General features: G+C 38.3%; 11 protein-coding genes across 20 annotated transcripts in view; 7 read left to right on the top strand and 4 right to left on the bottom strand.

Moving 5' to 3' along the window:
* Positions 1-30,309, top strand: part of LOC105226773 (J domain-containing protein) — a 38,588-nt gene extending 8,279 nt beyond the window's left edge. For 2 of the 3 annotated variants that reach the window (XM_011205815.4, XM_011205816.4), the window contains exons 3-5: positions 16,631-16,732; positions 24,655-24,810; positions 28,009-30,309. In XM_011205815.4, coding sequence (XP_011204117.1) covers positions 16,631-16,732; positions 24,655-24,810; positions 28,009-28,236 — 486 coding nt within the window. In that variant the 3' untranslated portion in view covers positions 28,237-30,309. The remainder of the gene's footprint in view (positions 1-16,630; positions 16,733-24,654; positions 24,811-28,008) is intronic. The other variant, XM_011205818.4, reaches the window with a different exon arrangement.
* Positions 30,310-30,389: 80 nt separating this feature from the next.
* Positions 30,390-34,351, bottom strand: LOC105226774 (prolyl 4-hydroxylase subunit alpha-2). Its single transcript, XM_049449332.1, has 8 exons — positions 33,585-34,351; positions 32,192-32,343; positions 31,950-32,106; positions 31,539-31,890; positions 30,998-31,474; positions 30,865-30,921; positions 30,629-30,794; positions 30,390-30,557 (listed from the first exon to the last, which is right to left on the bottom strand). Exons 1-8 carry the CDS (start codon positions 33,968-33,970, stop codon positions 30,484-30,486), a joined length of 1,821 nt encoding a protein of 606 aa, XP_049305289.1. The 5' UTR covers positions 33,971-34,351; the 3' UTR covers positions 30,390-30,483.
* Positions 34,352-34,433: 82 nt separating this feature from the next.
* LOC105226775 (prolyl 4-hydroxylase subunit alpha-2) lies at positions 34,434-38,934 on the bottom strand. Its single transcript, XM_029550400.2, has 10 exons — positions 38,789-38,934; positions 38,490-38,736; positions 36,390-36,541; positions 36,168-36,318; positions 35,757-35,944; positions 35,524-35,657; positions 35,008-35,463; positions 34,888-34,941; positions 34,655-34,820; positions 34,434-34,593 (listed from the first exon to the last, which is right to left on the bottom strand). Exons 2-10 carry the CDS (start codon positions 38,678-38,680, stop codon positions 34,532-34,534), a joined length of 1,554 nt encoding a protein of 517 aa, XP_029406260.2. The 5' UTR covers positions 38,681-38,736; positions 38,789-38,934; the 3' UTR covers positions 34,434-34,531.
* Positions 38,935-39,887: 953 nt separating this feature from the next.
* Positions 39,888-42,648, top strand: LOC105226776 (prolyl 4-hydroxylase subunit alpha-2). The gene is made up of 8 exons (XM_049447396.1): positions 39,888-40,226; positions 40,298-40,452; positions 40,514-40,882; positions 40,954-41,108; positions 41,168-41,614; positions 41,686-41,745; positions 41,822-41,987; positions 42,414-42,648. Exons 1-8 carry the CDS (start codon positions 40,048-40,050, stop codon positions 42,545-42,547), a joined length of 1,665 nt encoding a protein of 554 aa, XP_049303353.1. The 5' UTR covers positions 39,888-40,047; the 3' UTR covers positions 42,548-42,648.
* Positions 42,649-45,199: 2,551 nt separating this feature from the next.
* LOC105226806 (prolyl 4-hydroxylase subunit alpha-2) lies at positions 45,200-48,970 on the top strand. The gene is made up of 8 exons (XM_029550408.2): positions 45,200-46,166; positions 46,423-46,577; positions 46,799-46,955; positions 47,097-47,338; positions 47,560-47,717; positions 48,090-48,539; positions 48,611-48,776; positions 48,851-48,970. The coding sequence occupies exons 1-8, from the start codon at positions 45,889-45,891 to the stop codon at positions 48,874-48,876; spliced, it is 1,632 nt and encodes a 543-aa protein (XP_029406268.2). The 5' UTR covers positions 45,200-45,888; the 3' UTR covers positions 48,877-48,970.
* An 11,732-nt stretch (positions 48,971-60,702) lies between these two features.
* Positions 60,703-69,085, top strand: LOC105226778 (prolyl 4-hydroxylase subunit alpha-2). Its single transcript, XM_011205823.4, has 9 exons — positions 60,703-61,550; positions 66,961-67,115; positions 67,191-67,347; positions 67,487-67,668; positions 67,746-67,891; positions 67,970-68,419; positions 68,507-68,563; positions 68,627-68,792; positions 68,849-69,085. The coding sequence occupies exons 1-9, from the start codon at positions 61,357-61,359 to the stop codon at positions 68,947-68,949; spliced, it is 1,608 nt and encodes a 535-aa protein (XP_011204125.2). The 5' UTR covers positions 60,703-61,356; the 3' UTR covers positions 68,950-69,085.
* A 916-nt stretch (positions 69,086-70,001) lies between these two features.
* On the bottom strand, positions 70,002-71,394 carry LOC105226779 (nucleoporin Nup43). Its single transcript, XM_011205824.4, has 2 exons — positions 70,962-71,394; positions 70,002-70,904 (listed from the first exon to the last, which is right to left on the bottom strand). Exons 1-2 carry the CDS (start codon positions 71,230-71,232, stop codon positions 70,096-70,098), a joined length of 1,080 nt encoding a protein of 359 aa, XP_011204126.2. The 5' UTR covers positions 71,233-71,394; the 3' UTR covers positions 70,002-70,095.
* Positions 71,395-72,587: 1,193 nt separating this feature from the next.
* Positions 72,588-74,580, top strand: LOC105226781 (Werner Syndrome-like exonuclease). The gene is made up of 6 exons (XM_011205826.4): positions 72,588-73,074; positions 73,138-73,364; positions 73,449-73,676; positions 73,746-73,887; positions 73,965-74,066; positions 74,125-74,580. Exons 1-6 carry the CDS (start codon positions 73,039-73,041, stop codon positions 74,314-74,316), a joined length of 927 nt encoding a protein of 308 aa, XP_011204128.2. The 5' UTR covers positions 72,588-73,038; the 3' UTR covers positions 74,317-74,580.
* LOC105226780 (protein hemingway) lies at positions 74,471-76,637 on the bottom strand. Of its 3 annotated transcripts, none has more exons than XM_049447536.1 (5): positions 76,180-76,637; positions 75,813-75,955; positions 75,011-75,756; positions 74,811-74,949; positions 74,471-74,754 (listed from the first exon to the last, which is right to left on the bottom strand). In XM_049447536.1, the coding sequence occupies exons 2-5, from the start codon at positions 75,948-75,950 to the stop codon at positions 74,605-74,607; spliced, it is 1,173 nt and encodes a 390-aa protein (XP_049303493.1). In that variant the 5' UTR covers positions 75,951-75,955; positions 76,180-76,637; the 3' UTR covers positions 74,471-74,604. The 3 variants fall into 3 exon arrangements, with proteins under 3 accessions (XP_049303493.1, XP_049303492.1, XP_049303491.1); XM_049447535.1 differs by having other exon boundaries at positions 75,813-76,048; positions 76,180-76,636; XM_049447534.1 differs by having other exon boundaries at positions 75,813-76,045; positions 76,180-76,636.
* Positions 76,638-79,394: 2,757 nt separating this feature from the next.
* On the top strand, positions 79,395-120,570 carry LOC105226782 (patj homolog). Of its 5 annotated transcripts, none has more exons than XM_049447400.1 (3): positions 79,395-79,673; positions 84,646-88,576; positions 117,065-120,570. In XM_049447400.1, the coding sequence occupies exon 2, from the start codon at positions 85,948-85,950 to the stop codon at positions 88,555-88,557; it is 2,610 nt and encodes an 869-aa protein (XP_049303357.1). In that variant the 5' UTR covers positions 79,395-79,673; positions 84,646-85,947; the 3' UTR covers positions 88,558-88,576; positions 117,065-120,570. The 5 variants fall into 5 exon arrangements, with proteins under 5 accessions (XP_049303357.1, XP_049303355.1, XP_049303356.1 ...); XM_049447398.1 differs by having other exon boundaries at positions 79,395-79,706; positions 84,649-88,576; XM_049447399.1 differs by having other exon boundaries at positions 79,395-79,706.
* A 3,814-nt stretch (positions 120,571-124,384) lies between these two features.
* LOC105226783 (retinol dehydrogenase 13) lies at positions 124,385-142,365 on the top strand. Of its 2 annotated transcripts, none has more exons than XM_049447405.1 (5): positions 124,385-124,683; positions 129,225-129,862; positions 130,377-130,440; positions 141,353-141,499; positions 142,008-142,365. In XM_049447405.1, exons 2-5 carry the CDS (start codon positions 129,232-129,234, stop codon positions 142,246-142,248), a joined length of 1,083 nt encoding a protein of 360 aa, XP_049303362.1. In that variant the 5' UTR covers positions 124,385-124,683; positions 129,225-129,231; the 3' UTR covers positions 142,249-142,365. The 2 variants fall into 2 exon arrangements, with proteins under 2 accessions (XP_049303362.1, XP_049303361.1); XM_049447404.1 differs by lacking the exon at positions 124,385-124,683 and adding an exon at positions 124,728-125,801.
* Positions 142,366-143,301: the final 936 nt, after the last annotated feature.

Below are 143,301 nucleotides of genomic sequence, written 5' to 3'. Positions count from 1 at the left end.
ATGGTCGGCGATGTTAAGCTAGACTAACAAATTTCGCTTTTAATGCCACCTCAAGTCAACCACTTGTGTGCGCAGCTTAAATGTTGGCTATATCTAAAGCGAATACTAAGTATTCGGCGGAAAATATTGTAGGTGGGTCGAATAAATGTCGTCTCAATGTGAAAGATATATGGGACTTAATATCGATTTAGGTCTCCAAGGAGGTAAAATGTCAAATCTCTCGACTTTCGTTAATCAATATTAAACCTCGAGAGGCAATGAACTTGTAAAGGGTTATTTTTTAAGAGCTTGATAACTTTTTTTAAAAAAAAAACGCATAAAATTTGCAAAATCTCATCGGTTCTTTATTTGAAACGTTAGATTGGTTCATGACATTTACTTTTTGAAGATAATTTCATTTAAATGTTGACCGCGGCTGCGTCTTAGGTGGTCCATTCGGAAAGTCCAATTTTGGGCAACTTTTTCGAGCATTTCGGCCGGAAAAGCCCGAATTTCTTCGGAAATGTTGTCTTCCAAAGCTGGAATAGTTGCTGGCTTATTTCTGTAGACTTTAGACTTGACGTAGCCCCACAAAAAATAGTCTAAAGGCGTTAAATCGCATGATCTTGGTGGCCAACTTACGGGTCCATTTCTTGAGATGAATTGTTGTCCGAAGTTTTCCCTCAAAATGGCCATAGAATCGCGAGCTGTGTGGCATGTAGCGCCATCTTGTTGAAACCACATGTCAACCAAGTTCAGTTCTTCCATTTTTGGCAACAAAAAGTTTGTTAGCATCGAACGATAGCGATCGCCATTCACCGTAACGTTGCGTCCAACAGCATCTTTGAAAAAATACGGTCCAATGATTCCACCAGCGTACAAACCACACCAAACAGTGCATTTTTCGGGATGCATGGGCAGTTCTTGAACGGCTTCTGGTTGCTCTTCACCCCAAATGCGGCAATTTTGCTTATTTACGTAGCCATTCAACCAGAAATGAGCCTCATCGCTGAACAAAATTTGTCGATAAAAAAGCGGAAACACATTTCGAACCGAACACTGATTTTGGTAATAAAATTCAATGATTTGCAAGCGTTGCTCGTTAGTAAGTCTATTCATGATGAAATGTCAAAGCATACTGAGCATCTTTCTCTTTGACACCATGTCTGAAATCCCACGTGATCTGTCAAATACTAATGCATGAAAATCCTAACCTCAAAAAAATCACCCGTTATATCATTACTAAAGGATGATCATGGCGCGACAACGTTCGCCATTAACGGTTATGTTCTCACCGGCATCCTTTTTGAATAATGATGATTTCCACACCACCTTTCTGGATGAAATGGCAACTCTTGAACCTCCTCAAGTTGCTCTTCGTCTCAAATGTGGCAATTTAGATTGTTTACATATCCAGAAATAGGCCTCGTCGCTGAACAAAATTTGGTTCGAAAACGTTGGATCTTCTTAGAACTTCTCAAGAGTCCAACGCTGCGAACGGCGCCGAATCAAAATTAAATTTACTTCACTGAGTTCTGGACGTTGTATATTCGGTCGAATATTATCCGATACTTAATTCTGGACTCAACATTTTTACAAAATTAACATTTTATATACATATATTGTAGTTTAGCTATGCACACCCTTCAATGAGTGAGAAATATTCCAAAATCGGAAGTTTCTGTTAAAGTTAGACCTTACCAACGACCGACATTTAATATATACTAATCTCGACTGTAGTGCGGTAAGAAACATTGTAATTTGCAAGTCAAAACTAATATTTTGTACACCATAACCCGAAGATGATATCACATGCATTATACGTAGATTCAAATTTTATAATGAATTCGTGACAGATTCATAGGATCTGACATTTGATAAGATCTATCTCTCCTTAATCGGAATCAGATATGATTTCACCAATTAAGGGAGTGTGCTGTTAAAATTCATTAAATCTGATAGCAGTAAAAAATTAACGGTACACCTAATAGTTATATATATTCAAAATAACAAGTCATAAAGTAATACCAGATTTCTCTCAGATATTGGAAAATCACAACTTTCATACACTTACTAACTACACACATCATTGAGCTTGCGTTCGTCCGAAGATTCCAAATGCTATTTACACGCATTCGCCTTGTACTCCTTGTAAGCAATAACAATGAGCTTTAGATGTAATCAATATTAATGTGCACTCGGTGATTACTTGCGGACAACCAATTTGGAGACTCGGTGATAATTGTATTCGCCGCCTCGTTTGCTACACCCAAACACTTGGCCACTTAAGGGTGTGTTGTAAGCAACTAAGTGATTACTTCGCACGTACTAAATGAGAATCGAAACTATGGGACGATAAGCTCAAATTGCGACAGATATTCTCACAAACCACGCAGTACCCTGCTAATTCTGCTTCTACGAATACTTGAGGTTATGTATCGTCGCCGACAGATACGATTGAATCGAATTGTTTCCTGCGCTGCGCTGTCGCCGTCACTTCATAATTGACATAGACACTCTCCAATTATGGACTATTTTGCAAACTAAGTAGCTTTGAGTTAAGTAAGTTGATTACTGCAGAAATATTGTATTATATTCGCTTTTCAACTTATTGGCGTTGCCTTGAATGGAGCGGCCTTCGTGAGGACTGCCACCAGTGATGTAAATGAATTGAGAGCATTGCCGGCTTACTGACAAAATTGTCAAACATCGAACGTCGAACGCTAAGAAGGGCATGAGAACAAAGCGCAATGATTACGTTAAGCGAACAGTGGGGGAAAAGTGGATCAAATTAAGTGTAAGAAATGGAATTGGATTTTAAAAAGCTTTGAAGCTATTTTTATTGAAAAAGGATTCATATTTGTTCTAAATAGTAATTTTCGGTAATTCCTAAAGGACAATATTTTTTAAACCAAGAACCACAAATAATTTATTGGACTTGCGAAGTGAGACAAGTTCAATACAGAAACACGGAATAGGAAAATATAAGTGAAAGATAAATGTTTTCCTCGAAACATCAACATTAATTGGGTATAAGACGGTGAAGTAGTTTCAGAACCCACCCCACTGCTTCTGAAAACTATAAAATACCTATAAAGAACCATCCCACTGTGCAGTGTTTTATGCACCTTTCGTCCCCAAGCTCAATGCCTCTGTTATCGTCAATTAATTTGGTCATTGCGCAATATTACTGACTTCTACATTATTTATGAAATGTGAAACTGATGGCAGCACATTAATTTCTCCAAATTGCTCTGCCTTTTCCACCAACGCATTAGCTCAATCAGTAAGTATATACATACACATACACGCTTCGGAGTTGATGGAAATGGGTATGTGTGTAAGTATTGTCTTTCAAGTGTTTCTAATACTTTACGCAAATGTACTTTTGTATGCTGATTTTGTCGTTTGCCAGTTGAAGGCGAAAGGCCAGCAACTCTCAAGTGAGGAAAAATTCCATAGAACTCATTGTTTCAAATTCGAGAGCTCACGCATACAAATGCAGCGCCAAACAACGAAACACTTCAGTTTTAGTGCAGAGGACACCGCCTCCACCCAACTCCTCTCAGCTCATTGTATTTCATTTAGTTTCTTCACGAATTTACTGTTATTGTATCTACGAAAGTTTAAATGTGTCCACATTAAAGCGGATCTCCTTACACGCACACACTTACAAAAGTTGGTTTCGGATTCACTCCAATTGCCTTGTAGTTGTTATTGTTTTTGTTTACATTTTAGTTTCGAAATGTAAGTGCGATTTTAATAATATATAAGTTGGGGAACGTCAAGGATGGCAGTAAAAATGATAGTGAATGGTGGAGAGTGAAGTCAACAAGTTCCTTCTTGCTTTTCTACTTCGAAAATGTTAACAGAGAGCATTAAAAGAGACAAAGTAGGATAACAGTGTAGAGCAATGGTCATAGCATTGAAAGATAGGTTTGAATTGAAAACATTGACGATCTACTTTTGAAAAGTGTTTCATCTTACAGTTTATACTTTGTAAATAATGATATCAAAGCTCAAGGAGAAGGTTGAAGGAGGAGTCTTCTGTCGGAAGCTTTCAATCCACTATTGTATCAGACTTTCTGGTCACTATAGTGTCTTTCTAGCAGAAGTAGCAACAGATGTACTTTAACGAAATTCGACTTCTTTTAGGGAGGTACGCATCCGCTCCGATGGCGAGCATGTTATACAGTGAGCTCAAAGCTAGTCAAGGAGTGCATGACGAAACTAGTTACGGCATCAAGCTACTTCCATACGCCTGGAATATATATAGTCTGGATGCCTGACTACAGCGGAGTCGTCGGAAACTATAAAGCCGATGAGCTCGCTAGAAAGGACAATCTTACCAACAACCGAGCTAACGTCCCGCTGTCTTCTCGCATTCAGGCGCTGGATTTATAGGTCTGGCGCAAACTCGATAAGCGTTGATCCACTTATAGAGTCTTCTGACACAGAGTAGAATGAAAGAGATCCATGGAACTACTAGTCTTTAGCAATATTCACATGGTTGCAATGATAGTAGACCTAACAGGACACTAACCCTCACGGTGGTGAGGCTAAAGACTTGCTAACGTCGCAATGAGGAAGATGAAATGCAAACATGTAGACATTTTCTCCTTCACTGTCCAGCTTTGGCAGACCCGGGTTGGAGCATTTGGTTGCCTTACTTTCTACGAGCCCGGGAATTGGTTGGAGTTTAATCAATAAATTTGAGCCTACCTCTAGGCGCTTGACAGATATATGACGGTATTTTAGATCCGTACTTAGAAGTCCTAGGCATCACAATGGACAAGTGTCTCTAGCTGTCCAAATGGGATTATTCTTGATTTCACGAATATCCGCCTATCCCTCTTCGGCAGGGATGTTACGCCTTCTCACTTTAGCCCGCCTTCAAACGGATGTTTCTTGGCTACCCAGAGGATACGAGGACCATTAGAAAAACTCATTTTGGTGTTAGTCGCAGACTGATTTTGAAATACTTCGTATAAAAATATCAATATTTTGAACACAACATGGTTTAAATAAATGTATTCGAAAATGCCGCCCAATCGTGCAACTTTTAGCGCAAATTTAATCAAACAAATTTGCATTTTAAAACATTACCATTTAATTATGTCAACTTTGCTAAGCATTACAAAGCCGTGAAAAAGCGCTGATAAAAGTTTAAAATGTTTTCCATATTTCCATATACTTTTTCGCTTCACACAATATTTAATAATATTACAACATAGTTAACTCACTTTGGCATTAATGGAATTTAATGCTTTGATATTTACAACATGCGCGATAAACTGCGCCAACGAAGAGAGGGGGGGAGAGAGAGAGAGAAAAACGACGACGATAATGTAACAGTTATTTCCTTTAGAATTTTAAAAATTCACGCTTAGCGAAGCAGCGAAAAGCGAAAAGGCGAACCAGGTAAAAAGATTAATAGAATATGCAAACGAAGGGAGTTCTAGGATCCAGACAGCGAAATGCGGAGAAAGCTTGGCAAAAAGCGACGTGACTGTTCACGAATGGCATATACATACATTTAAACACATATGCATATATACACATAGATATAAATATGTATTAACATAGAGAGAGACTTGTACAATAGTCAACCAAGAGGTAAAATACAATTAGCACATGCTTACTTTGTTGTATTTAACTGTGAAATATGTGGAGCATTCACTTACTGGCGTGAGGTCACTGTGGCACATGATATCAGCATTATGTAATGCAATGAATAAACTATTTGGTGGTTGTGGTTTTCAAATATTGTCGTTTTATTTGTAATCAGATATCAACACTCCATTTGTGACATTTGTGCCACTTAGCAGATTTACATATAAGGGTCTTTTTTGGAGAACAATCTTGAGACCTAACCTAATTCTTCAACTTAAAACTGCATGATCTTATTATATACGTAACAATAAAGCAAACGATCTATCATCCACCAATGCACTAGCTTTCTAACTTTCAGAATCTGCCAAAAAATAGATGACTCTTCAAGCATTTAATTGATGAGTGAAATGAATAACTCTGCTAGTTTCTCATTTCCTTGCGGAATGCAACGTACTCGTATTTCTCAAGGTGTATCTTCATCAACAAATTTTCAATTTTTTTTTTTTTTATGCAGCGTTCAAGCACTCATACATATTTACAATTATTTTTATTAGATCAGATATTTGCTTAGACACGTAAATATCTTCTATTGGACTAGGTATTCCGTGCAATCAATCGCCAGAATGTCTGCTTAGAATAAATTAAAATGAATGAGCTTTTAATGCATTCAATATCCCAGCGCCAACAGCAACAACTTCAATTGCACTTTCAATGGGAATTGATTGCAAATGCTTGCATTGCAATGCAACAACGCACGAGCAACGGATAAATCAACATCACCGCCTTGCACCGCGCCAACGCGTTCACCGGCCGCTGAGCCTAATGCAATCTGCACTTCTCAGACGCTGACTCTTGCCGCTGCAGCCGCTCTAATTGAGCCAATTAAATTGTATTATGTAATTTTCAAGGCGATTGCATAACACACTTAAGTGTATGCATGTATGGGTGTAAGGTATTCAAGAGTTTGCTCGCATTTAGCGCAGCGTTTAGCCAAAGGATTGATGGCTGAATGCTCGCTTGGTTGCAGCAGTGAAGCCAGAGAGTGTACGTCCTCTGCAGTTAACTCATTTTGTGCAAATCTTTATAAATATATATATCAGAACCTGGTTTAATTTGATTAGGAAACACATGTACACAGAAGAAAGAGGACACGTGAGGAAGGTGGCAGGTCAATGTTAGCCTTTAAAGTGCTTCCAACGGTCTATTTAAAGATTATCTACTTAAGTATTTTATAAATAGATATTATAAGTGCTGAGAATGCAGTTTTTTTTTTTATTTTTATTTTTTTCTTATTTCATTTAAAGAAATTTTTACAAATATTTCACCAATATGGCTTCTATTGTATATTCTGCTTCATGAATTATTAAATTCTTCTCATCCATTCTGCATCTATTTCCATATTTATGCGTTTATTGTAAGTTTATACAAAAGGTCAACAAGCAGCTCACACAAGACAGTTTTCACGTTTGTTTCTCTCAGTCGGTTTCAAGAGCATAAATTAAACGAATTAAGTGTCGAGTTAAGATGATTCTGTTTGGGAGAAATAGAAGTTGGGTGAAGAAGAATTTAAAATTTCTTGCGCTGAAAATATTCATTAATTTGTTACAGAAATGCATTCAAAGAAATCTGGGAGCATACTTTAGCTCTCAGCACTTTGTTAAAATATTAATGAAATATGTTTTTGTTGCCACAGATGTTCAATTTTCTGGGTTTACAGTAAACAAAAGCAACTCAAATTCATTCGACACGCGCTTCAGCTTTCCTTACTTCTTTCAAATTTATTCTCTTTAGAAGGCAGTTATTAGCATATTGCTTTCAAGGGCTTGGTTCAAAAGGTTTCAACGCAATATTTATGAGTACTCCCCCATACTTTTACATGCTATTTGCACTAATAATTTGTGCATATGCAATTTATGTATATAAGTGTGTTTATAGTAGGCTAATGTAAATGCTTTAGGAAAGTTCTTATTTTTTTTTTTCGACATTAGCATGACATACAAAACGGCTTTTGATATACGGAACAAATAAGAGCTAAAGGTAACTAAAATAGAAGTGATATTATTTTTGATCTAGGATAAGATAATAGGAAATATGTATGTCGCCACTTAAAATGCAAAATAACGTAACATCGCTTTTCATATACATTCATTATATACATAGGCTGCTATATATATTTCTGGACTAGGTAACACTAAGTGTTGCCAGGTGCAATCTGACATTTCCATTGGAAAGCCCGAAACAAAACAGCAATCGACCGTGTGGGTTTTCCAAGACGAGCCAAATCCAACGAAAAAAAAAAACATTTTCGTTGATAAATATTCCTATTTTCATTATTAGGCCAAAAATATATACAGCAGCCCTCGTAATAGAAACCAGTCGAATGAAATACAATTTAGGTTTTGGTTATAAAATGGTTATTTAGTGGTTATATTTGAAAATGAAAGCTTGAAATTTTACGAACACTTTTACATGAAGTCGTATATCTCGGGGCCGGCCCAACCGATTTCAACCGAAGTTTTACTATTTTCTGCCCGCAGTGGTGTTTTAATGAAAGCTAGGGAACATTTTATTAGTATGCCTCATGTTAATAGTATGATATGGTATTGGCAAAAATAGATAAAATCGGGAGAACTTCGATCCTCTGATTGAAGTTTTCCATACTAACTCAATATATTAAATTTTGCCTCTTCGGTCGAGTAAATATCACTTATATTTGAAGATGATTTTAATATACATAACTTTAGCTGACATGAACTATAACAGTAAAAAATTAAGCTTAACTCTTTCAGAACTTAAGCATAAAGTTTCGCCATCGCCTGAAGGAGTTTCCCAAGCTTGGATTCTTGCGAGTTGCAAAGTATAAAATGTACGGTTACATCCCCACTTAGCCCTTCCCTACTTGTTTATTTTATCATTGATAAATCTTATGAAATAAGTTTGATAACACTTTCCAAATAAATTTTAAAAGGTGTCTCCACAAATATATTTCTATTCAACTCATAGAGACTTCATACTTACTTGTAATTCTACAACGTAGAAAATAGGGGCTTCCTAAAGCACTCAAACATGGGAAGTTCAAAGCATATAATGCATAAAATATTTCCGTTCATTCCGCAAATTGCTGTTCTGCTTAGCATTAGCGGGTACTTTCACGCCTCGAAACGCACATTTCCGACGCCAGCACACACAGACGCACAATATGTGTGGTGAACTCATTAAATCAAATTTTAGCAGTTATCTAAGCGTATGCGGGACGGCGACAACGGCGCGCCTTGAAAGCGTTCATGCCTGGCGAGCTACTTGGGGCGCATTCAGTTAGACAAAATGTTTGCAATCATCTTGAGTAGCGGTCGCCAAGGCAGGACATCCCCAAATACAAACAAACTCTGTGGGAGAGTGTGGGTGATTAGTAAGCGAACATAAGCATACACACGCACTTGCCTGTTTGTGTGCGTGCAGTATTCAGCATTTTGAATATGAGTGTGGTTTCTTTCAAGTTGCTTTCCTCGGCTCAGCACACTTGGACAGTCGTGCAGACACTCCGCAGCTCAGATTGGACGCGCTGCTACAATTACGCATTAATTAATCATACGCCTCGGTGGCTGCTCGCAGATTCAAATACGCGTGCAATTAGCCAAGGCTAATGCGTCTCGTCGCAACATTTTCGGCGGCTGGCGTTTGCTCCACTCGCTCTCCTCTACGTACAGAATTTCGTCTTTTCAATTTTTATTTGATTAAGAAAATATGGAGAACGCGTTGTTGCGACACCGACAAATTGGCGGATCAAAGCAGGCTCACATGAAAAGGTTGAAATAAAAGAGCAAAAAGGCAAAACAGTGTTTAAAATCATACTTTGCAAGCGGTGTTACTAAAAAGGTATTTGGAATGTGATTATCTTACCTGGGGCAGTGAATCTCTTACCTTCCAAAGCCGGTTGAAGCGCCCAGTATTTTCAATCTTGCTTAGCAGATTGTTACGGATTTCTTATCCTTTCTCCCCATCAAGCATTGAGCGTGTAAAGATTTGGGTTTGATGTTGTTGTACGGTCGTCGGCAAGCCTGCAAATGCTTTGGATCAAATTGCTCAGCTTTATGCTTTAGTAGCGCGCCTGGCCTTGAGGTAAAAAAGTACTTGCTTATTATACAGACATGTGCTTAACTGAACTTAGTTTATGTATTATTCAGAAATTTGAGTTAAAGACATGCTCTCCTCTTCCTCTTAGAGCGAGGGAAAGGGCTTCTGGTTATTGTAAAAAGTTGCAAGCATTTGAAAATTTGAGATTTGGGGCGAAAGAGTAAAAAAGTTGTAAATATTTTTGAGAAAAGTTGCCACATATATACATATGTTACTTCACTTATATTAATAAGATAATTAAAGAACAAAGTTTTCTTACAAGAACTTGTTTTTAATCGACAATTTTATAAGCATGTTCAAAAAGACCTTTTTAGTCTTTTAGTCTTTTAGAGTCGAGCAAGAATATATATAAGAACATACCCAAAATATTAATTATTGATCAATATATCCTTAGACCTCGAAACAGTTTTCATAAGCACTTTTTGGGACGACCTTCAGCTGCTTCAGTTAATTGTATTCAATCTGTTTGATCGACTGAAAACGGATTCCACGGAGCGGCAATTTCAGTTTACGCAACAAGAAAAATTCACACAGAGCCAAATCGGGTGAACATGGTGGTTGATCGATGGTATTCATTAAATTTGATTTCAAATTCGGACATAATCGTGGCTCGACGTGATGGTGCCCATGAATTGTTCTTCCACAATTTCTGTCGCCTTATTTCCTTATTTACCGTCTTTCCTTCGCAATAAATTCATCAATCAGCATCACTTTGATTTTTCAGCGGCTGTGTCATGTTTTCTTTTGTTTTTGATAAAACTGAATCGTAAGCCTTTTCCAACACTCGCTGTGATTCCGCAAACGAAATTTGGTTAGAAATACGAAATTTAAGAAAAATTCTTTGTTTTATATATTTATACGTTGTAAAAATGGCAACGCACCACTGAGGTGTACCGACTTAAGCAGCTGCTATGAACAAACTGGTTGACAGATCGCGCTCCATTTTTTAAGAGCATAACTTTTTTTAAAAACGCATAAAATTTAGAAGAATACATCTTTTTGAAATAGATTTTAATTTACTCTTTGAAGATAATTTCATTTAAATGTTCCGCGGCTGCGTCTTTTTTGGCAACAAAAAGTTTGTTAGCATCGATAGCGGTTTTGCTTATTTACGTAGCCATTCAACCAGAAATGAGCCTCATCGCTGAACAAAATTTGTCGATAAACACATTTCGAACCGAACACTGATTTTGGTAATAAAATTCAATGATTTGCAAGCGTTGCTCGTTAGTAAGTCTATTCATGATGAAATGTCAAAGCATACTGAGCTGAGCTGACACCATGTCTGAAATCCCACGTGATCTGTCAAATACTAATGCATGAAAATCCTAACCTCAAAAAAATCACCCGTTACAAAATTCGAATCAATCAATCGATATCTGACAAACTGTAGGACCAGTTCGCGTATATGCAGGCAGACGGATGGACAGAAAGACAGGACTAAATCGTCTCAGCTCGCTTCGTTTATCATTTATACATACTCTATGCGATCTCTGACGTTACATTTCGAGTATTATAAACATCGTGGCAAGCATAATATACCCTGCTTAGGGTATAAATATGAGATTTCTTTCCCTCCTCAGAGATGGGAACTTTCAGAAATGTGATTTAAATGACATAGAAGTTTTTGAAAATTATTCATGAGTATTTTTTGACCGCAACGCTCTTCTAAGCATGTGTGGATTTCCCACTTAGCATCCCTTATTAGAATATTTTTTCAAATATCGATTATATTCGAAATTTTATTTTTTATAAATTTACCACAAGCTCCATCAACCAATGGAACTACTAAAAGAATAGCTTAAAAGTTAAAGCGTTCCGATGTTTGCCTCGATAAATGGCAGGTCGTTAATTATACATAATACAATATATTTTAAATTCATATAAATTAATAATGTGGCGCATGACGAGCGACGCGAAAAACAAGAATCTGCAATTTAACTCGCATACATTTTTAAAGAAGGAATTGCGCACCGCCACACACACACCCACACGAATGCCTTTGCGTGTATGCAAATATCCATTGAAAATCACGAGCTCACTCACATTAATTTATACGCGAACATTTGTATACACACAGGCCACACACACAAACACACACAGACGCACATAAATCACGGAGCGGAGAAGTGGAAAGCGAAGTGATTGAATGAGATGAGCAAATGGATATCAACTTTGTTAGCGAGCGCCATTAAAGCGCAGTGAGCGATTGGAAGCGCATAAATGAGGGTAGACGGAATGAAAACAGAAATCAAGCAAAATGTTTTAAGCGAAATTCTTACGCAGAAAATCTGGCAAATGAAGAAGCGAAATTCTAGAAAAATGAACTCACGCAAACGAGAGGAATGAAAGCAGAAATAGGACAAGTGTGTGCGCCCTGTGGGCGTGTGTCGTGAAGCGTTCACATGACACACAACTTAAAGCCGTCATGGTCATGACTCAGCTGGGAAAAACTTCGATGTAATGCGCCCGAGCCATATATTTGCAATGCCGTTAGCTTTTTTAAGCCATGCATGGCACATATACGTGTAAGTGTATGCGTGTGTATAAGCACACACACGGACCGTTAAGGGCAATAAAAATATTTTATATTCAGGTGTTCCCTTTTACGACCACATTGTGCTACAACACCCTGTTATTGATATTTCAAAGCAGGCATAAAGAGTAGCACGGGCGGAAGGGAACATGATAAACAAGAAACCCACTTAACATTCCCGCACATCCTGTATAAGCACTCGCACAGCATGTGTCTTTGCGTTTTTCTTTAGCTTGCTGCAGGAGCTTCGGTTTCTTATTGTTTTTCTGGCAGACATGCGAAAGCCGAGCAGCCATATGTACATCAAGCCCAGTCCTGGCTCTGTGAATTGAAAAAAAGGTACTCGTATGTTCGTAGAAGTCTTTTGGGAAGCAATGAATTCCAAGTTGCTGTCGACTGTGAAGAGATCTGACAGCAGCTTTACAAGCACAATTGTTGGAAATTTTTATTTATTGGTCCGTTAACTACGAAAGAATAAAAAAGTTAACTTTTTGTTGTAATCAAAATGTCTGCTGCTGTTGGGTTACCAATGTCCTTAAAAAAAATTGTTTGGTGATAATGTTTTCAAGCACATTTCGAACAAAAATTAAGTAAAAGCAGTACATCAATTGGTCATATCTAGAAATCGTCTTCAATTGCAAGCTGTAATTTCCCACCACATAGCTTTAGGCTTTACTCGTACAAAGCAGACACATCACTATTCTGGCTATCACAAGCTTACGTCGAAGCTCTGATTGTCTGAAATCCTAGTTAGCAAATTATGAATAAAGAATATGACTAGACGAAAAGGAATGGCGTCTATTGCTGCCATGAGTTAAATGAGATCGTCTGCCAATTATGCCAATTTACTGCATTTATACCAGTTGCCTGTTCGATTGGTCACCATACTCTTACTTCTTGCTTTTTTTAATTTGCTTAGCTTTGCAGAAAAGAAAGAATTTATGCTCTGCACGATAACACCTTGCGGCACCACCGGAAAATCTATTTATTTTATACTGATATCTTTGGAGATATTTATTAAGACGAGATATCTTTTCGAAATTTATCATACATTATTTTCCGAAACACCATCTCCGACCATAATATTCTAGTCGATAACCACCGCTTGGTGCTTGATGACCGACCCACCTGCCTTAAACGTGAAATTATCTGCTCACCGAAGTGTTCTCTCAATAAATCCACTGATTGATGCGATGTTTAGAAAGGCGCCACTTATTGTCTTGTTGAAACCAAATGTCGATATCACGAGCTTCAATTTCAGGCATCAAAAGACGGTTATAATGATGCGATAACGGTCGCCATACATCATGTTTGAAAAAATATGGACCGATGACTCTACCGGCCCACAACCACACCAAACCGTTGTTTTTTTTTTTTTGGACGAAATAGCAGCTCGTGAATCTCTTCATGTTGCTCCTCAATCCAAACTCCTCATCGCCGAACAAAGTTTAGATCGAAAACGTCGAATCTTCTTGAAACTTTTCAACAGACCATAGAACGAAGCGATGTCGCTTGGGAAGGTCGAGCAGCTTCAGTTCTTGCACAAGCTGTATTTTGTACGATGTCAATTAACGATCTCTACGTAAAATGCTTTAAGTCACTCCATGCGTCAGTCCGAGTTGTTGCGAACGGCACCGAAGGGACTCTCCACGGCCTTCATGTACACTCCCAGCTACGGCTGCTTCACAGCGTGCTGGCCGTGGTCTATTCGGTCGAATATTATCCAATAATTAAGACTGGGTCTCAAGATGGATGATGGTGTTGCAAATAGTAGGCCCAGCAGGCCGATAATGCTGACTATAGTTGAGCGAAACGCAAGAAACACATATTTTACTGAACGTGAATTTTCGTAATAAAGTTGAACGATATTCAGAGTAAGTCTTTCCATGATGAACTGCCAAACAATGCTGTACAAAAATAGCATGATAGCTTGACACGACTTACGCGAGATCTGGCAAAAAAAAGGCTCTTGAAAAAAGTACCTTTACTTGGTTCTCCCTAATCGACCTATATAACGATTTTGAAACTACCACTTTTCACCAGTTACTAGATTTAGCACAGTTAAACTGTTACATAAAAAGTCAACTTGCCACAAGGGATCCCATTAATCTCCTTAATACAGCCGTCATTATTGAATTGTAATTGGTATGCTAATCTTACAAATTCTTATCAATTCAGCGCAAATATATCGACGATGAAGACTAGGAAGAGACGCAAAACTCAAATCAAATTGCGGCCAGATTCAATTTAACAGACTGTCAGAATCAAGCAAAATGTCTATCACTGAACTTTGTAGTCTGCAAAACGAGTTGCGCCGCACAAAACTTAATTAAGCGGCTAAGGCGTGATGGTGTAAGCCAGACCAGACAGGTGTACCCAGGCCACCGGAGCGAAGGAAAACTAAAAGCGAACAAACAAAGCCAATGTGTGCAAGCAGAGAGCCAGCGTCTGTCAACAGTTAGCACAATAAACGAGAAAGAAACTCACAATGCGCTCGCCATGTAAAGCCAGTGCTTCGCCACTTCCGATGGAAATTCTGCAGAAAGCTTCAACCCACAACAATGAAAGTATACATTATCCCCGAGCGTATGGAAAAAGAAGAGGCCAAACTGTTGTTAACTGAAAGCCCACGCAAAAACAAAGCACACTGAAACAACAACAATTATCAGCTGCTTTCGCTTCTGTGTGCGTTCGTCATGAGTTGGACTTCAGCTGGTGCTTCCTACGTCTTTGCTGGGCGCACTTGTTTGGCCAGCCCACGAAGTATGTAGGTTATCAAGGCACAGCAGGAGCCGAGCGAGTGCAAAGTGGATGTGTGGAAAACACGTTTCATTGGCGCAGCAGAAGTTTAACGAAAATTATGCACTTAGGACTTTAAAGTTGATCATAAACTGTCCCCTTGAGCTACCAACGTGAGGAGTTTAAGGATGCGTCTCACTCACGCACACATACATACATACTCTAAGAGTACATGCATATGGACACTGCCTGGCATGTAGCAATTCCTGAAAGCTACGTTGCATGTTGTGGCTGTTCACTTATGTTTTAATCAAAATATGGACATATGACTCGCTTTAGCCTGCCAACTAGCCGAATAGTTGGCATACAATCGCTTGGAGACTAAGCCAAGTGGAGCTCACTCCAATGCCTCGGCTATGACATACCAAATAGCATTACTTCCAGCATGTGTATATATGTATTGGTACTAGTATACAACTTGCCAAAACTTACAAAGTGGAATTTAACAGATTTCAACGATGTCAAGCATAATACTATTATAATAACCAGCAGCCAATACTCGTATTAATATCTGCCAGTGGATTGACAAACAAAGCTGATATGTCCTAGAACTCAATAAGGGCATAAATTCTGCAATGTGAACTTCTTCGAATAAACTGATCTGAATTAGGTCACAAGAGACTTAAGGTGGCTGTGCAATCCTCCGTTTATTTATCTTAATTGATCGCCTCTTAGAAAGTGTTGTTATTCTCTCTACTTAAGTGACCTAACTCTCCTCAGAAGACAGATAAGAAATTCTTTGATTTATATTTAGATTTTATTTTCTTTAAAGCCAATTTCTTTTCTGATATTACAGCTTAAGGATGTTAAGAAAACAATAAAATATCACTTTGATTAGACTGTGGTTTAAAACCTTTAAACATTTACATATATTTTAGAAAGGAAATTTTTCAATATTATGGTGTTATTTATGATGATGTAGATTGCACATACCAACTTTTTCATTCTATTTTTTAACAATTATCATTACAACTATTTATCTTGAAGAAGGCATATACTTCAAAACATCCCCTTTGTAGAACCCTCAGAGATGATCTAGTGACTAATGCCCAGAGCGTACTGAAGTTATGGAGGGAAGACTTCTCCAACCTGCTAAATGGCAGTGAAAGCAAAACACCAGAAGATGGTGAACTCGATTCCCCAATCGATGGCGAAGGAGCAGAGGTTTCTTACGTACCAGACTTTGTCTTTGGAATTTAATTAATATTTCTAATACAAGTGGTAGTGCTTTCTGAGTAACAACTGTGACTTGAAAGTCTGTAAAAAGAACATTCCCGTAGATAAAATTACTCACCTACGTGGGTTTTGAGGGTAAAAAAATTTTTACTTTAAACATTTTTTTTTCATATAATAAATGAATGAGTATATCAAAAAGCAACATCAGAATATTATTTGTGAATTTTTTGTAACAAAAATCTTTGGAAATTCAGCCAGTGGCAGCTGGTTTCCGAAGGTACCGCTCAAAAACCTTTCTTTGTTTAAATGATTTATTAATTTTTTTATTAATAATTAATTTTCCAAATTGAAAAATAAAAAAATAATTGTTCTATATAAACTTTTTGCTTGCAGGTTGAACAAATCCAGGCTGAGTACAAAGTGTTGGCTCTTCAGTACCATCCGGATAAGAACGACGGTGACAAGGATGCTGAAGCCAAGTTCCAACGGCTAAAGGTAAGCAATTTCTATGATATTTCATACCATCAACTTTTAACTGGAATAGAGAAAAGCTTGTCTACGTCATTCATATTATTCATTTGAAGTTGTCTTTATCAAACTTCTGTGTAATTTCTGAATAATTCAACGCATTTGATTTAGAAACTCAAAGTGACATATAGTTGCCACTTAAAACCAACAACGGTTCACGGTGGCCGAGTGTTTGTGCACAATGGCCATGCATGTCTGCCCACCATCGCTCAATGCACTAAAAATAAATTGCCAACGCATATAACCGCTGCGAAAGCAACAATGTGCGAGCGTCAATCACGCACGCGCTGCACGCGAGCGACGGACGGCCAACGCGATAGCATGGCAGAGCGCAGCAGATGTCGGCATGGCACTAACTCGTTTAAAACTTCGCACAAAGCAACCACTGAAGCCTGATTGACACACCAATACACAGGCAGCAGACGCACACACATACATGTGGCAAGCAACAATTTGCGTTGGTGTGTGCGCGCTTAAGCACTGGTAGACAGCTTTAAGCCACACAGTGTTATTTTATTTATTGCAACGCCTGTGTGTGCCAAGCAAAAGTTTCATAAAGCGCCAGGGATATGAAATGCAACAGACGCTAGTGGCAGCTTAAAAACGAAAGGCGCTTTGCCGACTGCCTTCAGGCGTGCGTCTGGGTGTGTGCGACGAAAGTTTCGAGTCATGCAAGACTCACACAGCAAATGTGGAGTTCACGCTTAAAACGTAAGCTGTTACTTGCTTTCTGCCGTTTGTTTCCGCCAGCATTTTTTTCGCCTCGTCAGTTGAGAGCGATTGGGGAGCAAGATTCATGCAAAATGCTTACTTACACACACACACCCACACGCACATAGGACAGAATTGCATGTATGTGTTGTTGTTGGTGTTAGTTTAAAAGCAAAATAACGAATGTAAGGAAAGTTTACCTCATCTGGAAAGTTGCCTTCATTGTGCGTGTGTGTGTGTGTTTGCCCATACGAATGTGACAGTGTAATTACTTGGTACCGTTAGCGCACTCAATGCCACCTGCGTGCTGTTATTACAACAATTTGACGCTGACGCAAGGCTCAACAATGCCTGACAAACTTATTATGTGCGTTGGTGTCCTTCGTCCCACCATTGCGTATACGCAACAATTGTGCGAGCGGGTGCATTTAACTGGCATTCTCGTCTAACAACGACCATATTCTCCATCTGTATTGCACATCAAGCGAACTTTTTTTCTCTTTCTACACTGTGGACAAACAGCTCAGTATTTTATTTCATTTCTTGCCAGCACTTATAACATAATTGTTATGATAATACCACGAAAGCTCACATATTTTAAAATAATACTTCAAAGAAAGTACTCTGAAGTGTACTATATATAATAACGTAGCAACTAATCATCAAAGCACACCACCTTTTATCGATACACACCCACTACACATACACATTCCAAATTCGTCCGCTCACACCTGAAGCATCACTGGCCGACTCTATTGCGAAAGCTCCAACTAACTATTTTCGGACAAAAAAGCAATATTTGCGGTTGAGCTCACAAATTTGCGTGCCCAGTGATGCGAAAGTTAGTGGTTTCCTGTGCACATAAAATAGGCAAAAGTTCCGTTACAAAAACCAACAACACACACAACCCCGAACAACTACGAACGGAAATCCTCTGAAGACCTGTTGCATCCAATTGCTGTCACTCACTAATTAATTGTTACTCTAAGGTCATGTGTGTCATGTATGTTTTGCTGCCCGTGCCACATGTTGCCCCTCCGGCACGCCACTATAAATATTTAGGCGAGCACTTGTGGTTGTGCAATTGCTGTAATTAACTTTTCTATTTTTATTAGACTTTTTGTTGTTTTGGCAGCATTTGTGTATCCTTGAACCTTAGCGGAGTGCGTAGTGTGGCCTTTAGTACAACTAATATATACACATATACATACATACTATATACTCGTACATATAATAACGAGCTCTACAGCATTTACGTTATGCAGAAACACATTTAGCACCAAAAACATGAGAACAAAACAATTTCATGAAAATTTATGAAATCAAATAATGGAATTATGTGAAAGTCTCTACTTTGTTGTCACAGACATGAATGCAATATTACAAAATAAGCTTAAATTTCAACAGAATTATACTCAAGTCAATTGCCACTTGCAATGTTTCTTTCTTCCACTTGAACTTAATTTGCATATTTGTAGAACGAAAAGGGCAATCAGAGCAACTTTATTAGAATACAAAATACAAAATAATAATACTCAATTTTTTTGTCATACTTCGTCGGCAGCTCGAGCTGTTATTCTTCATTGAAATTGGCAATTTTAATGTTTACTGAAATTCTCGAAAAAATTCGCACTAAAATAACAGCCGGAACCGAAAGGATTTGTACTGAAGTTTTATACTGAAAATTATTCACATTCTCTAGATTTCAATTGATTTGGGACGAATGCATTGAAAACAGGGACGTATGATATCAATTTTTTTATAGTAGAAGGAACCAACTCATATCTCGCCCATGGAACCACCGGATTTATTATTACTTCATGGGAGAGAGAAAGACTTTAAGTCTCATCTATCATACTTACTAACTGACGCCTTATATACTGTATAACGTTTACATTAGTTTTGTCATAATTAGAACTCAGGCTTCGCTGACAGCTTTCCATTTACCAGAGGACTGACACATGAGTGCTGTCAAACTTTCCATCGAAAAACTTGCGCCAAGGGAAGTTTTTAAGTTGACCCTTACATTTGAAAAACGAGGGCATTGAAAAAATACGTGCTTAGAGTCTTCTACGTATATGCACTCTCTGCACGTCGGACATTATGGACTAAGGTCGTGATGAAATCGGAACAGATAGCTTCTAAAGCATCCATGTCCACTCAGTATTTGCGTTAGGTGAAAGCTCACCATTTTTTCTATGTTTCCACAAATGGATGTACGGGATTAGTCTGTGGGTCCACCGTCCTTTGGTTGAACTTTGCCACCATTGCTGCCACATTATGAAGATTCTGGTTCTCTCCTCTTTTTTCCACCTACATACGGCTCCGATATCTGGTGCAATCACGCGAATTCGTCTTCCTATTTAGATGTCAGTGAGCGGCATACTAGCTAGAATATCAGCACTAGTTACTCATATCGCAGTGAGCCTATGCATAGCGTTTATTTGTTTTGAATACGATTTTATATCTAGCGTAAAAAATTACGGAACACCTATTGGCCATCATTCTTGATAGAGCATTGTATACTATATTTTGTTTGCTTTGCCCGAAGTACACGCCAGGTGTTAATTAAATTTTAATTTGGAGTCCAATATTACTCCCAAATACTTCAGTTAGGGCTGTGAATTAATGTCGCATTCCTCTACGGTGAGCGATGCCCTTTCTTCCACCTTCATTGAGCTCATGAGCGATACTTCTTTTTTCTGCACAGCCAACTCTAAACTCATGATGGCAAACCATTAACACAGACCATTTATGCCATCATTGCTGGACTTGGAGTCATTGCTTCTTTTAGTATTATATTTGTTATACCATCAATTCCAGGCGTCTTGGGGTTTTTGATCTTTTTCGCAATTGTCAGTATTTCATTTTCTGTCACTGATTGAAGCGACTTTGCAGTTTAGTTTCGCTTGGCATAGGAAATGGAGTCAAGTGTCGGAAATAATGCTGCGACGATTTTCTTCATAAACGATGGGTTCTTTGGCTGCAGCCGCTTATTTTTAAGCTTCGGCATACAAATCTTGTAAGTAGATCCCTGAGGGCTTATGTTTGTTCTCCACAAAGTTTTTCAAAGCAACAGCTATTTTTAGGAGCTTTCAAAAGTTCTACTGAGGCGGCTTTCTGCAAATCAGAAAGACACAGTACAAGTATATTTCAATATTAAACAATAATAATAATAAATTATATAAAAGATTTACATACATAATTCAACTTACTTCGTAATCAGCGATTCATTTCTGGATTTCCTTGATACCATAGCTGATCTCCAGAAGGAGCTCTGAAAATAAGTGTCTGACATTGAAGAAAATTATTCTTCTTAATATCCAAAAACCAAAAAAAAAGTTATTATTACAACAAATTACGATGCGGGCACTGCGTCAAATACTCTAAAAGCTGGAGTTTTTTCATCCATTCGGACAACAAGACCTAACCAGCGCTGCCGCTGTCTCTTAAGTCGCTGAACTATGTCAATTTCGTTGTATAACTCTCACAGCTCGTCGTTCCAACGACCGCTTAACTTTTCTCTCGAAAAGTCGGAAGCCAATTGCACTAAGCTAATCATATCTCCGAAACTGTTAGTCAAATCTATATCAAATATCTATGAGATATTAGGATGAACGTATAATACATAATCTGCTAAAATAAAGCCATTTTGTTAGACAGCGAAATCATTTATTTTCATATTAAAAAAAATATTTACGCAGCGATATTTCCTTATTTTACTTAAGAACGACATTATTTTATTCAATGTAAGAAATGTTTTTAGGTGTGTGAGTGAGTAAAACTAATAACATTCAACTAAAGAATCAACAAGCGAGCGTCAGGCAGATGAATGACGACTTTACATGCATACTTGTAGGCGCTGATACTCAAAAGTGTATGTGTGTGTATGTAGGTCACGTGCGGTAATGTATTCAACAGGCGTCAATTGAAGTGGGCTTAGAGACGCACTCACACTCACACACATCGAAATGCGCCCACGTTGTGAATAACTGATGTTGTGCCCACAAGCGCACAATCGTACAACATTTATTACTAACAACAACAACAATTCCGATGTAAAGTGGTTGAAACACATACAATAAAGAGGAACAATAGCCGTCAAAGAGTAGTCAAGTTGTCACTAGAAATACGATGTACATGTGCTCGTAGAGTAACACATCGTCAATGACAGTTGGAGAGAGCGCGGGAAATGGAGCGATGAAGAGGGTAGTGAATGTATGTACCCACATGTGTGTGTATGGAGAAGGTAAATACAAACCACATCACTGACCACTCAGCCACCAAAACACTTAGCACTCAGGCGTAGAAACCACCGAATCTGAAAGCTTTCCCAATTTGATTGCTGCCTCTTGCTGGTTGGGGGGGAGTGATGCAATGAGGTGAACATTCGATGGCCCTCAAATAAATGGAGCGTCACAGCGTCGGCTTATCGTTCAGAGATAATGCAAAGTGCAGACTTCAATTTGTTATTTATTTTAGGTATCTGTTTGAAAAGAGCTGAAGAGTACTGCCATTAGAATGATGTATCAGTGAAAATGAATTGGCTGCGTCGTAAACTAAAATTATTTGGCAAATGAAAAGATAGACGAGATCAAGTCAGAACTATTGCTTAAAGGGGCATATTTATTTTTCTGGACGATTTAGAGTAAATCAATTTCATAAGTTAAGGAAGTTGTTCTCATTTGCTATCCACCATTTTTCCGGCGCGGTTATTATAAATACGTCGTCACGGCTTGAAGCCAGCCATTTCAAAGAATATCAAAAAATTATTAAAAATTATAAATACACCACAACCGAAAGGACACATTTTATTTCACACCACAATGATTTGGGGAGGACTCAAACCCACACTCGCAAAGAACAATCAAGCGTAAATTGCTTTGTCTATTGTTTTCCTTTTTTCGTTCTAAAATAATATAATTTTAGAAGCAACCAAACCATGTGGACGAATTTCGGCCGCAACGCCCGCCCACACATTTGTCGCTGTCAGAATATGTCACTTACTCGCTACCTCTCCACAAGTATACACACACATATACATAAACGAGTGCAAACACAACGCGGCGCAAAAGCATTTGCCATTGTCGGTCTACTTTTACAATCCACCAGAATGTGCTACCATTTGCACCAGCATGCCGACACACATACACGCGCACTTGTGTGCTGGTGCTGGGAGCTGCCATTTGCTGTTGACAGCAGGCAATAATCGATTAGCGCTTTCCCACTGAATATTTAGGTCAGCGCTGGACAAAGAGCACCCACACTTCGGCTTATATGCCGGTGTGTGTGTACATACATACACATGGACTGCGCCCGGTGTTCGTTGCTCCATTTGCTCACGTGAAATGGAAGTTTCATTCACTTCGCTTTAGCTTCTACTCCAATTTAGATTTATATTGCTTTTTTTGCTCATCGCTTTCAGTAAATTTCCCTTCTAAATGGTTTTCAAGCGATTTCCTCCCCGCCCTCTTTCGAAAGCGAATGCACATGAGCGCAAAAGCAATAATTAACACAAATATTACTTTGGCGATTGCCTTTAAATAGCTGAATGTGAGCTGTGGCTGAGCTTCCTGTTGTTTTTGTTGTTGCTCTTGCAACTATTGCGGCAAAATTGATGATGTGGGGAATTTTGAATATGCAGAAATATACATTGAAGCAAACTAACAGAAGATTCCATATACAATTCTGCGAATTCCTTGCGCTTTTATTGACAGTGCTGGCAAAGCATGGAAGCCAAACCAGACTCTATAAACACATACATACAAAAGTAAATACAGACATGTTGATAAATGAGCGCATATCTAGCTAAACTAAATAATTCAGTAAATAAATATTATTTGAATTGATTAATTAATTAATAGCAAAATAGAATGAATTATAGAAAAGTCATAAAATATTACTGCGAAAGGATTGCTTAATTAATTACCTTTGCCATTATTGATGCGTGGAATGAATGGTTTCGTGGTTTGGTTTGGCAAAATTTAGTTAGAAGTAGAAGCAAATATTTGGTTTGCCATTGAGCTGGCAAAATATTAACTCATCAGCGCATAATTAATTGGTTTTGGGTTGTAATATAATATCTCTTTTCAATATCGGCAAATGAGTTTTTAAAATACAAATACAATTTAAATATATTACCAAATTTGTTGACAATATACATTTACAAATCCATTTTAAATTGGGAAATATTTTACGTTAGCGCTAGTGGACGTACAACAGCTTAGCTAGAACCCCTTCCTTATCAGATACTCGTGAACGACTCAGTAATATTGCACAGAAACCCATTTAAGTTCCAACGAATAAAAAATTTCGAAGCATGCGCTCAAAAAGATTAAATATATCATAAATACATTGTGTCAAAAAAGCAACCGGAAATTTTGATTATATCCGCCGATTTTGAATTTGCCTCAAATTTTGTATTTCTAACCAGATTTGGTGCGGGGAATCATTGCAAATGTTGGAAACGGCTTACGGCGATTGAGTCTTATCAAAAACACAAGCCAACGAGTGATACAAAGTCTTCAAAGATGGTCAAGAGAACGTTTAAGACATGCTTCGTTCTGGACGACCTTTCACCTCTTTTAATGATGAAAATATTAAAACAATGAAGGATATGATGCTTGAAAACCGTTAGGCAAGTGTTAGAGAGATGGCAAAAGAGCCCGACATCTCTCGCGAGTCCGTTCGAATGACTTTGGTAGATGTTTTGGTATGAAGCGCGTTCTTGCTCGGCTCGTCTCGATAAAGCTGAATTTTTTTCAACACGAACAACAAAAAAGCAATAAACACCATTCGCCATATTCACCAGATTAACTTCGTGTGATTTTTTCTTTTTCCCCAAACTAACCCCGTCGGACCCGTTTTCAGTCGAAGAGATAAAACATAAATTTGCTGAAGGAGCTGAAGGCCATCCCAAAAACTCCTCATAAAAAGTGCTTCGAGGACTGAAAAAATCATTGGCATAAGTGTATTACATCTGGACAGAACACATTTTTAACAGCGATATTAAAACTAATTGTTATAGTCCTTAGCATTTTATAAAATTATATTACAAATCATGAAAATTCTTCCTTTTATTCATTACATTTGAATATTTTGCACATAAAAATCATTATTCCTCACAAATCTTTCTAATTTCCTTTTCATAACGACAAAACACATTTATCTACTCGCAGGAGGCAAAGGAGACGCTCTGCGACCCGGAGAAGCGTGCCAACTACGACAAATGGCGCAACAGTGGCATCGCGATGAGCTACAAGAACTGGCTGGGTATGAAGGAGCACGTCGGACAGGTGAGAAGATACACAATCGCCGAGAAAGTGGATAAGGAGGTACGAGTGGCAAATCGAACGCAGCGAGTATAAAATGATACGAAAACTTTCTCGTCGTGCCCCCATTAATGCATTTAGTGTACCCCAAACCAACACTCCTGTGCACTGTTGCGAGAACGTACTACAAAAAATACTGACTTGCACACTCCCTGCTTCGCTAAGAAAACATTCTCCGCCAAACGCTTCTGACCCCCTGCACAATCACTGAGACAACTCCGCCGCCGCACATTTACTAATGAAAATAGTCGCATAAGAAAGCTTTAAAATATTACGAAATGCCCACAAAACATAGCAGCTTCTTGTTGGGTGGCAACACCTACTCCATTATTGGCAGTCAGTTGGTCATTTTGTGTCTTACCATATTGCTGTTGTCATTGCAATTCCCCCTCCTTCCCTTGATGCAAACTTATTTTCAATCCTGCCACTTTTCCGGCGGGAATTGCATTTCGTTGCCGTTACTCTGAGATTCCTAAGAATATATGTATGTATGTAAACCATTTTAATGTTATGCAATAAATTTATAGAGCTTCTCAATTTTCCAAGCGCACACACACACGCACAACTACATGCCTAATAAGTATGTATATTAGTCCTTGGAGTAATCGATATGTACCTATCTGCATAATTCATGCGCTCCCTCCCGCATGGACCGAATCGCTTGGCATGAAATACAGAAAATAATAATTTCTCTTGCCACTGAGGCCACAGAGCGCATATGAGGAGCACAAATTGCTATGCAAACACACTCATTTTGTTAATTAAAATGGCAAATAGAAAGTGGAAAGTGGAAGAACTTCAATGCTAGAATTTTAAATATTGTTGCTGTGATTTGAGTTTATTACTAGTCGAATTTTAGAATAATATTTTTTGTTCAGAAGAATTGTAGGCCGAAGATAAACTGCTCACAAGCACTAAGAAAACTCTGTCTGTTTAATGTGTGCCATCGAAGTAAGTAATCACAATGCAAGCCTTGCTAAACTTAGCCTCTGTAAATCGCATGAGGTTCTTAATATTAAATCGATTTTTTTTTTTAATATCCGTAGGCGTTTTCGAAAGCGACATCAAGAAAGTGGGGGAAAAAATTAATATTGAAATCAAAAAAAGCTTAGACTGATTATTTCTACTCGTAAAATGTTCAATTTTAAAGAAAAAATATATCGGCTAAGTTGAGCACTTAGGTCCATAGAGTTTGCTTAGAACTTCGGTCTACCTTCTTTGTCGTTTACCGTCGTGATAATAACTACCAATGATGCATAGCCGGAATTGGCTTGGCATTTCCAATGCGGAATAGGTCTCTCTTTCTGAACCATTAACAATGGTACTGTGTCCATCGGTATTGTAGGCTTACCTTTGACATACATTTTGTGAGGGTCGTGATGTAGCTGTCAGGGGATGAATTTATATAGGAGGACTTTATTAAACTTCAAAATCTTCACTTCTTAAACATATACAATATTACAAAGTAAGTAAGGCTTGTTTCCGTATGAATTCATTACCATGGTTGCAATTTTGAACCCCTTCTTAGGTAGAAAAACATAATCAACTCGTTACAACTTGGAATAATATTTATTAGAGATGGCTCCCTCTTCCTTGTGGCTAAATGAAAATGTCAAAAGCAACTAAACCGGTCCCCGTCCGGATAAAAAAAGACTTCGCGTACTGATAAAATAATGCTTTTTGAAGGGTAAAATAAAGTTGAAGGATCAAAAAAATGTACAAATCAATTTTGGATGACAATAAAGTGAAGTGGTTAGCAGGCACTCTAGAGATATCAATTGAATGAGTATATCATATTATTCACGAATATTTAGGTGTGATAAAGCTCCGAGTTTGCCAGGCGAGCACACTTTTGACGAAAAACAATGACGAGTTGATGATCCGAAGCAGTGTTTGAAGAATTTCAGGCGTAATAAATCCGAGTTTTTGCGTCGATATGTGACAATGGATGAAACATAGCTCTGGCATTTCCATCGAGGTCCTCCGAGTGGAGTGCACACGATGAACCTGCTCCAAAGGATGAAAAAACGCAACAGTCGGCTGATAAGGTTTTGGCGTTTGTATTTTGGGATGCGCCTGGAATAATATTTATTGACTACTTTAAAAAAGGAAGGACCATCAATAGTGAGTATTACATAGCGTTATTGGAACGCTTGAAGAACGAAATAGCCGAAAAACGGTCGCATTTGGAGGAAAAGAAAATGTTATTTCACCACGATAATTTACCGTGTCACAAGTCGGTGCAAACGATGGAAAAAATCCATAAATTGGGCTTCAAATTGCTCCGCATCACCGAATTCTCCAGATCTGGCCCCCAACGACTATTTCCTGTTCTCAAAAAATGCCAGCCTGGAAGAAATTTTCGTCTAATAAAGTGGAGATCACCGAAACCGAGGCAAAGTACAAATCGTACTACAAAAATAGTATCGAGCAGTTTGAGGATCGCTATAAGCAATGTATCATCCTTGAAGGGAACTATTTTGAAGAAAAAAATTTTGCCAAAAAAATATGCTTTGCTATAATAGGCCGAGGACTTTTCATTTCACCTGTTATAGGTCTCTTAATGTAAGAGACGTTTTTCTTCATTTTCAATCTTTTCTTCAGGTAATATAAAACGCGGAATTCCGACCAAATATAATATACCAAAAATGAAAAATTAGGTTTTTTGGAAAAATACAGTTTATTAAGTTCGCGATGAGGCTTTTGGAAAAATGGTTATCTGCTGCAGCTGATCAATCTATTGGGTTTCCTCCGAGCGAGGTTTTAAATTTTCAAAATTTTGCATGATTTACGTACTTTATTTAGTTTTCCAGCAATGGCTTCGTTTTTTATGATTATACTTGATGTTGTGAATTTGCCCTACTCCATATCCATTCGTGTATACTTTTGTATTTACATAACGACATTTTATATAGTGAAAACTGAAACCATACACAAAAACGGTGAATTGTTTTCGAAAAACAAGCACATACAAAGTAAACAAAATTGAGGAGTTTAAGCCTCACTCGACAATCGCAAACAATTTTCTCTCACGTTTATGTTACACATATTAATAAACCCTCTTTTGGGGCGATTACATGGAGCGAAAACAATTCACCGTGACTACATGAGACGCGCATGGTAGAATACACACACACACACAACCACAACAGAAACGCGCACGGAATTTATTCATTCAATAATTATCTCTTCAAATCACAGTCCATGCACTGGGCCACGCCAAAAACCAAGGACCGCATGCTGCCTGAGGCGGGCGCCACCACCGGCGCTGGTGTTAGCGGCAGCGGCGGCCTCTCGGCAGCCTCGCCCAACCCGGCCCATCGCCGTGCCTCCGAGGGTGGCGCTGCGCTCTACTACGGCAACCGGAAAACCGAATGGGGCACCGAGAACTCCGATGTGGCCAACAAGTTTCGCAACTACGAAATTTAAACAGACAACAACAGCAACAACAATACCAAAAATACAAACATATTAAAGTAGTATAATACTCGAGCAGCAGTAAATATCAACAACAAAAACAACTGCAACAAAAGAGAGTATGTAGACATGAAGAGCGTGCTGAATCCCACAGAACCAACCAGCAATATCACTTGGAGTACACCGGAAGTTTTGACCACTGACATTTACAAACAACAAAAACAACACGCGCACACAAACTCATTGAATTATATATGTGTATACATGCACACACACACACGCAGACACAGACTCGCTGAGAATGCAGCTTGCAACCGCGCGCTGCCGGCGGTCAGCACTGCTTCGAAGCGCAAAATTTTGATGACTTTTATCATATCCAAACATTTTCAGAACTTATCTAAATGTATACACTGAATGTTTTGACCAGATACATGTTGTTACTTACTATATATATTCATAGTCAAGGTAAATAGATATCATTCGTATTATATGATACACACATACATGCATAAATATATATAAATGTATTTGATTAAAGCGAATAAAACAAGAAACTAGAAAAAAACACGAAACTAAGAAACTGTAATTTCAATAAACGCCTAAAATTAACGAGAAGACGAAGTTTAAGCAAAAGAAAAAATACAAAAATGAAAATAAAAACAAATAAAAGAAATTATGAAAAAAGAAAACTATTTAAAATAAGTGTAAACCAAATATTATAAATCAAATATTAAAAGGTATTATGAAACTAATGAATATTTATATGAAAATTTATGAAATTAGCAGCATTAAATGTATTTATTTATGAAGCAGAATGAATTTACGATGTTGAACAAACACACATATTTATAAAACCTGTATTAATTAAGCTAAGAAACGCGTTAAAGTAAATATCTATTGATGTTACATGTGTGCCCCCCCAATGACAATCCCCGTTTTTGAGAACTTTACTAACTGTCAATGTGAGCAGAGCAAGAAGAATGCTTACATTTATATACACCAACAAGTAGCAAGCAGCTTGTCCAAGACTCCTACACATTGCACGAAGATGAAACAGCTGAAAGAAGCGAAAAAAATTTATTTCAAGCATTACGGTAAACTAAAATCAAATCTGAAGCGAATTTAAGGCAAAATAATTAGAAAGGATTTACAAAACAAAAAAAAAACAGATTATTTAAAAATTTTAAGAAACTAGCGAAATGCGAAAACGCAGTAAAAGTAAAATAAAATGAAATAAAAATCACAAAAGCAAACGCAAAAGCTATTTACTTCCGTTGCCTAACTGTATTGATGTTGCGCACAAAGCCAAATGTCAAAATGCAAAGAAATCAAAACCAACACACTTACATATTCCAAAAACAAAAAGTACAGACACTTTTCAAAAACAAAGAATTGAAAAAAGTTCAATTAAAAATCGCAAAGTAATTATGAAGACAAAACGCAAGTCGCAAGTCGAGACTCGAAAGCGCAACTAGCAAATCTAGCGCAAAACAACTTAGTGTTTACTTATGATAATTCACGTAAAATGAACCACCTACCAAAGAAAATACAAAAACAAAAAAAAACTAAAAAAATAATATTTCTTCTTTTTTGATATTTTGTAGCGCGAAGTTGCGCCGTAATTGAAGCACTTATGACAAATACAGAACTTAAGAATATTAGAAATTCCGATTTCCACAAAACACTTGTATTTTAACTATATATATAGAAAGAGAATCTTACTAATAAAACATAAGTAATACATATTTATGTATAAATGTTGACATTTGTGTTGTTTGAATGACGTACTCACGCTAGTGGAAGCATACTTTAAGCTCTTAAGTCCACATAAATAATATTGATAAACGATAAGGTGCAGCATCGCAGTGAAAAAAAATTAAAGAAAAGGTATGAACGTTATTTTTAGCAAATAAAACGATTTTCTTAGCTGTTTACAGAATTCAATAAGAAATAAAACTGGCATATAAATAAAATATTCGGTGGCATTGCCACACGGACTTAATGAATAGTGAAATGAACTAACTTTATTGCTGAACATTCTGCAGAAAATACACACACAAATAAAAAGAAACACTTAAAACTAAATTGCGGCTTTGTTTGCTTAAAATTTTCATTTGAGAAGTTTGACGAACACGTAAGTATTTTAAAGAAAATATTTTATTTTTTCAGCACTAAAATAAACAGCTGAGGAGACCCATTTCATAAATATAATACTTAAACATAAAAATACAGCAAAGCCATGGCAAGTCTTTAAAAGCATTATCTACTGTCGACCCACAACTCGCAAGGTCGCCGATCGCTCTGATCAAACTCGCGGATCCAACGATTGAGCACTGGATAGAGGAAGAGAAAAACATTAATTTGCTGGAAAAGCTACGATCGTATGTAAGCGCTTGCAACTTACCCCACTTGGAGCCCACAATAATCGGGCAGCCGCCATGGAGAGTGCGAAGATCCCGCACACCGTCGGCATGCAGATTGTACCAAAACGCCGCGGCGCCCTTCTTGGGCATCAACAGGCGCTTGAGGTAGGGGAAGGCAGTGCCGCCACCCTGCTCAACATCCGTTAACTTGAGAAAAAACATAGACGTTATTTTAGTAGTAAAAAAGTTAGTAAGAAAGAAAGGTGCCTTTACTCACATAGAAGAGCAAAGTTGCAATACGATTGCCCAATTCACGATTGCTGATTAAGCGTTCCTAAAAAAAAGCATATAGCACCAGAAAGTCTGATTGTTTACCTAAAATATTTGCAAACAGCACAGCTTGTACTCACCAACTTCGCGTCAAACGCATCGTAATGTTGGCCGTAGTGGCCGCCTATGCCATAATTTTGGAACTGGTGATCTTCTGCGAAATCCATATTCAAATCGGACATATGCCCAGCGCGCACATCAATCGCCCGCAGCAGTGGGTGCGACTGCTTCGGCAGAAAGACAAATTGGCTCGTGCGTACTGGCGAGACTACGCTCTTGTTGTAACCCATGACTCTTGCACGCACTATATAGTCGTTGGATAAAGTCTTCATTTGCTCTATTTCAGCATCCGTCACAACATCGTAATAAACCACGAGCAGCGGATCATGATTTAGCTCTTCGGCTTTGATGGGTGCGATCAGTAGGAATGGATGGGTTTCGGTGAGATAGCCGCAACGCAAATCACGTTCCTCGCTTGGAGTTTGCTTAAGCAAGCCATTGCAGGTGTGTTTGTAGCGCGTGAACTCATCGGTGTGGAGCAGGTTCGCTGGCAGTGGCTGCGTTAGCGTTGAAACATTAGCTTTACGATAGGGTTAAATATTGAAAAACATTCTAACCCACCTCATGCTCCTCGGTGAGATCAACAGTCGAGTATTCCGAAAATATGTTTTCTAGCTGAAAATCTAAGTAGCTATTCGTATAGTTCTTGACATCCGGTCGCAATGCTACAAGCTCAGCATAGGTCTGGTTTGCGCCCTTCAAATCACCCAAGTGTCTTTTAGTCTTCGCCAATAATTCCAAAATTTCGGCCTCATCGGTTTTCTCCGATACGAACTTCTGTTCGCTGTCGTTCTCTTCGGCTTTGTGCAAACGTTTCAGTGCTTCCAAGGCCCACGCATGCGCTAGTCGCATTTGATTTTCCTTTCCAGCGTATTTTGCGATATCCAAACAGAGATGGGCATCTATTACCACGCTATTAATGAAATAAGTTAAAACAATTAGAGTAGATAACTTGCACTTCTGTCTACTCACTTGTATTTCACGCCGTCCAAAATACCTTGCGCCATATCTGACGCTTTCAATCGGTATACATCTTGTATGCGCAAAAAGCCGGCAATAGCTCCTTCTAATTCAGAAACTTCGGGAAAGGGATTGACGTTAACGTAACGTTCTATGTTACTGAGCGGTTCTGTTAAGTATCGGAGAGCAATGATCGTAATGTTATGTTTTAGTCGATTCAAACCAATTTAAGTGATATTTATGATTTAAATTACGTTTTCCCGCATCATGTTGCATAATATTTTCAACACGCTCCCAGTCCATAGTTAAACGTTTCGTTAATAAATATTTGTTTACAGGACTGTCAAAATAGTCTAAGCCTTCCTGTAGCGCTTCATCGCGATCATTTTCCAATTCGACCAAACGACTGTAAAAATGTATGCTATGGTTAGAAAAAAAAGCTTTCCAATTTGTACATACTTTAAAAGTTTTGTTATATAAAAATGAAAACATCGGGTTTCGACCAAATGTGTCTCTTGTTCTTTTTATCAAACCTTCTCATCAATTCATATTTTTACTATACTATTTGTACTATGTTTCTGGATACTTTCATAATTAGTTTGTAAGAGTAAACATAATTTTAAGACCTAATTACACTCAAGGTCGGCAAAATCCTCTTAGCTGTATCCTTCGCGCGGGCGGCAACTGGGCAATTGGTGTCACTTACAATGTCATGATATCAAGCAGGCTCCTGGCAGAGTAATTACATTGCAGACGACTCCTAGCGAAGGCTGACGTATCTCCCAATCATCCCCTTATGTTGGACTGCTCTACATGAATCCTTAGAAGTAGATGAATGGGTACTACAACGTTCATTGCTAATGAATTACCTGGGGTAGCTATAAAAGGCAGTGGGTAGAGACCTCCAAATTATAAAACTCAGAAGAGGTAAACAACTCCTACCTCGGATCCAGCGTATGACGAGCCGGATGCTATACGTCAAGCACGCGGATAAACTGACAACGTTCAAGGCAGCGGCGGCAGCCAATTTCACCGTCGCTCATAGATCCCAGTAGCCCGCTGGGACAAATGTCACAGGAGCGGTGGAAAATAGTGGAAATGAAGCTATTGGAAGCTCTCTTCTCGAGAATGAACGCGAACCGAGCGCACCCATGCCGTCATTTGATGGTGCAGGATGGCTTAGCGGTGTCACACTCAAAAATCTAGAATAGTAGACATTTCCAAAAGCGATACCTTCGCGCCTTGAATATAAAAATGTGGCCTAGCTTTTGTTGGACTAATTAGATACCCATTACAAAAAATGATAAATTTATTCTTAAGCCGTTTTGGAACTTAGTGTTGGACAATATCACAAAAAGTTTACATAAAGTATGATCCCACTGATACCATAAGAACATTTCTCTGGAAAACTGGAATCTCAAATTAAAAAAACTGGTTTATATCTTCGCTATAAATAATTGTATTTTTTCCGAAAACCATCAATTTTCAGTTATACATTAAAAAATATTCCATATATCGGACGGTTACACTTCACAGCTTTAACATGTAACCGGCGAATAAGCAATATTAGTCCAAATCAATTTTCAAAAACATTCCACTGTCGGTACTGTAACTTCAAGCGCAAAATTTTTCTCATGCCAAACTTACGACTTTAGAAACTCCAATTTATTTTCATTAAATCCCACATATTTTTGCATATGCTTCAGGAGAACACCTTCAAATTGCACTAATTTCGACATTTGATGCACTGAAGAGAAAAACTCCATTTTGGATGCAAACACCGCTCCCAAATGGAGCAGCAAAAGCGCGCAGGTTAGCAGGAAAAATAACTGCATTTTCACGGCGCAGAAACCGAGTATCACAATAACGCAGCAAATTAAAATGGAAATAATAAAGCACAAACCGCGCGTGTCGCTGTAATAAACGGCTAACCGTTCTAGCGAAAATCGAAATTCCAACTGAAAGTCACGTAACCAAAGGCGACTAACGCTCAGCTTCATGTGCAAAACATTGTATGGCTGTGGGCTTTTCATAGGAAGAAAAGGTTAAAGAAAGCCTCTGAGCCAGTCTGCTCGTGGGTCGCTAGCTTAAATGTGAAGCGATTAGTTAACCGGTTTCTAATTAACATATTTGTAACCAAAGCGTAGTGCCGCTGAGCTGAAGAGCTGGAGAGCTTTCGGGTCAATGAGCCGGCTGATCATAACAACATAATTAATAAATTGTTGTTTAGAAGCCAGTAGACAAAGTGCCATACATAAATGTATGCCGCAAATATGTAAATACATTGGGAAATATGTATGTATGTAACTGCATGCTGGCTTTGTGTGACTTTGATATTATTTAAAAACTAAAAACTCAGAATTTTTTGTTAACAATACAATCGAGAAATTTTATCCTTAGAGCATTGGTCGAGGATCTACATAAAAAAGTAATAGGATGTCACCACCAACCGACTTACTACCGAATGATCTGACAATAATATTAAGACACTACAACTTCGATTTTTTGAATTTATTTATTTAACTGTATTAAAAACATTTAAAAATTGGTTTTCGAGCCTAAACCTATATACTAATCGCAGAGTTATTTTTTAATTATCCTTTATAGCAGGGCAGTCGGAACATTTGGTTTCGTTCACGTATCCATTTATTGGTCACTGCAATAAATCAGTTTAAGGTTATACGAATATTTCTAAACATACTTATTGCAAAACTTACCCCACTTAGAGCCAACTATGACGGGGCAACCGGCATGCAGCGTTTTATAATCACCCTCGAACCGATTGTTGAGGTTATACCACACGACAGCGGTGCCTTTTTTGGGGAAGACCGCTGTTTTTATGTTTGGAAAAACGGTCGCGCCGCCTTGCTCCACATCAGTCATCTAGTTTCACACAATAAATATGCATACATATAATAGCGATATTTAAGAAAACAAATAATTTGCTTACGTAAAAGAGTACCGTTGCCTTACGGTCACCTTGCATTGCCACGATATCAGCCGTCTAAAACGAAAGCATTAAAAATACAAAATTTACTACCCGAGGAATGGGCGCGCTCTAATTGCTTACCATGGAGACATTGAAGAAATCGTAATGTGTAGCATAGTGTCCACCAAGTCCATAATTCATCACTTGCAACATTTCCGAGCCTTCAAGTTCAAATCCAGTCATATCTTCAATACGTTTATTAACGCGCGCTGTCACCTCATTTGTACCGTCGTAGAACCAGGCAAATTTTGAGGTGCGACCGGCAACCACTTCACTCAGTTTACGTTCTTCGCTATAAACGGTGGCACGCCTCAGAACCGGTTGGGCCATACGCTGAAGCGTTGCGATTTCCTCGTCACTCATAACGTCGTGGAAAATAACCAAGTACGGATCAAGGCTTAGGATTTCCATTTTCAAGGGTGCCAATTTAAGGAAGGCTGTGGTGGTCGTGTTGTAGACACAATAGAGCTTCGATAGCTGATTCGAAAATGCCCCACGACAGCCAAGTTGGTAACCAGTTGGCGGGTTTTTCGTGTGCTAAAGATGAATGAGTTTGTCATTGTATTATTGTTTTAACTGTCAATTGAACCGACTCACCGTTACTGGCTGTGGATCGTTGGTTTTAATGTGCAATTCCACGGCATTTTTCCGGCGCTGGAGCTCCGAATTAGGCTTCGACGAAGGTAAACTCAATACCACATTCATCATTGTCAGAGCATCCTGATAGCGACCTGAAAGTGGTGAAATGTCGATTAATATATGTATAATCGGACCTCAGTACTCATATTGTATAGATATAGAAAGATCCGTATAGTATGTTTGGTAAGTACTTTGTTTCAGGAGAGTTTCGGCATACAGCTCCATAATTTTTTCTCTGCTCAAGTCATGAAGTCTTAACAAAGCATTCTCTTCGTACATACTGATTGCGGAATAAAGCCAAAATCCAGCGCTTATATATTCCTTCCTACCGAACAGCTCGAAACCCATTGCGTAGCAATCCAGTGCCGACAATTTTGTACTACAAAAAGACTTTTTATTAAAATTTCTAGTTTTTAAGCGTTAAAAACTCCACTACACAAAATTTAGAATGTTCTTTATTAATATGTACACTTAAACTGCTTCGCTCAGCAATACACTCGATAATTTGCCATTGCTTACCGAAGGCCCTCGTCTCAGGCCGGTTAATTCTCAACTGTGATGATAATATTCAGTCTTCCTAAGTTTATGTGAAGGATACTCACTCATACTGTTTGCCATTAATTATACCCTTGATGAGGTCTTCTGTTTTAAGTTCGTATGTGTCTTGTAGTCGGCTAATTGCATTTACCGCTTCGCCCCAATCGTTTTCCGTTGGCAAGTTAGACCAATACTCGTGTAACGCTTTAGTTTGCTCTTCAAGAATAAAAAAAATATTTCGTCATTATTACAACGCTCTAAATTGCGTAAATTTAGGAGAGAATTACCTTGACCAACGCTTTCTTTCATAAAAATGTCCAAATAAGTCCAGTCCTTTTGCAATCGGCGTACCAAAGATAATACATTTGTAGGTATGGATACGTAGTAGCCAGTATTCTTCTGTGCCTTGTCATTCTCTGCACGAAGGTTAGTAATCAGGCTTTAGGAAAAGTATAGAATGGCATGTGTTATTTAATATAAAATAGAAATGTCCTCGAAAATAAAAAAAAATAATCACTTAAAGTCGTAATAAATTCTGCAACACCTCCAGAATATTGTCTTATATTTTCAAGTTGATTCGAGTAATAGTTTCGGAGATACAGCCTTGAGAACTTGTTCACTCGAGGCTAGCTGGGCTAAGTGCACCGTCTTTAAACGGGTTTTTTCGAAACTGTGTTCTTGAAGTCGATTGGCAATATTTCTCGAGAACTACTCAACCAATTTTCATGAAATTTTACACAGGTATTTGAGATATTATACAATTAGCAAAAAAATTGTAATAAAATATTTATGAAATTGTTATAAATATGAATGAATTTTAATATAAAAATAAAATTCTTGAAAAAAGACTGCTTTTTACCCTAGGAAACTCATGTAACTCCTTAAGTATGGCCAAAAATTAAATATAACGCAACAAAACAGTTGAGATATCTATCTGAAATTTTGACACGTGCTTTTCTCCCCAAGGACCTGTTAATTTGTCTAAAGCACCGATACTGGACCACTATTGGATATAGCCGTCATACAAACTGATCAATTCCTGCATAGAAAACATTTTATTTGACCAGGTATCTTCACAAATTCTCTTCACATACAAGGAGCGTTCAAAAGTAAACAGGACGTTTTAAATCTAGCGCCCCTAGTGGTGCCATCTATATGTCGACTCACGCGTTAAAATCTGCTATCTTTATCGATTGTCCAGTTAGAATTTCATTATATTTCATTGAATGGAGGAGAAGTTATTGCGTTTTAAGTGTCAGTATGTTTGTGTTATCAGTGCGAAAATGAGCTTCGAACAAAGAGTCTACATTAAATTTTGTTTTAAAATTGGTAAAACTTTTACGGAAACGTTTCAATTGATGAAATGGTGATGATACCTATCCCGTAGCAGAGTGCAAGAGTGGTTTCAACGTTTTAAAAGTGATCGTTAGGACATAAGTGATGATCAACATGTGGGCCAATCAAAATCCGTGATCACCGGAAATTCCATCGAAACTGTGCGTGAATTCATCAAAAATCAGCCGAAATCATCATTGAAATTCATGGAAATGTAATTAAACATCTCCAAAACATCGATTTATCGCATTTTGACCGAATATTTGCGCTTACGAAAGGTGTGTGCACAGTTTGTTCGGCAAAAATTGACTGACGACCAAAAATTGATAATTCGCCGTCTCATCGATCTACGCTTGTGACCGATTATTTGAGCAAAACTCGCATTATAACCATTTACCACTCCCCGTATTCACTTGATATGGCACGGTTTGTTCTGTTTTTTTTTTTTAAGTCCTGTTTACTTTGTAACGATCCTTGTAGATTATTGTCTAAGGCAATGCAAGGACTACGAACATATTTTTCAGATCAGACCACTGAAATATTTAGCTGTTATTCAAACTGACCGATTTTCATCAATTTCTTGCATGGAAAACTCTTTTATTAGAGAAAGGTATTGTGGCTTCACAGCAGCCGAGTTTAGAGGATTTCCTCGTTTTCGAGTTATTCTTGTATTTATACAGTTTTATGGAATTGCTTTGGAAATTTTAGGGTCTGCATTCTCATAGATATTTGGTCATACACTAATTAGAGTTTGTAATAAATAACTTTGCACTTCCCGGCAATGCTAACGTGTCTGATAGGATTTACTTCGTTAAGACGTTAAAGCTTCTTGAATAATCCAAAGTATTTTCTGAGAATTGTATTATCACCTTAGCTGTATCGTCACCACAATTACATTTATAAATTGGAACCATTGAATAAATTTGTTAAAGTACAAACATCAAATGCCTACATAATATACATAGTTTATATGACATTATTTTGAGAAAAAGTCGGTGAGATAATTCTCTATAACACTATTTGCAGCAACACAAATCACAACAACACTTCACCTGCGAATGACGAGTAACTTTTCTTCCAGTTCTTTCGCGTAGTTTTCTAAATTTTGTATCAAATATGCCTCCGTCTCAATCAGTTGTTCCAGACCGGCTATGGACGTCGTGAGGCTGTCAAAATTTTGAGCGTTTTGTGATGCGCCAAAGTCAGCGCCGAGGAGCAGAAGAAAAAAACCGACAAAGAGCATATTTCCGTTAAGCAGCCACTGGCTGTAAGCACTGTGATTCACCCGATTGTTGGCAACTAAATGAAAACGACAGTTAGCCAAAGTCTTGTAGCAATGGTTAAATAGTACTTAGACTGTTGCACAAAGTGATAATTAGCAATATTTCTGCGGTTCATATCAATTTTAGATAGCTGAACTGACTTCCCTCTTCTATCTATTTCTTGAATGTGCCCTTTTTCTGTTAGTTTATCACCAAAATGTTGCTCAGGTAAATCAAAATAATTAAAGTTGAGGAAGATCACATTGACGGCTCAGCAGAGTGCCGAGTGGGCGCAAGCTCGTTGTTGCCATACGGTATTGCATTGCGTTTGTCTAGCAAACAGTATTTACTGATATGATAACTGTGCCACCAAAATATGTGGCTCGTCATTTTATCATTTGAAACGCCTCTGGCTCAATGCCGTGGCCTCAGGTGGAAGTGAGGTTGTGTATTGATAAAAGCTCGCTTATCAGCCCCACAGAGTTGCTCTTTGTTATCATTATGTTCTTTTATTGTTGTTGTTCCGCTTGTTCAAACCGTAAGAAGTAGTGCCGGTGCGTGCAAAAATGCATATTGATTAGCCGCCGATGGCATAACTTTTGAAGAATTGCTGCATAAGAGACGTATGTGCCCGATTATTTTGCTCTTCTTTATATTTATAGCATTAGATGGGTATGTGGAATATGTGTGTATATATTTCTGATAAGAAATGAGAAACAAATCGCTGCTTTTAATTAACCACTTCGAGTTCAAATTTCGTTCTATAAGCATAGTAATACTACTCAATTTTTCTTCACAGAGTCTGCAAGAGGAAGGGTCAAAGATATTTTTTGAATGCATCGAGTTGTTTGTAGTTTTGTACCGAGTACTGAAAGGTTTCCTAGTTTTAGTAGCGTGCAAAGACGAGCAAATGTCGTCGAACTACTCATTGAATTAAGCATTTCCCTACAGTTTGATATATGGCGCCATCTACAGAGCAAAGTTTTTTGCTTCAAGCATAGCGATTCCCAGCAAAACCTTCTTTAAATACTTATACATACTTTTTCAGTAATAAGTTGGAATTCTTTGCATTGCATCAAGTCATAAAAGATACTAATAAATAAAGTCAAAATTAAGTAAATACGATATTAATGAAGAGCTTATTTTCTTGTTTTCCTTATGCACGTATGTAATTTTACTCTTCCGTACTGGCTCGGCCGACAGTTCTTCAACACTTGTGTAAACAGTGACTTTCCGTGTTTCGAACTACTTTCGGCCACGAAAACTGAAATGCAGTAAGTTGGTTGAATACAATTTCAGTTATAATTTTAAAGCCAACGAGGCAATAGCTGAAGTTTGGTCTCCGAAAATGAAGCCCCAACAGTTCATAGTTTTAGCTCTGCTGACTTTTCTAAGCCGCAATGTGAGTGGAGATTACTACACATCCATCGTAAGTCTATTCGATCTGCTGGAGTTAGAAACGAAAGCGATTACATATCTGGAAGCATATATGGAGAAAATGGAGGCGATTAGTCGGCAAGTCAATGAGTAAGTTGCAAATAAAGCAAATTCAAAAACGTGGCAATGGATCGTGTTAAATGCCTTCATTATTCTCATAGAACACTAAATGAGCTGGAGCAGGTTTCTCAAGAGGCCGAAGGTGACTTCTATGAACACTATTCTAATCCACTGAATGCGTATAAGATTATTAGGCGCTTTGTGATCGATTGGCAGAACTTAAACAAGACTGTGTTGGCGGACCAACCCGCACTAGGTGAGTCAACGCTTTACATAACGCGAAGATCAGCAATAAGTTTTGTATCCCTTGAGAATAGAATATATTGCAAATCTCACCGCACTGGTAAAGAGGGATGGTTTTAAGCTCCCCACTGATGAAGATTTGTTGGGCGCCAGCAAAGGGTTGGCGCGTTTACAGCGCACCTACCAGCAAGAAACCGTTGATGTGGCTGCTGGCGATCTAATGGAAATGAACTTGTCTTCTAATTTTACAGCGAGCGAATGCTTTTGGCTAGGCCGCAATTTGTATTCAGCAGGAGAGCTTAAGTACGCTGCCGAGTGGCTTATACAAGCGCGTATACGCTTGGCCGAGGAAATGCAGGAGTCTTATGAACCGCAGGAGTTTATAGGACAGATCACCGACGTACAGATCCTAGAACAGCTATCGATTACCATGTTTTACTTAGGTGAATTGTTGTGCAACAGTGAAAATTGTATTTTAGTAGAAAGCTAGTGCTTTGCCTTTGAATATTTGCAGGTAAGAGCAAGTTGGCTCTGCTTTTCAATGAAGAACTCTTGGCCCAAGATCCCAACAATGTACATGGTTTGCGCAATAGGCCGATCTACTCGAATAAGGCGCTTGAGGAGCGATATGCCATTTCAAATGAGGACGAGTCTAAAAAATATCTGCGGGTATATTTATATTGTTTTTGGAATTTTTGTTTTTTCTCACAATTAACTCTCACTCGCAGCGCACCGAACTCGACGTACTCTTCGACAAGACATGCAATGGTGAGCTGCAACAAACACCGCGCGAAAAGCGTCGTCTACGTTGCCGTTATGTGCACAACAATGTGCCGTTCCGTTTTATAGCGCCCTTCAAGAAGGAAGAGCTGAACCTCGATCCATCGATTTCATACTACCATGAAAGCATATTTGAGAAAGAAATCGAACAAATATTAAATGCAACCGAAGACTATGTGGAGCGGTCGATGGTCGGCGATCTAGAAAACTCAACTTACTCTGATGTGCGTACAAGTCAAAATGCTTGGCTCGATTTTAAGGAACATCCATTTTTGAATAACATCGCACAACGCTTAAAGGACGCAACGGGTCTGTCTTTGGAGTCCGGCGAGCATTTACAAGTAGCCAATTATGGCATTGGAGGCCATTACGGCGCTCACTATGACTTCTCGGAGGTGATTATTATATTTATTATCATTCATCATATCATTCATATCTTCTTTATGCTGCACAATTGTCTTGTTAGATGTTAGAAACAGATGAGTACGGGGGTCAAGGCAATCGCATAGCAACCGCATTATTTTATGTAAGTTCTGACTTTCGAAAATTGTTATATTAAATATATATGACTGTACTCTACTTTCTGTCCTCATACTATAAAGATCAACGAGGTAGAACTTGGTGGTGCTACCGCCTTTCCCTATCTGCGCTTGACTGCGCCCCCCATTAGGGGCAGTATGATCGTTTGGTACAATTTACACAAGTCACTGGAACTGGATTATCGCACGAAACATGGCGGTTGTCCGGTGTTGATGGGCTCGAAGTGGAGTAAGTACTAATTATTTATTTTATCTTTGGTGCGAGAAGGAACGAAATATTTTTAAGGTAGCATGGTACAGAAAGCCAAGTTCTATAAGTTCAGAAGGAAGGAAAGTAGTTGATAAGATTTTTTTCGGTTTGTAAGTATTTTGGAGCCTGTAAAATATTAAACTGCGATGCCAGATAGAAAAACCCACATCATACATATTCTATAGATTGAATTCATTTAGTTTCTGTCGTCGCATTGCTTCCGTGTACCATAAAACTAACTCCAGCGTCTTCAAAGTTATCGTAAATGATTTTATGGTTCCTTCGAAATAAATATGTGTGTCTAACTGAAGTGTCTGGAACGTGGTGCATGAAAACTTTTTTAGCACTCTCCAATTCACTAGAAATGTCGAAAAAATTAAAAATTTGCTTCTCTTATTTCACCAGTCTGCAACGAGTGGTTCCACGCAACTGGACAGGAATTCCTCCGGCCCTGCGACAAAAAGAAGGATGGGCATAAATCAATACAATGGAAGGATTTGTACAGAAACGAAGAGCTGAGCATTGCACAACTTAAGTGATTTCTTTAAAATAAAATAAAATTTTTTTAACGATAATTGTGTGTACATATGTATGTGTTTGTGTAAAATTAAAGCAAAATAATTTTACAAGTTTTTTGTAATTAAGTTTTTTTCTGTTTGATGTGTTCTTAGTTAAAAACAAACACGCCGTCACCTAAAATGCAAAATAACGTAACATCACTTTTCATAATATTTTAGGCGAAGAAAAAACGATATAAGACTATTAAACGCTCGTAATGAAACAAAATTTGAGTTTTGATAATAAAATGGATATAAAATGGTTATATATTGGCTACATATTGGTTATATCTGAGAGCGGAAGTTGAAAATTTTATGCTCCATACTTGTATATATGTAATATGACGTAGTGCATCGTAAGCAATAAAAAAACTCATTTTCGATATTTTTCTTTTGCATTTAGGTGACAATACACTTCTACCAACAAACAATGAATATATTCCATTATGTAATTCATATGTATATATAGTAAATGCAGAAATTCTATAAAATATTTACACAATTGCATTGTTTGTACATATATACAGAAGTGTACATACAGGTATGTACGCTCTTTTTCCGGCTCATTGCATTGAAGAACCAATGCATTTGACAGCTGTTTTCAATAGCTAGCATCCAACCACAAGTCATCTAAAGAAATTTCGATTTTTTTTTTATATCAAAACCACGCGCTTCTCAATATTCCCGAATTTCGTATGAGTGTGTATGGTCGCTGCAGCTCCAGCGTAGATTAAAAGTATTTGAAATGTTTAAGCAACTATAAGCAACACCAAAAAAAAATTAAAAACTAAGAATTATCTACTCTTAGCCACGTATACCAAAAATTAAAAGCGCAGAACAACATTCGATTTTTTTTTGTTACTGATACCGGCACAACACAGGTGAAAAGTAATGTGCTTGTCTACGAGCATGTCGAAATGTACACGCAGCTCTACAGCACAATAGCCGACAAATGAAAGTTTTCAGCCTAAAGTATTTCTGATAAGTGGGGTAATGATCAAGAAATAAATAAGCATGAATAATAAAAAAACTTCAAAGGTAAGTCCAAAACTTTTTTTAAATTGTAAACAAATAAATTGAGCACATTAAAATGTGCAATTAGAAAAATTATATACAGCTAAAAATCCGAAAAAAGCGAATTTTCCAGAATTTTTTCTGAGAAAACATTAAAATTTTTATACATATTTTGGTATTTTTTTATTTTATAATGTATTAAAAGACTTAATATTACTAAACAAATTATTATAAAAGGCATTACAGCTGGTCTCTGGGAGCTCCTCTCAAAAAAGACTTTTTGCGGAGACCCTCTCTGAACTGGATCCTCTGAAATCTAGTAAAACAAATCAAAGGAATAAGCAAAATAAAATTGTTTGACAAAATAGCGGTTTCTCTAAAAAAAAATCGATTTTTGACCAAAATTTCGTCCTTGTTGGTCACCGACATTGCAAAAACGCGTTTAAAGTTTAGCCTTGTTCTTCCAAGCACTCTAAAACGCCCTTTCAAATTTTCGTGTAACTTCGAAAATATTCACCGGAACGACATGAATTTTTCTGTGTGTATTCTTAAATATGTATATGTATATACATTAAGAAAATAGAATAAAAAAATTGGTTTTTTTCTAATTCTAACTGTATATTGTATAACGCATTGCTATTACCGATTCAGTAATCAATCAGCCAATAACATCACGGCACATTCTTTTTAGCAGCGGGGACACCAGAAAGGTGTCACATTCGCAATGTGATAATGTCCAAATTAACATAGTTTATGGTAATTATTTGACATATAACAAGCTCGTAGCAAGCTCTGAGCATATGGAGTCGTTGTATATAACATTTCAAATTTCTGCATTCGAAGTAAATGTAAACTTTTCGTTGTAGCTTAGTGTACCCCGATCCAAATTTATAGACACGAAAAGTGAACTCCTCTTCGTTATCGTTAAATTGCATTTTTTCAATTTAGCTGTTGAAACGTACACCAAACTATTTTCGGAAAACAACGAAAAATTACTTCCGCGCGATATTTTGGACGCATACATACACACACATAACATATTCGGTTATTAGCCAAATTCAAAAGCCTTGGATCCATATATTGGGTAGTCTAAAAAGTCTTTTCGTATTTCTAATCAAACTTCAGCTTATTTTTTTATATTTATACTAATAAATAAATATAAAAATATGTACCATTTTGGTGAACCACTTTTTGACATTTTTCCAATTTTTTGCATATTATTCCAACAACGTAAATCGAAATTTCGAAATTTCGAAATTTCTAGAACGGAAGCGAGCGAGCCATTGTTGTGCAAACTTCACAAATTTCATTGGTGGCATTCTTCCCTTTTTTAAACAAAAATTTCAAAATTATGATTTTCACTAATTTTTGAACGGCTGTACTTTTTTTCAACTACTCCGAATTTTTTTTGGTAAAATGAAGCTTAAAAGCTAACCTTTCCAACACTAAATGAGATCTATTGACAAAATACGAAAAGACTTTTTCGACTACCAACATTTGGTTTTTAGGCAAATTCTATATGTAAAGTGAGACTTTAGTCAAATGATTTTTTAATTTCGGCTGCCTCAAAAACATTCTATCCTGTAAATAGTACAATCAGCAAATTCCAATATATCCGTATTCGTAAACTTAAGAGTGAAACTTTCTCAAGAAATTTTCTAATTAGTGAAAATCTCTCCACCAAAAATTGTTCAAAACGTTAAAAAGTACGTAATTCTTCTAACTGTTAACGAATGGTGGCAATACTTCACAGTTAGTTTTTATCTCACGAACTCTTTCGAATTTAAATGAAATTTCCAAAATCCAACAACAATCTCTTATTAACCTTTATAGCCATAACTTCGCGTATGTTTTCTCTGCAGTCTCCGTTTGTAGCAAAGAAGATCGGTAAAACATGCGAATATGAAAGAATATGCCTTGCTGCCTAAGGCTTCATCAACAAGCAAACATTTCATTTTATGCTGACCTGAAATGAACCGTGTTTAAAGAAAATACAAAAATACCATAACTTATTGCCTTCCGAGAGCTTTTAAGACCGCAACGGATTTTAGTTAAACTAGCATTCTTAAGCATTTACAGCTCAGTTTGTGAGAAGCTTTCAAACGACCATCATCTGTAAAGTGTGTACGAGGAGAGCCAAGCAAACCAAGTCTCGTTTTTATACAAAGTTGGCCGAGCACATTTGTTTATGTAACCTTTAGCCAATCAGCTAGAGTGCCATAGTGACTATCAACGAATACCATACCAAGTGACCTTGCGCCGCCTTTACAACTTTGTTACAACACTGAAAAGACCGGCAACTTGCAGCGATGTCATTGACCTTTAGTAAACGCTCAAACACACCAACACAGAAATCAGTTCGACTCAAAGCAACAGCAGTTAGTCGAACCTCTTCGTTTGCGTTGTTTCTTTTCATGCTAACAACTTTGTTGATCTTCGCTTTCGGTTCAGCAGCGGCGCAAACCACTACAACAACGATGAACGATCAATATCTAATGGTTGAGTATTTGAATACCCAGGCGGTATTAACGGACACACTCCGGCGATATATCGAAGCGCTGCAGCAGAAAATCGGTTTTATAAAGAGGTGAGTAGGGGAAACGGTTCATTGTATAAGATAAAACTCAAATTATTACGAATAAACTAGTGCCCCATATTCTATAGCTCGCTCTTTGCCTTACCTCAATATTTTTGATAAACCAATAGAAATTACCCTTAATTTCCATTCCCAACGAATCTTTCTCACACCTACATTTATGGTCATATTTTACATTCCCAAAAACTTTTTCTAACTCATTTTTTCTCGCCCCACACTTATTCTCATATTTTACATTCCCGCTTAGCAAAACAAACGAAATCAAAGCCATCAACGATGTGGCCGCCGCTGACATGCACAAATATGTGAGTAATCCTCTGAATGCGTTGACCATTCTGAAGCGCGTCACTTCCGACTGGCAGATGCTGCGGCAATATGCTCACAATATTGACAGCACAACAGGTGAGTCCTTCCGCTTGCATTGTCAGTTTGGCATTCCGACATGTCGACAATCCGAACGAACTTCGATTGTCAATCAATGTTAATGCAGAACGGAGATTCCTCTGTCATTGTCACCGTCAACGCAGTTTCTGCGAGTCATACTGCGATGACACTCACACATACACACAGCTATTGCAAATATTCTAAAAATGTCGTTGTTTTCCTCCGTTTATTGCCAACAGAAATCGTTAAAAATCTGACAATTACCAGGAAGTCATTGAAATTCCCGAGCGAAAGTGACTTCGATGAGGCAGCCCTTAACCTGCTGCGCATTCAGGGCGTCTACCAACTGGAGCCAGAGCGTTTGGCTGTGGGTGAGGTGAACGGCATAAAGTTAGGGTAAGTCGTCGTCTACAAATCGTTAATGCGTGTAGCAACAACACCAATAAAAGCTTATCGTAAAGCAATTCGCTTTCGGCATTTCTTTGAATATGATTGTAGATAGACAAGTATTTGTAGCGCATTTCTTCTACCCCGCAGCGCAGCCATGTCCTGGAGCGATTGTCTGGAAATCGGTCGTAAATCAGTGAAAAATGGCGACTTTGTGATTGCGAAATTTTGGATGGAAGTGGCGCTAGGGAAGCTGCCTGCTGTGGCTGGCGCGTCAATAGCGGCGGCAAATGCCACAGAAGGCATGTCCTCCACTGAGGGGCTCAGTGCAGAGGTGAGGAATGCGCGCTTGCAGATTATGGAAGCGCTGGCTATAATCGAATCCAATATGGGTGAGTAGGTGCTGGCAAAAGTGTGTGAAGCAATAGGTTGACGTCTCAAAGATTTTCTATGTTTTTCGTATTAAAAATTTGTTTTCAACTTGTGTGTGTGTATATTTATTATTTGATCTACATACAGTACACAAATTCAATCCTGATTTGATAAGTCAAATTTTACAATTCTACTAAAAAGTATGCAAATAAGTGTTTAATGCTTCTTTCTCTCAACTTAGGTAACCTGGATAGCGCTCTCGACATCATCAACACACTATTGAAGAAACATCCAAAAAATAAAAATCTGCTTAAAACTAAGGCACGAGTGGAAAAAAAATTTAAAAAGCCCAAGAAAAATTCCAAAAAAGCTTCAAAGCAGAGCAAAGAAAATAAAGCGGTAAGTGCTTCGGGTTCGAATATACTGAGTTTCGGCATATTTCCAGGAAACGTTTTGAGTTTATGTTTCGGGAGAAAGAAACTCAGCATCAATAGATTTTCCCAAAAGGTGGACCTAAATCAATATAAATTTTTCTCCGTTGTCGATTTAAAAAAATCCTTAACCTCACCTTTCCAAATCAAACCACCTTAATCTTTATTCACACTTATCCTCAGCAAAGCACTTTAGCTCAAAAAACAAATTTAAGCGTTTTCTTCCACTTGAAAGTACTAATAGCGCTTCTATTCCCATTTTCCATTCAATACTCCAAATAAATCTCTCGCCAAAGAATAATATACAAAATTTGAACATATTTTCCTTTCTCCATTGAAGCAAAGTGGCAAATCTGTTGAAGAATTGCTGATTGGAGAGATTTGTCGTGCGGCAACAAACATTGACGCCGCCAGCAGCAGCGGCGCATTTAGCAACAGCGCAGCAGATTGTCGCCTGATTTACGGTAATCTGCCTGAGCTGCTGCTGCAACCACTCCAAGTGGAGCTCCTAAGCTTGGATCCATACATCGCCATATATCACAACGTGTTGAGCGCTCAGGAAATCAGCGACTTGCAACAGATTATCGCCGATGCGGATGATGGCGATGAGGCAGCTGTAGCAAAGCTACTAAAGCACAAGAGCACCACGGAGCGCCTACAATTGGCTACAGGGCATGCAGGACGCAAGTGGGGCGCTTGGCAAATGGAGCGTTGGACGTTCGAAGAAGACGTACATACAGATGCGCTGCTGCCAGCGACAACCGAAATCATGGCGAATGTTCTGTTCAATGTGAGTGAGATATGGATGGGCGGGAATCAAATGTGGCTAAATCAATTATGCTCTACATTTCTCATTTGCAGCTGCAAACAGCCAAGTTGGGTGGCGCTATTGTCTTTCCGCAGTTGGAATTGGGCATCACGCTGCCGACGAATGCCTTGCTTTATTGGACGCAGCTGAATGAGTACCATGAATACGATTATCGCAGCAAGCAGCATGTCTGTCCGGTGATTGTCGGCACACAACTCAGTAAGTGAATTCCAAATACCGCAGCACTTGAACTTTTACGTTTGTACGATTATGTTTGTCCATTTGCATTGCAGCGGCGTATACCAGCATCCAAGCCTAAGTCAAACGCCCGTATGTACTTGCATTCGTTTGTGCCCCGCAGCAAATCCCAATAGTGCTGCACTGATCCCCTTCTAGTTCAATTTGCATATGGAAACTTCACGAAAGGGAAGGAAGGCAAGGATGAGTCCGAATATATACTTAAATGATTGGAATTATTTATTATCCTGAATACTCATATTTAAAATAACTATACATCTGTATAAAATCAGACTTTGTAGAGGATACTTTAACGATAAGTAGTAGCCATTTTGGTTAATTTGAATATGTTCAAAATTATTTTGTCTACTCTTTATAATTAGGCGTATGTAGATTATAGAATATAATAATATAATATATTATAGAATAGTTTGTTATTAAAAATATCGGAATAATATAATTCATTTTCTAATATTCCAAGACAACAATTGCTTATGGTTCAAATATGCAACTAAGTTCTATTCACCAAGTCCCTTTATTCAGAAACTGCGAATCACAAATCTCCGAAATTGCCGTTAACTATAAACTTGTACTGGAGCAGCTCGGACATTCTTGCAGGGTGTGCTTGTGACCGCCGTCAGAGTTCTAAGAATTGTGAGAGATATCATTACCAGCGTTATTTTTTCCAATGTGAATGCACTTCAATTACTCACTTTAGTTAATTTCTGATCTGCGCCCGCAAAATGTGGATATCAACTGGTTTTAAAACCTGGTGATTTTATTTCATTTCACACTAACTGTATTTTAATTGTATACTCTGTATGGCAAAAAGCGGAGCAATTACTGTCATCACTCAGTTATTTATATTTTGTGTACTTATACAGAGTGTGTCATGCTTTCGATTGTTTGGTGATCGCTGTATAACTTCGACTTCTGCTATTCTAACCGTGGTCGCTTCTCATGAAAACAATCCGTCGAAATAGTTTAGCTTTATATAAAGCCTTTCGGTTATAACGGGTGATCCGAGTAGTGGTACTTATTCCTTCGGTTCACGTTTTGGGCCGGCAGATTTTTTTCTGTGGAAATATGTGAAGTCTATAGTCTATGCGAACAGTCCCGCTTCGATTCAGACCTTAGAGCAAAACATCACGCGTGTTATTCACCAGCCATCGACAATTGAACTAAACGGATGAACCATATGAGGTAACCGCGGCCAACATTTGAAAATTTCTGTGATTTTTAAATAAAAAAATAGGAAATCTCGAAATAAATCACCCTCTATTAAATCTACCTACATACCTCAGATGCCAATTACAAGCTACCTACCGAAATTTAAGGAATTTGGAGAGCAAAAAGTTCTTTAGAAACCCTAAAACGTCACTGCATAGCCAAAAAGTGAGCGTTTTAACCGTCGTCTATGCTAAACCCATTAATAATCGGAACAGTTAGTGAAAATCGATATTGAATGTTGAATCAGAAAGACGTCACTCAAACAGTTTTTGCAACGGAAATTTAATGCATGTCTGAGTCAGGAAGAGGTGCAGATTTGGCTTATTTGAAGACTCTTAAAATTTTTCAATGAAGAGCAAAGTATGCAAAAACAATATACGAGTATATGTACCTTTGATAGACGAGCACAAGAAGCATGAAAAAGTATGGAAACCACTAAACAGTTTTTTGTTTTATACTCGTATTTCTGCGACCCATAAAGACGAAGTCTCGGTAGATGTTGTATTCCTATACACATATGTATGTACTTATGTATATTGCAAGCGACCAAATTAAACTATATCGCACATATAAATCGGTGCTTTATTATTCCTCAAAATTTACACACTGACTCAAAATGTGCTGCACCCTATACAACGGTTCGATTTGTTTACTGTGAAAAGTCATTTATACTCAAGTGAGCATAAATTTTATTGCAAGCGATTTGCAAAGTAAATTTTTCTTAGAATATGCCAAAACAAACTTTTTGTGTGTCTTATTGAATAAATAGTACACTCGCTATTTCAATCAATTTACAGACATTCATAATGTAAATACAATAGTGGCATACATTTAGGCTGAGAGTACCACTATAGTTTGAAATTCGAATATTATATGTAGTGGCGAATGAATTCGGTAAATTTGAATACTGATTCTCAGGTTAGAGTGATATACTTGTATTACTAGCCAAAATCTGACAATTGACATATTGTGGAATATCTTTTCGTAGTAAATACGTATAATCGGCTGACTCGTTTGATTGCTAATTTTACGGCTATTTGTAAGTAACTGATTTCTCTGCGGGGTATGCGCACACAGTAAAAGTATCAATAATGGAGTGAAATACATTCGATACAGGTTCAAATAACTAAGTTAATATTCAAAAAGAGGTCTATAAGCTCTCCTGGCATATAGAATTTTTGCTCCGAAAGCTAAATATGAAATACCTACAGTTTTGTGCCAAAAAATGGTGAAATTTTTATATATAAGTACCACTTCCTAAACCCTGTATACGAGGTGCGTTCAAAAAGTATCGCGAATCGTAACTGACAGTTTTCTTCGATTGCAAGGGCGTGGTGCATCATGGGTTCTTGCCACAGGGAAAAACGGTTATGCGCAATTTGCACCACGATAACGCCCCTGCTCACACATCGTTGCTTGTGTGCGACTTTTTGGCCAACAAACAGCACACTAATGATGCCGCAGACACCGTACTCGTATTCCCCAGATCTGGCCCCCTGTGACATTTTCTTGTTCCCTAAAGGACGACGTTACGCTTCTCTTGACGAGATAAAGACGGCATCGAAGGAGGAGCTGAAGAAGATAAAAAAAATGATTTTTTGAAGTGCTTCGAAGATTGGAAAAACCGTTGGCACAAGTGTATAATATCTCATGGGGATTACTTTGAAGGAGACAAAATAGATATTCATGAATAAATAAATATTTTTTGAAAAAACACAAAATTCGCGATACTTTTTGATCACACCTCGTACATACAGCTGTTGACAGCGTATTAGAAACGCTCCCTTTTTTGTAGGTGGCCGATGAGTAAGATGATAAAAATTTTTGATATACCATTATTTATATTCCTAAAACTTTTGTATTGTTCGTATTACTCTATTTACTACTAAATTCATTCTGTTTTGTTGTTGTGAAGTTAAAATTCTTTTATTTTTTTCCAAAGTTGTAAATTCGTTACGATATAGAAGGTGAATTAAGTGCGACAGCTAATAAGAATTAAAATTCCTCAAGGTGTTAATTTTTATTAATAATATTATTGATTTCTGGTAAGGGTGTGTTTCAAATTTTTGGCTTAAAATATATTAAAATGTATTAATCAAGTTTTTTAATAAGTAAAAGCTCCTCGCCCTACGTAGTTACATTTTTGACCTTCGTCAGTCTAGAAAGACGTACAAACAAATTTCGAATCAGGTTAAATGCTCAAAAGAAATTGTTTTCAATGCCCTTAAGCATATACTGAATTTTAAAACTTCAACAGAAATATACTGCAGAATTACTCATTCCCCGAGGTGACCCAAAAAAGAGCTCCACTGACATTCTACATAAAAGTCAAGACGAATATAATGTCCGAATTTCCAAGAGAACAATTGCCCGGCGTTTAGTCGAATTTGGATTTCACGGCAGAATAGCACGCATGAAACCACTTCTAACTAAAATTCAAAAGAAAGGATGTGTTGACTTTTTCAACGCTTATTGATCTTGGACAACAAATAAATGGAAGTATGTTGTTTGGAGCGATGTAACCAAAATAAATCGCATAGATCCTGATGGTTGAAGGTATGTTTGCCGACCAATCTATTAAGAATTTGATCCTCACTATGTTTCACGCGTAGTGGGACATGGTGGAAGATCAATCATGGTGTGGGAATTTTTTTCTTCGGATGGTGTAGGTCCACTCAATATGATTGATGGAATTTTAAAAGGGAGAAATACGTCAATATCCTAAAAAATGTCATTCTGCCATGGATTCCATGGATTAAGGACAATTTGCCTGTTATATTGAAATTCCAAGAAAATAACAATCCAAAGCATACGGCAAAGTAACACAAAGCAATTAAATAGAAATATGTATGTAATAATATATGCAATTAACTGTTAAATTCCCCAATAATGGCACGGCAACACTCAATGTAGGCATTAAGGTATTCGATTTTTATGCCATGAACAGGGTATATTAAGTTTGCCACGAGGCTCCATATTTTAAAGAAAAACACAGAAACTTCAAATTTAATGGGGAATGTTTATTATTATTCGAAAGAAGATTTTTTCGCATTTATTTCTTGACGATTTTCTCTTTCAAATATTGCCGCGGCTACGTCTCAGATGGTCCATCCATTAAGTTAAATTTTTGATTACTCGTTCGAGCATTTTTACTGGTAACTGGCGAATGGCACTCGTGATGTTTTGCTCCAGAGCTTGAATCGAAGCGAGATTGTCCGCATAGGCTTTGGACTTTATATATTTATATCATCACGGGAAAGAGTCTAACAATGTGATATCAGACGATCTTGGTGGCCAATTGACCGACTCAAAACGTGGAATTATCTGCTCACCGAAGTATTCTCTCAATAAATTCATTGATTTTTGAAACCAAATGTCGCTGATATCATGAACTTCAATTTCAGGCATCAAATAGTTCTGTTATCATGGCGCGATACCTTTCGGCTTTGACGGTTTTGCGGAAATATGGACCGATGATTCCACCGGCCCACACACCGCACGAAACCATGTTTTTTTCTGGATGAAAAGACAGGTATAGAACATATTAACGATGTTCATCGTTCCAAACGCGGGAGTTTTGTTTTTTTACAAACCCATTCAGTCATAAATGAGCCTAACCGCTGAACAAAATTTGGCTCGAAAACGTCGGATCTTCTTGGAACTTTTCAAGAACCTATATAGTGAAGCGACGTCACAGATTGAATAACTATAGCATACTGCTGCTCTGCAAACTGTACGATCGGAAGCAAGTTCTTGTAACTCATATTTTGTATTGGTGAATGGCATTATAGCTTCGGAGAACACGTGAAGAAATTTATTATTATTACAACAGGTGAAAATTATGTACGAAATCCCTCCTTTAAACAGTAATTGAGATTACAATTCCAATTTTATAATTAAATATGTTTGTGTGTTAGAAACTGAACTTAATACACATCATCATCATCATCAACTTGTTGCTCATTAGTTTCTATTTATCAATTTTTATATCGTAGAGCTTCTAGTGAAATTCGATTCGAGAAGAATCAATATGTATCTAGAATAATATGTTATTTGCATAATTTCCGGTTTAAATTTTAACACATTTTTAATATCTCTGTGAACCTGCTTTTGTTATAAATAAATCGTTTAGCAAATCAAAAACACAAAATACAAAACCCAAAAAAAAAAAAACATTTTTACCACAAATCATAACTAAATGCTCCAACTCTTACTTTTGCTCAATAATTAGCGCTATTAAAGCGACATCGAAATTTTTAAGTGATTGAAGCAAATTTAAAGCCCGCACATGCCGAGCCACCTGGGAAGCGCGAAGTGTGAATGTGGAAATATTAATTGCATTTGCGCTTAATTATAAGCGGCGAGAAATGTTGACAGAAACGACATTTTGTTGGAATTAAGCAGCCGTGCGGTGGCAGCTGTTGAATGGCGATGTATTCAAACAAAATCTGAACTTCGCTTCCGCTTTGCGTGGGCGAATTTTTGCTTCATTTTTGCACCGTATTTTTATTGCTCTTCGCTCTTGTTTCAGCACATAAATATGTATGCATTTGGCTGCGAGCATCGCGACGTTTAGCTGAGCTCGCTAATTGGCGCCATAAAAACGGCATAATGCGAAATTTAACAACTTATTAGTTACGGCCGCTGCGGCACACACTGGTTTTTCAACATTTCGGAAGTGTTTTGCACAGATTATCAGTTAAGTCGCTGATAAGCGGCATGTTTGCAACCTTATGATCGATAATAAAATAAAATTGAATATTTGATTGAAAATTATTCGACTTTCGTAGTTGAAATGAGGTTAAAAAGGACGTGGCGTTCTTTTAAGACACGTTTCTTTGGTTGTGATTCAATTATAACTGTTTATTTTATTGATTCTTTTTAATTTTTTTGTTTTTTGTTACAAAAATTTATTATATTACGTGCATAGATTTCCCATAAAACGATATTGGAAATTACTCAGTTACTTTACTTTCTTTAATTATTATATTACATAATCGTCAGCTCACAATTAACGAATCCTCAGCTGGTTAAAGCAGAACTGATAAGAAGCATGCATCAGCTTCTTTGTAGAATAGGGTAGAACGAAAGTATGGCCGACGATTCGAATTTAAGTGTGCTCTCAATCCACAATTTGACTGAAAGACTGAGGCCTATCGCCAACAAACTGAAAGACCTCTCCGAGCGGTTCGATACCAAAGTAGGCTTCAGAAAAGAAGAAAGTAGGCTTCCCTATCGTGGAACTACTTCCATCTACTGCTCGAGAAAATAATTCGAGCTGAATAGAGAAGGTACAATATTCAATGGCGATGATACTGATATCATTGGCCTCAAGAACCGTGACGTTAGTTCTGCTGGATAAGGAAGCGAATCTTAGGGGTTTGGCTGTCTTCTTGGTACCAGCATTAATACCAACAGCAAGTACCCGCCGAGGAAAGCAGAGGACGATGAAGGCCTCCACTCCGTTGAAAAGACCAAGTGGAGTAGAACCTGACTCCACATGAATTTCCAATTAGCGCCAAACAGCGAAAAGGAAGAAGTTAAAGGAAGAAGTTAAAGAATATCTAACCACTTGGCTAAAGAAGCTCTAACTCTCCATCCACTCTAAAAATCATATGCAGAACTTTACAAATTGTTACATCGAGATCTGAAATTGAAAGCGTACAAGATAAAGCTTGTGAAAGAACTGAAGCCGTTCTACCTTCCCAAGCTACTACGAGCTCTTGAAGAGTTCCATTTATGGCTCAATGGGTAACTAAAAAAGCAAAATTGCCGCATTTGGGTCGAACAGCAACCTGAAGAGATTCAATACCTGCCATTTCATTAAAAAAAATTTCTTCACAAATAATATCGGTGAGAACGCAACCGTCAATAGCGACCGTTATTGGGCCATGATAATTGACATTGATGCCTGAAATTGGAGGTCGTGATCTTGGCGACTATTCGTTTCAAAAAGACGGCGCCACTTCCCACACACCGCATCAACCCATGGATTTATTATGAGAACACTTTGGTGAGCAGATAGTTTCACGTTTTGGGTCGGTCAATTGGCCAACAAGATCGTGTGATATCACATCGTTAGACGTTTTTCTGTGAGGATATGTAAATTCTAAAGTCTATGCAGACAATCCCGCTCGATTCAGGGACATATAATCTTCGTTAACTCGTTAACCAAAAAGGCGCTCGGTTAGATTTCGGCTCTCGTCCAAAGTGGTTGTGCTAATCGGCGAATTATAAATTTTAATTCAAACAAGTTTATTTTATTTCAAAATAATGCCGTCATGCTCTAATTGCTGGCCACTTTAACATTTATCTGTGTATTTGGTTGATGTCAAAATCGAGATTGCTTTCTGCAGTTAACTTTTTTACCGTTATTTATGGTATCAACGTCTAACTGCATTCTACTAATGTGACACAACAAAAATGGTAGCAGAAGCGCAACATTATATAATGCGGTTACCTTCAAATATGTATACACATATGTACATATATGCATATATACATACAACGTTACATACATATATGAGTGTATTTATGTCTTCAATATTTCCACAATAAGGAATTGTTTTTCGGCAAAAAGCTTTCATAACTTAAGATATCTACCAAACAAGTTTGGACAAAATTCAAACTCGAGCACACGCGCTTACGCCTCATCTGCATAACTGTTTTCAACTCAAGAACTAAGCACTACATTAGCACTACAAGCGCGACTAAAGGCAAGGCATATGTGTGTATTTGTATGTATGTTTGTGCTTCATCTGATTAGCTAAGTTTTACTCGCCTCATAAAGCCACTTTACGAGCGTTTTTTAGGTTATCAACGCATTACCGTTAGCTTCTCCCATATAAGCGTCACTCTAAGCTCCTTACTTTAATTTATGCTTTAATTAATTAGCTTAGGTTAATAAAACACAGCTTTTAATGGCCAATCAATCGCCTTCATGTCACCTTGTGCGGCCTCTCTCTACTTTCTGTCATTATATGAGATTTGTGGCTTCGAATATTAGCTGAATTTTTGAAACCTCATTCGAATATGGCGCACAAACACACAGCTGATCGTAACCGGCACCTGCTTGATAACCGTGTGTTATTTTAAACCTGCGAAACTGCCGCCAAAAGCGAAGTAAACAATAGATATACATCAACTATGTATCACCAAGTCAACGCTTTCGCATACTCATTAGACTGACTGACGCTCAATGAAACTTGAATAGCCGCCTTAACCCTACGGTGGTGACGCGGGCTAATGTGCGTAGGAAGAAGTGTTATCAAATTAAATTAACAATGCGTCTTGTGTGTTTGTTAATTAAATTATTAATTTAAATTAAAAATGTATTTGTTTTTAATTAAATTAATACTTTATTTCAACGCGAAACTAAGTTTGGTGAATTGTGCGAAGCATCTCACAAGCCATGGAGAGACATTTCATAGCTGATTTTTTTTTTTTGTTAATCATTATCATACCCTGAGCAGAATATACTAAGTTTGCCACGAAATTACAACCAAAAAGAAACGTTGGAGACCCTAAAAAGTGCATATATTTATAAACACGCTGAACCTGACGAGCTGAGTCGATTTAGCCATGTCTGTCATCTGTCAGTCTGAACCTATTCTTCGTGATTCCAAGTGTAGCCAGGTCCTTTTCTACCTGGTTTTTCCAACGAAGTGGAGATCTTCCTTTTCCTCTGCTTACCCTGACGGGTACTGTGTTGAATACTTTCAGAGCTAGAGTGTTTTCATTCATTCGGGCGATATCACCTAGCCAGCTTAGCCTCTTGATTTGCTGAACTAAGTCAATATCGCCGCATATCTCGTACATCTCATTGTTTCATCGACTGCGGTATTCGCCGTTGCCAAAGAGCAAAGGACCATAAATCTTCCAAATTCCTTACTAAGCATCATTAATTCAACTCGAAGGATATTTATTTCAAGCAATGTTGCTAGTAAGAACTGGATCCAACAAACGGGTAAGAAAGTTGGAAACTTCAGAAAGTATAAACTGTAAGTAGAAGGACCCGCCTCAGTAGGACCTCAGAAGGGAACAAAGGTTCTGTATACAAAGGTACATATCGTCACCTGAAATGCAAAATAACGTATCATCAAAAAAATCGAAATTGAGTGTCTTATTGATTACGCTTCACTACTTCAAATTATATACATAATATTACATATGTTCAACATTTTCTGGATCTGCGGTCATGTATATATAAACCAGTCTTAACCAATATTAATATTTTGTTTCACTCATGTTCGATTTTATTTCGTGTTTCATTCATGCCACTGTAAATTTCTGAAAATGTTGTTACGTTATTTTGCATTTCAGGTGACGATATATTTATAACCATAAGAAAGTGTGCACATCGTCCAACAATCCAAGGTATAAGAGGGCTGTGTATAGTTCCGTTCAAAAGATACGATTTGATGGGAAACATAACACAAACGACCCTTGATAAAAATAATGTATTGTAGAACATGACTTTATTTAAAGCCAGCGAACAATTAAAATCAATAAGAAACATCATAATAAATATCAGCGTATTTCTGTTCGAATGCATTTTTCAAATCGGTGTGTATATATGTATGTACTTACTTACACAATTTGTACTACATACATACATATGTATAATATGTATATATAAATATCTCTACAAATAAATGTACTTACAAACATGGCGACGTGTGCGCGTGCAAATTGCAACTGACACCCCTCCTTGCAGCGCTTTGCCCATTGCTTTTGCGATTCAATGCCTTGCTGACATTCCCATTGTAGTTGACATTTAATTAAAAGCTCATATATTCATAATATAAATATCTCAGCGCATTCTTGATTTTCCCTACTGTAGAACACGCTTATCAATACTCCGACGTACACACACACACAACTTACGTGTCGACATGTAGAATGCATCGGAATATAATTGAGATCGTAAGTGTTCACACGAATTTCGCTGCATGCAAACGAACTAAGCAGATCGGAAGGGCCTGAAAACGAGCGAAGATAACTTACAACACCCAACACGCATTCAAGAGATGCTGGCTATTGAAGTCGTTATTGTTAAAATACAAAGATGTCTAAAACTTTCGACAGCAGCTAAAAACCTGCTTCAGGGTTTACAGATTCATTAGTACCCGAGTGCGCTACCGTCCTCACGACAGTCAGATCTATTTAAACGGAACGGACCCGGGCAAGTCAAGGGCTGTCAACTCGGCCAAATTCTGCCGCTACAACACCAACAAATGAGTGCGCTATAGAGACCAAAAGGGGAGCTCAAATCATTCTACATTTGCATTTCAGACGTTGGTCCTGCCTTTCGCCGTTTTTAAAGCTCATTAAAGGATATAGAAACATTTCGAGTACTGTGGTCCATTCTATTATACATTCTCTCTTCTCTTTCTGGCTGTATTTCAGCTTTTCTTCTTTTATTCGATCTTAAAGCACAAAATATCCAGTCGGGTATTGTTATGAGTATAAAAATGCGAACAGTACATGCCTTTAAAAATAGAGTTACAATACTTTTCAACTCTAGAAATAAACTACTACAAAGCGACGCGGAAGCCCGCGCTGATGGACCGCAAACCAGAGCGCTCGTATCGAGTTGCGACATTGACCTAGTCGAGTTCAGTTCTTAGCTGCGTTTGGTGCACACAAACGGGAGCCAGCGAGTTATCATGAGCTTGCTTAATTAGTTCACTGCTTTCGGTCGCCCGACGCAGCATAAGAAGTACCGTTGGATTTATACTAAAGGGTGATTTTTTAAGAGCTTGATAACTTTTTTTTAAAAAAAAACGCATAAAATTTGCAAAATCTCATCGGTTCTTTATTTGAAACGTTAGATTGGTTCATGACATTTACTTTTTGAAGATAATTTCATTTAAATGTTGACCGCGGCTGCGTCTTAGGTGGTCCATTCGGAAAGTCCAATTTTGGGCAACTTTTTCGAGCATTTCGGCCGGAATAGCCCGAATTTCTTCGGAAATGTTGTCTTCCAAAGCTGGAATAGTTGCTGGCTTATTTCTGTAGACTTTAGACTTGACGTAGCCCCACAAAAATAGTCTAAAGGCGTTAAATCGCATGATCTTGGTGGCCAACTTACGGGTCCATTTCTTGAGATGAATTGTTGTCCGAAGTTTTCCCTCAAAATGGCCATAGAATCGCGAGCTGTCTGGCATGTAGCGCCATCTTGTTGAAACCACATGTCAACCAAGTTCAGTTCTTCCATTTTTGGCAACAAAAAGTTTGTTAGCATCGAACGATAGCGATCGCCATTCACCGTAACGTTGCGTCCAACAGCATCTTTGAAAAAATACGGTCCAATGATTCCACCAGCGTACAAACCACACCAAACAGTGCATTTTTCGGGATGCATGGGCAGTTCTTGAACGGCTTCTGGTTGCTCTTCACCCCAAATGCGGCAATTTTGCTTATTTACGTAGCCATTCAACCAGAAATGAGCCTCATCGCTGAACAAAATTTGTCGATAAAAAATTTTCGAACCGAACACTGATTTTGGTAATAAAATTCAATGATTTGCAAGCGTTGCTCGTTAGTAAGTCTATTCATGATGAAATGTCAAAGCATACTGAGCATCTTTCTCTTTGACACCATGTCTGAAATCCCACGTGATCTGTCAAATACTAATGCATGAAAATCCTAACCTCAAAAAAATCACCCGTTATTTAATTATGTAAAGTGACTGTGTGCTGTGCGACTCGCAGGCGGGTTAAACGACGCGAATATAACAGAATAATTTAATTTGTATCATAAGTGCTGCTGCTGGACAGACGAACGCGATTGCCTTTTAGCAAAAAAAATTAGCATAAAAAATGAAACAAAATAATTAAATGCAAAATACACAACTGAAATGAAGATGTTGAGCTACTCACGGCGGCAGTGGAAGCGCGTCAAAAGCCTTGCTGAAATCTCGCCAACAATGGACTAGTTGTGTTTCTAACGCGACGCCGTCAAGTTCACACAAATCGCGTAGCTCAAATAGCGAATTCTGCGACACGCCCGAACTACCATCGTACACGCCTAGCTTTCGGTGCGCACGAATAACGGCCCAAGTGACAAGATCAACTCTGTGAACAAAAAGTGCTAAATTGCAAATTCTGCGAATAATCGTATGAGCTGCTCAGCATTCCAGTGAATCCAGAGCAAGTGCTGAGGAGCGCAAAAAAAGATACGGAAAAGTGCAATTTTTCAAAATTAAAATTACAAAAAAAAAATAAAAAAAATATATAATTACATAAAGTAAACTCAAAATTATTCTGAAAAAAGTATAAACGCATTTACATATTTTAAACAAAGACTTCAAGCATTAAAGCAACAAAAAATGTCCAAAATGCGTTGGAAAGGTGCCACCCTCCTGTTCGTCGTTGTCGGCCTGCTGTCCACTTGCAGCGCTCAAATTGATTATTTCTCATCCATTTCCGGCTTAGAGAATTTGCTCCGCACCGAAGAGTATCTGCTGCAAAGCTTCCGAGAATATGTGCGCGCCAGCAAGCATCAACTGCAGACACTTGAGAGGTAAGCAGCTTTGGGCCGGGCGTGCAAAATTCTAGCATTAGCATATTGCTAAAAAGCAATAACTAGTGTCTCTGCCCCGGTGTCCACGCGTGTGTGTGTGTATTCACAGACTGTGTCTGTGCAAGCGACGCCGCTTGAGTCTTGCTAATAAATAAGCGCTAATTTATTATCCTGATTTATCATGTTTTATGAAATATGGACAATAAAGTATGTATAACATCGAGTTTGACAAGTTCGTTAAGTGTTCACGCAATAGTGAGTTCTGAACAACACTCGCAAAAAACCGAACCGACTGTACAAAGACAGCAAAGCAGTTTTCGAGATGTGCTAATAACGATTTGTCCCATGTTTATTATTTCTATAACTATTAAATTTGCTTTTAATTTTATGCGTGTTTTTCTGGTTTTCAAACGCATCGAAAATTTGAGCTTCGAAAATAGTCAGCAGCCCAGTGGGAATGGGGGATTTCGTGCAAAGGGGTTTCCACATTCATACGTGTATAATATTATTCAAAATATAATACTATGCGCAAGAAATAGTAAGACTTTGTTCATAATTTTAAAAATCTTTATTTATTCTTCAAACTTTATGTCGTCCGCCTCAAAGTAGTCTCCCTTGACCTCAATACACTTGTGCCAACGTTTTTTCGAATCCTCGCAATAGTTGTTAAAGTTAATTTGTGGAATAGCATTCAATGCGCGTAGCGATTTACGTATAATGTCTTCAACAGACTCTCAAATGAAGCTAAATCAGGCGAAGACGGTGGTTGCGGCTCAATTTTGGTTGAAAATTTGGCCAAAAACTCACGAAGAATCAATGCAATATACGACGTGTCATTATCACGGTGCAAACACCAAGAGTTGGCGGCTCATAACTCCGACCTCTTGTTACGAATAGCTTCATGCAAACGACGCATAACACTCAAATAGTTTTCTTTGTTGACAGTTTGGGCAGTCGGAAGAAATTCGGAGTGCCCACACTTCGATAATCGAAGAATACTGTCATCAATCGAAGAAAACCTTGATTTTTGACATGGGTCCTTCGGCTTCGACTCACCTTTGCCACGATATTCGGCCGATTGATCATCAGTTTCTGGATCGTAAGTATAAATCCAAGTTTCATGACATTCTGGTAGTCGGAAAGGCTTGTATCACAGACGTTAAGGGGACGCTGTTTTTCAAAAAAAAGATATGATTGATTTGGAGTCAACCGTGTTTTTACTTTTCTTAAGCCCAAATGATCTTAAAAAAGGTTTTTCACTGATCCTTTCGATATTCCAACGAGGTCAGTAAGATCCCTGTCTCTTAATTGTCGTTTCCCAATTGCCGTGTTGATCATTCGTTTTCCAATATTCTGATCGTTTCGACACCAGAAATCTGATTCCGCACGCAAAATTTAATGGAACTCCTTTGCTGAATAATTTTACTCATCGTAAAAAGTGAATGCACTTCATGTACCTCAGAAAGACGAGCCTATACTAACCACTAATGATTATTTTGATGTGACTTTTCGTAGAGATACCACTGACAGACATACCAACCTAGAAAAAAATATTAAGTAATTAAAAAAGTATTTCTGTATTTATAATTAAACTTCAAATTATTATTTTTTATATTTATAATGAGCTTATTGAACCTGATATGTACCATTTTGGTCGCCTACTTTTTCCCATTTTTCTATTGATCAGTTCTGGCGGTTTTTTTTCGATTGCTTGCTCCAATCTCATCAGTAAAAAGTAGAATCAATCGTTCGACCAGTCTGGAGCAGCTCCTAGTGGATGATTTTTTTCCAATCCCACCAAACACTCAGTACGAGTATAACCTTTCGAGGCGTCAGTCCTAGCTTTGCGACCATTTGTTGACCTTCACCACTCTTGGAACATGATCTTCTTCGAACATTATTGTCGTATTTTATTGGTACCCAAACATCGAGCTTCTTTTTGTAGCCAGCCTTTTTGAATAGTTCAAACCCATTTAATGATGAAAGTGAAGTTATTAGCAATGTCATGGCTGCTTATATGACGGTCCTGGTCAATATTTACGATATTTTCATCGAATTTTCAGCGATAGATCAGCAAGAGCGAGGTGCATCCTTCACATCGAATTTCCAGATCGGAAGCAAGCGAACTATCTCCGAAAACTTTACAAATTTCATTGCTTGGCTTGCCTTTTTTTTGCTTAAATGAAACTTAAAATCTCACCTTTGTAACACTATGGTATGACACAACTGCGACTACCTAATATTTCGACTATCCTTTATCCACAGTAGTATATAATTTCCAGAATTATTCGACAAATAGAGGGTTCAACAAGATTTAAAGCTTCATGCTGGAAATATTATACAGTGCTGATGGAAGTGGGGTCACTTTACTGAAAATATTTGCGTATCTTCCATACAAAAATATAAATATCTTCTGCACAAAAGCTTGTCAAAACCGATATAATTTTTTTTTCTTCCGTCTTTAAATTGTATAGTAAGTAATTAGTGAAGCGGTTTTCAAGCCGACCAATTAAGCACTCGATAAAAAATATTTGATATTTTCACTATGCATTTTTTCTTTACCGATAGAAAACTAATTAGAAAAAAACTAAAAAAAAATTCATTGAGTTATGCGTCCTTGAAGTAAAGGGGGAAAAAGGCAGTATCCTCGTTGCCATGATGTCTACCCTTGTGGTCATTTCAAATATACGAGTAACACAATATAAGACTTCTGATTAGTACAAATGTCGCTATCTAAAGGAACTGCAAAATCTATTTTTTTTATAAAATGGAGGCTACTCAAATATCAATCAATTTTTCTCTAATACTTTAATTTTATCAAATATTTTTAAAAACAAATTTCAGTTCCTAATTTTTTGTCGCTTCATGTGATAGAGAGATATTTCAAGTAAATGCCGCTTTCAAACCAAGTTAACTATTATTTACTGGTCAGTCTGCCAAATCAGAAATATTAACTATTTCGATCATGTTTGTACATACAGTTCGGTCAAATTAAAAAAAAAACTAAAACTGGAGTGTGGAAATTTCACAACACGGCAAGAGGCTCTCATAAATACCATTATTTGAATATACCAAAAAGGAGTTTAGTTTCTATTAAGCAAATTCGTTAATTTGAGGAGCAATGCTCGAAAGAGCTTACGACCAAGTACCCCTCTACTCGCACACGGCCTTGTACTATGAACAGAGATGAAATTCGCAATGATCATGAACAAACGATGAACCGACTGCGCATCTGCATAATAACACAAATGCGAAACTAACTAGCTGAAAATAAATAAAGGTGAAACGGCGAACAGAGAAATGTTTGAATTTTAAAAGAAGATTTCTTCAAACCGGTAACACTGACGTTAAACATCAAATTATTACGTTGAATAATAAAATTTGAATGTTTAATCAGTTACGACACTGGCCGTCGGCCGTCGACACGTTTGCGAATGCCTTAAAAGCCTATCTCATTAACACACCTACCTACACGGCGGGCACGTCGTAAGACGACTGATACCGAAGCCACTGATAGGCAAATTGATCGATAAGAATAACAAAAGTGAAGCCGACAATACAAGAGTTCAAGTTTACAGCGTGAGGAGAGAGCAGTTTTGGTATGAGAATCATAGGCAGTTTGAATAGCAGTGGAAATGTTTGTTTAGTTCAATGACTGAATGATTATGGAAGGCTTCGACTGCTTCGTTCGCTTGTCCAACAACGAATGCCTCTCACTCGATAACTGTCGTTGACAGCTCGGCCTCTCCTGACATTTCGTCTTCATCATCGCTGTCTAACTCACTGCTCAATGTACACCATAGTTTCATATGATCTACACTACAAGTGTTACAATAACGTCTTTGTGTATGCGTTGAATCTGGTAGATCCTCAATGATGTATCTATTGTAGTTTAGTACCTTCGTAACGATATACGGACCTTTAAATACTGGATCCAATCCCCGATATCATAATTTCGAGATGACTGACATCGTTTGTCATAACGGTCTTCCAATAAACATATCATATGCTGCGCTGAGAAATCATGTTGGAATGCTTCTACGAAAGGAGACCTGGAACACATTTTGTGCATCAAGCCATTCTTTGGCGACGCCTTTTAGCTTAGATTGAGCTGCTAACAAAACTTCTTGTAGTAGCGTTACCTTTTCTATAAATTGCACCGAAGTTAATGTTCCAAAATTAATGTTAATGGGTAGAAATTAGGTAATAATTCAATGATTTCGTGAACTGTATGTACTTCGCTTCCATTCACGTTTTGTAATAGTTCCCAATGGTGGTAACCCTATTGTCGTCGTTGTATTATTAGTTTCATGTTGTGGAGTCGTACACATTGCCGCCTGACCAACGATCGTGTCATTAAATGGAATATTATAACCACTTACATTGGCCGGAACAGTTGTTGCATGGATCACCTGAACTGACACAAGATCACTCACAGACTTGACAAGTCTCGAAATCATATCACGCATCTCGTCCATTTGCTTTTGCATAGGAGACTTTTCACCGCTTTGAAGGTCGCACGAATGTATGTAGGAGAAATATTTATAGTGTATCCACATACACTCTATCGACAACAACAACAACTCGATAAAGTACACGTGGATGTACCATAAATATTGAGGCCGAAAACATTTTCGAAGCATTTCAAAGCGCGCAAAGAATTTAGGTCTTGGATATTGAACACCGAACTAAAAATTCAGCTGAGAAACAAGGGCTTACATATATTATTTTTCGCACTGCTACCACAAGATATTCAAATGTTCTACAGCAGCCACCACCGAATACATTTTTGGGACACGATAACTTCCTTCTTAATACACAACAGCACCCACAGCCTATTCAAAAAAGCTTCATAAATAGTATAATTAAGGACCAACCGGGCAATGAGTTACTTAATAATTTTAATATGAGAATGTTTTTACCTTCAAATAATGCTGATCAATCTATGCTTCCATATCCAAAACCTGATGATTTTCTGAATGAAGCACAATTGTTAGTTGCCAGAAATTCTTTAGGTCAAAATAATTCTCTAGCACATTCACGGTTACCGTTGTTAGCTAACGTCAGCTCCATCATCATCGTTTGGGCAGTTGTTTAGTAGCACCCTTAAAAAAGGACTTGGCATATCGAGCTATGTCCCTAACTTTCAAACCCCAACTTAGGCGCCCTTTTCGGTCCATCCCCTAAGCGGAAGGATGGTTTAATGACATTGTTGTTGTTGAAGCGACAGAATTCTATCGAGTTGACAGTCCTTGGTCAGAGAAAATCCGGGTCCGTTCCGGTTGTGTAGACCACAGGCGCAGGATCAAGCTGGCAGCAAAGTTCACTTAATTTTGTCACTTTTTTTCACAATAAAGGTTTAAGGTCTCGATAAATTGCAAAAGTTTTGATAACTCAAATATCATTTCAGTGAACTGCATCGCATCGAAATGGAATATGCGCAGGCGGCCCGTAATACCGAAAATTATTTAACCAATCCCGTCAATGTTTACCGCTTAATGAAGCGCCTAACCACCGATTGGACGATTTATGAGGAGCGCGTGCAATCAGATGAGGCTGCGAACAGTAAGTAAATGAAATGTGGTCCATAACATTCCAAAAAAGCATAACTTCGTCCTAAATTAATACTTCGTTCACCAGCTTTCCTGCGACAAATGGTTGAGTTTCGCGAAACTCTCAGTTTCCCAAGTGGAGAAGACTTCAAAGCATCCGCGGCTGCTTTGGCTCGTCTGCAGGAGACTTATCATCTGGATACGGCGCAGATAGCAGGCGGTTTCTTAAATGGCGTCAAATATGGGTGAGTGTTGGCAGGGTTTTTGATCTTAGAGTATTTGTCATGGAAGAAAAAACAAACTTCTTTATATAAGTATACTTTTTGAAGTAGTTTTCCAACTTTCTTATTTATTTCGGTTTCGTCTATTATTACTTTTTTCCAGTACAAGCATGACCTGGCAGGACTGTTTTGTTTTGGGTAAGCAACTGTTTCATTTGGAGGAATACAATCATACGAAATTGTGGTTGAAGGAATCCATGCAACGACTCAGTCGCGAACCATATTACATGGATCCGCACACACTAGAGTATGTGGAGGATGTTGCAAAGAGTTTGCTCAATTTAGGTAAGCTATTTCCACCATACTCTTCCATTTCTGGAAAAGCATTCTCATTCCATTTAATGAATTTTGATACCTCGCAGGCGATTTAGAAACCGCGCTCAAGCTCTCAGATGACGTGTTGAGCCTTGATCCCACACGTGCAACCGCTTCATATGTGAGAAACACAATACTCAGTCCGGTTGGCGAGCGGAAGCCAACGCTAACCACAAGTCCCTCGTACTACCATGTAAGTCGATCAACTCTAACTCAATTTAACAGATTACAGCTTAACACATAAACACACACTCCGCTTCTCTACACTTAGCAAACCGAGGAATTTGAGACGTATAAGAAAGTGTGTCGCGGCGAAATCACTGCATCGCCCACGCAATTGCGTCCGCTGCGCTGCCGTTACGAAAGCAAAAATCATCCTTATCGTCTTCTCGCCCCATTTAAAGTGGAGGAGCACAGCCTGGATCCGTTGGTGTTGACACTTCACGATTTTATCGACGACACCAAGATTGAAACCATCAAATACTTGGCCACGCCCTACATGCAACGCTCCACCGTGCGCGATGTGGTCACTCTGTCCAAAGCTACCGACTTCCGCATCAGCAAGAACGCTTGGCTGGCCTATCAAGAACACACTTACATGCAGGATATGTTGCGTGATTTGCAGGACCTCACTGGCCTCGATGTGACGCGCTGCGAGAAATTACAGGTCGCCAACTACGGACTGGGCGGCCACTATGAGCCGCACTGGGACTTTTATTTGGTAAGCACGCACACATAACCATACTGAGTTGTGGCACGAGTGTAACAACTTAGTACACTTTCTTTATTATTTTCGCTGCGCTTTCAGGACACCGAACGTCTGCCCGAGGGACTAGGTAATCGCATTGCCACCGCCATATTTTATGTAAGTGTGTGTTCAATATTTTCCTGTACATTCATTAATAAAACTACTTTTACTAAACTCCAGCTCTCTGAAGTCGAACAAGGTGGCGCTACTGCCTTTCCGAATTTGAATTTCGCCATAAAACCCAAGAAGGGCAATGTGCTGTTCTGGTACAATTTACACCGATCTTTGGAAGGCGATTACCGCACGAGGCACGCAGCCTGTCCGGTGCTGAAAGGATCTAAGTGGAGTGAGTACAAGAATATGACACTCGTATTTTAATATTTTACAAAATGATAATTTTAGTCGGCAATGTCTGGATCAACGCCATAACGCAGCCATTCACCCGGCCCTGCCTGTTGCATAAGGACGATGCAATTTCCAAACCATACTCCACAATAGTATAGAACTTAAAAGTTTCCATATTTATTTCCTATTTTTAGTCGCTGTGAATATATTTATGTACATTTATAAACATTTTGTATAAACATTAATTAATGAAAACCACTTTTTATATAAACTTACAAGCTGCATTTTTTTTAAGTGGCCTTCTATCGACTATTCCAAGCCTAATGATGAATATTAGACCAGTGTCGATAATTATTTACATTAAAAAACATAGTCGGATATATAAAATAACAGAATCAAAAAAAAATAAAAACAAATATTTTGACGTAAGACTCATGAGTCACATTTCATTTTCAGTGGGCTGCTGTTGGTTCAAATTATAATGATTAAGATATCAATCGAATTATATATATGTATAAACACAATGAGCACAGCATTTCCCACAGATGCAATAAAATAATGCTATTTTTATGTAACCTTTCATAAAATGTAAAAAAATTAAACAAACAAACGAATTATCACGGCTTTCATGACGCTGCGTTAATGTGACAGGTAATTTAATTACACACTCTTGCATGTACATACATACACACAGACGTATAATTTACTGATTCAATTTATTGGTCATTGACCAAACTGACCACAGCGCTATACAATGACGCGGTGCCCTAGAACTGGCTCCGAATTCGATTCAACATGCAAAGGAGGACCTACAGGCAAGGAGTTTTCACATGACACTAACCACATTACCCTAGAAATATACGTAGTTATCTTACTTCGATTTCTTAAATATCGCCTACGTACAAAAGTTCATTTTTTTGATCTTCCGTTAGATGATTTATCAAGCAAAACGTACTTTTTTACTTAACAGGATTTTCGTAAACCGTTTAATAAATAATAATGCAATACAATACATTATAAAAAAGTCTATTCTAAATTCTAAACCATGTCTGCCACGGAAAAGCTTTTCATGCTTGTCCTCTGTAACCAAATTTTCGCTTTATGCTTAATATTTGTTTCCGTTTGCAGCGAAAATGTTGTGGGTACATGTCTGTAATAAGCGAAGTCAACAACCAAACTTTTAGAGGCTTCCACACACACATACATGATATAATTTGTATAAATCACAATGACTTTATAATAAAAATTCAGGAAATTTAAAAAGTAACCAATTTTAATATCGTACACTAGCTCTAAGACTACACTTAGTATATATTATCAATTAAATAAATTGCTTCACTATCACTGCCGCAGATTAGCTTCGAGCCGCTTGCGTCAAATGTATTGATAGATTTGCGCAAATTGGAGATTAAACATGTCACATTAATACGATTCTTTGCGCGCTCGCCATTTAACCAGGGATTAACATTTTCAGCTACCGGTTTTTCCATACTTGTAATGCTCATGTTAGATTGCTGTTGCCACAACCATAATTCGCCACACTCTGAGGCTGTGAAGAGTTTCGAAGGTTCTCTATGATGAAACCCGATTTCTGTTATGGCGCTCTTGTGTGCACTCAAGTAGGATGCCGGATAGCCCGGTTGACGAAGATCCCATACGGTTATGGAGCCCTCCTCCGATCCGGCTAGTACGATATGCGGTTGGGTGGGATGTGAGGTGAGTGCAGATACATAGTTCGGTCTTCTCTCATCCTCACACGATGTCATGAAAGCCGTAACAGCTACCTCTTCTTCAGTTGCTCTTGTATCGAACATGCGTATGACACCCATGCGATTTGCGGTAAGCACCTCATTCGGATTGACATATTTAACAGCTGTTAGCGCAATGCTGTCAGCTTCAAGAGTGCGCCGTATTTGATTGACATCATTAGCACTGATAATATTCAATCGACCATCTTCGCCAACTGTGGCTATCTCTCTTTCATATACCGATACGGCCGTACAAGGCGCCGCATCTCCGCTTGCGTTAAATTTGTGCAGGACATCACTTTGGGCGTTTTGTTGCAAAATATCGTCTTCAACCGCACGCTTAATTTCCACTATTGTTATGCGACCTGGAAGGTAATAATTTTGTAAGAAATAAGAAGATAGTGAGATATAAATATACTTACCATCAGAGCTACTGACAACAGCTAAGTCGGTAGTAACGAATTCGATGCCTGTAATGTCACTATTGAAGGATTGTTTGTCACTACAGCGCGGCACAAATTCATTGTAGTCATCGGCATATTGGTTCTGCTGTAAACGCCACAAACGCACAAAATTTGAAGGCATATCCCAGCTGCCGGTTAGGAAACGTTCGCTTGCTTGCAAATTATCTGGAAGCCAACGTGTCTTGGATATTTTTTCCGAAACAAAAAATGTATTCATTCTTGTGTCCATTGCGTTATTTATATATTAATAAATTAATTTAAATCCGCTTTCTTAATACAACAATATTCTTCAAATTGGACAGACCGGCTTAATTTGATTGAGGTTAATTCGGTGACAATAAAACAGCTGTTTGAACAAAGGGTGACACGAATATTTTGTTTTGTAAAACTGTTCCCATTGCTTGTGTGGCCCAACTTATAAATTTACACTTAATTATTATATTTCAATTTTAACTATTATCCTCTTTAGTATTATTAACCATTTCGGTAAAGGTTCAGGAGAGCGGCTTTTCCGAAAACGTACACCAATTTTCACGGGAAAGGTCTTAAAATACTCGTTTTTAGTTCTAATTTACGAATATGTTAGGCGCGTGCCTTTAAAATCAGTATTTTCTTTGTTTTTATCAAAAAACATCGTATTTCCCGAAATCAAAAATTCACTTTTGCACTTTACACGTCTTTGGATGTTGAAATTATACTTTCTATAAGTTATATTCACGTAATTATTGATGTTCTTTCGTTAATCAATAAGATAAATAGGTTTTTTTGTTATTTTTATAAAAATATGAAAAACTTTACAATCACTTCACTTCAACGAAAATGGCAAGGTATGTTCGAAATTATGGCACAGCTGTTGTAAATTCGAATGGCCACTATTGATTCATGATCGTTTTCGAATTATCGATACTCTCAATATTTGAGGCTGATCGAGAATTGGTAAAAATGAGAAATACATAATAGGAAAATTTATAATTCATTATTATTGCAGAAAGAAGAAGAATTTGGACACAGAAGAATTTTGAACACCGGGGTTTTGGACCGACCAGGGATATTATTTTTCGAGCGCTCGAAAAATAATATCCCTGGTCGGTCCAAAACCCCGGTGTTCAAAATTCTTCTGTGTCCAAATTCTTCTTCTTTCTGCAATAATAATGAATTATAAATTTTCCTATTATGTATTTCTCATTTTTACCAATTCTCGATCAGCCTCAAATTTTGAGAATATCGATATTTTAATTTATTTATATTTTCCCAATTATTATTATTTTTCTATTGTGTATTTCTCATTTTTACCAATTTTCTGTCAAACTCTAATATTGAGATTATCGATATTTTAATTTATTTTTATTTTTCCAATTAATAATATTTTTCTATTGTGTATTTCTCATTTTTACCAATTTTCTGTCAAACTCTAATATTGAGATTATCGATATTTTAATTTATTTTTATTTTTCCAATTAATAATATTTTTCTATTATATGTATATCTCATTTTTATCAATTCTTGTTTAGTCTCGAATATCGAGAGTATCGATATTTCGAACCCGATCACTGCTTGTATCACTAGTTTTCAATTGAATTTCGAACAGTGATGCCATTTATAGCGTGAATATTGTGCAAAATCGAAATATTTATTATTGTTTTTATTGCAAAAAAAAAGAAAAATAGATAACGCGCCATATATATTCGTAAATTGGAATTAAAAACACGAATTTTAAGACATTTCCCGTGAAAATTGGTGCACGTTTTCGGAAAAGCCGCTCTCCTGAACCTTTACCACCATTTCAAGTTGCTTAAAAACTTCCAAATGCTTTGATATTTATTTATATTTATTAAGTGTTGCTAAGACGGATGAAAATATTGACAGAAATGTCGATCCGTCAACACTGCATAGATTTGCGCGCGAAAATTGCTTAGATCCAATCAGCAGCTGTGTTTGTCAATATAAAAGTTAGCATTTATACACAGTTTCATTTTCACAATAAAACGGAAAGTAAATAACCGAAGTACCTAATTTTTATCGCATATTTAGCATAATGATAAGACAGCGTAGAAAAAGAAGTACAGAAGAGGTAAATATTATTTGCTAATAAAACGATTGCCTCCTTTTTTCACAAGTGGATTTTCACTTTCAGAACGCCGTGTTTCCGGCAAAGGACAAAGAAAATACTGACCAGGATGACAATCCACCGAAGCGGCGTAGTGCACGCTTGACGCGCAACACACGCTCAATGGCTGAAGATGACATTGTAGTTCCGGAAGAAATAGAAATTAAGCGCAAACTTCCATTTATAAAGTACAAGGGCGCTATTAAATACCATACAGAAGGACATGAAATAGCAGAAGCGTCAGACCTAATATTGTAAGTAATTGGGTTTTTTGCTGCATTTATTGCTTATTATTGTCGTTGCTTCTTATAGTATTTGTAATGAAATGTATTTTGCAGTCAGTGGGTAGAAAAGCAAGTACATACTGAATTGGTGCCGATGGCGTTTGACATGGAATGGCCATTTTCTTTTCAAACTGGACCGGGCAAATCTGCCGTTATACAAATATGTGTCGAGGAGCACTGCTGTTACATATTTCAATTGACCAATTTGAAACGCCTGCCTGCTGCGCTGGTAGCACTGCTAAAACATCCAAAAGTTCGACTACATGGTGTAAACATAAAAAAGTATGAAATCATCTTTTATTAATATAAATGTGTCAATTCGTCATCTCATTTCAATTATTTTACAATCAGCGATTTTCGCAAGCTGGCTCGTGATTTCCCAGAAGTAAATGCAGATCATCTTATAGAAAAGTGTGTAGACTTGGGTGTTTGGTGTAATCAAGTGTGTCAAACTGGTGGACGTTGGAGTTTAGACCGCTTGGCAAATTATGTTGTGAGTTATGGTTAATTTCTCACAAGCAAAACTAAAGAAGTATTTATTTACTAATATCTACTTTTTTCTGCAATCAGGTTGAGCAAACTGTAGACAAAAACAAAAAAGTACGTATGAGTAAATGGCATGTTATTCCACTGGATGAAAACCAACTTCTGTATGCAGCTATCGATGTCTACGTAAGTAAACCGAGTGAAATATCAATTATTCTATGAACATATTTTACGCTTTATTTAGATTGGACAAGTTATTTATCGTGAATTGGAGAAACGTGAAAAGATAAAGCTCAAAAACGAGGTGGAATTCAAAGAGAAAAATGGCGAAGCAGCATTCAAAGCTGTTAAGGCATTGGGTGAAACCTTTTTAAATAAGGCTGAAGAGATTGCATTGTCCGATTCTGGAAAGCAAGAGGCTAAAACAATAGAGTAGCATGTCTCCCAAGATATATTTTGAAGTATTACAGTTAACACTTTTTACTCAATTTTACACACTTTTATAACTCAATTCTTCTTTATTGACGTAGACACCGCTTACGCGGTTATAGCTCTATTAGTAATTTTTTTTGAATTTTTATGCAATTGACTTCTATAATACAAAGGTGATTTTACAAATGTTTAAATGGCCAAAATATATTTATTGGTATACACTGTTCAACATTTAGTCTCAAATAATAAATGAAATTTGTATGTTCAAAAAATCAAAAATTAACATTTATTATTAATTTAAATGTTGCAGCGTGGGACGTCGAAGAGTTATAGCTTCGATGCGGCGCTTGAGTCCTTGATTATCCAGATCAATTTGTCGTTGCTTCTTCTTTCGGTTTATCGCTGCGCTGGTGATACGCGTGGTTGGAGGTAATGTGGCGAACTAAGGATTCCACAATTAATCAGGACACTTATTAATTTTCTCTTTGTAATACTCACTTTAGTAGGCTTTGGTGTGGCCAAATGGTATGTCGGCTTCTGTGAGAGTATTTTTCGTAGCAAAATATGGTTGTGCCGCTCAATTTCCCGCATGCGATCGTTAGAGAAGCTCCAGCTTTTGCGGGGATTGGACCGCATTCTACAATTTATAATTAATTAAAAGGAAAATCACTACTAGAGTGCTATCTGTTATTGCTAACCTCAGTTTGTCACTTGATCCACACGTCTTTAAGAAGTTCAAATGGAAGGCATACTCCTCTGAATTAAAACTGGTCGGTGTTTCGCTAGTAATATGTACATCAATACTTGGCTCATATTCCACAAGCTCATTATCATTTTCCTTTGACGGACCATCACTAACGCTAGCAATATCCGCAAAATTATTCATATTTTCTCTCAATTTCTCTGATGATATGTCAAAAGAATTCACGTGCACATCTATCTCTTTGTGTGAATCATTGTCATCAGGTGCTTCATGCGGTTGCGGAGCATTGCACGGCAACAATACATTATCTTCTTCCTGACTTGAGTCGTCTTGAATACAACTTAAGTCTTTAAATTTGTCAAGTACCTCGGCCTCTTTTTCCGTTTTCACTTCAGCTGTCGCATCTTCATCGACATTGTCCGAGACTTCACCATTGCTCACATCATCGCTTACGGTAGGTGCAGTATTTGGTATTTCCACAATAGAAAGCGGTTCAACAAGCATTCGTTTGTTTCCAATCACTCGCGCCGAGGAACTGCGCCGGGTCAGCGCTGCCTTAAAAGAAATTTTTGGCGTTTTGATAGCGTCATCCATGCACATGGGTTCGGTGTTAATTTCGGCGATAGTCTCACTGATTACCACATCTTGGTCGTCTTCTGAGGAACTATCGTAGGGTACGTAATTCTTATTTTGCAACGAGCCCTTGCGTCCACTAAACCGGCTTCTAGCGTAAGCATAGAGCTGCAATAATTCAAATGTCATCCTGGAGTTCTAAAGTGCTAGGATTCTGAGCTTACCGAACTATTAGATGGTACCATTTCGGGTTCTATTTCACTCTCACTGTCCGTTTCAGATATTTCAGGTATCTCATCCGTGTCATTTTCGAAAGACTCGTTCGCGTATGGGTCTTCATCTGAATTCAATTCATCAGACATGGTTGCTTAATTTAAAAGTACTCAATTTGTTAATATTTTCGCTGTTTATTTGTTTAAATTAAGTAAACAGAAAGTGTCAGTCTTTGATGTGTCGGCTGCTGGCAAATTAGAAAAATGTTTGAGCACAAGTGCAAAAGGCAATTTTTTTTGTGATTATTAATAATATTTTTGACATTTTTTACATTTTGGATTTGAAAAGTGGATTTGAAAGTCTTTCTGCTATGCTTACATGTGTGTGTACTGAAGTTGCCGGCGTGTAAATAAAAGCATTCGAACCTGTCGCTACCAAAAGTAAGTGGCTGACTAACGGTGTTACTAGCGAATATTTGGAGGCGTGATGTAGGTTAGCGTAATAATAATAATGGTGCTTTATTTTAGTTTCGAGGTCCGTTGCCGTTTGGTGGTGGTTAGAACAGGTGTTCTTTTTTGTTGTTTTCTAATCACATAAGTATGTATGTTTAAAGCTACCACCACCAAACTTATTGGGAAAACAGGTACGGTAAATATGATTGAGCGATACAATCAAAAGAAGGAAATTATTATATACAACATATATACATATGTATACACATACAAATGTATATCAGTGTTCGATTTTGTATCGACGACTCTCAATAAATATGAGTAAGGGCAAGTAGATTTACTATGTATATGAATCTATGTACATATATACTTACATATTTATATACAAGTATTACTTATATATAGAAGTTTATACATACATACATATGTCCTTTTATATATATGTACATATATGAATGTACATACAGTGTGCATGAAAATATAGAAATCACACCAAGTTTGATAAATTAATGTTTACCAAAATATTGAACAACACAGTATACATACATATATGTATTGTGTATATGTAAGTATGCGTTCACATGTTGTCTGGGCAACGCTGTGCACATGCGCATTAAACAGTAAACAATGTCATGAAACAATCATAACAAATCACTATCACTAAAGCCTCAAGAAGGTTTCAATAACGTCGAATATTAACACTAAAATAAAACTATTAATAATTTTACATTGTTTCTGCAATATATGAAACGGCAGAGTCTTCAATCTTCTATTTTTCTGGAAATTGTGGATCTCAAAAAGCTGAACCATATTCCAGAAATATTAGTTAGAAGGCACAAAATCCGGGCCATAAGGCCGGTGAGGCAAAAACTTCCCAACCGCTGTTTTCCAAATAGTTTTCAGCTGGTCTTGCAACATGAGGCCGAGTGCTCTTATTATGGGAAATTATTGCACTGAGTCTAGTCGTAATTTCCGCGCGCTTTTCGACAACCAATGACCCTCTTAATGATTTAACCCAGTTTTAGAAGCTAATAATACATCACAAACTTCTGAAGTCACCAAATACGGAGCTCAGATGGTTGGCTTTGCCATTGCTTTGCCCGATTGGCCAGGTTTCATATATGATTTTTTTTAGTTTAAAATTGCCATAGTGGATCCTTTTTTTTATCAGCAATCACAATCCGCTTTACTTTATGAATGTATCCGTTTGCTTCTAAACAATTTTAAACAAATATCTGCTGAATGACTTCCACAGATTCTTTGAGTTCCTTTTGTCTTTGGTAACAATCTTCATTGTACAATGTTGCCAGTTCCTTAACTTCAAACTTATTTGGTCGCCGAGGTCCCAAAAATACTTTTAAGCACCAATTTCGTCACATTTGAGTGAAAAATATTCACTGTTCAATATATAAAAATGCTACACTCTTAGGAGGGTTTAACCCATGCTCCTCACTCCAACGAAACTATCCGTCGATATCGAATTGGATCGTAATGAATGTTCTTTAAATTTCTTCTTTTTCTTATAAGAGGGGATTCATTTCAAGGTTCTCTACTTTTTTAACGAAAAAAACACAGAAACTTCAAATTTAACGGTGAATTTTTATCATCATTCGAAAGAACATTCTTTGGCATTTACTTTTTGAAGATTATCTCTTTCAACTGTAGGTTGCGGCTACGTCTCAGACAGTCCAACCGTTGAGAATGACACAGATGATGTTCTGCTCCTCATAGGAAAAAGTCTAACAGTATGATATTACACCTTTTTAGCTATCAATCGACCGGCCCCAAAACGTGAAATTATCTACGGTGTGTGGGAAGTAACGCCGTCTTGTTGAAACCAAATGTGTCCAAAATCATGATCATCAATTTCATGCATCAAATAGTCGGTTATGATAGCGCGATAACGGTCCCCCAACACACTTGAAACACTTTCCTTACAGAACGTGAGTTTTCTTAATAAAGTTGAACGATTTGTAAACGTTGTTCAGGCGTAAGTCTTTACATGACTAAATGCCAAACAAAACTATTAAAAAGAAGTTCCTCAGCTTGGATCACCAGTTACATACCATATAACACTAATTTACAGTCATTTTTTGATTGTGATGTTAGAAGCTGTTTGCTAATTTTGGGTCTCTAAAACCAAAAATGATAATAAACATTTCCTAACATGTAGTAATCAGGCCACCTCAAATACCCCACAAACCTCTTAGCACATCAGTTGCAATTCTTTCCTTCAGATTTGTTGAGTAGTGTAATTAACGTGTCCAGCTGTCTCCTCTTGAACGCTTTACTCGATAATTAATTATTGTTTTGGCAATGGTTGTCACCTTGATTGATATACTTCATTAGCTAAAAAGTGATTAGCCGGTATTGTCAGCGTAGTATAAATAGTAGATTTCCTCAGGCTAATCAATCACATCATTTAATGAACCCAAAAGTATTTGATAAAATGATTATTTTAGGGCAAAGCCAATCTTTGGCGAGAGAAACCTAAATCGAAGCGTTAATTGAAAATCGGCGCTCTGTCAGAGTTGGCGAACTAATAATCGTCACGTTTTGTTCCCAAACAAGACCCGAACGATGTGACAAATTACCAAATGTGGACGCTGACATTCTAGCACCATAATAAGTAGTATCGCGTTATTACCAACAGATTAAGTGGCCTTAAAATACTAGCCGTGTACTGAGACCATATATGGAACCAAACGGAGAATAACTTTTCCCAGTACTCAGACCATTTGCGATATAACGCATTAATGAGTTTTAGTTAAATTTACCAAGCGGAAGTAAAAATACTCCCAAAAAGTGAGTAATATTCAAACAGTTTCGAATTGGCTAAAAATAGCGGTTTTTAGCTTTTGTTCAACCGCCGCCAACTTCATGTGTAAATATTGCCTGTTGGAAACTATAGACCTGAGAGCGAGAGTGTACCCCCATTGGAGTTTGCGCAAACATGGACTTGGACTCTGTTTCTTGGCGGATACGGCGGTTGTTGGGAGAGCGCTCGAACGGCAAGCAGGAACACAACAAAGCCATTAACAATAGTGGCGCTGAGTGCCCACAGTGCGTATGTGGAACACAAGAGAGCGACAGCGCCTAGCAGCCAACGGTGGCGAGCGCTACTTCAATCGGCCGAGAAGACTCGTAGCGTGAAGGTGCTGCTGGTGAAATCGCGCGCGTTCACCACCGAAAATAAGAAGAAAAGACAGGAAGATTTTTTATAACACTTTCTGCTTTCTGAAAATATACATATTTACGGTAGTACTTTAGTGACTTGTGGTGAACGAAGTGCGAGCATTTATTTAGAAGTTCGTGTGAATAATTACATAAAAAGTGGAAAGAAAGAAAATCTAAAGAAAAATTATTTAAGAGATTCAAGAAGTGCTGAAAATCTTTAAGTTTTTGGTGCGAATTCACACGGTATGCCAAGTGAAAAATGGCTTTTGTGAAAATGTGAGTGATTCGTGCGGAATGTCGTAGCTTAAATTGTTAAATCAATATAAGCGGTGCGAAACGGGCTGAGCTGAGCTGTGTGGCGCGGTGCGGTGTTGTGTTGGTCGTAACTAAATAATAATTCAATTGAGGTGAAGTTGTCGCATGAAGTCTTGCGTGGGCAAATGCGAAGCAACAAACTCACTTTCAGCGCCTAATTAAACTACACACACACAATAACATACTGCTAGGCGAGCCCTTGTGTGCGTGAAGTTTGTGCATTCACAAACAAATTGGTGCGCTTTGTTGGTGTGGCCAGGTCATTGGCAGCGCCAGCGCGAACTTTCAACTCTTTATGAAAACGCATACACACATATTTTGAGCATTCATGTAGGTGTACCATATGCTTGGCTATGCGACAATCAAAAGAAAAAAGTCCAGGCGTAATGAAAAGTGAAAGTGACCGCAATAATATTTCACAAAGCCCGCCCCACAAGGCTTGAATAATTCGCGAGACAAGGTGCATGTATTCAGCGAGCGGCGGGCGCTGGTAGATCAGAGGCAAGCTCCAAATCAGCGCACACCCAAAACAAAAAGAAGGCTCAATAGTAGCATACACATACACACTAACACTTGTAGGCACACACACACACACACACGTAGCACATTTATTTCCAACATTGTAAGCAAAACAAGCAGAAGTGTCGGAATAATGAAAAGGAAACGCTGTGTGCTAGAATATATTAATTTGGCACAACATGGCGTATGAGCAACCAAAGAGCGACCGTAGCATGCGGAGGCCAAAGTGAGAGTCAGCGAAAGTCAGTGTCGACTGCAGATCATAAAAAAGTCGCAATCCAAGCCTGAAAAGGCAACAGCAGACACACACCCAGCTCGTCACACAAACACATGCACACATATGAATGTATGTATGTGTTTAAAGCGAGACCTCCTGCTGTCCGCATAAGATAGAAATTAGTACACCCCGAAAGCGGCAACACAAAAACACATGTTTTTTGCATTTTCGCATTTTTCACTATGCCAGTCTTCGATCCCATTTGCATTGCTCTCCGAATTTGGCTTTGTTTGCCAGTTGAGCTGTTGCTTTATCAGAAACTCCTTCAGTAAATTCTGGCTGTGTGTTCGTTTAACTGTTGCTTACGGCCTCTATCGATTTTCGTGGCTTTCCCACTGACTTTCAGTTACTCGCGCGCGTTAGCATAGCAAATATAGGTTATGGCGACAAAAATACAGTGTAGAAGCAATACTTAGCATGCAATAAGCGGGAGGACAGACCCTGACAATACTCGTATTTGCAGTAAATTTTTGTAATTTTTTGGGAATGTGAAAAACTCGAGTTATGGGTATAAAAGGGTTAGGATATTATGGTTATGTGCCTTTAAGCCGTCAGATCTGCTTCACATCTCTGATATCTAAAACTTGTTCATCAAGATGTTCATCCGATAAAGGGTTGTTCTCATTTCCACACAGGTCACGCAAATAACAGAAAGAGCGATCAATACCCAAAGCACATTTCAAATCTTTGTATAAAATATTTTAACCACTTAAATAATTTAAGAATGAATATTTGAATAATTGCCATAATAAAAGCCATGTGATGAACTCCTACACTTTTTCGCAACTTTTCTGTAGCCTTTTATCACATTATAATTGCATTTAACTAAGAATTATGGCTTTGCTAAAATTATCCAGCATTTTTTAGTCTACCGCTTTTGAAGTAAGTAAGTGCGCTCAGCTCGTGCGGCAGATGACCTTAATCCTGCGTCGGCAGTCTGTGTGCTCAATGGCGCATAACAAATGCGGCTCATAAATGCACGTCTTTTTATGTCAGGCTGCCGCGGTGGCACGAAGCCTTTTTCATTTAAAGTTTAAATTGGATAAGAGGGGCGAGGAGTGCAGCAGACCAAAGAGAAGTTTTAAATTAGCTGCAATTTGTGGGTGAAGAGTTCCGCGATGCGTAAAAGTTGGAAAGTATGTAGTCAGGCAGATACTTTTGTATGAAAAAGCGCTATGGGATAAAGACTCTTACTTACAGAAGCAAACTTTGTGAAAAAAATGGTAACCTTTTAAGCTAAGTGTTTTTTACTTCGTTTTTCTCTGTCCATGATTTTTTCTACACATAAATAATGCAACCGAAATTTAGTTAAGTGCTAAGGCATAATCTGATTAGTGCACATCACTAAGTGAACGTGTACCACGAATCCACCAGAAGAGAGAGGACGCAGAATCCGAGTACTCATTACTCAGAGTAAGGTTAGTTTCTATGAGTGCTACCCAAAATGGGGATCGCACTTAGATTGCTATAAATGGTCTTTTGTAGAGACAGAAAAACTCCTATAAGTAGGTCTCAGATATTGACATAGCACCTTGCCCCCTTCATAAATCAGTTTAAAAGTTAGATCTTCTGGATGACAGAATATCCAGCCTTGTAAGGCGGGAACAGTCGTTGTGTTTTTACGTGAGTACCTACCGACGACTGCCTTACCCCACGTTGCTTAAAAACAATGTGTTGATCAGCGCCCCATAAACCCAGAGCAAGGTAGAGGCTTTGGGTCGAGCTCGAACCCTACTAGGATGGAAAAGATGTCCCTTCTATCTGTCCAATTGGAACCAAATAATTCATTCGTTTTGCAAGGTGGGACCTCTACCGTGTTGTGGGTTCTGCACCCGGTCGCAGTGTGACTCCACACTGAACTGAATTTTTAATTCTACCTGCTCTTAGGTTTAAACGACACCCACCAAGAATGTAGCCAAAGGTCCAAACCCAATGAACAGAAACGGAGTTAAATCTCCTAAAAAACAGCCCTTGACCGGATAAAATACGGGTCAATTTCGGTGTGTAAAGCCGACTGTTGTGGGAATTGTGGAGGAGGAGCATAATAAACTCTTCTTTAAGTTTTCGCAGAAATCATCCCTGCTTGGAGCGGAACCGTCTTCTAGGAACATCAAGAGGACATTCCTAAACTACGTCGATGACATCAAACAGTATGCCGACCAGGCTTCGGACGCAAGTAATTTCCGATGAGCTTTGGCACGGCCATTGACAGTGGAGCCATCAACACCTTCACCGACTTCCTCTCAGTGGCGTACTTGGAGTCAAACCAGACGAAGAACTCGAATTGCCATGGTCTGGATACTGTAGCAGATTAAACTTCTACTTATTCAGAATAGACCCTGACATATCTAATATACGTCCTGTGTGCGATGAGTCCCCGCATGACTCTGGTCACCTCCTTGCGTGCGCTGCTAACCCTACTCATTTGACACCTTTCTCTCTTTATTCCGACTGCGTCGAAACGGCACGTTTCCAGGGCCTACCGTTGGATGACGTCGAAGACGACTTATCTAATCCTTACTATCCTAACGGGTATTAGGTACCCATTACAACATCAACATCTGATTGGAGCGAACTCCTACTGCTCCCCGTGGTACCAGATTTAAGTGTCGGGTCTGACCCTGTAGTTTTTGCTACTGCCAGTTGAGCTCCCATCGGACTCAATGACTGGTGATATTTGTCGCTTAAACTTCAAATATCTTTAAATTATAATGAATCTCATTTAAAGTCTATAACATCAGTTCAAGCTGAGTATTATAGCAATATTTCTGACAAACGGATTTTAGTCGCCTCTTACGACAGGCATACATTACCGCAGGCAATTCTACCCCCTCCCCGCGGGCGGCTTAAGACGCGACAATCAGGAAAGAAGTGTTGAGACGTTTCTACCTTTCTCCAGCTTGTATAACTGTTACCGTTTAAATCTTTAGCCTTACCGGAAAAGTGCCGCTTTAGCAAAGTCTAGTTAAAACCTTTACAAATGAGGGACTGTCAAACTTGCTGAGGTCGAAGAGGTGACTACCCCTCTTGTGAATTACTTTGAAGGAGCTCGCGAGTGCGTGGGCCTCTCCCCCGTTCTTAATCTACCGATAGATAATACTGAAGTGCCTATTCTAACCATTTCTGAAAGATCTACTCTTCCCTAACGCTGGTCACACTTGCTAGAAAGACGTTGAGCTAGTATGGATTCTTTTCCAAAAGTTCAAAAAGTTATCAAGGTGCCTGCTCCATTAGGGTAAATTCTGCTTCAAGCTTTGTTGAAAATTTTATATAAAAAAACATAGCTCGCTCATATCCTCGTACAAGCCCAGACCATAATTAATTCGATTTCATACTCGCACATCAGCCAGCCGGTGCGCTTATGACAGACAAAAAGACCCAAGCCGACTATGATGCATGCGGCAGGCAGCCAGTTGTTAACCACATCATTAAAGCGCATAATGATCAAATGAGCTACGAAAATTAGTTAAACAAGCATCATCGCCGTCTGCACTCAACCGACGACAAGCAGGATAAATGAAAAAACCAGACACTAATACATACGCACATACCAGCAAATTAGCGCACTCACACCCCGCACCACACACACACACACCCACAAGCCTGTTTATCGTGGTCCGCATAGGCAAATATCAAGGCGCTCGAATGAAACGTGTCGAAACGCGCGGCACACATCTGCAACGTGGTTTTCTGCGGCATGTTGCAAGCTACAGCAATTTAATGATGTGGCGCCACGATACTTCGCAAGCTCTTCTTACCACAATTGCCGTTGTTTGCAAATATGCCATGCCGCACTCACTCACTTACCACAATAACCGTTACGCTCCCATTGCCACGCGCATGCCGCGCTGCTCGTAGACGCACGTAAGAAATTAACCACGTTGCACGTTCGAAAGGTTTCATGAAAGTTACGCATTTATGTAGTTGCGCTCACGCGAAGCTGAAGGTGTCCTTTGTGCGTAATGAGTTCGTTGCGGCGCGACAAACGCCGACCAACAAAGCCACTCAGCCAGCCAGCTCGCGCACCGCCGTTGTATAACGGCGTAACTCAATAAAAACCCGACGAAGAGTATCGTTGACTATCAATTCGTGCATTTTTCGTAGCAGTCGCACTCGAGGTAATGCCATTTACCGCAACGTTCGGAGCAAGATCCGCCAAGGATGTCAACGCGAACATTTGTGCAAATGAGTTAAAGTGCCGCAATTTGCTGTTGGCCCATTATAATATAAGTACTTATATAAGAGCACAGTGGCCACAAGCGCAGTGTCGCGAACGGCACCCCGTGCGGTACTCGTAACGTAATTTAAAAGTTAGTGTCGCAGGCGCCCGTTGCCCCAGTTCAGTTAGCGCGGCGAGGCAATTGACGCCAACAACGCTTGTCGGTTCGCATTGTTGTGGTTACTATGCACGTTACACATGCTGCAAGGGATGGGTGTCAAACTTTAAGCAACAACAGCAGCATCGACAGCAGCATCAACAGCGACAACACGCGCAAAAATAGCGCGAACAATCATCTAAGCAGTCAACTGAAGAATAACAACGATAGTTGTTGTAAAAATAGCAGCACAAACGACATTAATAAACGCTGCAACACGACGAGTGACGGCTGCAATACACAACATCCGGCGGGCATTCTGCGCCACAGCTGTCACATACACAATCGCCCGCGGAACGACAATCACCCACACTTTGCGATTGATAACCTAGAAAAGCATCGATTTTTCGACGCTGACGTCGACGTCGACGCTGTGCACAGCAACGGCATTTGACGCACGCGACAAGTAATAGACAGTTGCCGGAGCCGTGAGAGCGGAGTCGACGGTGTTGCCAGGAATAGCGCCGAGGCAAACGTGCTGTTAAAGAGGTGTGAACTGCAACAGCAACTGGAAAATTGTGTAATAGCAGGTTCGCAAAAGTCGCCACTCTTAACACCCATATCGCCCGTGCACCTCTCATCCTGTTTCTCCTCCACTTCCCATAGTTCCCCTTCGACGTCTTGCAGCCAATGCACTATCGTCTTTAAGGCACTGCCACCTCCGCCGTTGTCAGCATCGACGCATTCCGTAGCATTAGGACGTACATCGTCGCCCCCGCCAGTACCGCCACTTCGTTCATCGTCGTTGTCGCAGTGTTGTTCGTCGCCAACACAGTGGCAACCGTATCCGCACAATTTCTCACTGACGCTGGCAGTGTCGCCAGTCGGAAGTCATGTTAGCTGCAACAGCAGTTGCCCACGGCTCGCAACGACATCAACAGGAACGACAAAGGCGTCCACGCATAAGAGGGCGCCGTCGTTGCTCTACATCAAGCAAGCAGGCACCAATAGAACTTGCAGATTCTGCGACACAACCGACGAGTACGACGACCAAGACCAAGAAGAAGTTAACAGTTCTAATAACAGCATAATGGTCTTGAGTACAGAATGGTCTCAGGTGGAAGTTATCGATCTGGTAAATGATGGTAATGGCTTGGGCTTCATATTGGTCGGTGGACGCAGCACTGGTGTTGTAATAAAGGCGTTGACGCCCGGCGGCATTGCGGAACGTGATGGTCGTTTGCAATGTGGTGATCATTTGTTGCAAATTGGCGATGTGAACTTGCGTGGCTTCAGTTCCGAGCAAGTAGCAACGGTTCTTCGTCAGACTGGAGCTCAGGTTCGACTGATTGTAGCGAGGCCGGTGGAGCCGACAGCCATCGATTTACAAACGTTGGCCAGTCATGCGCCAATTATTCCAACTAAGCTCCTCTCCGACCCAGAAGAACTGTCACGGCATCTCTTTCAAAATCCCAGCTTTGCTACTAGTGCTACAGGCGTTGGAGTTGGCGGCGGCAGCGGCATGGGCGGCAGCTGCTTCCTGCCAACGCCGGACACTGAACTAGCCGATTTGCCACTGCCACCCATACCAACTGATTTACCATTATCTGCATCCGCAGCGGCGCGCGCATGTCCCAAGGACTTGGACATCGTACCATTCTCGATTGTATCACCGTCACCGCCACCCCTTTTGCCTCTACTATCCCCGCCAACCACAATAGCAACGACACTCGGCACATCGGTTACATTGAGCTCATTACACCAGCAGCAATTTGACATTACCACCACCAACACAAGCAGCACCATCATAAATTACTCAAAAACCACTCAGTTGGAACAAATTGAGACTGTGATAGCTGGCGTAGATGCCGGCACCTCAACGAATGCACCGGATGCAGCGCATATTGACGCCGATCGCTGCTCCACGGCTTCATCGAATTACATCGATTCACCCGAGACAGAAACGTATGAGGTAGAGTTGCATAAGAATGTCTACGGTCTGGGCATAACTGTAGCCGGTTATGTTTGTGAAGAGGAGGACCTTTCGGGTATATTTGTGAAAAGTATCATAGAAGGCAGTGCCGCAGAGGTGAGTGAGCGCATACAGATCAACGATCGTATCGTTGCTGTAGACGGCCGTTCACTTGCGGGCGTTACCAATCATCAAGCGGTGGAGATACTCCGCAATACTGACATCGAAGTCCACCTGACACTGGAACGCTTCTTGCGTGGACGCAAGTATGAACATTTGCAAAATGCACTCACGGAATTGAAAGGAGACACGCAATCACAGAGTTCACTGCCTGCATCACCTTCGATTGCAACACTTTCTTGGCTGCCACCACGTTCCGATGCCGATTCTGTGGCCACAGAAGGCGGTATTGTTATGCTGGAGTTTTCCGACTTCCCATCACGTGAAACTGTCGACTCTAATATGTCTTACATGCTCGATCGCAGCGATCACAGTGGCATCAGCAGTGCCAAACGGCAAAAGACGCCCACAACGCCCACGGCAAAACATATAGCCAACGGCAAAGCAACGCATATCAATGGAAGCAATGACAATGACAGTGATGATCACGACTCAGCAACGCTGGCGGTTCAAATGCAGTCTACCGAATGGCAGACGCCTGCAATACCGGAGCCATCGGTGAAACAGCCAATTGATGTTCGTAAGAAATCTGTAAGCTCAATGACTGCAACAACTGCAGCGGTGCCGGCAGCAAAAACGGCGGTGACGGTGACTACAACATTAACAGTGCCTGCGGTGGCAGCAACGACAACGATAACGGCAACAACGTTAGCCGCCAAGCCCGCCGCTTCAACCCTAGCCCCGCCCAATGTGGAGACGCTGAAGCTGACCTGGAAAAGTGAGTTTCCTGAAAGTGAAATTATTGTAGCCGAAATAAATAAACTTTCAGGTCTAGGGATCAGCCTGGAGGGCACCGTGGATGTCGAAGGCGGCATTGAAAAGCGTCCACATCATTACATACGCTCTATCCTGGAAGATGGGCCTGTGGGGCGACAAGGCATACTCAAACCGGGTGACGAGCTACTACAAGTAAACGAATATAAATTGCAAGGCCTTAAGCACACTGAAGTAGTCAAAATACTGAAAGAACTGCCAACACACGTAAAGCTGGTATGTGCGCGTGGTCCCACCGCACCATCCGTTATAAACACATCGCAAAATCCAGAGGCTTTCGAAACACGCTCTCTACTACCAGGTGGTCATCAGAGCCTGCAAAATCTGCTGACCAAAGCACAATCGGAGAGTTCTCTATACACATCGAGCACTGCCACGCTGACCGACCAGCAACGTTCCAAATCATTGGAGAACGTTTCGGGTTTGGCGCTTTGGAGCAGCGACGTCACTACCATCGAAATCGAAAAAACCGAACAAGGGTTCGGTTTCTCTATACTTGACTACCAGGATCCAATGGATGCCGAAGGTACTGTAATTGTGATACGTGGTCTGATACGTGGTGGCGCAGCAGAAGCGACCAATGAGATATTTCCCGGAGATCGATTGGTCAGCGTCGGCGAACACACACTGCACGGACTCGATTTGGACGAGGCAGTGGCGATACTCAAAGGTATGCCAGTGGGGAAAACCAAATTGGGCATTTGCAGACCACTCTCAACATCGGACAGCAATATAGCGTCGCCAGCGGAGGAGGCCGACTCGCCAAGCACATAGTTTTTAAGGAACTTTTACTGTGAGTATAAGACTTGCCAATATTTTTACACTATGCTAATACAACATTGTCTTTATACAAGATTTTCATTAAACTTTATGACCTCTCCCCACTTCCCACTTCGTTTGCTTAGAATTTCCAATATCTTCCATGTCCATCGCCGGCTTTTCTATTATGAAAGTTGAGCAGCATGTCATTGACGAATGCTGTAAAATGATTTACGCAAGTGTTCTACTTCGTCTTACGCTACGATTTTCTTGACCGCTTTTCAATAAGACCGACAGGCTTACAGTACTCGAGTATGGCACCCATGCATGCCGCATCCCTGCGAGCGGGGCGCAACAGCTGTATGCGTGCATCTTTTATGTATATACATATTTACAAATTCAGAACGTAGATGGGTCCTCATCTGTTTGAATGTGTGCGTGATGCTCAATTCCAAATGCACACGCGGCTCACCCGGGACAATGGAAGCCTGCCGCTGTTATTAAAACTTTGCACCTATAAATGTGTGTGTGTGTGTGTTTATTTCACTCGAAGTTCATCTAGTGTGCTTAATACCCTTGGGATGTTGCACCCGCTGTTTGAGCCGACCGTAAGAGCTGGTGTTAGATATTAGTTTGGGTGCCACTTTATTTACTTTCAATGATTTCAATTCAGTGAAATCTCATTCGTTGAATTAATTCCGGGTTTAAATTATAATATAAAGATTCGTTGAGTACCTGTATACTCATGTTTTTGTTGGGTGATAGAATTTGACTTTGTTTAACCCCAATTTGGGTATAAAAGAGTGTGGACACGTGACTTTGGTCCATATTGAAATTTTGAAAATTTAGATTAAAATTTTATGTTTTAGGTTTCTCATTACTGAAAAGTTATGTGTGCAGCAAAATTCGCAAACTGAGAATATGTAAGTCGGTAAGGAGGGTGACTAAGTTTATCTTCTGAAGTTTGGCGTGTGTGCAGTCTTTGTAGACTGACTTGAAAATGAAGTACAAAATCTGTTATATATACACGTCTGAGAAAGGCCATATAGGTACAAAAAGGTCCCTTCTGATATTTTCGTAAACTTAACCTAAGTTAGGTTAATCTGGTAGGCCAATAAGCTACGCAGTTTTGATCCTTTGCGATACCAGATGGAGTTAGGTTCAAGAGGAGTAGTCATCCTTTAGGATGCTTGTGCTTGACGCGAATTTTAACAGACGTTACGGCCTCACTATCGAAAGCTCCTCCGATGTATCATACCATGGGGTTCCAGATGCTTACAGCGTCTTGTCTTGCGGGAAAAGTGCACAAGAGATACTTCATAGTTTCCCTGCTGCCCTGCTCTAGGCATTTCCTGTAGTCTACTCGATCTGTAAGCCCCATCCTGCGAACGTGTGATGCCACCAGACAGTGACCAGGTTCCTACAGTCTCTTCTAACGCATGCCAATTGGAATTTTGAGTACTTCCGATCTACCGTTTTGAACAAGACTTTTGCAGTTTTGCACCCAAGAAGCGCATTCCATCGGGTTTTTATTTTCTTTTAAATGCTTATGTCGAGATCGTCGTATAGACAATACAAGGGTTTCACAACATTTATCACGTTTTCGGATGTTAGTCGTACACTATTCTTGAAAATCGCGTCCACTATTTCATTGCTCTCGATACCTTTGTGGCCTGACACACAACACTTTCCATCGCTGCCCTGCTTCATAAGACACTTCTGGTGAAATGCGATACTAGGTTACTGCCTTGATTGCTGTTTCACTGTCAACGTAGATGTTGATTCTGGAATTGCCTGCAGGTGCATTAGACGACCGCTCCGCTGTGTTCGCAATAACAAAGACCTCAGCTTGAAATATACTGCAGTGATCCGGCAACTTAAAAGGTTGCCTTATGCCTAACTCTGGGCAGTATATTCCCGCACCAACTCGAGCCACCATTATAGATGTTTCAAGTGCTGCACGTAGCTAAAATACCTTTACGAAAGATCGCTGTCATTTGAACCTTCTTTCCCTGTTGAAAAGTGGGATCATGCAATCGGTGTTTGCCCAACCACAATACTCACCGAGTTGTGCCCGAAGGTTCTATATGTAAAATCTTCTGCGATTTTATTGCGCAGTTTTCAGGAACGAGGTATAAAGGAGGCAGGTTTAGTAACAGTTCAAAAGTCGCCGTTGGAGTTTTTCTTAAAGCTCCCGTTATGCACAGCCCGTCGAGCTTCTGAACCCTTTCACTGATGGATTTCCACACGCCTATCCACCGTACTACTGAACCTAACCTAACAAAGAGACCATTTTCTGAAGAGCAGTAAATTTGCTACGAAACTATGAGTTCCCCGATTTATAATGTTTTTTTTTTTTTTCATTGCGTTATAAAACTCATAAGAAAAAAAATTTTTCTTAAAATAATCAAAATTTAACTGTAAAAATATCTTGAAAAGTTGCTTTTTTCTTGCCACCACTGTATTTATTTCGCTTACATTTTTCTTTGTAGTATTTCAAGTTCACTCTCGTAAAAAATGTATATTTAACCAAATATTTGGCCAAGCACTTGAGCAGTTAGTGCAAAAACGCGCTGCGTGATCCCTGGGCCTCTCTCTTTCTACTTTTTTAGGTTATTTTTAGGTAAACATTTACCCCATTTTAATTGCCCATTAAATGCTTATTTGCGAACGCAAAATTAACAAAATTAAACGCCAACACACAAAGCAACGTGGAGGAGTGCACATACACACACAGTCGGCAAAATTAAATAAGAAAAACATTCTTTATTTATTTTCGCTTATGCACAAAAAACGCTAATTTAACAGAAAAATTTTGGTGTTCAAATAAAACCAAAGCAGCGATTTCAATACGCAATAAAATAAATAAAAAGTCAAAAACATGGCAGCAGCAAGCAGGGAAGGGGATCTTTGAGCATTTCAATTCCTCGTTAGTAATTATAATTAATTATAATCAATTGGCTTGGCAATTTAAAAGTAAACATCTTCTTTTCATATTAATTTTAATTAAATTTCTGCGCGCTTCGCTTGCAGAACACTTTTCCACACAAATTTAGTAAATATCAACGCTTTCATTTTCAACAGGCAGCTTGCGCTGGAATGTGTGGGAATCCGCACAGATTCTGTCAAACATTCTCAGGGTATATAACACCTTTTCCTAAAATCTTAGCAGTTTTGGCAATTTGGTAATTCGCAACAAGAAACAGCCGCAAATAAACACAGAACAAGTGTACATCGCCTATATTAGCCCTGAAATAGTTGGGGCGTGATAAATTAGCAATGTGTTCGCGTGCCAAGAAGCGTGCAATCCACCCGGCAGCCAACGCCAGCGCCAGTTAATGTAAATTACAAAAGCTTTTCTCTGAGTGAGGTAATCAAATGTCTGCCAAAGAATATAGTACAAATGCGAGTATATAGAAAATATATCATATAGTAACATAAACACCGCTATTTCATAACTGTATGTGTGTGAGTGGGCCACTGTAACACTCCAAACGGCAACTTGCCGCCACCAGCTGCTGGCCGCCAATTTATGGACGTGTTGCCGCTGTGGCGCTGTGTTTATTGTTGCTGTCGCTAACGTCTGACTGTTGTTTACATAACGAATATTGAAATTGTTCGCAGTTCGGCTTTCACGATTGCCTTTTAAATTTGAATTTTACGTCTCGAATTATGGACATTTTGCTTTGACGGACCGACGCGTCGCGATTTGCATTTTCCTACAACTCAGACAAATAATCGGCCAGCTGGTCAAGCGGCAAGCACAAAGCCAGATGTGGCTGAGAGGGCGCATGGTGGGCAGGGAGGCTTGTAAAATGACGAAATTATGCTGAATAAAATATCACTTTGGATTTGCTAAACTTGAACGCGAAATTCGTGTAAAATTTGCATACGAAAACAAAAAAGCGGCTGTTGAGGGTGAACAGCGCTGAAGATGTTGGTCTGAATGATGAAAACTTTCGCGGTGGTGGCACTTCGTCCTCCTCTGTGGTTACAAATATGAACATGATTCTTGCAACAATTTTTGATAATCAAATGCAAAGCAAATTACCGAAATTTAGTATTTCTGTTCGAAATCTGGTTTTACATTTAAAATGAGCTCAATGAATGGCGAAGTCTCTATTTGCAGCACATTCGAATTTGCATGCTAATCAAATGTAAATGCAAAGGCGATTAAATTTACCGTGTTCAATATGTTTTGTTAGATTTTGTGTAATAACAGAATTGTTGCAAATTTTCCGTTAAATGCTTGTTTTCGTCTTTGTGAAAGCCATAAAGTGCAGCAACTGGAAAATTTTATTATTCTGTCGGTTTTATGAAATTATCCCCCGCATGGCTTTACACATCTATAATGTGCGTGTTTGTTGTATGCATTTATGTGAATATTTCTATGCATGGTACACACACATACATACATAAGCTCTTGTACACCTTCCACATCACGTACACTAGAATAATTCATTGAATCTAAATAACAACCAAAACCAGGTATATAGCTGGTACATACCTGGTGCATATTTATAAAATAAATAATTAAAAGCTTTGCTGTCATGTTATTTCACGTTTGACTGCGTTTGTTCTTGAATTTAACATAACATTCATAATTTGATTTTAAGTCATTATAACTCGTCCATTTATGCACTGATTTTGCAGAGTCCTTTTAAAGCTCAGGCTGGTGCTCGCGCAAGGTCGTGTTTATGAATTTCCACGAATGTTTGAAATAATACTAAATTATTATAATTTTATTTTAAAAATCTGCAATAAAATTAGAAGTGATCTGATAAAAAAAATAAACGCAGAACCAGAAATACGGATATGAAATTGCGCTTAAAATTGTTTGTTGATAAACCTACTGTCTAATCTTTAAGCTAATCCATATTCAAACTTACTTTACTTTAAAGGTTTTATACCATTGTATAAGTGCTAAACGCACTTCCCAGTTTTACTGCCTTTCCATGAGCGATAAGCTTTATCCAATTTCGGGATCTAGCGAAAACCCGCTTCCGCCTCTTTTAACCCTTCAGGACTTCGAAAAAGGAACTCATTTGACCAAGTCTAATCATTTTTCTAAAACGGAATTGATCAAAATAAAACTTTGGAAAATTGCGCTTTTAAGATAAGCCATCTTTCGTCTAAATTTGCCAAAATCGGGCTATAGCTTTTCAAACATGCAGATACCCTCTGATTTTTTACTGAACATATTGGTTTACCTGTGAAATCCAGAAACGAAATTCTAAGAGAATTTTCTTATCAGTATGTTTTTTATCAGTATACTCTTTGCAAAAAGTCGATCAAATCGGGTCAATACTACTTTATTTACCTAATATGTGTAAGTATTTCCAATTTCCGTGAGAAAATTAAACTCTTTATGTTTTAAAGAAATTAAGTGGACATGGTTTTCAACTGAATATGTATTAAAATAGTCTATAGCTTGGCCTAAAACCTTATAACCCTAATATTGTAATATTTACCTTATGTACTCATTATAAAAGGTGATCAATTTGGGGTTCCCTATTTTTTTAAAGAAAAAACACAGAAGCTTCAAATTTAATGCGGAATCTACATATTTCAACTGTTGCCTGCGACTACATCTCAGATGGTCCATCCGTTGAGTCTAATTTTCGATGACTCGTTTGAGCATTTTGACTGACGCTTGACACGCGTGATGTTCTGCTCCAAGACCTGAATCCAAGATGTGGGAATAGCGCCGTCTTGTTGAAACCAAATGTTCCAAATATTATTAAAACTAAAATTTAACAGATAATACGAAATATTGAAATTTTCTCTTTAATGCAGTAAAGACACACTAAAATTAAACATTATTTTTATTATTTCGTAATTTCTGGTTTAATATGCGAAAATACTGAACAATGGATTATAATTGAGTACTTACCCAACACTGAGGAATGTTGCTGATTATGCACGTCATAAATTCAGAGATCATGTGTTCTTGGCACTGCAGCCAGTAAACCATTTACCCTCTTTCTCCTCTCCACGGTTCATATATGTGTATGTATGTATGTATGTGCGTGTGCATGAAAGGTTCAATGCACAATTTCTAATAAAAGTCTTGAAGAATGCGGGGGGCACGCAGCGTGCGGTCTCTGCTGCTGCAATTTGTGCAACCTGTCAACCTCATATGCACTTTAACACACACATACACAAACATTATGTGATGCGCTTGTATGCGTTTGAGTTACCTATGCCTGGTGTGGACGCAAAGTGCCAAACAGGAAAACTAAAACAAGTTTAATTTCTGTGTAAGGCAACGGACGAGCGGGCGGCGCAGTGGGTGGCTTGTCTTGAGCGAAAAGCTCTGCGGTGGCATCGCCTGTTTTAACGACTTGGTGTCGACTTTATAGCACAATTATCATGATTATTATGGTTCAAATCGCATTAGCATACCCTGAAGAAACAAAAACAACGTCATTATCCTCATCAACATTACAGCGTTGTCATTATCGTCATCATCAGCCGAAGCGGCCATTAACATATTCTTAGACACCGAGCGGTAGGGAGGCGGGTTTGCCGATGAAGCCGATGTGGCTGATGTGGTTGATAAGAAGTGAGGAGCGTACACTCGCTTATTGTGTGTTGGTTATGTAACTGTGTTTGTCAGTAGGCGTACATCCGCTTGCGTATTTTGTCTGTTTTTCCGACTATTCACATACACACATTTTAGAGTGTTGTTGTATGTATGTATTGTTTTTATATTTCTTCAAGTATGTTGTGCCACTTGAGTGGGATAATTTTAAGAGCCCTTCACACTCTATTGCCACGAAACACTCACATACACTCGCACACCTACACATATGTGTGTCATCTTCATTAATGGCTCACATATTTACAAATTATTACATTTAGTCTTGTGGCGTGTGTATATTCTTCTTCACGACAGTATTCAATACAGTAGGCTGTCGCATGTAAGCAGGGATTTGGCAATAATTTCGCTTAATTTTTCGTTAGATATTATCTTAGGCTCGGAATTCATCAGAAATATAAATTTTTTGTCAATAAAAATGCATATTTCGCAAAATTTATTACTCTTTCTGAAGTCTGGGATTTCAGATAGTACATTTAATAAGGTATAAAATTTCGAAGTTACCATTTCATTCTTTTGTGGTTTGGAGTTGTCATCATTTCCATCTAATGAAAGATCAAAATCGATAAGTTCAAGGGCACTGTTCAATGATAAATTAAATAGGGGGTTATCATGGTAAAGAGAACAATTGTTCATCGAGTTATTCGACTGCATTTCATTCGTTTCCAACTACGAGCATTTAAATGATAGTGAGTACTGTTATATACTTTAGTTTGAGGAACGGATATATAATATTTCATGGCAGTGGTTAGTGGTTGCTTTAAGTGCCGCTTGACTGTCGATAAGTATGGTTATACGTTCGTTGCGATTATCGCGTTGGAGGTTTATTTCTGCGCACCGACATAAGGCAAAAAGTTCGGCTTGAAAAATACTCGGAAAACTTTCCACGGGTTTGGTATGTGGTCCAGCGACTCCTGCATCAATTCTCTCTGACATTTTCGTTTCATCCACTTAATTATTTTATCTGCTGCCATCGATTCGAGCTTTTGAATCCGTTTTGAAACTTTAAATATCATCCGAAGATTCTTATACTGTCTATAACGTTTTCGTCTTCAGTCATAAATTAGTTTTAATTCTAACTAGTTACTAGTCACAGCTAGTCATGGCTGGAGTCTTCAATTTACATATGAATTCGAAAATTCGAAACAGAAAACTACTAAACTTTGGAAATATTAAACAGCGAAGTCGAACTTTATAAAGTTCTAAGTATACGAGGCCTGCTATATATATTTCTGGCCTAATAATGAAAATAGGAATATTTATCAACGAAAATGTTTTTTTTTTTTTTTTTTTTTTTTTTTTTTTGTTTTCGTTGGATTTGGCTCGTCTTGGAAGACCCACACGGTCGATTGCTGTTTTGTTTCCATGATTCGTCACCTGTGACGATCTTATAAACGTCTTTTGAAACACCGCGATCGTATTTTTTCAGCATTTCTTTACACCAATCCACACCAGCCTTTTTTTGAGCGATTGTCAAATTGTGCGGGATCCAACGAGAACAAACCTTTTTTACGGCCAGGCGTTCATGCAATATCAAATGTATGCTGGTGAGAGAAATGCATAAGCATGCCTCTATCTGAAGGTATGTTACATGACGGTCTTGCATTATCAGTTCACGTACGGCATCGATGTTTTCTGGCACAACGGCTGTTTTTGGACGACCTTCACGGAATTCGTCTTTGAGCGAGCGTCGGCCACGATTGAATTCGTTGTGACAGTTTTTCACAGTGATATAGGATGGTGCTTCATAGCCATACAAAGATTTTAGTTCATCGATGCACTCTTGTCGTGATAATCCACTTTGAAAGTTGTGAAAAATGATCGCACGAAAATGTTCACGAGTTAATTCCATTTTTTGGCCGAGATGAATTTTTTAATTCCCTGTAAATAAAACAATTCACGATTAAATGACAAAACGTTCTGAGTGATGTTATGCTAAAAATTGTCAAACTTTCCAATGGAAATGTCAGATTGCACCTGGATTCTTACGAAAATTAAATTAGTAATTAAATATACGAGTAAATTAAATTTGTATCAAAACTTCGTGTAATGCTAGTTATAAATTTTGTAATATTCCTTTCAGAAAATACTCCTTACTATATTTAACTATCAAGCACAAATTTGAACGGATATTGCCCGGCAACTTCCCAAGGGTTGGGATTGGGTTTTATTTCTGCGCAGCTTTGAACTCTTGTAGCCATTTAAATTATATATGTATATGTATATATATATATATGTGGGAGTGGAAGCTGTGGGTCAAAGGTCCACACGTAGCGGACGTGCCTTTTAAATGCACCTCTGACCAAAAAATTACAAACAGCTGCTTAATTCGAACAACACTCGAACAATATTCGAACTGTGTGGTCGAATAGAGTAGCAAGAATCATTCTTGACAAAGAAGGACAGAAGTAGTCAAGCGGGGCAGACAAGCCGCTGCCTGACAATTTAAATGTAAACTCAAACTAAAAGTTATAAATTAGAATAAGTTAATAAATAATCATAGGTTGTGAAATGTGTAAAATATTATATTAATGAACTTAATAAACTAAAACTACATATATATATACGCCTAAGTCGCCATCAATATATATCACAAATTAGATAATACTCGTACAACTGTTACCGTTTTAGCTACATTCACAATCAAACAGTGTGAGTGTGAGTTAATAAACACCACGTGATAGCATGGCTTGTAACAATAGGCAAATATAATACAGTATCTTTTTCATGGTGTCTACAAAAGTGATATTGATTTATGAAAATCACACACATACATTTGTCGAAATTGTAAAACCAAACAATTGAATTGATTTGCCCGCCCCACCGCTGTGGGAAGCCGATGAAAAATTGCTCTCTATGCGCCGAACAATGCAATGTCATCAATCAAAATTGTATTTGCAAACATTTAACCCATTCACAATAGCTGCTGCCACTCCCGCCGTGCGAAGCGTTCGGCACCCGAAATGCACACACATACAAATACAAATAAAATATATGTATGTACAACACACATGTGCCTATGGATATTAGTATACAAATTCAGAGCACTCATACGCCGCGTCGCACCCCAAGCCACCTGTGCTCCCGTCCACGCGTTGACTGCCGTCGTGTCCCCGCATATATTCATTACAACAATGAATTTGCATAGAATGCATACACACACACCCACAAATTTGCAATCACATCCACTTACCTTTACACACACATCTACACACCTAGAGCACAGCTGGGCGACAGATTAGACGGGTGCGGGCTCAAGTGCAGTTCGCAAGATAAAAGTTATTTGTATGCGTCTGCATGTATGTATGCGTGAGTGTATGTATGTAGATTGGCACTCTTGTGCAGCTGCATGCATAAAGCAACAAATACAATCAGTTATGCATATGCAAACATGCAACAATAACAATGTTTGCTTTGTAAGCATGTAACTGCGAAACACAACACACACACCCATACACACACTCACACAAAAGCTATACATTAAATCATTTCTGAAGCATGTTTATACTTTTTTCGAGTGGATTTGCCAGATCATCTTTTATGTGGCCTTGTTTGTATGGTGGGGTGTATGTGTGTGTGTGCAGATGGTTGCAAATAACGGTATAAATGAAATGATAACAACGTAGATAAATTGCAAATTGTTCGCATGCCGTTGTATGTTGTGCCAGCCAAGCCACTCTTGTTAGGCAATCGAAAACTCGTAGCAAAAATGCATGCAGCTCATAAATTACATAATTGCCACGAGAGCTATTTATATAAGTTTTAGTTTGAATGAATTGTACAGATTTTGATTGAAATTGTCCTGGCACAGGTATGGCAGTAAATGGCTGTGGACTGCTTTGTGGTAATACCATTGACAGTGGCATTTGAAAAATTTATGGAAATGGTCGCTCTTTAGTTGTAGTTTTATTAGGAAGCATTTGTTTTGAGAAATCGTTATCATCGGACTTTTGACTTTTAACTGCGCTAAGCGCCGCTGCACTTTATCATAAACTTCAACCATAGCCATTAAAGACTTCTTATTTTCGCTGAGTAACTTTCAAAAAACATTAACAACTCTCCATGCAAATGTGTCAGCTCATTAATGCATGTCATTCGTAGTGAACTTTTGTCTTTTGTCATTGACAAGCCATTCTGAAAATGTCAATTGAGTGGAGGGAAGTTGTGTCTACTAAAATATAATATGCAATTCCAATAATAACCCATGGTACTGTGAATAAGTAATCGACAGACATATATATACAAGTTTTAGATGTCTAGATACGCTGACAGCCCAATCGGAAATAGGTATGCATTTAATTTAATCATGTTTAAATTAATTTTATTGTGAAAAAAATTACTTACACTTTTGCTCTCAAAAAATCGAAGTCATTAGATAAAATATTATTCCTTCGAAAATTACCTCCAAAATATGTTTACGAAGATCGTGTGAAAAATTCAAGCAGATCGACAGAAACTTTCCCAAGCGACTTTGAAACATCGTTTCGTATTCATAGGTAGTAAGTAAGGTAAGAAGCCAAATACACTACCTTAAAAGCGCTTACAAATGTGATCATGCTACCCAAACAGAACAATTTCGTAGAGAATTTAATGTTGCTTCAAAGACGGCGATTTCGATGATAACGACCATCCGCGTGAAAGAAGACCAAAAACCTTCGAATTTGAGGTATGTTATTGTTCGATGAGGATTCGTGTCACACGCAAGAAGAGCTTGCTTTAAGAATGGGAGTCACCCGCTAAACTATTTCAAAGCAATTACATGCGCTGGAAATGATTCAAGAATAAGGGACTTGGGTTCCTTATGCCTTCAATAGCAGTAGAGGCACGAAAAACAGACTGCGTGATAACGCTCGACCTCACATTGCCACACTCGTTAAAACCTAACTGGAAACGTTTAAATGGCGCTCGTCATATTTTCCAGATATTGCGACGTCCGATTTTTATTTGTTCGATTCGATGGCACAGGGGGTGAATTAGAATTGGTTCCACTCACAAGACGACATCAAAACAAGGTTGGAGTCTTGGATATTTCATGAAATGAATAGTTTTACCGTAATCTTACTCAAGCTTTACCAGAAAGTTAAGAAAAAGCTGTGACTAGCGATGGTAAATACTTCGAATAACACTTTTGTAACCTTTTAATTGCATTTTCATTAAAAAAAACAAGCGAAAACTTAGTTGAACACCTAATACTATATCTCATACCAGTTCAAAAAAATCTATTCGATTATGGCGCAAGTCCGAAGCAAGAGTCAAAAGACGCAAAAGAAACTGGCATATAATTATTAAAATCCCGTTGTTTTTCTGCCGACTTTATTCCCAAGCAAGAATTACTTGTTGTAAACTCAACATTTCCTGATTGGCGTGACGCTTCACTGACGGTATATAGCAGCACATATGGTAGTGTGTACCTATATACATATGTACATATATTGCCAGCTCTTCGAAGCATACAATATTGCAAACTTATTGAGGTCATTTGCAAAATTAATATTTGGTTTTGCCAGACTCACATTTCAGTTTGCCTCCATAAATATTTGGAATGTGTGCAGCTTTACAAAAGTCATATTACTTAGTTGCTTAAGTGAAGGCTTGTACTCAACATTCAAAATGGCAAAGAAATTAACTTTTGAGAAATTATAATTTTGTGCAGTATAGTCTTTTAAACGCGGCTATAACCGAGTAAGAGTTGTCTACACCAATAAAAAAGAAGAAAGATTTATATATAATACTTCGAAAACAACCTACTTAGAGAACACAAATTATTTAGCAAACTATTATTATTATTTCCTTTTCATTTGCTTCAAAACAAAAGCAAATTAACGAATTTTGTGAAACAAGAAAAAGTTTCTTTCGTTTCGCTTTTAAAAATTTATTAAACATATGTATCATTACTATTCAATATAAAATTCTAAAAATATTGTGATTATGTATATTTACTCTATTTTTATTTTATACACGAACATTTTGATTTTCTCCTTCCAAAATTCTTATGTTCTTATGTAAAATACTCCTTTATGCCTTAATCCCTATGTAAAAGGGTACAATGCGCTCCAACATATAATTTCGTCTCGAGTAAAAATAGAGAGCCACACTAATATTTTATTGAGGCCACAAATCGACCGCCAACTTGCTTAAATAATTTCTATTTCATGTGCTATTTTCCAGCGCTGGGCAAATAATGCCTATTCTTACCCCTAACTATTTGTGTTGGTGGTTTGAGTTGTATTTTAAGAGAGGAGACGAGTAAAATAAGGATTTCCAAATATTTACGTCATCACAGTCCAAATATAAGCCAAAGGAATCGTACCCCGTAGTCAAATAGGTGCATATATATATACGTATGTAGATGTATGTTTGTAAATTTTATATATTATTCTATCCAGTAAACTAACAGCTGTTGGAAATATTGATGAGCAAATATAAAGCAGCTGTGAGAAAACAATCAAACTGTCAATCACAATGAAAATGGATGAGTTGCGAATGTCATATGCGATTAATAAATTATAGTGATTCATGAAATGAGATAAATCGAACTTATGCTGTACTAGGATAACAAATTATTCTGATTACTTTTGAATAAGCATTGGTCATCGTAACTTATGATAATTTCAGACTTTGATCCAACTTTTTTGATGTAAAAGGCTTGTCATATAAAGCAGTGGTACTTTAGAGTACACTATTTCAAAAATGAAATGATTGACGATAAACTTTATTCTAATTAATTGGGACTCATAGACTTGTATTTCTCAGAGAATGAACGAGATATAGTACAATGGATTTCTTCATGTGTAGCAAGTAGTTAATGGTTATTTGGGTACAACCCAAGCGAAACCCAGACGAAATGAAATAAAAATTTTTTTAAGGCGATCTGTCCTCAGCACGTGACTGTCAAACTATAAAATTGGCTCCAAACAGAGCTCTCTAAGGAGTAAGAGGAACAAACTTCTCAAACCACAGACATTCATATATGTAGCTCTGTGTCAAAGACATGTGAGCGCGTATGAGTGGTTACTGGCTTAAATATATGTGCGTATGTGTGCAGCCTTGATATAGGGAAATTTCATGCATTCGCCCACAACTCGTTGTTGGCATTTAAAATTCATTAAAAGCCATTAAACTGACGGCGACGACAAGTAAGAACGAGAATGATTCCAGGCGCCAAGCGTAAGCATATTTTATATGCAAAACACACATGCACATAACTGTGCATATGTAATAAGAACAAGCAGCGAAACCTGTACTGTATTTTCAGGCAGAGCGGCAACTAAGCTTGGACTTGTTGCATAGCAAGCTTCGTCTTAAAATTTACTATTAATGAATTGAAGCAAGTTGTTGGGATTTGTTATTCTCCTTTCGGTGCAACTAACTACATATGAGCAGTTCCGGAAATAAATTTATTCCAATGTACTTTACATAATATTATATTGAAACAAATCCCCTACAGCTTACGGTACGTCAATACTCAGCTGGATAGAAGACTAAACTAAATAAGACGGAAATATTGTTGATTTCCAGAATTATTTTCAAATTTAAACATTGCTTTGAATTGAAGTCTTATGATGGAAGCATTTGTTTAATTCAAAAAAAATTTTTGACAGTCGTCGTAAGAAATCACTTGGAAGAAAATTATAGAACTTATATACCAAATACAAAAACCTCTTTTTTCAATATTTCTTAAGAGGTTCTTGTATATACTAAAAAAGCCCTCAGAACAGAACAGTCTTCTTGCCATAAAAGATTAACTTATGAAAATGTTTTAATTTAAACTGAAACTTTCTCATTTTTTAATTGTCTTCAAGTCATTTATATTCACCATTCTCGAAGATGGAAATTATTTCCAATTTGTCTTACTGTCTTTCTGCATTCGCGCTTCAATTCGTTTCGCAATCAATACGACTTTGGGTGTAGTTGTAATGAGGACACTTCACAGCATGCACGCTGACAAACCGACGGATTGATGTCACCAAATTTGATGGCCTCGCGTGTGAGTGACGTCCTTCCGTTATGTCTTCCATCCGACCATCCGAAGCCTGCGGACACGGAACAATAATTCGCAGAAATAAGGCAAAAGTTGAGGTTTTAAGATTTATAGATGAAATGTGAACAAGTAAGGAAGGGCTGAGTTCGGGTGCAAATGAACACTTTATACACTTGCAACTTGCAAGAATCAAAGGCAGGGAAATACCTTAAAATGTAAAATGTCAACCAGAGGTTCGGAATCGAAGCAATTTTATATATACATACATATATATAACTCGTTCTTGAGTTTCAATTATATATCTCACACATTGTCCGATATTTGTGGTAAGAAGACAACTATAAGTACTGTAGTCCAGATATGCGGTTCTTAGTGGCTTGAACAGTTTTTTGAATTTGAAAAATGGTTTAAGTGGTTTAAGAGATGTATACATTAAACTTATTAGAAGGGGGGGCCACACCCACTTTTTCACAAATTTCAACCCAACTCTTTGCCAAACTGCAGTTTTATTTATTTTAGGTCATTACCCTTTCATTATACCTTTTTTTTGCCAAGGAATGTGCAAATCAATGCAAATGTGCAAGGACTGACAAATCCTCTCATATATCTCTCACTTAATTTTAGGTGTTACATACAACCTTGTTGCAAGTGTATAAAAAGGCATACATTTAAATAAATCAAGGAGATGTTAAAAAGCCCTCCTAGAAGGATAGCCTAAAAAAGCGGTGTTATAAAAATGAATCTCTCGAGTTATACGCGACCCCTACGGTCCCTAAAGAAAGATCTCCCACTTTTGCAGTGATTCTAGCCTTCTCTGTGAATGAAACCTTTAAAAATTAAGAATTGGAGGATATTGTCCGTAGATCGGATCTATCAGATCTATAGAAAAAAAAACTTAAAAATTTACAAAATACCAGCATTAAAAAAACAGTTGATTTTAATATCAATTTATTCGTTTTGACCTGTTAAAATCCGACTTCTGATTGATTTATCTAACAAATCAAAAAACTGGAAGGTCATTGTATGGAGAACTATATACAGAACTTGCAGGAAAAATGTAATATGGATCGTTTTAATTGTCTCGACTAAACTTAAAACAAAAATGTGTAAGTGTGTTGCTTAAATACATATTAAATGCTCCCTTTACCAAATTAAATACGTATTTTTTAATTCAAACTTTCCAGGTATGCCCGAAATAACCTGTTCTCACCCACCAATCTCATTAAATTGTTCGACATTTTCAATTACGATTTTTCGAGCAAACATTTGGACACAAGTTGGTGATTTATTGACCGCAATCGCGTTCCCTTAATTGCCACAGAGCGATCGAGTGGCAAGCCGTGTATGGAGTACTAACCTTTTAAACCCGCCAATACACTTTCCGCTTTAATGATGTTTCCTGTGCATTGGTGGTGCCACTGGCACTTCAAGTGGCAAATGCCGCAGTTTGATAAAGCAAATTACTTGCGCACACACACGCACAAGTAGCACTTGGTGCAGCACTTCACTCGGAGTAAATAATTTCATGGCAATTAAAATCGTTTTGGAGCACTTTTAACCATTTGCTTTTGACATGTTCATGCTTATTGCGCACATTTGCAGCGCTCCCAAGTATTTTGTGCTTTTTGCACTTTTAGATTACTCTCGTTCTTCGTTTGCGCACTTCTCAGCACTCTTTGCAATTCTTTCCAAGTTCTGCGCCACCTTTGAAGCATTGAGTAACCCATTTATCCCATTCCTTCTTGTTTTGCGGGATGGCACGAAATCGTTTTTAGTCGATTGCCAATGTTTAATCATCAGATAGCACTATTCTGTGGCGTAGAAATCATTCATTGTGAATTCCGTTCTACAACATAACTCTCGTCACTGCTCTGTCACTCAGCCATTCATCCATCCTATCTATTTTATGTTGGAGTCCTGCTTGCTCGTCCACTTGGTCATGTCTGTGGTGTGTCATTCGAAGTACCTGTAATCTATTGTTCAGCCATTCACCTATTCTTCTTTCTATTCTGGCCGGCGTTGAACCATTTCATTTCATTCGTCGCGCTGCTTTCGATTTTGCTGTGCTGCTTTGTTGCTGTTATTGTTGTGCGAGTGTGAATTGTGGTACTCTGTGTTGTTGTTTGTTGCTTGTAGTGTTATGTCCAGTGATTGTGTATTGTTACCTTTCTCAATGTTCGGCTAACTGAGTCGGTGACAAAGCAGAAACCACATCACGGCGCAGTGGGAGGAGTTATTGTTGTTTTTATGTATTCCGTTTTGCTTTGTACACCTTCGGTACTGTCCTTTTGTATTCTCTGCGATTCACCTATCATTCTCGAACAACGCAATTGTCTCATTTTCTATACAATGGGGGTTCCAGTGTGCTCCGCATAATTATCCTTACAAAAACGTGTGAAATGGACTACAAAACGGTTTGTGGTGTGCTGATTTCCCTGGCGATTATAATTAATTTGGAGCCTAAATCGGCTCTTAAAGCACTTTGAGCTTCACTCCAATTGATTGGATCGAATATCGGTTGTATCCTTCACAAATACAGATGTAAGAAATTCCTTACATGAACTTAATTCCAGTCGTTCAGCTATAGCAGCTATAGTTTTTCGATCTTTACTATTTCTGCAGAGATTGTATCATTGTCTTGAAAAATAACCCATGTGAAATTTCTTGGAGCCATCTCCTAAAATGAAAGGATTTTTCATATAAGCGGTTGATTCTGGTCGTTCAGTTTGTAAGGCAGCTAAAATGGTCCGATATCGCCGGTTCCGATAAATTAGCAACTTCTTGATAAAAAAATGACAGTACGACATGTCTAAGTTGACTCAGCTCATCACGGGAATCATTTAGAGATATGGTATTTTGAAGGGTTTCCGACGTTTCCTTGTGGTTTGCTATAGTTATCTAGTAATTTCAGTTTTGGACCGGTCGAACCACCAAGATCGTGGATATTACACCGTTAGAATTTTTCCTGTGGAGATATGTAAAGTCTAAAGTATATCCGGCAAATTTAGGTCTTGGAACAAAACATCGCACATGTCATTCGTCAGTTACCGATCAAAATGCTCAAACGAGTTATAGAAAATTGGACTCAATGGATGGAACATCTGAGTCGTAGCCGTGGCCAACAAATCTGAAACAACAGCCATATTGTTTTCTATGAATGATTATTCTTCATATCATTCCTCATTTCATGAGTTTCTATTGCAGGTTTACTTTAATTTAAAGCAATCTATTTTCAACTGAGAAAAGTCAGGCCGGTGCCACTGTTCTGAAGGCGAATGACCTGTTTTACCAACCAAAAACATACATATTTTAGTTCGTGCAATTGACTCTAGTGTGCGGATTAATAGCAAAGACACGAGTAGATAAAATCATCAGTCACTCATTCACCGCTTGTCGCTGTCATTTTGCCGTTTATTGTTTTCCGAGGACTTTTATTAAATGTACAACACACTAAAATGCCAATGGTCAGTGTTGACCTTTTCGATGGTTTACGACGGGGTGCCGATAATAATTGGAGAGCAGAACGGGATTACAGAAGTGTTGTGGGAGAGCCGTAACTTATGCACTCACGAATGCTTTATCGTGTTACAACAATTTTATTAAACATCCTGAAATGAGTCCCGTTATTGTTTGTAATTTTGAGTTTCTGTTGGTGAATATTAATGTGTATGATGTTTTTACAGTTAATTTATGGCCAATAACTATATCTGTAATTAAGTGTTGATAAGCGAGAGAAGTATTTGTAATTCATGGCAAAATGTTACATCTTTTGACTGTACCGAAAAGTGGAAGAGTTTGTTCATTACCCTTTTTCGGTTGTGATAAGAGATGATCAGACTAAATGTTTTATATTTAAAGACTTAAACTCTCTTTCATGAGCAAATGAGTTACTTATTAAGCTAAGACAATTAGAAAGCACTAAGTTAACCCTTCAAAGTGAGGCCAGAACTTCTTTCTTGGTAATTCACGGTAGAATCGGTAGCAAAGTTGATATTTTGTCGCCATCTAGAGGAATTTTTTTAACCTTTTCTCGAATAAACGATGACGTCGGATTTCGTATTCGTTGTGTGAATGTAAACCGACTTTACTCATTTTTTTACTCAATCACTACATATAAAATATCCAAAAATGAATATCTGCCACATAAGTTAACTTTAAGCATATGTATATAAAACATTATGAAAATAAACTGGCATTTTAATATCCTCTAGTACACATAAATTATCTTGTGGTCAGACATTTTAAGTTATAAACAATGGCCAACTAATAGCCATCATAATAAGCGTTCTCATATTGTTATGCCGTTACATGAATGAGATAGCGAAATTGTATTTTATCGTTTAGATAATGACCAAAGATATTCATGTCTAAACCGTATGAAGCCGAAGCAAACAGGATGAGCTGGCAATGTGTGAGTCAAGAAGTTTAGCTCGAAGCTAATTCAAATCACACAACAAAAATAGAAACGGAAAACGAAACAAAAATTCAAGATTTTATGAGAAACTGGCACGAAACAGTTATAAAGCAGAGCCTATATGTATTTTGTTTACTGCGACTTTGAGGAACCCTCCCCACATTTAGCAACGCTTATGGGCTTTGGAGTAATCAAAGTCATTGAAGATATGAATAAACTTTTTATTGCTTGCGTGCTATTATCAAATACACGACAGAAGCACAAAATGCGCGCCAAGTGGGGTCAGTGTCACGACGAAATTGCGTAGAAAAAATGGCATTTGCTTAAAAATCACCAACACATGCACATGTAGCCACAGCTGAGGACTTTGAAGTTGGCGTGTGGCGTAAGAATAATTTATTTACTTGCGTATGCAAGGCAATAGCCAAGCCCAAGAGAAGAAATTCTGCGGCAAGCCAAAAAAATGCAGAAAAGAAAACGAGAATGGAAGAAGCAACAGCCGGCACAGCAAGTATTTGGCACTGACAGCACTAAAGTAAAGTGGAATTATTTAAATACCTACTAACATACATACATACACCAATATGTATGTGCATGGCCACCCACGAGTGTACAATAAAATATGCGCAATCAATTTTTTTCTCTCTCAGCGTTGTCGCTAAGCATGTTCGAGCTCATAAATTTGGCTCTGCTCAACAGCGATTGATAGCATTACTGTGATGCTTTGGGACACCAGTGCGTATGAGCAACGCATTTTATTCACAAAATGTAGCTCATAAAGAAAGTACACGGCGGACAGCGGTACTAACACGGTGGGGCAGAACGACTGCAAGGGGAGCATGAAAGATGCCGGAAAAGTGAGGAGGTGTGTGATTTCATTTTGGCACTCAAAAGGTCGAAAAAGTTTAATGATTATGACACATTTCGGACACCGCTGTTCAGCTATCGTTTTATGTGGCAGAGGATGTATGTCAGGAATGTTTAGTATTTTTATGAACTAAACAAGTGTTTCAAACTGCGTCTCCTTATTAACCCTGATTTTAAGTTATGTGGCTGGGACAGCTTGGGAATAAATATTCTACATTATTAGAAATGATAAACATTTTGCAACAACATGAGGGCTTTGAACTTTTTTGATGAGGGTGCTTTGCCTCAAATTGCATATTTCATTCTTCTCATGTGATTTTTACATGGGTAATGTATACTAAAATTTACTGTTACATGCTTTAAGTCCTTTAGAAACATTTGAATTATGATATTAATTGCTAATAATTACGAAATCTGGCAACATTTGAATGGCACAATGAAGGGTTTGTGGGGTGCAGCATGTGGCGGTGCCACAATCAACAGCAAATGTTGAATTTATATCCATTTCATGTTATCGGCTAAGCAGCTGCCCGCTGTCTGCCATCTTTGAATTCGACAGCCACGAATTGACAGTTATATTGCAGACAGCAACGGCAGTTCGTACATTAGCAAGATAAATATTTATATTATTATCACACACACACATATAAATACACATATTTAAGTTGCAAAAACAACACATGCGTAAGTGCTCATAACAGCAATATATAACTATATGTATGCGTGTGAGCTTTCCTCAATCTGCCCAAAGCATTATGTACAGTTATGTATTTTATGACACGTCGGAGAATTAACGCATCTGATTCGACTTGTTCTAATGCAATATTCAAGGACATTCAGCAAACTTCATACTGTGTTGAAAGCATGCACGGTCATACAGCAAGCGGCGACTTACTCCACATCCCTAGTACACGTTTTTATTATTGCACAATTCCTTCATTATCACCCCCACAAGCACTTACTTCCATAGGGGTGAAGCGTTTTGAGGCCATCACTACAAGCAGATTTCCCTAACAGCGCATTCTTATGCATGAACTGAGCGCGCAACATCCTTGAGTCCTGCCACGTTGCCTTGCGCCGGCCAAGTTTACTAAGCTAGCAATATTTCTTTGCCTTTTCCCGCATTTCTTTTTTATTTTTATTTGCTCTTAGATATTATTTGCTTGTATGTAAAAAGTTTTCTTTAATATGGTACATGTTGCACGCACCGAGGCAAGCATCCGAGCATCCTTGGCAACCAGTCCCTTCCTGCATGTGGCGGTCGACTCACGAAGGAAAGTAGAGCAATAGTTTGCGGCACAGTTTACTTATCAGGCGCGGTCCGCTGTTTGAAATGTACTTGTGACTGGTTGAGAAAAATAAAAGACGACAACACCCTTGTCAATTGGAAAAATCTTTTAAATATCTGTCGTTCGTAGATGTGTACGCATTCGAAACAGATTTACTTGCCGTATTTGTCGCTTTCGAAACCCTTTTGCATACTAGCTGCTTTGAATACAGGCTGCTTTCTCTTAATAACCGCGCTTCTGTAGTTTGTATGTGTGCCGTGTGTTGCGGTGCGGTCTGGCGGCCTCGCAATGTGCTCGGGCTTGCTCACCCTCTCGTGGAGTTCTCCATTTTGCGCCTTCGGTTAGTAATTAGCACTTGTTATGATATTATTGCAAGGAAATTTAATTCCCTACTCTATTCTGCGAATGCTTTTGTCTCAATTCGCTGTATATAAATTGTTAATTATATTCAACGTTGTAGAGCAGCAACCTCTCGTTTTTGTTTGTACTCCCCACTTGCTCCTGGGCGCTGCTTATTGTTGGCTTCGCCGTTGAGTTGAGGGCGTCGGTGGCAGTGAAAAGGCGAACAGCATCTGGTTTCAGTATTAGAATGGCCTTATTAGCTTACGCTCGTGCACACTTATACAACTACATACACACATACATAGGCGTATTCAAGGATAGTCTGTGTGTGTATTCCAAAGTGTCAGGCTATTATTAATGAAGTGATTACAAACACATTTGCATTAGCCTGGATTTGTAATAAGCAAAGTTAGATCGTTTAAGTGGAATTAAATTGAAACTTTAGCCATCAAATATTTACGCTTTATAACTGCATATTTACTGTTACATACCATACTGATGTGTAATATGGAAATGATTATTAGGCATATGAATCGAAAAAGGGAGGATGGCACTATGGGTATTTAATAAAATTCAGAACCTTTTATCTGTAAGATCTTAAGAACACTTGGTATGATCTATATAACGGAGGATTTTATTAAGTATTATCATTTAAGTACCCATTTTGCCCATTGTGAATACTGACTGAAACGCGTTGAGTTCTCAGGTTTGTCCCATCTAGCAGTCTATGTTTGTGAAGGGATTGATAGGTTGAAGTCTATTAATTAACAGAACAGATAGTTGATAGTGGGTTTACAACTCTCACACAATGTTCCGAAACATAGACCTTTTTACTGACCCTATATAGTTCCGCCAACCCCATGCTGTGGTTAAGCTTTTTAATATTTCTTCAAATCCGATTGAGGAATGGACTTACTAACATTAGTTAAATGGAAAAAATAGCAATACTCCAGCGCAGAGGTCCTTTTAGAAATATTTGTCTTGACATTATTCTTCCTTATTGGAATAGCCGAGTCAGTCTTTCTTCCTTTTCGCTCTTTGGCGCCAATTCGAGTGTAGTCAAATGCTTCTCCACCTGATCTTTCCAAAGAAGTGGAGTCTTCCTCTTCCTCTGCTTCCCCCGGCGAGTACTGCGTCAAATACTTTCACGGCTGGAGTATTTTCAATCATTCGGTTGACATGACCTAGCCAGAGAAATGCTGTATCTTAATACGCTGAACTATGTCAATGCCGCCACATATCTCAAGCAGCTCATCGTTCATCAACTGCGGTATATGCCGATGCCAATGCGCATAGGACCATAAGTCTTCTGCAGAACCATTCTCTCGAAAACTCGTAACACCGACTCATCAAATGTTTTCATCGTCCATGGAATGATGAGGGTCTTAGAGAATTCTGTTTTTTGTTCGTCGAGAGAGGACTTTACTTCTCAATTGCATACTCAGTCCGAAATAGCATCTGTTGGCAAGAGTTATCCTGCGTTGGATTTCCAGGCTGACATTGTTGGTGGGGTTTGAGCTGGTTCTAAGATAGAAGAAATTATCTACAAATTCGAAGTTATGACTGTCAACAGTGACGTGGGAGCCAAGTCGCAAGTTTGTTTTGCTTTCTTGTCCGGTCTGGAGAAAGCAGATCTAATGGCGCGGGTGTTGAGGATATCAATATCGTCTTCGTACGCCCGCAGCTGTAATTATTTTCGCCTGCACGATTGAGAGTCAGCTGGTCTGAAACTTCGTTTGGTGTCTTGACGGAGCTTTTAGTATTGTTCAACTTCAGGTTACACAGCCGAATTAGTTTTGCCTGGATACCAAATTCACACATAACGAAGTGCTATTTGTAGTGGTCGTCATCAAAAGCGGACTCTATAAGCCGAGGCTGTTTTCTTCTTTTCGGTGGTAGAGTTTTTTTGGTGTCCCAAAACCAACGCACAGCCCTGTGAAGGGGATGTTTCGCCACTTTAAGTTGCCTTCAAAAGAATATTTCTTTAACCACCCAGAGAATACTTGTCCTAAGACCGAAAGTCCTGACCTGCTCGAGCCATATGTAAAAGAATAGTTTCTGGCCACTCCCACGTGAAGGCCACTTTCCTCAGTTGTGTGAACTTCGGTAGGTTTCAATAAGCTATAAAACTGTATCACAATACTTTTAGTGGATTTTAATCAAATATCAGGCTTCTAAACTACAACGTTCCATGGTGTTATTCAGAAGCACTTCTGTCATAAATAGCAATGGTTAATAAATTAGTTACATCCACTTCTGAAAAAAAGTAAATTTATTCGACAAACTGTGTATTGAATATTTGAGTGGAAGAAAGCGTAACCTCAATAAATAGCCTCCCTCAGTTCGCCGGAAAAACGAATAACAAAGTCCGGAAACTCGCATAGTCAGCCTTAATTGCTGTTCAACCGCAACCATTGAAATATTTACTTATGTAATAATTTATGTGATTGATGAAATATATTATCGATTTTCCCATCAAAAAACGCGAAATGGTGGAACGAAAGAATGCCGAAAATACTTGTCTAACCACTTGAGTGTGTAATTAAGGAGATTACCAGTGGGTAAGCAAAACGCTGAACGGTAATTCGAAGCGAGCATTTGCATTAATTGGCGCAACAATAAGCGTTGGTGGATTTCTAGCTGAAGGGTTTGTTGGCTGGCAATAAACGAATTTAAACTAATAATGAAGCCGCTGATAAATTAGACATTCGATATAATCGCCCGATTAGGCAACCACTTTTGAGCTGTTTGGAATTTAATTGACCGCAGAGTAACGTAGCTAATTGATTAAAATCCAAATAACAGCAGCACTAAAATCAATTCTCACTCAGTTCTCTTGACGGCGGTTAATTTATGGCTCACAATCAGTTCACAAAACGATTTGCCGCAAAAGTATTGAAATCGAGGGACAAAATCGATTTGGGAAATGGCGAATTGGCGATTAATGTTCAAGATTGTGGCCGAAATAATATCGCAACACTCAACAAGCGACAGAAAGGTTGCCGAACAAGGCGAAAGTTGAGTGGCTAAAAGTGAAAATGTTTGGCAAAAGTTTGTAGAGCGTTTAAGTCACGCCATGGCCGGCTATTGGCTGACACATTAATTTACTTTCTCTGTTTGCCTGGCAAATCCTTTGTTTGTCAACCTTCTGGGCAACTTGTTGTGTTGAAATGAATGAGTGCGACTGTGTGGCAGTTTCATTTTCATATCCTGTTATTCAACTTCAATCTCTGCCTTGCCGCATGCAATATTTGCTTCCCTTTTCTCTTTTGCTGGAGCTGGGGCCTTCATTAGCATGGGTTTTAATATCCGGTTGCATTCTGGCGATGCCTTTGTTTGTGTGCACAGATGAAAAAGTTAAGGAAAGAGAAGAAATTGCCTTTTCTGCGGTTTGGAAGAATGCAAGTAAGCGTGTCTCAGAAATAAGAGGTCTTGAAAACAAATATGAGTAACGCATTAAATTGCGTAATAATTATTTATTATACATATTTATTTATGAAACATAATATTTAACATAAATATGTATCTAGAGCTTGATTTTTTTTTTGTTTCAGCATGTATTCGAAGGCTTTACTCATAAGCAAGAGTATTGAAACCCCACTAGGAAATCAGGAATGAGTACAATGATAATAAATTCATAGTATACGATCGAGCATTTATTCCCCCATTTTCTTAACTGAGCTGTTATACAGTCGCAACCGCCACTTATTGTCAAAAAGTGGGTTTTTACTGCAAAATACTTGAACTTCCGTCGGTGAAGCGAATATTTGAGATCTTTTATATTAGGGCTTTCTCTACAGAATAGAAATGTGCCCTCAAGGAATAATATTGGGTTAATATAGTTATACTGATTAATGATTTTCTCTCTGACTATGCTAAATCACAAAGGATATTTTTATCCCTTCATATTGTGCGAGAAACTTTGACTTTCCTAGAGGGCATCTACAAACATACCTTATATATGTATGTATTCCTTGGAGGCAATTGTTTGGCTTTCACTGGTGCGTTATATTTTCTGCATAAATTTCTCTGTGCTTACTTTATTTTTTGAGTAGCCCATTTAAAATTTTAATTTCATTCGGCCAACAACATATGCCAGTACTTTTCCACACCTACCGCCTCTCCAAAAAAGCATTGCCACACACACATACTCGCATATATAGACACTGACACTTTCACGTACATAGTTTTGTATGGAAATGAAATATTTGCGTTGGCTGTGGTTACGTTATATGCATATATTTACATATCTTGTATACCCACACACACATTCATACATACTTAAGTACATGTGTTGGTGCATAATTGCACGTACGAATTCCTTTCATCTGCCTTATTACACAGTTTTATCTACAAACTATGTATTGTTTTAGTCTACTTTTCTGCTTCCTCCACAAATACAAGCATATGTCGTGCATGTGTGTGTGTGTGTGAGGGTATGTTTCGGAAATGAAAAATTCATTTTCAACGCCAAATAGTCAAGCGCCGTAAAAGCAGCTGCGACACCGAACACTGAACGAACAGAGGGAAAATGGTGTCCTTGCGCTGGCATTAAGAACCACATTAACAGTCATAAAAAAGCAAATCAAATGAAAAGCAAATAAAAGTAAGCACAAAAAAAGGACTAAGAAATAATGGAATGAAATTCGTAGCTAAAGCAAAAGGAAAATATGAGAAAGGGATTTACGCCGACACAGCATTGCCATACTTTAAGCGTATAATGAGTTGCATGCCTCGGGGGAAGGCAGAGAAGTAATGTTATAATATGCAGATAGATGAGCGAAAAAGTCTTGGACAATTCTAGACTAAAAGATATAGTGAGCGATAGTAGCACTTCGGACGGGTGAAAGTAAATCGGCACGTATTGTTCATCGGTTTTCAAACCTTTTTCACGCACAATTCGTAGAGCTTGAAACTTTTTATTTTGACAAGCAATTTGACGGGTCTATTCATCGAAAACACACCCTTCTCAACTGAAATTCTTGAAATTTTGCTTTAATTTATAAGTAAACAAGTAAGGAAGGGCTAAGTTCGGGTGTCACCGAACATTTTATACTCTCGCATGATAAAGTGATAATCGAGATTTCATTATCCGTCATTTACATATTTTTTTATTTTGCTGTAAAATGAATTAGAATTAAATTCTGAGAGATTTACCGATATTTTCGGTGAAAAATTAGGTTAGGTTAGGTTAGGTTAGGTTAGGTTAGGCTCTGAGTTCTTCGTGTTCGATATAAGGGACCTTGAAAAGTTATATACATATATATGTGTAAAGTTTTATTCCGCTATCATCATTTGTTCCTAATGTGTATATTATAAAAAGAAGGCATCAGATGGAATTCAAAATAGCGTTATATTGGAAGAAGGCGTAGTTGTAAACCGATTTCACCCATATTTCGTACATGTCATCAGGGTGTTAAGGAAATATTATATACCGAATTTCATTGAAATCGGTCGAGTAGTTCCTGAGATATGGTTTTTGGTCCATAAGTGGGCGACGCCACGCCCATTTACAATTTTTATTAAAAGCCTGGGTGCAGCTTCCTTCTGCCATTCCTTCCGTAAAATTTAGTGTTTCTGACGTTTTTTGTTAGTCGGTTAACGCACTTTTAGTGATTTTCAACATAACCTTTGTATGGGAGGTGGGCGTGGTTATTATCCGATTTCTTCCATTTTTGAACTGTATATGGAAATGCCGAAAGGAAACGACTCTATAGAGTTTGGTTGACATAGCTGTAGTAGTTTCCGAGATATGTACAAAAAACTTAATAGAGGGCGGGGCCACGCCCACTTTTCCAAAAAAATTACTTCCAAATATGCTCCTCCCTAATGTGATCCTTTGTGCCAAATTTCACTTTAATATCTTTATTTATGGCTTAGTTATGACACTTTATAGGATTTCGGTTTCCGCCATTTTGTGGGCGTGGCAGTGGGCCGATTTTGCCCATCTTCGAACTTAACCTTCTTATGGAGCCAAGAAATACGTGTACCAAGTTTCATCATGATATCTCAATTTTTACTCAAGTTACAGCTTGCACGGACGGACGGACAGACAGACATCCGGATTTCAACTCTACTCGTCACCCTGATCACTTTGGTATATATAACCCTATATCTGACTCTTTTAGTTTTAGGACTTACAAACAACCGTTATGTGAACAAAACTATAATACTCTCTTTAGCAACTTTGTTGCGAGAGTATAAAAATATTATTAATCAAAGCTTGCTGGTCAGGGAGCAATTTAATAATAAGCAAATATTCATTTCGGCCCAAAAGTCTGCCCGTTTTCTTTTTTGCCACTTTTTTGCTGCTTTTTATTTGGCACACTTGGAGTCAGTCTTCTTTCGTGTGAAAATGCCAACAGAAAAATGTGATATTTTGAAGAAATATGTATGTACCGCGACACAAAGGAAAAACTGTGTCTTGTCAAAAACTTGTATCGTTTAACTTTATGAATGTTTACTTTGAGACCGTTTATGGCAAATAGTTGCTTTAAACTTTGGCTGAATTGAAATCGCAAAAAACATCAACTGCTCACACACAAATATGCAGCTTATGTTTTTTGGATTTATTCGCTCGTACACCTAAATTGCCCGATGACGATATTTGGCTGCCGGCCAATTTATACATTTGTGATCCCAATACAGACAGACAGACAGACAGACAGACGCACGCGTGCAGCTGTTACCAACTGATAAAAAAGAGAGAAAGTAAGGCTAAGCCTTGCCCAACTTAACAGTTTGTGAATGTGAGTGTATGTGGGTATGCAGATGCGCACAAAAAATAACTGTAGGCCCCTGCCAGCGCTCTCACCTCACACGTTTATCCTCTTCTCCGCCCTCCGCAGCGATCTCGCCTGCCTGCAGTCGCATACTCGAGCTTCACTGCCACCTTTTATGCTTCCTCCCAGTCAATTGCAACTTTGTATTCTTATCGGTTTTTGTATTTGTTTTAATTTTGTTTCTGTTTTTCATTTTGCTACCGCCACTTATTTATGTGTGTGTGTGTGTTTATTTTTGTTTTGCAGATTTCATCGCATTTTCGCAAATTTAAGTCACGACGCTGCCAAGCGCCCGGATGAGTTCACTTCACATCGCGATTATACGAACGAAGGCATCTCACATTCAAGTGGCTACGTTGCTGACTGCGAAGCGGTCCGGGCCGGTGTGCGGGCTGCAGTGTAATGGGATGTGTTTGGAGGTGGCAACTGGGGTTGTTGCTGCCGCCGCTGCTGACGAACGACGCGAATCTCTGAAGTGCTGTAAATATTTTGTTAGCCCAAGAAATTACTTAACAAAATTAGTCTGTATGTATTTGTAAGGATTAGTGCTAAGTAATTAGTTGTTAGCGAACAAAAATAAGAAAATTTCTAATAAATGTGCTGTAGGTTCGCGATAGGAGTGCATAAACCATACATCAGTTGTCGAAATATCAGCGCAGTTGTCATCAAAGACCATGAATTAATCAAAACATTTGGCGCTCTCTGGAAATAAGCATTTTTTTTTCACAAATTAAGAAAAAATCCTGAAATGTCACATTTTCTAATCTTTCCTTTCCTTTTATAAAAGCATATCAGTTTCACCATTTTCCAACCTAACAGCCTTTCACAAAAAAAATTGTTATTTAACTAAGTTACTTCAATAAGAATATTTTATTGAGAAGGAATTTAAGACTATAAATGAAATGGAAGAGTTTACAATACTATTTTTGAATTCGAAACTTTAAGCGACGCTAAAACCTTTTCCATTTAATCTTTCGGCAAAGGAAGTTTTCAAATGTATTTTATGCCTTCAAAACTGTAAACTTCCTCTCCATTGGAACAATGTATCTTAGCTATCCTACCTTTTTCAAAATCTATCACCAACTTATCGGATATTGTTCTTTTTCACGTTACTGAGCTTTATGTTAAGAAGAGATGGGAAGTTTATATCTTAATATTGGTAGTCGAAAAAGTCTTTTCGTATTTCTAATCAAATTTCAACTTTTTTTTTATACAATATTTCTAATGAACTTTTATGAACCAAATATGTATCATTTTGGTCAACAACTTTGTGCCATTTTCCGCTTGAGACATCATTCCATCAGCGTAAAATTTTTCCGATTTCTCGGCGAAAAACTGCGACAAGTAATTTTACTCTTGAAGGCAACTTTACTCTGTTAAGGGAGTTCTGCATTCACCCAAACAAATAGTAGTTCGATGGTGCAAGGTCAGAACTATATGGTGGATGCATCAAAACTTCTCAACCAAGCTCTCTCCGTTTTTGCTGAGTCATCAAAGATGTGTGTGGTCTAGCGTTGTTCTGATGGAAGACGAAGTCTTTTCTGTTGATCAGTTCTGGCCATTTTTTTCGATTGTCTGCTTCAATCTCATTAGTTGTTGACCGAAATATGTAGAATCAATTGTTCGACCAGGTTGGAGCAGCTCATAGTGGTTGATTCCTTTCAAATCCCACCAAACACTCAGCATAACCTTTAGAGGCGTCAATCCTGGCCTAGCGACCATTTGGTGAGCTTTACCACGCTTGAACCATGATTGTTTTTGCACATTATTGTGGTATTTGATCCACTTTTCGATTTCATTTCGTTTCAGCAAAGAAACGCAGATGTTAATTCGGTTCAGTAAATTTTTCACAAACAATTCATGTGGTACCCAAACAGCGAGCTTCTTTTACTGGTATCACACAATGATTTGGTGGCGCTAAAGATATACGACTGCAACGACATTTATTAGCAAAATACGAAAGGACTTTTTCGACTACCCAATATTACCTCGTTTAATAAAGCAGGTTAGTTGAATTTCAAGGCTACCAAATTCTAGACTAGTTTACATCTACATTATATCTACAAAGCCCAGTCAGAGGAGACTAGATGACCATTTGCTACAATAAAAAACCCTATTCACCGTCAAAGGTATTCGCTAAAATAAAGGATTATAATTAAGCTTTAAAGATCTGTGACTGAAATAATAGATCCTGTTATAAAAGATCTGACCAATTCTACTATAAATTTATGCTAACTTAGTTCTATCACTTTGTTGTCACTGTCACAGAATAATCTCACTTGCGTGAATATCTACACATGACTCTATACGAGTAGAATAATCCAAGAATAATACCAATTTGAAAATATACATATTTTGTTGTGTTATTTGGACATGTAGGTCGGCAAAGAATCGATTAGTTGTTAAAGTCTTTATAATACTTACACTTTAGAGATGAAATATTTAGCTATCCGTGGAATTCCTCAACAGTGTCTTAAAGGTACAAAGTCCTTAGACAAACTCGAAACTTCGTAAGGGTGAACTTAGAGAAATACTACGTCATATTTCCCACTTCCTCAGCAATAATTTCAACCATGTATTTTCAGCGCACATTTCTTCTTCGTATTTCCAAACTTTTTTACCGAGCAAAGTTAACTTCAAGTCAAAGCTTTGCAAGATGAAATTTAAGTGACCATCTTAAGTTATGAAATACTAATTACCGAACACTCCTACATACATATGTATGCATATCAAAGCATAGGATTGCAGATCTAACATTATATATCTTACACATAACTGTAAATAATTGTTGTTGACTTTTATAAACTTACTATAATTATTTGCATTGCTATTTTTATCATCAAAAAATACTAGAAATGAAGCTAAACTCATTCGCTAACTTTAGAAAATTTTCTAACACTACATACACACACACACACATGAACATTTTAGTCTAACTAATTGCATTGTCTTGTAGATAACAACTGAGTAGAACTATTCGATTGTAATATAAACCAAATTGACTCAAGCTAGCGGCCATGAATTATTAAAAAGTCTAGGTATATATGTATATTTACAAATATATATATAGACGATTATATATAAAAGGTAATAGAAATAAAATATAAGGAAACAGCGATGATTTGCACATTCGAAGCAAGGAAATAGTGAAATTGAAGCGGAAATGCGTAGCATAATTTAATCATTACTACATGAAACCAATGCAATACTTTAGTAACTAATTACTCGTAGATAAATGAATGGAGAGCACAAACAAATCAAGTGTGAAAGGCACAAACAAAGCAAACTTATGATTAACTGTTAAATGCGTACATATGAGATCATATGTAGTCAACGCGAGAAGATTAAGATTAAGTCAAGTCGAAAAGCTCATTTCACGAAAAAAGAAATAAAAATAAAAGGAAAAATACAAAAATAAAATTAAAATGAAAATGAAAAGCGAACACAGCTAAATCACTTTGCATGCATCATACACGAACTTAAATTAATTCATTCCTCCAATAACTCCTATTAGAAAAACATATGAAAATAATTCACTCTCAAGACATCGCATGAAAATAACGTTAGCTCTAGCGAAAATTAAAAAAAAAAATTAAGTAAACCAATTATGGTGGCAAGTTAACGTCAAATATCTATCTGAAAATCAACTGAGTTGCAAGAGAAGCTTAATAGTGATACTAATTTTAAAATGTCTAAAGTTTATTAAATGAAAACTAATTTATAAAATAAAAATAAAAAAATAGTTGAATAATGCGAAAACAACAACACTTGTATAAAATGGTTTAATAAGCGATTCAAATGCGCTTCAGCGCTCACACACTGACACACGCCCACATACTCACATCATCACAACTCACACATACAAACACGCGTACATACAAATTAGCTTACAGTTAGCCTATGAATGAACTAATTCAAATAAATAGTGATTGGTAAAATGAAAATTAAATTTTGTTGTTGTTGTTGTTGATTTAATTTAATAATACAATTTTCGTTAATTAAATTGTCGTTGGCGATGTACATCGGCGCATACGAGCGCATTGGATGCAACATACGCGCATAGCGTGCACATTAGGGTGCGTAGGCAGGGCATACCAAACGGAGTATTGGCGAGTTATCACACAATCAAAGCAGAATATGAAGCTGTGCTAATTTTTTATTGTTGCACGAGAACTGCACTGTAAGTATAAGTCCAAAAGTCGCGTTGTTGGTTGATATACATAGTCGCAGTAAGTATTTTCAGTATGTGTTAAGGTATGTATCTGTGCTAAGTTAATGTACTTTTAATAGTCGTTAATAATTTTGGGTAGTCGAAAAAATCGTTTCGTATTTTTAATCCAATTTTAATTTATTTTTTTGATGGACCAACTTTCATCAGTAGAAATCGAAATTTCCTGAACGGAAGCGAGCGAACCATTGTTGTCCTACACGAACTGATACAGCATCGTATCCGTAAACTTCACAAATTTCATTGGTGGCTTGCGTGACATTCTTCCCTTTTTTATACAAAAATTTCAAAATATTGCGAATTTCTTTATTATTTTAACTAATTTTTGAACAGCTGTAACTTTTTTTTTCAATTTCCCCGAATTTAATATTTTTTTGGTTATATGAGGCTTAAGATCTCACCTTTCCAACACTTTACGATATGACACAATGTAATTGGTAGCACTGAAGATATGTGACTGCAACGACATCTATTGACAAAATACGAAAATACTTTTTCGACTACCCAATTATATTTCCTAAATACATTATTTTAAAACTTTCAGCTTCAATGTTTCTAAATAACCACAAGTTCTATTTGACTTAGGCTCCAGTGGATATTTATTTCAATCTTTATAATCCCACAGTAAAAGCCTACAAACAACGACCTCAACATTCCCTTTATCCATATATTTGAAGCAATTTCTTTAACAGAAATTTTAATAACCAATTTACGAATTTGTCAAAAGCGCAGCCCTAATGTGCCTGTAATTATGCAGACGCATACTCATGTATATTCGTATGCATGTACACATACATAGATTTTGTAATGTTTATTTTTCAGTATTCTGCTGCCAAAAATGCTGTCATATTACATTGTTCTTGTTGACGCGCTGAAATTGCAGAAGCAAGCGTTTTTCGCTGCCATTAGTAAAATTAATTAAAAATATTCGAAATTGTTTATGGCACGTGCCCGTAAACAAAAATGAAAAATTAAGTCCGAAAACATTATTATACACATTGAGTTGTCATAATTTCCAAAATTTTCATGGAGACTTTGTGAAAATTAGTGCAATGAAATTTGTTTACAATAAATTTAAGAGATGTTTTTGTTAACATTTCGGAATTACTTATGTATTAAATTATGCAAATACAGATATGTATGTGTAAAGAAATTTTTGCTGTTAGTGTACTCATATTGTTCGATTCGCGCAGTTTTTCCATTAATTTTTCGCTTAATGCAAAATAATCAGAAAGTTACCGAATATGCTAAAATCTACTGAAAAGTTTAATTGACATTATAATAAGCAAAGCGCTGCAGTGGATTAGGTTATTAATTTATTCGTTTTGATTGGAAGCAATGGGAATAATATATTTCAGAAGGACGACGTAGAAATAAATGCGAGCATATGGCGTATATAACCTTATGAAGTGATTGAAGCACATTTGCATAAATCTAGTTAAAATAAAATAAAAAGAGTCATAAAATAGCTTTTACTCTTACGAGGACATCAACCAGCTGGCCAGCGACACCTTCTCAATCAAAGGCATTTCAGGTGCATGCCGTTAAATCGTAATCCTTAATACGTTTGCAGTGGTTGTCATCCAAAGGCGGATATCTCATCCGAGACTGTTTTCTTCTTTTCATTGGTCGTGTTTTTTACGTGGCGGCTTCCAAACCCAGCGCACAACCCTGGGGAGGGATGTTTCGGCTTTTCACTTTAGCTCGCCTTCAACCGGATGTTTTTGACTACCCAGAGTATACTTGCTCATAAACCAGAAGTCGGGAACTGCTTGAGCCATATGTAGAAGGAGAATCATTTCTGGCCACTCCCAACGCTCAGAGAATTTTCCTCACTTGCGTGAACTTCTACACATGACTCCATCTTTCATTGTAATCATTACAAGGCAAATTAATCTAAAGCCTTAAAAAAGTAATCCTAGAATTAATGAACCCTCGGAGGAAAATTAAAACCTTTACTTTTCAAAACTTGCAGATCAACATAATGACAAATTGAAAGTGGAAGAAAAAAGTAATCTGGCCGAGAATACCATAACAAATAAATTTCCTTAATGTAATCAGATTTACAAAATATATAAAAGTTAAGGCATCGAACTACTAAGTATTATTTGTGGGAGTTTACTGTGTCAATGATATATTCATAGGCCATAAATTTATTCTCATTAATCACTTAAGCGCTAACATATGTATATACATATATAAATCTCTCTCAAATGCGGGCAATTTATACACTTAGTCATCAGCCTGCATATATTACATGTTTAGTCACAAGCAAAGGGCGCCACGCTAGCTACGAAATATATACATGTATACATACACATACGTAGAGCATTAGAAAACGCTTTGTCTGCCGTTATATGCAGATCTAAGTCAATTGTCAGACCGGATGTAAAAATTGAATGTGCCCCTTTGTTTTATACGAGTACACAACTGAGTTGCCACCACAAATCAAATATATTTTAATCATATTAAAACATTGCTCCAACGAAAATCGAGGGCTGAAGTCGATAAAAAATCATAACTGTACCAACAAAAAAATGATTGACTTCAGCCCGTTGGTTTGTGTTTCACAGGCATCTGTATTTCTTTCTTTCTTCTGTTTTTGTTGTTTCAACAGCTTTGTGTTCAAGTGATAACATGTATCCCATTACTCGGACCGCCATTTGCAGCGCCATTTCATAAGGAATCCCTTCACAAAGGCAGAGCCAAAGGTATCAGTGGCGGCAATATCAGCATCACGCGTTGGATATTCAATACTCGTAATAATGTAATACACGCAAAAGAGATTGGCGAAACGCACAGGAATCACAGAGAAACGAATCGAAATGCATAAAAGCGAGGAAGATAGTTCGCTGCTTTGTCATGTGTTGACAGCTCTGCGAAGTCTGAACATTAGTTTGTACCAATAGTTTTAGATGCGGCAACACCCAGTTAAGTAAAATTGCCTTATACTCATATAAAAAAATGTAGGGATACCAGTTTTGAAAACATTTTTCCGAACTGAAGAATATAGAGAGATACAAGTTGGTTTGCATACCATTAAGCAAAAAAAAACTGTTTAAAGGAAGCTAAACTCGAAAAGCTTAACAAGAGAATAATATAGTATAACCTTCGAAAAGATAAGGATGATATTTCTAGATCAACAAACCTTAGAATGAAAATAGAAATACAAAAAAAAAACCCTGTTTCCTCTCGTAGCTTGATCTGATTAGGTTCGTGATTGTAAGTCTATGTTAACGATTTTAGAATAATGTTCACTGGGTAACCACAAAAGCTCATGTGAGTGAAGAACAGCGCAATGGATGCTCATTGAATCTAGCTTAAACAGAAATAATGCATTGAGTGTCATGGCAATAGATGCTACGTGTAGCAGTGCCTAGTCAAGCCCGTGCCACCTTCATTATGCGTTCCGGTGTTCACATGTCTGCCCGACTGGCTTTTGCCGGTCGCTTTGCTGAGCACTCCATTTAAATTCAATTGCCATTCGTTTCTGCCTTCTTGTACTGACTACTCCATGTCAATTGCGTGAAACCAGTCCATAGAAGCTCCCCCAGTTGAGCTCTTTGGCTGCTGCATTCCCGCCACGCTCATGCTAACCCACCGCTTTGGGGTGCTGGTAGCGCAGTTCGGTTTTGAGGTTGTATTGGGAATGTGAATTTAAAATCAGATTGGCGTGGTGAATTGTCGAATAAAGAATGTAATGCGGGCGAGAAATTGGAAAATCATGGAGAGTAGTGAAATGCACATGCATAAATGTGGATTGATTGGTTGTGATTGTAGATGTAAAATTTGAATATCACTTGCGCTACTAACCGGAGTGGAGTTCCGAACGACTAAAGTCAATGCACAGTGTGTTACACTCTTGATTAGATGAAAAAATTTAATACACACTTGAAACCTAGGAAGTGAACAATTATTTGACCTCTTTATTGCCAGTAGCTTCACTTTAACTACATTGCTTCGTAGTTAAGAATCACCTTACCCCTTTTCCAGCAGTTTTTCTGGCATACTGCCCCTTCTATTTTACTGTACTAGTGGCGGTTAGGCAAGCTGAATGGCGCGCGATGACGGTGGTCAGCGCGCACATAAATTTCATTCAACCACAAAATGCGCGCGGATAGGGAATGTCACCAGCAGAGGAGGGGAGCTCACGATTTAACAAGCTCAGAGCCGGGTAATCGGCGGCGTGGCGCGTTGGTGGCTGAAGTTCTGTGCTCGCATTCGTTGCGTGCGAGTGATTCGAGGCGCACCGTATCGATCAAGTAATAAAACGGAAAAGCAATTCGCATAACAAAAGCAAAAACAATAAAACAATAATATTTCATAACATTTCATTGTACGCTGCCGTTATCGGGCGCAATCCTGTCAAACCCAGCGCTGGTATTAACCGCGCATTTTTACGTTTTTGTGCGTGCGGGCGTGCGACATACGTGCGGGCGCGTCGCCAGCGGCACGTCCTACCAGCAGGCGCACGAGTGTGCTATAAAACGGAATGAGTATTATGCAACACAAGGATTTAGTAACGCAATAACGCCGCGTTCAAACGTGTACGCATTTTAGTTGTTGGTTTTGTTTTTGTTTTCGCTGTACAGCTCTCTACCAGCGACGTGTACACTCGTGAAAGCGACAACGCGGCAAAAGTGCCACGGCAGCAAAAATGGATAAACTGTTCTCGCTCTTCGAAAATGCTGACCCATTCAAAACCTGGTGGCCGGCCATCGCCGCGGTTGTGTTCGGTGCCATTATAATGGTGCGGTAAGTGTGTGAAATCGAAGCCGTGCCACAAGCGCACACAGTTTTCGCAGCTATTCAAAATAAATAATTGCATCGATGACTTCCAACAATGTTCATATGCAAAATTCACACAATTTTTTCACTGAAATTCGAGAAAGAGGAGGAGGGAGTGCAGTGTGCGTGGAATAAATTGAATAACTTGGAAGTTATGTGCATTTTTATATCACAAAAAATTTACGCGAACTCACTCAAATTTCCTTGAAAATAGTAAATCATTCGCCATATGTGTATGTATTCAGCGGACTGTGACCTTTGTAAAATATTTTCAACGAAGGTGTTGAAAGTGAAGTTAAAAAACTGTGGATAGCAGTACAACGTCCTGGGAGAACATACAAAAGCCTGAACCGCTAATTTCAGAGTGCATTTATTACAAAAACATCGAATTTCAGACACTTCCGAAATATCTAAAAGCATAAACATAGCATTTATAAGTCCAACCGCTGTCGATTTTTTCCATAATTCAAAATTTCTTAATAACAAGAAACATCTAACTTCTACTGCACTCATATTATAAATCCATTCATATTTTTCTTGATCAGTTTACGGGGATTATAGTGAGGCCTTGAATAATAATATACATATGTCAAGCTTCGTGACTATCCCTTGTTAAAATAAAAAGTTATTCATACAAGGACTTGAGTTCTCAACCATAATTTTGGAGATTGTAGTGATATCTTAGGTAATCATCCTTACCAAATTTCGATAGCACATCTCTTCAAATGAAAAATTTGGCAGTTCTATCCTACAGGGATCCAATAGCGGCGGTTTCGATAAATGAGCTGCTTATGAGCTAATTAAAAATCTCCCGGTTGGTTTTAAATGAGCTTCGTCGTCTTGTTGTTGAAGCGACAGAATTCTGCCGAGTAGACAGTCCTTGACCGGAAATAAAATACAGATCCATTCCAATTACTATCGTGCGAACGGAGCATCGTCGTACCTTTTTATCGCTTTCAAACGTTCTCTCAAAAAGGATTATTTTATTTCAACTGTTGCCTACGGGTCTCTTTTCAAAATTTTACTATCCGTTCGTTTCTGTGCGAAAAAAGGCACTTGAGTCCCACGACATTAGTAAAAAAGAATTTACTCGCTTCGTAAAAGATATTATTGGGATTCTCTCCGGTAAAAGGGATGATATGATTTCTAAACGTCATTTCGGGCATTTATAATACGTCAAGATATTTACTTTTTCCATTATATTTGGAAATGTTAACAATTTATTTACATAATGTGCAAGCGCCAATAAGAACCGCTCGAAGTAATGAAAACATTGCTGCCGTTCGAGGAAGTGATGCTGAAGGTCCAAATTTGTAGACTCCCAGACGTTCTCAAGAATTGAGACTATCTCAAGCCGCAACCTGGCGGTTTTTAAGAAAGGCTTTATGTTTGCAATCATATCAAATTGTTCTTACTCAAGAACTGAAGCCATTGGACCACTGTAAACGCTGTGACTTTGCTGATTCTACCTTGAAACAACTTAAAAACGACAGTGGATTTTTTTAATAAAATCATCTTCTCTGTTGAGGCTCACTTTCATGTGAGTGGTGCAGTAAATAAACAAAACTGTCGATTCTGGTGCGAATAAGTCCACAAATTACATCACTACAAACAATTCAAAGAAATGGTGGTTGGAAATCGTCGATTAACTATTATAGACACTGCTGATAGTTTGGGCATATCATTCGGATCGATGCAGCCGATTTTGAAGAAGAGTCAAATCTCGACTGGTTCCAAAAATACTCTATATTTTCGAAAAAGACCGTCGTGCTAACATCTGTGAAACAATGCTTTCCGACTATCAAAATGCATCATAGTTGGAGATGAGACTTGGATCTACGCTTACGATCCCGAAACAACCGATCAATCGAGCGAATATCGTGCTAAAGGCGAGCCGAAACCGAAAAACCCACGTCAAAGTCGCTCAAAAATCAAGGTTGACAGTTTTCTTCGATTATCATGGTGCATTGTAAATTCCTTCCGCCGAGCCAAAATGGCAAGAAGGAATATTATTTGAGCGTTATGCGCCGTTTATGTGAAGATAATTACCTCAAGAGGCTAAAATTGTGGGCCAAAGGCCCTTGGTTTTGCACCACGAAAATGCACCATCTCATACTGCATAGGTTATTAGTGATCATTTTGCCAAAAAGTTTAACAAATATCCTTCCGCAACCACCGTATTCGCCTGATTTGGTGCAGTGTGAGCTCTGGCTCACACTAACTCAAAAGACCGCTCCGAGGACACCGTTTTGACACAGTCGAGAATATAAAAGCTGAATCGAAGATGGCTCTGATGGCCATAACGATGGAGAATTTTTCCAAGTGCTTTGATGACTGGAAAATTCGTTGGCATAAGTGTATTGCAGCGGGAGGGTATTACTTTGAAGGAGATGAAATGGATTTCCAAGAATAAATAAAGATTTTAAAAATATAACAAAATTCATCTTTCACAGTAGTATGCCAAAATTTGGTCTAATAGTACTTATTAGAAGTTTGTGCTAGACGCGTTATAATAATATAAATATTTTAAAGATACTAAAAACATTTAGTAATCAATAAAAGATTCCTTATTTTTATAGAGATACATATATTTATTCAAATAACGACCTGAAAATGTTTTTTGGAATACCTTCTCACAATTTTTGATGTCCTTTGCTTAATTTAAACCGCCTTACCCACCTTTTGCACACAATCGAAGTCAAAGTTCCTTGCAGCTGTTTAAAATCTATATTTAAATATATACATATATTACTGCGAGATGTCAGTGTTTTTGTGAAATAAATCAGAATTACTCAGCAATTCAATGCAGCATTACGATGAGAGCAGAAAATCCAATTGATAGCTTTGAAGGTTAATTGAGCTTAACACCACAGAAGAAAGCACACACCGAAGGACAATTGAAACAATAAACACAAGGCTGACTGGATGTCAATGTAATTGCTAAGCCGCAACATGTGACATGCAACTTGCATTTACGCCAGCACTGCAGTGCGTGTGTGCAGGCCTGCGGTCGGAGCAGGCGGCACCATTACGCCTATGCGGACGTGTGTGTGTATGTGTCTAAATGTCACGTTGCTTGCTCAAACTGTTCATTAATTAGCGATTTCACGCCGTGCCACCTCCACTGGTGCATGCAACGGTGCGCATGTGTGGATGTGTGTCTGCATGTAGGCAATTTATAGCGACGCAGAGGCGCGTGGCGTGGCAGCCAGAGAGAATGCACTCCAGCGGCAAACCGCACAACCGTGTTATTGCAACAACACATCGACCGAATTAAAGCGCTGTTGATCCAACTATTCACCACATTTGCACAACATTGCAAATACCTCTTCCCTTTTCTCTTCCACACACCTAACGCAAATTTCAATAAAACGCAACTCTTCTTTGCAGCACACTGATGAGCGGCCAACGCTGCCCCAACGACAATCAAATACGCGATCAAATAGTTATTGTGACGGGCGCGAATAGCGGCGTCGGCCTGGAGACTGCTAAAGCGCTGGCGGCGCGCGGTGGCCGCATTGTGTTGGCCTGCCGCAACATGGCCGCAGGGGAACGCATGGCAAGGGTTATTAAGCGCGAGCTAACGTGCCAGCGTATCGGCGCTGATGCGGAGGGCGAGTTCTTTGTGGAGGCGCGCTATCTGGATTTGCGCTCCTTTGAAAGCGTGCATCGGTTTGCGCGACGCATCACCGGCGAATTCGAGCGCATCGATGTGTTGATAAACAATGCGGGCATTATATTCGGCTCACTAGGCGGGCGTACCGTCGACGGCTATGAGGAGCATCTGCAGGTGAACTATCTATCGCACTTTCTGCTGACACAACTGCTGCTACCGCACTTGCGACGCTCGCCCAGCGGCGGGCGCGTGATAAATGTGACGGCACATGCCCATGCCGCGGCCAAAATCGATTTCGACGATCCGCTCAATGTGGGCACTTGGTCGGTGAAGTTCCATGCACGTGACGCTTTCGCTCACTCCAAGCTGGCCGTCATGCTGGCAACGCGTTGGCTGGCGCGCCAATTGAAAGGTAAGTACACTCACATACTACAACATAGAGGGTGGGGCCGCGCACACAACGGTATTACAAGCAAAAAGGTTCACGAGAACATTATCCCGTCACATTTATTAACACGTATGTGTGTATGTACGGTTGGGCAAAAGTTTGGCAAAATGCCGCACAGCCGTGCGCCACAACAGCCAAGCGCGAACCTTTGTATTTCTTGCGTAGTTGGGGGTTGCTGGCGCCGCCACCCTATTTGAATAGTCGGCTACCTTGTTGGCTTAGCTCTTGCCGGCGCTTGTTCCTTCTTTGTGGCAGTTGCTGTTGCTGTTCTTTATTGCCTTTGTTTGCTTGTTTTATTTCGGCGGGGCGTGTTGTTTGTTGCCCTTGCTGGTAACTTCAACACGTTTTGCCAAAGTGATTTTAATTGAGTTTAAATCGTTTTTGCGCTTTTCATATTTTCGTTTCACTTTGCCTGCCTTGTTTTTTGCATCTTTTGTGTTTATGTGGCTGTTCACTTGCTTTATTTCGCTTTTCACAGGCACTCCACTGACGGTCAATTGTTGCACACCTGGGCTTGTGCGCAGCACGGGCCATTTACGCAAGTAAGTTGAGCCTCCAATTAATTATAATTTTTATTCTTTTTTTATTATTTTGCTAAAAGCTAATTGATTTTGTTTTTTAGCGCGGAGCTTTAATAATATGTTTTTTTTTACTAAGCAATTTAATTAATAACGAAGTAAGAAGTTTAAGCGCTAAGGAAGTTTGCACAATCTGGCTAACAATAGGAATTAAGCTTATTATTCATCATGGAATTATAATTATTTATAAAACGTTTTCTAGAAAAATTCAAGCCAGAGAGGCTTTCGTCGCAGCTAGTCTCTGAAAGTGACTATGGCTTTCTATTTACTGCCACCAACCGCAATTTCGGCATGTTTTCTAGCCTCTCCTGCCTCTTGTGCCCTTGTAGGCGAAATTCAGCAAACCACTACTTGACCGTTAATTATGCTTGAGCCAACGTAATTACAAAAAGCCATTGCTTTGCATCAGCAGTATTTTTTCATCAGCAGAATTTTATCAAAACATGAAATCCAATTTTTCCCATTGTCTACAAAAATAGCAGAGATAGATAACGATTTGATGAAATGATAGGGCAGTATTCTAGTTAAGATTAATACCTAAATACAAGGAAATTTTTGATATGTGGCATGATTCCATGCTGAAAGCAGCCCATATAGGGGTTTTATTAAATTTTTTTACAAACATACACTATTAGGAAAGAAATTCTGAAATTTGTGGAAAAAAAATATTTTAAAATCGGTCATTGGGACGCTATTCTTCGTCCAAGTCGTTAAGAAATGCAATTTCATGAAGATCGGTTGAGTAGTTCTTGAGAAGTCTTGCCAAACGACTTCAAAACCACAGTCTCGAGAAAAAGGCGTGCAAAGGCGGCGCACTAATCTCGAGCGCAGTAGCTCTCAGGGCTGTATCTCCGAAACTATTTCTCGGATCAACTTGAAGATCTGAAACCCGTAAACCCATGTAACCCCTTAAGTTAGTTAGTCAATAGAAGCTTTTCCTGCTTAATTTCCCACCCTATTCAATCATAACATTTGTTGATTAGAGTAAATTAACTTTGGAATTCAGTACTGACATTAATTTGAGAGTTAATGTGATTTTAATGTGATACAATTCGGCTGAAAAAAATCAAAAATTGACAAAAGTGTTAAAAAAAGATGAATTTTTCTTAAAGTTAGAGCCGTTTTTATCCTGTCAAAACTCGATTTATGATTGATTCATCGGGGGCGAGTAATCACATCAGCAAACTGGGAAAGTGCTTTCTCGAAAAAACTCTTTTAAAGATAAACTGATGGACTGATTGAACCGAACGGCTACACTCTAGGTTAGATCACTGGTCCCTCAGCGAGGTGGGGAATCACACTTACACTGTTAAGTACTATCATTTGTGAAGCCATCCAAAACCAATTGTTGGTGCATATGAGCTATCGACAAAGACATTCGAAAACTACCACAAATTTGCATGTGGATATCGAAAAGTATGACATCCCATGTGCTTTTGCTTTGATCTGACAGGAAGAATTATTGAAATGATTCTATTTTGTCTTCTTCCAAACAGCTTATACTGTTGACGTCCCGTAAGATTCCACTGCATCAACCTTGATCAGACAGTGTCCAGCTAAAACTCCTACAATCTTTGAAAGATGGACTTTGATGAAAGCGAAGAGCTTCCTAGACCTGTTACGGTTTACCCTGGGTCAGAAGAACCTTACGACTGCACAGCTGCGCGTAGTTGTTCATTGCTTTCTGAGCTAGTCTGACACTCAACAGGACAGTAGGTAACCACAAGATTCCAATGGAACACATACCTTGCTTGCAAGTTTTGATCCATCCATCAAAAATTCACGGCCCTTTTCCTATAGCAAGTCCTTCCCTCATGCCTACGGCTCCACTTTTGAAAGTTGTTACTCAAAAAAATATTTAAAATTTTAATTCAAAATTAAAGTATGTTATTTCTAAAGGAAATGCCTGTTGAAAATTTCATTCTATGAGTATCCCTTTGTTATCCATTTAGTTGGTTATAGAAGCAGAATCTCCAGATATTTTGTAACTCATTGTGTTCTTATAAATAGAATTCAAAGTTCTATAAGATTCCTCCCAGGATCTCTATTTAACCGAAAGTCTACTTTGAAAACCATTAGATATCAACAAAAAGTTTAGTTTTTGCAAACAATTACTAATCCTTGTGCCATGCAAAAATAATTAAGCCATGAAATTGCAAACACATATGCATATATACTTTGCTTGCAATGCCTTAATGGCATTCCGCATACACTGTCGAGTCAATTTCTCACACCCCAATGAGTTTGCACTTCAATCTCTTGATTTTATGTAAATTCCAAATGAACGCCAAAAGCAGCCAAGCAGCCCAAAGCGGGGCACGCCTTGCCAGTGAAAATCATAAATTGTGTGCAAAACAGCAAAAAGGATTAACAATTGTATCTTAAATAAAGGAGCAAGTAAGGTTGGAGTGCATGTGTGTGAGTGCGTGTCTGTGCGTGCATGCTTAGTGTGAATGTGTGCTTGCATGAGCTGAGCATTTGCACTTAATTGCCTGTGCGCCTGAACCTTTCAAAGAGCATCTTTTACTAAGGATGCATTCTAACGCTTCTTGTTGCTTTTGCTGTTGATGCCTTGGCAATTCGCTGTTGCTGCGCCGTCAACTGAATATTTATTAAACAACCGACAGCGCATAAATCTCTTTGCCAAAACAGGAACCCCAAAGACAACGCGAGGGGCGCAACTTGTCAACTGGCGGAAAGCTCAAGGCGCGAGTTTCGGGGTGGTAAACAATTTGCGTCAAGCAAAGCTCTTAACATTTCCTTACGCACACATACACACATCAATCGACTAACACACCAACCAGTGGACGGTGCCGACACATGCGGGTGCCTGCTGAGGTTGTAGCACAGCTTAGGGCGCCAAGCAAGGCAACGGCAAATTGCTTTCGGCGCTTCCGTCGCAGTCGCTGCAGTTGGCGGTGCATGCTTACGGTGGTGTTGTCGGTACGTCAACGAGCTGCTTATTGTGCCATTCCGACAAAGTGTGCGCGATTTCGATCACAGCAACTGCACGCGTCGTAGTAATTAAAATTCCGAGCAAAGCGCCGAAAATTCGCATTTGCTACGTGAGTTCTTACGTGCCATGTGTGTGTGTCTGTGTGCGTGTGCGATGGGGCCACATGTGTTATTTTTGTATACCGCGTGTAAGCACCGTTGCTGTTGCTCATAGGAGACAGTCGCTGTTTTTATTGCTAAAGCTGGTTAGGAGCGCGGCGTTTTCGAAAGCAAAGCTGTGTGTCACCATCACTTTATCAGCAACCATTTGGTTCATGAAAGGAAATTCGAACTCGAATTTTGGCAGTCGAAGTTAATGCTACTTAATAATACATTATTTTGCCAGGCGTTCTTTATTACTTTCATAAGAATATCAAGTTTTTACAATTAAATAAAGCAAATATTTTTAAATACAAAAAATATTTTTTTTTTTTTCGAGCAAACAAATGTGCTGCCAACCAGATGCTTGTGAATATTTCATCATTCCGTGTTAACGTTTTGGGTGTGCGAAGTTGAAATATGAATGCAATAAAATGCTTCGAAAACTCATTGAACATTTTAAAGTGGCAAGGCGTATAAAATAAAATTTACGAGCATCCGCTTTGGATTTGCGCTTACACACACATACATAAGAAAGCTTGTTGGCACACAGAGATTCCGTTGCATACATACATATGCCTGTCATTACAGCAGGCAAATACTCGACAAACAACCCATAACTTAACGCGTTTCCTAAGCGCTCTTTTTATGAGCGAGATTTTTAGTTCTAAAATATTTATTGAATTGAAAATAAATAATAATATAGTGGAAAGCAATGAGGATTTGCAACCAAATAAAGCTAAAATTTATTATTGCAAATAAACGATATTTTAAAATAATTTATTATCACATATTTTGCTCGCATATGTTTCAAACCAGGCTTGCTTAACAAATATAACACTCTCTCCAAAACTTATTGTTGTGTTTTTAAAACGTTATACAAATTTGCAGAGACCGCTATCGCCAGTTCTATGAGATGTCTGATGTTATGGGCTCCAAACTGTTTAAGTCTTGATCTCCCAAACGCGGAACAGTCAAGAAGTGTTGAGTTGTTTCCAACCCATCTTCTTCCATACAGCTTCTGCAGTTGGTGTCTGGTAAGATTCCCAACCTTACAGCATGGACGCCAATAGGGCAATGACCTGTTAAAAGCTCGACAACTAGGAAGAGGCTAACCTTATTGAAGGCAAAGTAATGACTAAATCTCTTGCGATCGATCTTAGGCAAAACGGCTTTTGCGACAGAGCAGGTACCGATGGTGGCCCTGTGCCAAGCTTCCGCAAAGCCTAGATATCTAGTAGTATAACACAGGAGAATACGAGAGCAGCGACCCGCTCCCATTCTACCTATAACGGATCTAGCGTGCCTTCCTTTTAACTCATCTACTGTACGAATTTCCTGCGATTCCGGCATGGCCTGGCACCCATACTAGTCTTATCACAAAGACACTCGATGCTATTGATAGCGAGGTTAGGCACTCTTTGACCAGACCTGAATGGACTGTTAATGAATTCAAGCTATCGCCGCTTTGCTATCTGAGTGAATGATTACTCCTCTGAAGGAGACTGCACTCCGGAGTGCTACCTTAATGGCTGCAACCTCGGCAATAGTCAAGAAGTCTAAAGCTGGAGTTTAAAGAGAGCTCTTGACCGTTAGCCCTTCCACCAACCTTTCCATCCAAGCTTTGACCTATCCACAAAGAAACTCCTCTTCTCCAACGGGTTCTTCCCACCCACAGCTCTCTCGTCAGAGAAGGAGTCTCCAGAGTGTTCGGCTTGGTCACTCCATAATCCAAGTGATCCGGTATAAAGTCAATGTGTGTGAGGATAACCGAGTGTTAAGATCTCAGATTCTCTGAGTCTGATAGCAACTTTCGCAGCCATACACCTTGCGACGATGTCTATGGTCACCATGTGCAAGAGTGCGTTAATTGCCAGACTGGATCTTAGTGTAGCACACATGCTGATGAGCGCCGCCTGTTGAACACTTTCGAGTTTCTTCGCAAGTCTTTCTGGCACAGAGCCCAAGGATCGCTTTCGATGAGAGGCCCCACCTTTTGCCAATGACTCCTCTACAGCTTACTTGGCTGTTTAAAACTTATTTTTTCACCACGGTACAAAGCATCTGAAGATCTCAACCGCCAACGGTTTCAGACGATGCCTTCACAAAACGGCCTTCCAAGTTAATTCAAAGAACACAAGGCACCTTTGTGGAACATAGTTCTGAGAGATTCATTTTAATCGCAATATATTTACCTGCATATCGCTATTAGCATAAATGTTTTCGGAAATTGTATCTCGTTATACCAAAAAGGAAGAAATTTCTATGGAATTGGGCGAAAAATTCTCGCTAAAAGATTAAGTGCCAGTCAAAATTTGCAATTCGAGCGTGTCGTTCGTCACAAGCAGCAATTTATCATGTTGCATGGAAAAAATACGAAAAGTGTTAACATGCGTCATTACAATTTGCAACGCATGACAGGCCTAGCAACGCACGCACACACGCGCATAAACACATAAGTAAAATGGAAGGCCGTCTGCGCTTCCGTTTGGATTGCCAACCTACAGTATGATTACATTTATATATGTATTATGTATATGTGTGTGTTTATGAGTACATGTGCATTAAGATACAACATCTGCCTTTCATCGCCACCAACTATTGAAGTAACGAATCTGTTGTGAATATAAGATGCCAGCGGCTACCGGCTTTAAGCTGGAGAGATGAATAAGTAAGTGAGAAAAATACCTGTGAGTATTGTAAAAGGTGTTAATAAACCGATTCGAAGTGAAAATTTCAGAAGGAAATCAATAATTTTCTCTAGTATTTATTGATTTATGAATATGAAATAGTACAGAATCTCATCCAGTAAGAGTTAGACTATTTCCTATGGGACTACGTTAAGTCCATAGTCTATGCCAACAAGCCAAAGACGATTGATGAACTTTGTACGAATATCGAACGTGAAATTGCAGCAGGATCGGCCGATTTATGCTTAGAAACTGTAGAAAATTGGGTTCAGCGTCTGGACTTCTGCAACCGTGCCCGTGGTGGCAAAGAAATCGAGTTCCATACATAAAGACATCGAATGTACTTTCACAGGATTAAAGAATTCCATTGATATCCCAAACCGTTAGTTGAGTCAACTAATTCGTTACAAACATAATCAACAATAGTGTCAAAATGTGCTTTGTGGTTTCGGTCAAGCTTTAGATAAACATTACTCAGTTCAGTTCGTTACTCGAAAAAGAATATGTGTGCGCCGAGTTCCACAAAAATTGCAGACTAATTTATTAAATGCGTTTAAATATTGAAAACAGACCTCCAGCATATTTTCTAAAAGTTATTTCCGCATAAACTTCTCTTCCACATCTCACAATCCCACAGATCTTAAGTGGTTTCTCATATTAAACATAGACAATTCAACGATATTCATAGCCGGAACTACTTATGTATGCAGTAAACGAAGAGCATTAGCACATCGAGCTTTATCCTGCTGTGTTTACATAGCTGCATATGTAGATGTGTGTTTGAAGTCTCCAATCCATACTGTCGCAGCACTTTTGTCCCAGTCTTGTTGACTTACATCTTCTCTGATCTTATTGGGTGCCTGCAAACACAGAATATATACTATATATCCATTCATTATCCTCTTTGTTTTCGCAAACTTAGAAAGCATGCCTTCCTCCTTGTTGCAGGATGCGTCTATGTTGTTGCTTGGAGTATTTTATTAGCGGGTGTAATGCGGAGGCAGGCAGCCACATACACAACCGCATTGGCGCATAAAGCGACAGCAGCTGCCATCACGCTTGAGTTACGTGAACTTTACTTAGCCCCAACACCAATCACAAAAACAAAAACGACAACAACAACAAACATGAAATTATAAAAAGCCAACAGCTGCAACACTCGTGTAATGAATAGGCGAGTGACAGAAACCGGGCAAGTGGGGGCTATGAGGGCGAGCTTGGGGTAGGCGGTTAAGATTGAAAGGAAAGTGGCGACATTTGTAAAGCTTAGCGCTTTTTATGGTGATTATTATTAGTAGAAAAATGAAAACAAAAACAACAGCAATAACAACCAGCTCATAACGCGTGCCACAAAAGAGCGGAAGCAGCAGGTCTCTCGGCTGCTCGAAGGGTTTCGTCCGCTCGTGTGTGGCCGCATGTTTGCCGAGCGGGTATTTATGCAAGACAAAGCGGCTGAAATGACAGTCACGGAAAAGCGCAAATGAAAAAGAGATAAACGTATTAATTATTTATTTATACATTTTGCGGATGGTGGAAATGTCGGTGAACCCTCGCGTGGTTCTTGCGCAGCTGTGTGGCGAAGTGAATGCTTTCAGTGCGATTGGAGGGGATGAGTGAAGCTCCTTAGATTTGCCTCTAGCCGCGCCTAAGCATCTGTGGCTGTCTTTATGTGTGTGTTTTGAAGCCAATGCTCGCATGTCCTAATGACAACAATAACAGCAGTGACAACAGCAGCTGTTGCAAGTAATAGGGATGTCGGGCATGTGGCGTGTGGCGTGTGGTATGCGGTATGTTGAGGCATTCTGCGGCATTACATTTACGGGACGATGGCGTTGTCTGCTGTCTGCTGTGCTGTGCGGTTGTGGGTTTGCGTAGAGCCGAGCTTGCTTTGCTTATTGTCACTCACTTCTGTCCTATGAAGTAAATTTAAATGTGTTTAACCGTAGGTCATGGAGTTACAGAACTTTTCGCTACATTGTTATAAATATTTATATGCAATATGTTGACAAAGCACATTTTCTGCCCGCTTTCGAGTTAGTTTTGCTACAGGAAATTCTATTTGGAAATTGCATAATCAACTCCTCAGAATATAAAAGAAATGTATAAACAAAATTTGTAAGACAGTTCCATTAAATGTAAACTTTCAAAACTAAAAATAATAATAAGAACATTTTTGTATTATTTTTTGAGTGTTGCTCGCTTAAATAAATTGGTCTCAGTTTTGCTGTACGCAGTATTTATGAAGAGGGTCTTAAGGTGGGTTTACAGGTTTAAAAAATCGACTTTTTTATTGTCTTATTATTATTCTACAACTCCTTTAGAATATTGTCCTAAATTCAAGTTTATACGAGTAAAAGTTTAGGAGATATTGCCTTGACAACTTGTGCGCTCGAGGCTAGCTAGGGTAAGTCCGCCGTCCTTAAACGCATTTTTCTCGAAACTGTGTTTTTGAAGTCGGTTGGCAAGATTTCTCGAGAACTACTAAACCGATCTTCATGAAATTTTACACAGATCTTTGAGATACAATTCTTATAGACTTGAACGAAGGATTTTTTTCAATTGCAACTATTTGAAAAAAAAATTCACGAAATTTCACGACATTTTTTTGTTAATACTAGGTTTGTTCGGAAAGTAATAGGACTGAGTCGATTTAAAAAAATTTATTGAACCAATCGTTAAACTCTTCAAAAACTTTCAAAATATGCTCCTTCTGCATCGATGTAACGCGGCCAGCGCGATTTCCGTGCGTGGAAGGCGTCACGGAAGGAATTCTCCGAAATATCCTTGAGAGCCGTGGTGCATGATACTTGGATCCCCTCTTTCGTCCCAAAATGCTTGTATTTCAGCGGCTTTTTTGGCAAGGAAAAGTTTGGGGGGACACATTGGTGCTGCGGAAACATTGGGATGCCAGCCTTGATTAGGTTGCTGTTCACAAGAAAGGTGGCGTGAGCCGGGGCGATGCCTTCAATCGGCTGCGATGGCTTGTCGAACCCAATTGACCCTTCGTTTGAGTCTCTTGAGGACTTCCAAGTAAAACTTGGTATTAACGGTATGTCCAGGAGGAACATATTCATGGTGGACGATGTGTTTGATGTCAAAAAAGACAATGAACATCGTTTTTACTTTGGATTTGGATTGGATTCTTCAGTGACTTCTTCCCAGTTCGAAACACACCACTTCTTGCTAAAACAACATCTGGGTAAGCCTGCTTGATCATATCAAACGTCTCTATCGACATGTTTGTAACAATAAAAATCATAATTTTTATATGAGAAAACAAATTTTGAAAAAAGGCTGTTTTTTACCCGACGAAACCCATGTAACGCTTTAAATAAGCTAATTTCCCTGACTGACTTCCTCTTTTTAATAATATTCCTCTTACCTGTTTAAATATTAGACTTATCAGTAAACAATATTCTTATAACGATCAAGAGAACATGTGCAAAAAATGTTCCCTGCTTCGACAAAAACTAACCTTAAAAAAAACTTATAACCTATCCCCTTGCTATATTCATCCGTGCGAAAATCTCAGAAAAATAGTGTTCATGTATTCTTGACGTCTGGCGCGCTTTAAAATTAGTGACTTTGAATGACATTTTATGTTTTGAAACATACAACAAGGATCCTTCCAATTTCTTCAGTTTCCCACTACGTGCTCTTGAAAATTGAATGTAAAATTCTACAGCTGTGAAAACAACTAGTTATTTTCGACGACGATACTAGATCTTAAAATAGTATATCTATATACTCGTATATATGTATTTATTGTGTTGTCATTTTAGGCCCGAATTTGTAAGTTCGGTAAGCCGGCGAAAGTTCACTCTGCACAGTTTAAAATTTAATTACGCTTCTCTGCAGCATTTCCATTCCTTTTCCTGCATTTAAAAGTAGTTTTGCTTAACGCTTGCTGTTTTTCCCATTGTCCGAGTTGATGTACCATAGCTGTTTAGGCCTGTCGTCTTTTGCCCCGGTCAGATCCATCTGCTTGTGCCACACCTCAGCCTCGACCGCATGTTTCTCAAGTTAATTTATTCATAGCCTTTGTGTTGCAACTTTTGGCTGTTTCCCTTTCGTCGCCCTAGTTTGTTTGGTTTCTCCTTTTTTGTTTCAGCTCCTTACTGGTACACGCATAAAATGCCAAAAGTAGGCTATGCAATCGCAGTATTTTTTACCACATTATTTGTGTATTTCGAAAAGTACAAACTCGTAATATATATGTTCGACATTATGTTGCATTGTTTACTTTTCTAAGTTAGTAGTTGCGACATTTTGCTGCGATTTGTTTGGCTTCTAAATGTTTAATTAGTATCTAGATATAAAGAGAAGAACTCTCGAGTTCAGTTAGAGAGTGAAAAATATACAACTGATCCTTAATATCCCCAATTTATCATAACTAAAATTACATATGAACGAAGTGAAGTAAAGAAATCAAAGGAAATATTTAGCGGTCATTGGTCAGCTAGTCGATAATATAACGTTTCTAGAAATGATTTGAAATTTTATTTCCAGTTAACATTGGAAAATCATTTGGCTGCGCAAATTCTTATTAAACTAACATTCGTCCTTTCACGAGAAGTAATTTTTCAATCGCTTTTTTCAATCTCTTAATATTGCTCTTAGATTATTTGAACTGATTTATTAGTGCCAGCTTGAGTGCAAAGATTTATTTTTACGCCGTCTACAAAGTTGGCTGAATATTTGTGAAGCGTGATTGTGAAAAGCCCCACGGAAATTTCAAAGATAAACACTTAAGTTATTACCTCTACTTGATTTTCTTCAAAAACTAGAATTTAATTAGGCCAAGTTCAGTGCAAAGTCTAATGCAGTAGGTACTCACTCATTCGCACACACTCACACTCATAAGCGTAATGAACTTTAAAGCAACTTGAGCGAGTGTATTGTCGTTTTCGAATGGCAGTAAATTTCACACGTGCCAAGCGCCTGCTTAGGTATATCGGCGTGCTTAAATGTACATTTCAACAAAGTCCACGAAGCAACTACAAAAAGCATACGTATAATCTCGCCATTTTCATTTCTTTGTGCTTTTGCTTCTTTTTGGTTCATTCATTTCATTTCTTCTGGTTTCGTTTCAGTTCGCCACTAATGTCCGCCATTAGTGTAAAATTGATGACCTTCCCGTGGATGTGGCTGTTCATGAAGAATCCATTTGAGGGGGCACAATGCGCCATACGTCTAGCCACCGATCCGAAGCTCAAGAACGTAAGCGGCGAGTATTTCAAGTAAGTATTAGTCACCTGCCCATGTGCACACCACCCTCGCCAACTCAGCTCAGCATATTGCGATACTTTGAGTTCAGGATACGTGCACCTGCAGCAGAAGGCCATAAAATCACCAAATTTTAAGTTTTCTTTTTAAGCTATTGACTGCATTTGCCAGCAAAACTTTTAGGAGTGCTGTGGACACACTATTTGGTTAAATATTAAAATAATTACAGTAGCCGACGGCCATTTTAACAACTCCAGCTGGTGTAGAATGCTTCTAAAAACATCGCCGAAAATTTTAAGCTTTTCGGCTGAGGTTGAGAACCTTCGACCAACTACTGCACTTGAAAGCCGGTGGTTCACTCCATATTCCTACACTCACATAAAAATGCGCACTGCAGGTGCAATGTATATTTTATTATCCCAACTTGAGTTACAAGAAGCCCTCACATACTCTGTTTCGTCTTAGCTTGCAAACAAGTACATTTCTTTAATCTTTAATTTAATGTTTCTTTTGTTGTTTCAGCGATTGCGAGATAGCACAATCGTCACTGCATGGCCGGGATATAGCTTTGGCGAAGAAGTTATATATGCAGACAATCAAGGAATTAGAAAAAGTTACCAAATTAACTATTGATAAAGATATTGAGGGAGAAACTTCACCTCTGGCAATAACTGCCGACTCAACAGAAGAGAGTCACCACAGAAAACTAGCACTGGAAGCGCCGAAAAAGAAACATCAGGGAAAACAAAAGCAAAAAAATTAAGCTGCTGATGAATTTTCGATTTTGTGTCGTGAATTGCGCTGAGTGACACAAACATTCATTAAAAGACTAGAGATTATAGATAATATTTCTAAAATATAAAATATAAAAAATAAGAAATTAATTATTAATATTATGCATACTTTATGGGTGTGTTCATTTATTAATTTCCTGAACTTCAAAAGACTATTAATTTCAGGTAACCGATTCGTCTGTAGATCAAGGAGTTGAAGTAGGGTTTTCGGCTTTCAGTTTGACATTTTTACTGATAAACAATTTCGTTAAAATAAGATCGTAAAAATGTGTAGACCATTTGACAAAAATACTTATAACTAGATTTCTTAAAAAAAGAGCGGCCTATAAGTCAAGAATATATAAAATATGTATCGACATACATATTCAAGATCTACATATGTATATCCAATATATCAATTTAGATATCAGGATATTATCTATATATAGTATATCAAAATTCCTATAAGGACAAACTCCCAAAATTGTAATTTATTACAGCCTGGACAGGGTACATTAAGTTGGTAACGACATTTGTAAAACCCAAACAGAAACGTCGGAGATCCTATATAATATAAATATCAGCGTAATTGTTCAGATGGAATTTCTGTAGGTGCCATTCAAACTGATCGATCAAAGTCAGAACAAAGACCTTTTTATATCCTTTTAGGCTATAAAAAAATGCACCTTTGGAGGGTATTACTATTATTTTGACTATGATTACACAATATCTAACTTTAAAGGTTAGTAAAACCCTGCAACAACTTATCGCCAGAGTTAAACTATTCAGATCATATTCGATATTCTTATATAGGAAGTTAGGCGGGATTACAGCTTCCCTGAGCTGAATTAACGCGCCATTTTAATGGACTATCGCATCACCTTTATATGTTTACAATCTCGTTTCTTCTTTCTGTTAAAACTTACTATATCTATTATCATTTTTGTAAGCAGCCATTCAGAATTTATTACCTGATAACACATATGTCAAGAATGCAAGATCTCTGACGCGACTAAATTATAAAGGGATTATTTGTGGATTCC

This window comes from Bactrocera dorsalis, chromosome 2 (genome assembly GCF_023373825.1).
Source record: "Bactrocera dorsalis isolate Fly_Bdor chromosome 2, ASM2337382v1, whole genome shotgun sequence".
NCBI lineage: Eukaryota > Metazoa > Arthropoda > Insecta > Diptera > Tephritidae > Bactrocera > Bactrocera dorsalis.
Note: the sequence above shows the minus strand (reverse complement) of the source record. Positions and strands in the feature narration are given on the sequence as shown.

What these genes read in the sequence shown, in the direction of transcription:
- LOC105226774 (XM_049449332.1), bottom strand. Translation starts at nt 33,970, where the DNA reads ATGAAAAGCCCACAGCCATACAATGTTTTGCACATGAAGCTGAGCGTT. An exon ending in TTGGACGGCGTGAAATACAA is followed by an intron (nt 31,891 to 31,949) that starts GTGAGTAGACAG and finishes TTTCATTAATAG; the next exon opens with CGTGGTAATAGATGCCCATC. An exon ending in ATCTCACCGAGGAGCATGAG is followed by an intron (nt 31,475 to 31,538) that starts GTGGGTTAGAAT and finishes ACGCTAACGCAG; the next exon opens with CCACTGCCAGCGAACCTGCT.
- LOC105226775 (XM_029550400.2), bottom strand. Translation starts at nt 38,680, where the DNA reads ATGCTCTTTGTCGGTTTTTTTCTTCTGCTCCTCGGCGCTGACTTTGGC. An exon ending in ACGATCCACAGCCAGTAACG is followed by an intron (nt 35,464 to 35,523) that starts GTGAGTCGGTTC and finishes ATTCATCTTTAG; the next exon opens with CACACGAAAAACCCGCCAAC. An exon ending in ATTTCTTCAATGTCTCCATG is followed by an intron (nt 34,942 to 35,007) that starts GTAAGCAATTAG and finishes CTTTCGTTTTAG; the next exon opens with ACGGCTGATATCGTGGCAAT.
- LOC105226776 (XM_049447396.1), top strand. Translation starts at nt 40,048, where the DNA reads ATGAAGCCCCAACAGTTCATAGTTTTAGCTCTGCTGACTTTTCTAAGC. An exon ending in GGCGGACCAACCCGCACTAG is followed by an intron (nt 40,453 to 40,513) that starts GTGAGTCAACGC and finishes CCTTGAGAATAG; the next exon opens with AATATATTGCAAATCTCACC. An exon ending in GTTGATGGGCTCGAAGTGGA is followed by an intron (nt 41,988 to 42,413) that starts GTAAGTACTAAT and finishes TTATTTCACCAG; the next exon opens with TCTGCAACGAGTGGTTCCAC.
- LOC105226806 (XM_029550408.2), top strand. Translation starts at nt 45,889, where the DNA reads ATGTCATTGACCTTTAGTAAACGCTCAAACACACCAACACAGAAATCA. An exon ending in GTGAACGGCATAAAGTTAGG is followed by an intron (nt 46,956 to 47,096) that starts GTAAGTCGTCGT and finishes TCTACCCCGCAG; the next exon opens with CGCAGCCATGTCCTGGAGCG. An exon ending in TATAATCGAATCCAATATGG is followed by an intron (nt 47,339 to 47,559) that starts GTGAGTAGGTGC and finishes CTCTCAACTTAG; the next exon opens with GTAACCTGGATAGCGCTCTC.
- LOC105226778 (XM_011205823.4), top strand. Translation starts at nt 61,357, where the DNA reads ATGTCCAAAATGCGTTGGAAAGGTGCCACCCTCCTGTTCGTCGTTGTC. An exon ending in TTAAATGGCGTCAAATATGG is followed by an intron (nt 67,348 to 67,486) that starts GTGAGTGTTGGC and finishes ACTTTTTTCCAG; the next exon opens with TACAAGCATGACCTGGCAGG. An exon ending in AAAGAGTTTGCTCAATTTAG is followed by an intron (nt 67,669 to 67,745) that starts GTAAGCTATTTC and finishes GATACCTCGCAG; the next exon opens with GCGATTTAGAAACCGCGCTC.
- LOC105226779 (XM_011205824.4), bottom strand. Translation starts at nt 71,232, where the DNA reads ATGGACACAAGAATGAATACATTTTTTGTTTCGGAAAAAATATCCAAG. An exon ending in TGTTGTCAGTAGCTCTGATG is followed by an intron (nt 70,905 to 70,961) that starts GTAAGTATATTT and finishes ATTACCTTCCAG; the next exon opens with GTCGCATAACAATAGTGGAA.
- LOC105226781 (XM_011205826.4), top strand. Translation starts at nt 73,039, where the DNA reads ATGATAAGACAGCGTAGAAAAAGAAGTACAGAAGAG. An exon ending in GAAGCGTCAGACCTAATATT is followed by an intron (nt 73,365 to 73,448) that starts GTAAGTAATTGG and finishes TGTATTTTGCAG; the next exon opens with TCAGTGGGTAGAAAAGCAAG. An exon ending in ATGCAGCTATCGATGTCTAC is followed by an intron (nt 74,067 to 74,124) that starts GTAAGTAAACCG and finishes CGCTTTATTTAG; the next exon opens with ATTGGACAAGTTATTTATCG.
- LOC105226780 (XM_049447536.1), bottom strand. Translation starts at nt 75,950, where the DNA reads ATGTCTGATGAATTGAATTCAGATGAAGACCCATACGCGAACGAGTCT. An exon ending in GGATCAAGTGACAAACTGAG is followed by an intron (nt 74,950 to 75,010) that starts GTTAGCAATAAC and finishes TATAAATTGTAG; the next exon opens with AATGCGGTCCAATCCCCGCA. An exon ending in CCACACCAAAGCCTACTAAA is followed by an intron (nt 74,755 to 74,810) that starts GTGAGTATTACA and finishes TGGAATCCTTAG; the next exon opens with TTCGCCACATTACCTCCAAC.
- LOC105226782 (XM_049447400.1), top strand. Translation starts at nt 85,948, where the DNA reads ATGGTCTTGAGTACAGAATGGTCTCAGGTGGAAGTTATCGATCTGGTA.
- LOC105226783 (XM_049447404.1), top strand. Translation starts at nt 125,704, where the DNA reads ATGGATAAACTGTTCTCGCTCTTCGAAAATGCTGACCCATTCAAAACC. An exon ending in AGCACGGGCCATTTACGCAA is followed by an intron (nt 130,441 to 141,352) that starts GTAAGTTGAGCC and finishes GTTTCGTTTCAG; the next exon opens with TTCGCCACTAATGTCCGCCA. An exon ending in GTAAGCGGCGAGTATTTCAA is followed by an intron (nt 141,500 to 142,007) that starts GTAAGTATTAGT and finishes TTGTTGTTTCAG; the next exon opens with CGATTGCGAGATAGCACAAT.